The 121,896-nt window shown below is 37.3% G+C and overlaps 11 protein-coding genes and 7 non-coding genes across 35 annotated transcripts in view; 9 read left to right on the top strand and 9 right to left on the bottom strand.

Moving 5' to 3' along the window:
- The window catches only part of LOC103704603 (dol-P-Man:Man(7)GlcNAc(2)-PP-Dol alpha-1,6-mannosyltransferase), a 35,466-nt gene extending 14,001 nt beyond the window's left edge, over positions 1 to 21,465 (top strand). For 7 of the 14 annotated variants that reach the window (XR_005511910.1, XR_005511911.1, XR_003385127.2 and 4 more), the window contains 15 exons: positions 61 to 119; positions 310 to 348; positions 3,657 to 3,728; positions 5,002 to 5,065; positions 5,181 to 5,284; positions 11,158 to 11,229; positions 12,713 to 12,799; positions 12,891 to 12,958; positions 15,062 to 15,130; positions 15,203 to 15,285; positions 16,431 to 16,527; positions 18,975 to 19,040; positions 20,002 to 20,314; positions 20,548 to 20,641; positions 20,890 to 21,465. Coding sequence is in view for 4 of the 14 variants with exons in the window: in XM_039126504.1 (XP_038982432.1) it covers positions 61 to 119; positions 310 to 348; positions 3,657 to 3,728; positions 5,002 to 5,065; positions 5,181 to 5,284; positions 11,158 to 11,229; positions 12,713 to 12,799; positions 12,891 to 12,958; positions 15,062 to 15,130; positions 15,203 to 15,285; positions 16,431 to 16,527; positions 18,975 to 19,040; positions 20,548 to 20,641; positions 20,890 to 20,970 (1,055 nt within the window). In the remaining 10 variants the exon portion in view is untranslated. Of the gene's footprint in view, positions 1 to 60; positions 120 to 309; positions 349 to 3,656; positions 3,729 to 5,001; positions 5,066 to 5,180; positions 5,285 to 11,157; positions 11,230 to 12,712; positions 12,800 to 12,890; positions 12,959 to 15,061; positions 15,131 to 15,202; positions 15,286 to 16,430; positions 16,528 to 18,974; positions 19,041 to 20,001; positions 20,315 to 20,547; positions 20,642 to 20,785 lie in introns of all 14 variants that reach the window. The other 7 variants (XR_005511912.1, XR_003385129.2, XR_003385130.2 and 4 more) reach the window with 4 other exon arrangements.
- Positions 21,466 to 30,372: 8,907 nt separating this feature from the next.
- Positions 30,373 to 42,509, top strand: LOC103704605 (GATA transcription factor 27-like). Its single transcript, XM_008787961.4, is given in 9 exon segments — positions 30,373 to 30,889; positions 33,514 to 33,879; positions 37,151 to 37,482; positions 37,484 to 37,572; positions 37,762 to 37,834; positions 38,012 to 38,115; positions 38,202 to 38,388; positions 38,544 to 38,664; positions 41,609 to 42,509. Coding segments are annotated over 9 exon segments (1,731 nt in total). The 5' UTR covers positions 30,373 to 30,849; the 3' UTR covers positions 42,028 to 42,509.
- Positions 42,510 to 44,139: 1,630 nt separating this feature from the next.
- Positions 44,140 to 45,247, top strand: LOC103704606 (PRA1 family protein F3-like). Its single transcript, XM_008787962.4, has one exon. It carries the CDS (start codon positions 44,473 to 44,475, stop codon positions 45,055 to 45,057), a length of 585 nt encoding a protein of 194 aa, XP_008786184.1. The 5' UTR covers positions 44,140 to 44,472; the 3' UTR covers positions 45,058 to 45,247.
- A 3,066-nt stretch (positions 45,248 to 48,313) lies between these two features.
- On the top strand, positions 48,314 to 58,621 carry LOC103704607 (protein RMD5 homolog). Of its 3 annotated transcripts, XM_039126507.1 has the most exons (4): positions 48,314 to 48,589; positions 54,020 to 54,135; positions 54,725 to 54,806; positions 57,170 to 58,621. In XM_039126507.1, the coding sequence occupies exon 4, from the start codon at positions 57,206 to 57,208 to the stop codon at positions 58,361 to 58,363; it is 1,158 nt and encodes a 385-aa protein (XP_038982435.1). In that variant the 5' UTR covers positions 48,314 to 48,589; positions 54,020 to 54,135; positions 54,725 to 54,806; positions 57,170 to 57,205; the 3' UTR covers positions 58,364 to 58,621. The 3 variants fall into 3 exon arrangements, with proteins under 3 accessions (XP_038982435.1, XP_008786185.2, XP_026659453.2); XM_008787963.4 differs by lacking the exon at positions 54,725 to 54,806 and having other exon boundaries at positions 48,316 to 48,589; XM_026803652.2 differs by lacking the exons at positions 48,314 to 48,589; positions 54,725 to 54,806 and adding an exon at positions 50,872 to 51,007.
- Positions 58,622 to 59,700: 1,079 nt separating this feature from the next.
- Positions 59,701 to 64,408, bottom strand: LOC103704608. The gene is made up of 2 exons (XM_008787968.4): positions 63,421 to 64,408; positions 59,701 to 63,302 (listed from the first exon to the last, which is right to left on the bottom strand). The coding sequence occupies exon 1, from the start codon at positions 64,213 to 64,215 to the stop codon at positions 63,421 to 63,423; it is 795 nt and encodes a 264-aa protein (XP_008786190.2). The 5' UTR covers positions 64,216 to 64,408; the 3' UTR covers positions 59,701 to 63,302.
- A 4,521-nt stretch (positions 64,409 to 68,929) lies between these two features.
- Positions 68,930 to 75,116, top strand: LOC103704609 (pentatricopeptide repeat-containing protein At1g02150). Its single transcript, XM_008787970.4, has 2 exons — positions 68,930 to 69,461; positions 72,881 to 75,116. Exons 1-2 carry the CDS (start codon positions 69,081 to 69,083, stop codon positions 74,024 to 74,026), a joined length of 1,527 nt encoding a protein of 508 aa, XP_008786192.2. The 5' UTR covers positions 68,930 to 69,080; the 3' UTR covers positions 74,027 to 75,116.
- A 2,609-nt stretch (positions 75,117 to 77,725) lies between these two features.
- Positions 77,726 to 80,355, top strand: LOC103704610 (cyclin-P4-1). Its single transcript, XM_008787972.3, has 2 exons — positions 77,726 to 78,335; positions 79,919 to 80,355. Exons 1-2 carry the CDS (start codon positions 77,986 to 77,988, stop codon positions 80,151 to 80,153), a joined length of 585 nt encoding a protein of 194 aa, XP_008786194.2. The 5' UTR covers positions 77,726 to 77,985; the 3' UTR covers positions 80,154 to 80,355.
- Positions 80,356 to 83,964: 3,609 nt separating this feature from the next.
- On the top strand, positions 83,965 to 93,815 carry LOC103704611 (histone-lysine N-methyltransferase, H3 lysine-9 specific SUVH6-like). 3 transcript variants are annotated; one of them, XR_005511915.1, is made up of 4 exons: positions 83,965 to 84,183; positions 84,469 to 86,779; positions 90,722 to 90,855; positions 90,936 to 93,815. XR_005511915.1 is itself a non-coding variant. In XM_039126509.1 (3 exons), the coding sequence occupies exons 2-3, from the start codon at positions 84,516 to 84,518 to the stop codon at positions 90,771 to 90,773; spliced, it is 2,316 nt and encodes a 771-aa protein (XP_038982437.1). In that variant the 5' UTR covers positions 83,965 to 84,183; positions 84,469 to 84,515; the 3' UTR covers positions 90,774 to 93,815. The 3 variants fall into 3 exon arrangements, 1 of the variants encoding a protein (XP_038982437.1); XR_005511916.1 differs by having other exon boundaries at positions 83,966 to 84,183; positions 84,568 to 86,779; XM_039126509.1 differs by having other exon boundaries at positions 90,722 to 93,815.
- A 1,748-nt stretch (positions 93,816 to 95,563) lies between these two features.
- On the bottom strand, positions 95,564 to 95,720 carry LOC113462569. The gene has a single exon (XR_003385183.1). It is a non-coding gene; the product is annotated as a small nucleolar RNA snoR2/U65 (small nucleolar RNA).
- A 74-nt stretch (positions 95,721 to 95,794) lies between these two features.
- LOC113462572 lies at positions 95,795 to 95,882 on the bottom strand. Its single transcript, XR_003385186.1, has one exon. It is a non-coding gene; the product is annotated as a small nucleolar RNA Z112 (small nucleolar RNA).
- Positions 95,883 to 96,303: 421 nt separating this feature from the next.
- Positions 96,304 to 96,402, bottom strand: LOC113462567. The gene has a single exon (XR_003385181.1). It is a non-coding gene; the product is annotated as a small nucleolar RNA snoR77Y (small nucleolar RNA).
- Positions 96,403 to 96,631: 229 nt separating this feature from the next.
- Positions 96,632 to 96,734, bottom strand: LOC113462573. The gene has a single exon (XR_003385187.1). It is a non-coding gene; the product is annotated as a small nucleolar RNA snoR31/Z110/Z27 (small nucleolar RNA).
- A 92-nt stretch (positions 96,735 to 96,826) lies between these two features.
- LOC113462568 lies at positions 96,827 to 96,922 on the bottom strand. Its single transcript, XR_003385182.1, has one exon. It is a non-coding gene; the product is annotated as a small nucleolar RNA snoR31 (small nucleolar RNA).
- Positions 96,923 to 97,007: 85 nt separating this feature from the next.
- LOC113462571 lies at positions 97,008 to 97,112 on the bottom strand. The gene has a single exon (XR_003385184.1). It is a non-coding gene; the product is annotated as a small nucleolar RNA R30/Z108 (small nucleolar RNA).
- A 141-nt stretch (positions 97,113 to 97,253) lies between these two features.
- On the bottom strand, positions 97,254 to 97,356 carry LOC113462566. The gene has a single exon (XR_003385180.2). It is a non-coding gene; the product is annotated as a small nucleolar RNA Z107/R87 (small nucleolar RNA).
- A 3,094-nt stretch (positions 97,357 to 100,450) lies between these two features.
- On the top strand, positions 100,451 to 109,158 carry LOC103704613 (RNA-binding KH domain-containing protein PEPPER-like). Its single transcript, XM_008787974.4, has 6 exons — positions 100,451 to 100,995; positions 102,406 to 102,661; positions 106,594 to 106,742; positions 106,844 to 107,101; positions 108,416 to 108,610; positions 108,723 to 109,158. The coding sequence occupies exons 1-6, from the start codon at positions 100,561 to 100,563 to the stop codon at positions 108,900 to 108,902; spliced, it is 1,473 nt and encodes a 490-aa protein (XP_008786196.2). The 5' UTR covers positions 100,451 to 100,560; the 3' UTR covers positions 108,903 to 109,158.
- Positions 109,159 to 111,347: 2,189 nt separating this feature from the next.
- On the bottom strand, positions 111,348 to 113,087 carry LOC103704614 (expansin-like B1). The gene is made up of 4 exons (XM_008787975.4): positions 112,868 to 113,087; positions 112,447 to 112,732; positions 111,821 to 111,953; positions 111,348 to 111,726 (listed from the first exon to the last, which is right to left on the bottom strand). The coding sequence occupies exons 1-4, from the start codon at positions 112,998 to 113,000 to the stop codon at positions 111,529 to 111,531; spliced, it is 750 nt and encodes a 249-aa protein (XP_008786197.1). The 5' UTR covers positions 113,001 to 113,087; the 3' UTR covers positions 111,348 to 111,528.
- A 3,777-nt stretch (positions 113,088 to 116,864) lies between these two features.
- Positions 116,865 to 119,522, top strand: LOC103704615 (light-harvesting complex-like protein 3 isotype 1, chloroplastic). Its single transcript, XM_008787976.3, has 3 exons — positions 116,865 to 117,355; positions 118,815 to 118,952; positions 119,043 to 119,522. The coding sequence occupies exons 1-3, from the start codon at positions 116,980 to 116,982 to the stop codon at positions 119,294 to 119,296; spliced, it is 768 nt and encodes a 255-aa protein (XP_008786198.2). The 5' UTR covers positions 116,865 to 116,979; the 3' UTR covers positions 119,297 to 119,522.
- Positions 119,523 to 121,896: the final 2,374 nt, after the last annotated feature.

Below are 121,896 nucleotides of genomic sequence, written 5' to 3' on the forward strand. Positions count from 1 at the left end.
TGCCAGAATTTATTAATTGCTAACTAATTCTCGAACTGGTAAATTGTTGTTGACATGCAGTTAACTTGGCATATTCTTTCTGGTTTAAGGGAAATGCCTCGGCAACTTTGAAATGTTTGGTATTCTTCCTTCCATATGCGTATCTCTGAAAAATTGTTTATTTCTGTTGTTTACACTTCCCTTTTTCTGAATCTAGTACATGGCAGATTTGATTCATTGCTGGAAACATATCTGATATGTGTGTGTGTATCAAGTTTGATAGATGCAGATTTGCTTCTTATGATAACTCTTGGAAATTTTGACATTTAGGCTGGCATTTATTTTGGACTAGAGAATGGGTCAAAACAGGTATGAGATTCATAAAAATTATAATTTAGATGTAGATTCTTTTGTAACATAGGTTAGTACTTAGTAGATTTTGAAATAATACACTAGACAAGCACGGTAGTTGCAAAAGGAATAAAAAATTTTGTGGGAAAGTGATAGGATGGTCTGATCATATTAGCGATGTGCCAATATTGATGCTAAAGAGGTGAGAAAGGATTTGGAAAAGTTTGCATGAATACTAGATGTTAAATTTGATGCTAATGAATAGCCCTCTGTAAGTGCTGGTGACAGGTCTTGTTAAATATGATTTTCCTTGTATGCATAGTCATGTTTTATATTAATGAATTGTATGTCCTTTGTACTATTCCTTGCAAGTGATGTTGAAGATTGCATGATGCTGATGAGTGTTTTAGACTTTAGAACTTGTAAGGGTTGATGTCAGGTTGACAGTCATGGACTTCTTGCTCATTTTTTTGTGGATCATCTTTTCAAGGATTCCAGTGCTGCAAGTGCCATGCCTATACCAGATGTGTCGTGCCAGCAGGTGCAAGCATGGTATAGTTGCTATATGACTTGACTGGCATGGTACTGCACTGTATCATGCTGGTCTATGACCAGCATAAGTAGGGCTACTGGTTCTTTAACCTTTTGCTGTTAGGAATGTTAACAGTTTCTTTTCTAATTTTTGAAGCGGTTAACTTGATGACATAATTGTTTCTCATCATGAAGCAGATGTACAGCTATTTCTCAGTTAGAATGGATGTAAAATTGGTGATTACAGGTTTTGCATTCACAATTTTTTTTTGCATTCTTCGTGTTATATAAAGTATAAGTTTGAGAAGAAACCAAAACGTATATTCCATTATAAGATGCAACAATCTCAGTTAGGAGAATCGGTAGTGAAAACTAATAATAAACTTTTGGTACCTAAAGCAATGAATACATTCTTATTTTTTCAGTTCTTCCTACGTTTCTTTTATACCCTTTTTTTTCTCCTCATATCATAAGACTAGTCCAAAATATTTTTTGGAAAAAAGAAAAACTTATGAAAGCTTTTACATGTTTAATACAATTGAATGAATTGATTTAATTAATTTGAATTTTCTGCTCAAAATGTAAGAATAGTTCTCAGAATAATATTTTTCTGCATTTACTTATTAGAGCATATATTTACATAATAAGATGCATCCATAGTTTGCCGTATCGCCCATACAGGATGTACTGGACCGTATCAGGAGAAAACTGGTACGAAATTTAACTTCAAGTTGGTACAAGCTCCGTACCATCTTGTACTGAGGCGTATCATCTCGTACCGAAGTGTATCGACATGTACCGTAGTGTATCGTTCCATACCGTCTTGTATCGACTTATATTGAGGTGTACTGATATAAAAATTGAGAGAAATGGTTAGAGAGTTGTTTCGGTATAGAGGTGTATTGTACCACACCGAATCAATAAGGTATCAATACGGTACCTGGTACTGAGATTGCGGACCTTGGATGCAACAATCTTAGTTGGAAGAATATGAAAGTCAAGTGCCAGTTGCAAATTGACCTTAAACATGATATTAGCATAAGCAATGAGAAAGAGCTAGGATATAGTTTAAGACAAGTTTTTATTAGTTGTTCAATGCTAAAGGGAGTGGATCAAGGTCCGCCATACCGGTATCGGTCGGCGTACTGGTGGTGGCCCAGACCAGTACGTATCGATCCGCACCGGTCCCGTACCGGTACGATAGTCGTACCGGCCGATTTTTCAATGAAAAGCTTCCGGTACCGGATCCCACGCTGATCCGGTACCGGTTCCTGTTTGGACCAGTTTGTACCGGCCCATAAGGGCTGGTACGGACCGGTACGGCATACCCTGGAGTGGATACCCTTCTAGTTTGCTAGTTATTTTTGCTTTTTTGGCTTTTCAACTTCTTTTCATTCTTAATATTTTGTATGACCTTAATTAACCATAGCATATATGTGTCCATTAAATAAAAAGGTTGTTTGAAATAATGGCAGTAACATTCCTAGGATAATTTTGATTTCAAGAATTTAATTCTTGGTGTATATTGGTGCATATCAGCCATATTGTATCAAGACATGGTATGTACCTCACTTTTGTTGTGCCGGCAGTCTTGCCTTGTGCTGGTATAGTACCACACCTTTGTAAAGTATGTATGTAAATGCGTACGAAAATATGAAAATAGCAATTCTTTTGAAGCGCCAAGTGTTGTTTAGGGTCCTTTTAGGCGAGACGCATTGGAGAGTAAGATATAAAACTATTCTTTCCAGACTTTTGGGTCTTAACAAGGTTTGGTATAATATTTATGAGATCTTAAGATTTTAGAAAAATTTTAGCAGTTAAGAGTTCAATTTTTACCTACCACAAGAAATTTAAAATTTGTAATGAATTGAAGAAATCAACTTTTATTCGTAAGGAATTTCAATCTATGAACATTTTTATTGAACTTTATTGGGTGGTTGTTCTTTACGTATGTGTAATACCTTGAGTAAATGGAAAATAAAAAGAATAACATGATATTTACTCTTCTTTTTTATTTAGATAAAAAGAATAGAATGATGTTTGTTAGGATTTATTTTTTGAAAATCGAGCATAAATGATGGAAAATTGAAGAAATTAGGTAAGACTGTAAGAGTCATCTTGAATTGCAGTACAGTACAATCTTCGGTGATTATACTGCTGATTTCTAATAACCTACTTGCATTTCGAGTGTTAATATGCATAAGTTTTCAATGTTATATGAATTATGTATTAAACTTGCAATAAAAAACTTTAACGCACAACGATTAGGATGGCCAGGAAACTTAAATCAACATACGTACCATATTATGCTAAAACATAACATTAAAACAATAAAATATGGAGGAGAGAGAGAGTGCAAAAAAGAATTTTGTGGCTGAAATAGGTTGTACCAGGGGTGTATCTGCTGTACAAGAGCATCCTGTACCACCGGCCATTAACACCTTCATGGCTGATCTTAAGCCAGGATGAGAGATCTGGAGGGTTGATGTTAGGTTGACAGCCATTCATAGAAAATATGTCAAACTTTGATATTGATGGCCCCAAATATTAGAATAAGACTTGATGGTTGTGGTTATGGTATATGATATGATATGGACAAGCAGATTAATCCTTGAAATGAAACTTTTCAAGATGAAAAGAGACAGTTGAATTTTTTATTCAAGTAATTTGCTATGCATGGATGCCTCGCACATGCATTCTATGTAAATTTTAATCAAATTAGTGGTTTAGTGGACTTGTCAGATTGATCTCTTCATCAAGGAACTATGTTAATATGTTTCAGTTTTTGCATGCAGACTTTTGCTACAATTGTATTTAGATGTGATACAATGCTTCTCTTTGCACCAATTGGCATTGAACTTTTGCTGGTATGTCCCTCTACATTTCTTTTCTCAGTTTTGAACATTCTACTAGGAAAGAAGGAAGCCAAATTGAATGAATTTGAGTGTTTGAGTTTATCTTTTTTTTTTTTTAATGCAGGAATCGCTGCATGTGCTTAATTATTTCAACCGATTTCTTAAATGTTGATCACCCATATGAACAGCTTTTTGAAAATTAGGATTGTCCTCATCAAGTACACTTGCTTATTTCTGGATTAGATGTTGACACATATGGACCTCTTTTAGAAAAGTAGGATTGTCCTCTTGATATACGCTTGCTTATTTTTTACCTCAGGAGGGAATTTAGATTTGTCATACGAAAGTTGTATGCCAACTAATTGAATGCATATTGTGAACGAGTCTATTAACTTTCAGATATTATGTAACATTTATGCTCTTTATATTTTCATATAAGCATGTAAATTTTCATCGGAAATGATTAGCATGATTAGCTTAAAAGCAAGATAAAGTGGTTAATAGAATCTTAAAGTTTTAGATTTTTGGAGTTTCCGTCTTTCTTTGTTCATTTATTTTCTACTTTCTCGGTAAATGGGAACTTATGGACCCACAACTGACATAGCTACATTATCACCTAAAGGGTCTCATAGTCTGAAGTGCTGCATGCACTCCCTGACAAGACATAAGAATGCCTAGTACCATGGTGATATGATATTTACTCATTTAGAAGTTCCTTATGATGCATAATGGTAGGAAGCAAATGGGTAATATTTGTCTCAATCAACTGTAATGTCATAGCAGCAGAAAAGACCAGGTGGTTTTTAATATGAAATGACATCAAATGTCATGAGACTGATTGTATTCACATTTGATATCTGAGATGAATAAAGAAAAAAATCCAGAACATTTACTAATCGGTGAACATTGGTAGAATGGCCTTTAGAAGTGTTGTATTGCCAAAAATGAAGCTATATCATTTCCCATGGGTCTGTTTACATTTCATTTCATATATCATTAGATGTGAGAGAATTTTCTTGCTGTAAACCTTCAAAGTTCAGAGCAGAATGAATGGTGTGACAAAGATTACTGTCTTATCAGCTCCTTTCGGATTGACTATTTTTCTCTTCATATTGGATTACTTAGATTTATTCATAACTCTGTCTGTCATATTGCTATTGTATTTGTTTTTCTTTCTTTTGGCTGTTGATTTCTTGTCTGTTGCTGTTGTTTGAAGTTGTGAAATTCTACAGTGTAGTATGTTTATTGAAATTCGAAGTTTCTGACTTAAGCAAATCTACAACAGAGCAAATCTATTTCACTATGGAAGGCGATGAAATGCTGCATAGCCGCTGCTCTTCTATCCATAGGTAAGTTTATTTCATAAAATGAGTTGAAAATTTTCCATCTTAGAAATTTACAGATGGTATATGCTCATTATTTTTTTCATTTTTGATATTTTCAATCATTTATTTCTCTTTCCAGGCTTTACAGTACTTCTTGATACAGTAATGTGGCAGAGAATCGTGTGGCCAGAACTGGAAGTTTTTTGGTTTAACTCCATTTTAAACCGGAGTTCAGAATGGGGTGTATCCTAAGAAAAGAATAACAAAAAGTTATAGCCAATTCTTCTAATAAAATTTCTCAAGAACTACCATATAAGCTATCAAATAATTATATTTTCCACTTCTATATGATTTCAATGTGTGCTACTTTATAATTTGATAATATACATGAACTTTCAAGTCCACGTTAGTGAGGGTGAGCCTTGGTGTAATAGTAAGGTTGCTCTATTTTGATTTGGAGTTTAATGGTTCAAAACATGAAAATAGCCTCACCACATGCATGGTTAAGGCTATATACATCTAATCCTCCCCAGACCTCGTAATGGTGAGAGCCTCATGCACTGGGCTACCCATACCATATCATATCTTTCAAGCCCATATTAGTGTTCGTAGCATGTTTATAGACAAGGATAAGGGACTGCATGTTAGGTGCTGAGGTATGTGCTTTTAGCATGTGTGCTAATTTTGTGCCTGCATTATGCAAGAATACATGTCTTGTGCATTTATGTTACTCTCTATAGCTGCTGATATCTTCAAATCCATTGAAACTCATATTGCTCAGAAGCATTGGTTCTAGTCAAATCCTACAATTTAGTCAATGTTTTTGGAATATCACATTGCCAATCTTTTGTTTGTACAGAAATAACTATTTTTTTATTATCAGAAAGAGTCTATCATTTCTTACTACGAAACACAATACGGATTTATCTATAAAAAAATTGATGTCCATATAGAAAGCTTTTCTCTTGAAAATTTTGTTGTCCGCTTCTGGGATGAACATGTCTAGTACTGATTTCGTTGTTTAATATATTGTGTGAAAGCATGGATAAACAATAAATTTTCATTATAATATATTACTACATTTATTGGCAATGATCACAGCATGGTGTTATCAAAATTTTCGGTTGCCATCATTTTGTTTACATGATGAAGAAAGAAAATATTTGAGGATCAGGCCATCTTATATCGTGCATGTATAGGTCGGGCTGGAATGGTTTACAAACAATTTTAACATGTACCAAAACTTGACCGGCAATAGCATAGATGTTTTCATCAGCCTTCATAAGATTATGTAGTTAACATACTATGACACTGGGTTCCTTTTTTTTCATTTGGCATATAGGGTATTTTTGTTTGCTTTCTTGCGGGAAATGGATGTTTCTGAACACTCTAACATGCTTTTTATCATAGCTAAAGGCTTATTTTGATTATTGATAAACAGATCTAAATATCTGTGCTACACTATCTAAGGAAGTCTAACCACATACAAATGAATTAATTCTGTATCGCAAGCAATAACAAAGAATAACAGCTAAGAATTTAGTGTATAATTTTTTAAAAAAATGCTTATTTAAACCAATAAGACAATATATGGGTGAGTAATCTATGTAATGAAGGGTACAAGCTGAAAAGGATGGTGCAAGTGCACATGGATATGCCTTCTGTTCATTTCTACATTGTATGTTAAGGGGCCTTCCAAAAGCAAGATAAGAACTTGAATTTGGTATAGGTAAAATTGCAAATTTGTTCGGGGAGAGGCAAAACTTGACCTTTTGGAATGAAGAAAATAGGATTGGATGGTTTGTCTTGTCATGGACTTAGAGATGAAAGAAAAAAAAAAGAAGAAATAAGAAATTGACAGATATTAGAGAGTATATAGTCACTAATGTGAGGAAACTGACACAATCATAAAGGTATATGTTTTTTTTTCTATTTTCAGTTGTTTAATAAGCTTGATTACATCCAAACTTCTATCTTAGGCTCGCTAATGTATGTATATGTATGTAGATGCACACCAGCTCCTTAAATGTACCAGCTGTTAGTCTGGTTGAAAAATGAGGAGGCAATAACATGACTGTACTTTATTTTGAAGATTATCTCAATGTTTAGGGCTGTTTGTCAAACATTAGATGACTAGTAATATATATTTCTGCTTGATTATTGCATACAATCAATGTGTACACTGATCTCGCATGATAAGTAGCCATATGACCTTGTGTGCAGCAAGAGCAACAACCCTGGACCCATGCATTGAAACCAGCAAGTTTAGATTATTTCTTTCTCGTTTAAGTGTTTGTGTATCCTTCCTTTCATGGTCTATCGAACTGGGCTGAACCGCCTGATTTGGGCAATGCCGAGCCGACCCGGTGCGAAACTTGCAGGAATGGAGCCATCAAGGAAAAAAGAGCTAGAGCGTGACATTGGTTGAGGGATAATCAAGTTGAAGCAGCACTTAGCTGTCTTCATTGTCTGCTTTATCCTACGAATTTTTGTAATATCCATCAATATGATATCGATACAATGTGCAGCACATGGGTTTCATAAATTATGTGACCGCCGCTCCATCAAGATCTCTCCGACGGTCTTATTTTGCGGCCCATTATCAGTGATGACCTGCATGACATTCTCCTCTGCTACTTGATCAATCATTTCCATCAGTTTGAGGATGTACGCGACGTTGTGCACCTGATCAGAAGCATCAACCGACTTGTGAAAGACAGTCTTGGTATCACAGTATGCTAGAAAATTGATGATGCTCTGTCTGGTAGGACTGGTCCAACCATCATATATCACGGTCAGTTCATATGTGAGCCACTTGCTCTTATAGAAGGCAATCTATTTCTAGCTCTTCGTTACTGTTAAGAAGCTCATCGTAGATGTTATTCGGGCCTGGAAGATTTACACCAGAACCAGCAACCTGTATGGCGGAAATGACAAACCTTTAGTACGTCTTGTTTGCCACATTTGTTGGGATGTCGCTGAAGTAAAACCAATATCCAATAGCTCGCCACCTATTCTTCTTTTTATCCTTCTTCAATAATGAGTCAAACCTCTGTTGCTTTAAATCTCTACTGGAAAAGGCATATGGATCTAAATCATGAGTATGAGGGCCCAAATAATGACTGAAGTGAAATCAGGATCCAATAGCTCACAGAATCGGAGCCTGACTCGTAGTACGAGGGCCCAAATTGAGCCTTATGCCTGGCTACCTCATCTTGCTGCCACTGATCATCTAGACTCGCCTGCATTGTGGCTTGAATCTGTGCCCCTCATCATCCAGAGCGGACGCCTCTTCTAACTCCTTGGAGTGATAGGAAGGTGGCTCTGCCACTCGGCGGTCCACCTCCGCTTTTTTCTTAAAAATTTTCTTATTCGTTGCTCTGAAATCAGCGAAGTACTTCTTCATCAGCTGCCGAACATTCTATGGGCATTTCCGGCACATAGATATGTCAGGATAACCACCAGCTAAGTATTGCTTCAATCTAGTTACTCCTTATTCCTTGAACTCTGTATTGCACCAGTAGTACTTCTAATAGTGCTGGCCCAAGAGCATTTGCCCATGATCCCAGCCAATGTCACGCTTTGGCTCCTTTTTTCTTAATGGCTTCATTTCTGGAGGTTTATCAAGTATGCCAGTTTACAATTATTTAAAAATAGCAAAATTTTGTTGCGACAAAAATAATATGTTTCTAATTTTATATTTTTTTAATTTTTATTTATTTTTTTAATCTAAAAATATATTTTTAATTTTAAAAAATTATATATAATTTAAAAATTAAAAATTTTTATGTCAGCATGTAGATCGTCTATAGATCTACATCATATAACAAAATGAGGCCCAATCAAAAATTTTGGCATGATCTTTTGTTATTTCGCAATTTTTGAGCTATTTTTTCAAGCCCTCCCTCCAAAAAAAGGAGGAAATAAGATAGGAGAGTGGAAACACATCTTATTTAGCGTTGGATCTTTCTTCTGATAGCTTGAATCGGTGTTGTTTTTGGTATATTTGGAAAGGAGAAGCGGCAGAGAGAGCCATTGCTTTCAAATGCTGTTGGGAAGGCCTTCTTGAGCTTTTTCCACATCCAAAGCATCAGGTGGCTCCACAGTGTCAACCCGGTTTGGAACCGAGTTGACTTGGTGTGAACCGGTTAGTTCGCACTTGAGTCTGCACCGAACTATCTGGTCGTTAAGGGACCAATTCCGGTCAGTTGGTAGAGTTTCGGGTATCGGCCGGAATCAAAATTATAAGGTGAACCGACTCGGTTTCGCATCAGGTCGGCTTGGCATTGCCCGAATCGGGTGGTTCAGTTCGGTTCGGCAGACCATGCTTACATCTATCATTTGACCCATCATACATGAAACTTGACAATGTATGCCTGACAGTATTCGGCAATATGTTCCCCTTTAGGTGAATTTACTGATTGCTTCTTTTCTTCTTTTTTTCTTTTTTTTAGTGCCTTGATTTCATTAGATGTGACCTTTGTTTCTGATCATGATTGGAGTGTCTCCTAAATGCAGACTTCCGAGATGGACAAAGGAAAAGGAACCTTAAAGAGGAAATACTTTGAAGGACATTAGGGGATTAAAAGAAATGAGTACATGTTGTTTGTACTTCCTAATAATAGTCAAACTATCATCTGGAACTGGTAAAAAAATATTAACACCTGTTTTTGGATCTCAGTGTGAGGCCATTGATTGGTTCCAATTTTGATTTGTAGAGGAATTTTCTTTTTTTTTTAAAAGAACACTTTCACTTTGACTTGGTGCATGCTACTAGATCATCGATACGAAGGGGAAGAATAGGTTATCATACTTGTGGTTCAGAGCTAGCTTTAGGTGCTAGCTTCTAATATTTGTTGAAGTATTTATAGATGGTAACGTCAAGGGAAGCATGGCAATTATGAGTGAATACTGACAGGATATGCATACCTTGGTCTTATGTAATCATGAGTATTGCAGAAGAATGAATGTGATAGATCCAGAGTTAAACTTCTCATTGGATTAACAGAAGGTTATGCACAAAGATCTTCCAAAAACTTTTCAAATGACAAGAAATGTGGGTTTCAGTGGATATAATATGTCGATGAGGTGTTTACAATATACCGTGGAAAAGAAAGCCCTATTAACAAGGCAACTTACTTTCAAAACATAGGTTTGCCAAACTGCCCGGTTCAGGCAGTATTGAACTAACCCGGTGCGAAACCGGGTTGGTTCGTCATTCATAATTGGTTCCAGCCCCTACCGGCCGGAAGCTGTCTTTTACCGCTTGGAACCGGCCGGTTCGGTGCCGTCGGTTTGCACCGTGTCACCCGGTTTTGAACCGGGTTGGGTATGGGCCACCTGCCACTGCCACGGTCCGATGCTGAATTGGTACGAACCGTATCGGGTACCGACCGGTACGGGTCCCGGTATCTGATTCGGCGGACCTTGTTCAAAACACTTCAATATTCGTTCAAAAAGCTTGGCATAACTTTAGGCAATTATCTTTTCCTCCTAGAGACTGTATTTTGCTGAGGGGTAGTAGAGAAGGACATCTGCAACAAGATCCTTTAATCGTGTAGGTAGAACAAGACTTGAATATGTATTGCTGGAGTTGACCTTCCTGAGTAGGAAATTAACATGGTAAGAAGTTCATGATGTCTTTGTGGGACATACCTAGTTCATTTGTGAATCATTGCCTATCTCAAATCAGTAACATTTGTAAGTTATAGTTGTGGACATCAGTACAAATCAGCATAGAGGGACTCTGTTTAATCAAACAAGAAGAGCTTCAGTTTTGTTGTGTTTCAGATATTCACACAACTTGAAAGGTTTCACTCATATCATAACTTGGAAAATCTTTCTACTAATACAAACAAGAAGAATATGTCTGCTACTTTTCTTACCCACAACCTTGAACTTTTGAAAAAGATATTTTTTTCTTGATTCTCTCCTCTTGTGTGCACCCACATTTATTTCATATGCTCATTAGTAGAGTAGAATATGAGGCATTCTATCTGGTCTGTATGTGCTCTCTCTTTCTCTCTCTTTTAAATACTCATTTGCTCATTATTCCATCTGATTACTTGTATGAATCCCTCTTTTAGTCGTTCTCTTTGATATTATCGTTGATTTAGACACATCCATTCCATTGGTACTTCACTTCGGCTCTTCCTCGCTCCTTGCTTGTAGCTTATCCTCTATGCGTGGTGAGTTGGAACTCGTCAATAATTACTGATGCACTTAATCTTGATTTATTCTTATAGTTACTTGCTCAGGTTAATTTTCAATAATGCTTTTTCATTTGGAATGATCAAGCTGCAAATTTTTGAACTCATGTCAGAGTCATGTGCCTATTTGATCATTTAGAACATAATTCTTTGGTAAGATTTTATTTGGAAAAGCTCTATTCTGGCATCATAGTCTATGGATTTTTAACAATACAAAGTTTTGTAAGAAAATAAGTGGGTAAAGAAGGTAATGAAATATTGATTTAGAGATTAATCCAGTATTCTCAGCAGAATTGGTTAAGTTTGTCAAACATTATCTCTCCATTTCTCTATTGTCTTTGTTTCCTTTAACTTGAACATCACTAACTTTGCTGGGTTTAGCGGAAACAAATAGTAAAGAAACTCATCTTAGACTCAACTAAGTGTGCAGAATGCCCTTGTGAAGGCAAGCACGAAATTAAACCTGGAGATGCTGTACTGACAAGCAACAAATTACCTGTTAGTTGTAAGGAAATGAAACAGACAACTTAGAAACATATGGAAGAAATTCTTGGCTTACTAGAATAAAATACGCAATATTCAATTGAATGATAGATTTAAATAGTGATAGGCATTTAATATTCAATTAAACTATAGGCCAAGGTCCGCTGTACCAGTACCGATCGGCGTATCGGTGGCGGCCTGGACCGGTACGAACCGGTGGCGGCCCGGACCGGTCCCGTACCGATTCTCCAACAATAAACTAGTCGGTACCGGATTCCACGTTGATCCGGTACCGGTCCCGGACCGGACCGGTACGTACCAGAACGGCAGACCATGTATAGGCATAGGCATTTAAATAGTCATGTGTCAGATTTTCATTAACTGATAAGATAATATCTTATGCTTGAAAGTATGCAAAATGTGATTCTTTTTAGTGCTAATTTTGAAATTGTAATTTTTGGTTAGTTTAGTGTGATATTATAAAACAATTACTACTTGCTGCATGGTATGCTATACCGACCCAAACCGGGCGGTACGGGGTATACCATACCGGTTCGGTACTGGTACTTAGTATGGATGGGGTACCGAGTGTCGATACATCAAAAAATTTTATACCATACCGTACCGACACTATGCTAGTGCGGCACCAGTACGGGGTCCGGTACCGAGACGGCAAACCTGAACTTGATGTATTGTTGAATTATTTTTTGGCTTAAGCAATAAAGACCCCCCCCCCCCCCCCCCCCCCCCCCCCCCCGCGCCAAAAAAAAAAAGAAAAAGAAAAAGAAAAAGAAAAAAATGACTGAAACTGTGGAAAGCAAAGTCCACTTGATCTGACCTATTTAAACCAAGTTTTAAATGTTGCATAGCATATATTTGTGTTTCTATTAGATCCATTATACAGAGAGGTACTTTGGCAATAGTATCAGCAAGTCATGCACCACTCTTTGTGGTTTAAGATTTTCGTTTTATGGTGCAGATAGGAATGCTGTTTGACAGAAGGATTTTGCGGTATATTGTTCCAGTTCTTTCATTTGTTTTACTTTACTCAAAACTTCCACACAAGGTCTCTTACATGTACCTGAACTTTTAAGTTGAGTTTTGGGGTTATTATTATATTGACTAGATACATATTTCTGCCTTTTCTAATTCCACAGGAGCTCCGCTTTATAATTAGTTCAGTTCCAGTTTTCAATGTATCAGCAGCAATTACAGCTAGCAGAATGTACGCATGATAGATTTTGTTTTTCTTGTTTTAGTTTCCCTGATGTTATTGTTTACAAAGCCTTGGAGGTAAATTGTGTACATGCTAGAATTCTCTAAGTTCTTTATCCTTTTTCTTTTTCGTTGCATAAACCAGTCTTACTATTAAATCTGTTTTCTAAATTGACATTTTTCAGTAATTCATGATAGTCTTGTTTGTCACATGTCTAATACACTTTGTTATCTTTTTGGTGCAAACTCCCGGTCTGGATGCAAAGGTGAAGGGTGGTTGTTACATTGGCAGCCATTTGTAGAACGAACCCACTTTATAAAAGATAATATGATCCAGAAGGATAGAACTTTTTGTTCGTAGTTAATTTTTTATTGTTTGATGCAAATATTATGTTGGTACTTATGCTTTTAAATATGTCACACTGGTGATGCTTTAACTTTTTACTTACATGTTCGTACGATTTACTTAATGAGAAAAAAACATGAAAAAAACATAGTTTGAAGTGCTCAGGCCGCTGAGGTTAAATATGGGAGCGCGATAGTGAGTACAAAAAAAAAGTCACAGTGAGTTTGTTGGTACAGCTGTGATGACCTACCCAGGCTGATTTAGACTTTAACTCTCTACTTTATGTGATTCATGATATGTGGGAATTACACTGTCCACCAAAATTGTAAGATAAGTTGTTTTTGATTTGGAGTAACATTGGAAAGTTTCGTTTGAAAATGTGCTTATTTGTTGTTAAGTTGGATACTTGGACATTTCGATTGCATGGCATGGCCATCTGTAAGATGAATTGAGTACTGATACACATTGGATATGGCTAGGTTACATTTCAGTACTTATTTCAAATATCCTATTTTTTGAAACTGAGAAGAGCTCTGAATACTTGATGAACTGGATATGTTTGGGGATGAGAGGGGGTTTCTTTGTTAAATTATTAAATCCTAATAAATGTTAATCTTTTAGGGATGAACATGATAGGTTAATTATAGAAGCTGCAATTTTGATGTTATTGTTGTTGAGCATGGGCTATCATCTATGGAGTTGGATAATGTCTAAGATGTTGCTTGGGGATATCGATATTATTGTATGTTATATGGACTAGGTTATTACGATAACCCATTATTTCTTATGGGTGGTTTTTCTACATCTGTGTAGAAGATTTTATATTTATTTAATGTTGTATCCCTGCCTATATCCTTTTTCTTTTCATGATTTGTCGTGTTGGTGTCCACTAAAAAAGATGTTGCTTATCCATGAATTAGAACCTATTCTGCATACCCATATAAGATGTACTTTAAAATGATTGTAAGTTCGTTAGTGGTTTGTGATTGTTTCTGTTGCACCTCATAAATATGCTATATTATAGATTAGACCCAATGCCATGAGACTGATTTTTTTTTTCATGTAGAAATATTGGGCAATGGTATTTCTAGTAGAATTGTAGTAGAGAAGTTTTCTAGATATTGCTAATGATACTCAATGTGAGCATCATTTTGGCCTTGACATGGAAAACTAAATGGCATTTGTCAAGAACCTTTCATGACAAATCCACTATTTTAGTAGATAATTTATGAACAAATGCTTTGTTTGGAGGTAAGATGGTTCATTTTGATCTGTCAGTTCCTTACATATGCAGAAAATTTTGCTCTAATTTGTTTCCTTCTAGCTATGCTATTCAAACCCTTTGGTTTCCCCCAAATTACTTACCTGATATTTGGAAATGGTTATGGTTTTGGACTTTTGACACTTGAGTGTGGTTCCTAAAAACAAATGCCTGACACTTGTACTCAAGTCCATATAACATAGCCTTTTCAGACATCTCAGGTTGCTAATTGTCGTCAATTCTTCACCAGATGATTTGCTTAAGTAAATCAATCATCTTTTTCAAATCTTGAATTACATACTGTGGCATCTCAAATAAAAAGATGGCATTCTTCCTTTCCATTAGTTTTAATCTGAATTTTGCTTGCAGAAACTTGCTGCATATAATTAATTTATTTGAGTATGTTATTTTCAATTAATAAATCTCAAGAGGGAGTTTTAAATCTATTTTCTATTTGTTAAATATAAATATTTGTGGGTGACAGATTGCACTTAAAAAAATTTCAGATATATCAATAGGAAGAAGAATGTTTGGAGGGAACTTTATGTTATGATGCTTGGGTCTTTGCTGGTCAGGTTGGATCTGTAGCCACTAAACATCATAAGAAACTTGTATGTTTATTGATGCTCATGTTATTATTCTTTTAGTCTAGGATGCTCTATCATGACCTTCATGGCATCATATGACAACTATCCAGGTGCTTATGCTTTAAATGCTCTACATGAAAAAGGTAAGTTCATGTTTGTGTATTTATTTTTCAGTCCATCTATCTTTAGTATCTTGTCATCTCTTGCAAATGAAGCATAACAATGTTTTACCTCTATATTTTTACCCGACATTAAAGTTGACAAAAGTTTTCATATTTTCTTCTTTATGATAACTTACTGATTTGATTGTCTCATTTCATTGTATAATTTTAACAAATTCGGAATGTCAGGGACCAAGCAGTTGCTAAAGGCCAGAGCTCAGGCTTTATGGACTTTCCATTTGTTAACTAAAAGCTTAAGTTGGTAGGGAATGGGCGAACAATGTATATTATGCTTAACACGCACCCCCCCCCCCCCTCCTCCTCTCCCCCCCTCTCCCCTTCCCCTTCCTAATTGAAGGGGATTGGAATTCTTGTAAACCTGGCTCCAATACCATGTTAAATAACCAAGTGAACCCAAAAGCTTGAGTTGTTGAGGAATGGGCCAACAATATATCAAGCTTAACACCTTTGAACATGGCTCATACCACACTATTAAGTTATAGCATGGCCATTCTTGCTCCAATGATAGATTGACCTTGTAGCTTATTATCATGCTACTTATTTTAATGTTTTACTGCATTATATATGTGAGTATTAATTTCCCATTTGACTCATCTTAGAATGGTGTGTCAAATATGAATGCAACTTTGCATATTAATTTCTTTTGTCTTCTTCTCGGATCATTAAGACTCTTTAAATTCTTATGAAATCTTGGAGGGTTTACTCTTTGGTTGCATGATCCTAAACTGCATGACCGAAAGAATAGATCTTCCCATGTGCCAACTAGGCTTTTAGTTCATAGTAAGCCCTTCTCTTGCTCAAAGTTGCCACGGTGAGGAATTCTATACCAAATAACAGAGTTAACTTCAAGTCGAGAGATGTTTGTAGAACATTTCGTTGATCGTACTTCGACCCATAAAGTCCAACCATAAAGAAGGGATAGGACTTGTGGGCTAGCATTTTAGATTTTCACTGTCTCTTAAGTTTTTCACATTTGTTGACATGGTTTTTTTTGAAAAACAAATTAAAGAAAAGAATCACTTCCTATGTAGGATTGCATATCTATGTTTTAACTTTGTTCCTTGTATTTTTATCAGTAAAGATATTGATTGTCGTTATGTCTATAGGTGCTTCTAATTGTATGGCAGAGAAGTGGGTCCATATTGATGCCTTCACAGCAATGAATGGAGTCTCTCGTTTTTCTGAAAATAAGTACCCTTGGAGGTAGGGTTTTCTAGTTGCTTCACAAGTAATATTGGTGCATGCTATAAAAGAGAAACTTTGAGACCAACTATGATTGATATATCTGTGTAGTCTAGTTTGTTTTGAACATTGTAGTAATCATTCATTTCCCACTAGTTAAGTGTTGCAACTAAGTTCAGTTGAAAACTTGAAATTACATGACTTCTAAATGTTGTTTTAGAATTGCTTAATGTTGAAACATAAAGTAAAAAGCCTAATCTAGGTTCTTGGTTATGCACATGGAATGTGAAACCGTCGCGAGAGTCGTGCTAGCAGCAGATCAGGACAGTTCTGGCATTCAAAACAGTAAACCGGCAGGTGGGGGGAGAGGGAGAAGGAAAAAGAGGAAAAGAGAGGAGGGGGGGGGAGGAAAGGAGAGGGAGGGCCGCCGGAGGTCTCTGGAGGCGTAGGAGGGGCCCTAAAGGGCCAGAGGACAGGCTTTGCCATCTGAACTCTTGTTTCATTTGAAACAGGGGTCCATTGGGGCCCTTTTTTATTTTAAAATTTTTAAGTGAAGTCGGCAAGGGGTTTGCTGACAAAAAAAGGCCCTTTCATTTAAAATTTTCAAAATAAAAAAGGAAACCCCGACGAACCCCTGGGTACAGAAGGCGGAGCCCCTGCACCAGCCCTTCGAGGACCCTCCAGCACCATCCGGAGGGCCTTTGGCGGCCCTCCCTCCAGCACCCTAGTTTCTAACCTATTTTTATCTACACAACTCATAATCCTTCATTTTGCAAATAGTATTAAAAATTATTGCAAGGCATGTGGAGAAAACAAATTTAAATCAAGAGAATTAAAATGATAGCATTTAAAATGAAGTGTTGGACCATTGTAAGTTGCATCATCATTGGGTCTATACAGGATATCATGCCTTGTCGTGCTCTGGGCAGTGAATTGCATCAATGCTGATTGCATGTCATACATGGCAAAGCCATCAGAGGCTGGCATATCAGCAATGCCTCAGATGTCCGGATCTGGATGCAATGGTTGCTAGTTGGCCATCCAATCGCATCCCATTAGAGTAATTAGTGGAAAGGAGTAAAATTAGTTACACATAGGTATATGAAAAACACATTGGAGCTTTAGTGTGACATATTATCAGTATGTCATAATTCATGGCGTAAGAACAGAAGAGTACGAGTATTGACTACGTTGTATAGGGTGACCTGTACTTGTTTACAAAAAGAAGTAACAAAGAAACACCCTGTAATTAAGAACATGGAAGAATTAATCATATATGCAACTCGCATTTATTTGTTTAGTTTTCCTATGTTAGTTTATTACAGGGTTGACAAAGAGATGATATTCCAGTATTCAGTAGTTAGGGCTTTGTTTTCCGTTAGTATATAGGACCATGCCATATATTGCTAATATGAAAAATATGTGGCGTCATCTTATCATTCTCCTTGCTCCATTGTGTTTATGTAAACACACGCTAATATAGGATGTATGCCATGCAATCCGATTTCAAATGTGAAATATACGTGGTATCATCTTATCATGTGCCTTCATGATGTTTATATAGACACTTTGCACATGCATGCTCTCACACATTCTATACTTTGACAAACACAATGATATGCCTTTTCAGCGTCATGGCGATATTAACTTTGACGAACACATTGATATGCTTTTCCTGCATCATGACAATGGGTGGTCTCAAACTCTTGACTTACCTGAGTTATCTCATAAAGCAAGACTCAGTTCACTAAGTACAGTCATTTATGTTTACTTCTATTTCATTGTATGGTGCACTTGCAGAATTGTTTGTGGTAGCTCTCAATTGCTGTGCCTCTGTGGTCCATTACCAGTTCTTTGGTGTGTTTAGGTCATTGATGTCAAAAGAAATTCATTATATGCACAGGCTTTAAAAGGAAAAAATCTATCATTTCATAGACCTTACGTGGCTGCAGTTTATTAGTCTCCCTGAGCATACACCTACTGTTGTAGCTCCTCTCTCTAAGACCTTATGGTTTAGACACTAGAGAAATTACCTTGCATTTGGTAACTACCAAGACATCTTTAGAAAATAATCTCATATCATTGAAAATTAATAAAGGTGTGTTCATAGTTGTACAAATTTCTCATCCGTGCAATATTCTAAGAGATACAACCCATATGTGTTTTCAACTGATGCCTAGCTTTTATGCTAAATTTAGGGTTATGTGCATTTACATTTCAAAAGCAGTGCAGAAAAAACTTTTTCCTTTTTGTATCTAATTTGGGGCTTTGTTAGAGCCATCACTTGACATAGCAATACCTGGTCTCTCCGAGAGAGTTGATGATCCCTGATCACGCTCTTTGTTCACCATTTCCTTGAATTAGATACATGGCGGAGAAGCTTGGCTTCAGTGCTTTCTATTATATTCCTTCCGGCTATCTCTTTCATTTATATCTTTTATAACAATTGTTTCTTTTTGTGTAAATAGATACTCTAAAGAAGAAGGGATTGCCTTGGAAGAATATCGTTACAGAAATTTTACCTACCTGCTCAAGTAAGTTGCAACTCCTGCCTACGGGTTTTTCGGAGGCACTCAATATTATTTTCAAGAATAGAAACTGGTTTTGTAGTTTGTACCGTAGGGTGTCCTTAACTAGGCTATCCGCATGAAAACAATCTGTTCAATGGTCTGATCCGGAGGCCCCTCTTGTTCCTTATTTCCTGTCTCATTTCTTTGTCCTCTTTTGCCAAAAAAAATGAGGACCAAAGGGAAAAAAGATGGATTGGTTCCTATTCTTGCAATTGTTGAGTTGAAAGACATTGTTTTTTTCTCTCTTCTAGTATTATAGCTTGTTCCTAATTATTGCCAAAATTGGATATAACAAGCAAAAAAAAATGCGAGGATGCATTGCTGCACATGCAAGTAAATTTGCAGTGTTTTTGCTTCACTCATGCTGTGTTTTATAGTCAAATTTTCCTCATGTTCAGTTAGATGATGTTTTGCATTTATGGTACATTGAATCTTTTGTTAGTCTGCAGTTAAAAAGCAATGCAATTATCTTTATGTTATGTTTTTGCAAGTTTTTTATAGGCTAGTTGTCTGTAATCAACACTTGTCCCCTCTCTTGTATGTTACCACTTTACATGGATAATAACAAGTCAAGAAGTTGCTTGTGTGACCATGAGAAATAAAGACAAGAAGAATAGGCATGTTTTTGATTCCGCACATATCCTAAATATATGTTAACAGGAGAGGAAATTCATCTTTTCTTTTTTATGCATGTGTCTATGCACATAATTCACTTATAGTGCGGTCAGAATGTTTCCACATGGTGGCCAAATGGCCTATACACAATTTGGCTATATGCACGGGAGAGAAGTCACAGATTATGTGGGACTTATAGTATCAATACATGATGGTTCTTGTTGCTTTTCTGGATTTGTTTAGTTGGTTAGATACCCAAAATACTCTTGAATTTCCCTACTCCATCAATGATATATATAGTTGGAAACAGTTTGGGTGGGCTTCACAAGACTGGCTCCAAAAACAGCACTCCTCTTCAAGAACACTTACCCAAGAGAGAGAAGAAGAGGAAGAAAAAGAAGGGAAAAAGCAATGTTTCCCCTTCCAGCCCCGGCCCCCAGATTGCACTAGTTCTCCTGCAAGGTGGGGGGGAACATATCGTATCACATGCTAGATGCTCCCGTTCTGTCATCAGTGAATATAGAAAGAAACGTCTTTTTCATGAATCACAGCTATCTACAAGTGCAAGTGCATTGCATATGCTAGACTCTTGTAAAGCCAGAGGGTTAATGGTCATGTCACCTGTAAGTTTTGAAACTCTGAGCACATGCAGTGGGTACTATAGCCATATGTTTGCGTGTATGACATAAAGGAGGGTGATGGGATTGGGGGGATGCATGCATGTCCTCATGTGCTGAAATGAATAGATATGTCAGTAAACTGTTGCTTATTTAAAGAATAAATTTAATGTCCATCAGATTATTCTTGTTATTTCTATATTCAAATTTATATCAATTTTCTTTGTTTCTTGGAATAGTGAACATCCTCACGTTGATGGTTTCAAGTGCTTATTTGTGGTGAATGGATTCTCCAAAGCCCGACTACAGACCAGCTTTCCACCAATTGTCTTGGTAGGAGTTGTCACCCTTTACAATATTTCAGTTTTGATTTCGAGGCTTTAGCAATTTTTATTGATTTCTAAGTTCCAGTTATATGTTAGGATAATAAATCTCGGAAAAGGTTGGCTTAGATTGTGACTGTTGTGGTAGTTGCAGGCTAATTTGCTTAGTTCACTAAGCTGGGCAACATGTTCATAATTTTTTTTCTCTTCATTTGTGGATATCTCTGATCTGGACAAAGATCCTTGTTCTTGTTACAGTTAAAGGAGCCAAAAGTATTTGTTCATGGGAATGCAAGAGACCAAGATATTATTCTGTCAGACTGGCCGGGTTGTCCATAGGGTTGTGTCAAGGAATCATATCTTGCTGATATAGAAAAACTCGCCATTCTGCGAAGCAATTGCACAAGCATGAGGTAGTTGAGAACAGCAAATTGCAAGGCAATAATTTGTGTTGTTCATCCCGAGTGAATGAATTGCCCATACAAATTAGCACTCATAAGATACAATCTCCCAGATTTATCACTAAGGAGCATGCTGATTATTTGTTAACAGAATTGAATCATCGATGTTTTATAGTGAATATGCTTTTGGCTTAAAATATATGAAATTAGTTTGTATTATGTTCTGCAAATAACTTGTTTAATTACTTAAATAGACAGTTTCAATGAGGCAAAACAGTCTGAGAACTGTTCCTTCACATGCCAGTGTGACTCAAACCATCAATGCTTCTCCTTGATTTTAAGAAAGTCAAAGGATAATTGTCGTATTTGCAACTAGTGTATAGTTCTAAATTTATCGATGTTAAAGATGGGACACTTTTCCTTTTCTTCCTCACTTATGGGGGCAATAATCACCATAGTGATAGTAGTCTAAATTTACTGTTGGTTTTATAACTCTCGAATCATATGCATAAATTATGTATCCGTATGTCTGGCTCTCTTTAGGTAATCTGTGAACTGGCAGGCAATTAGCGATCCATTTAACATATGAGTATCAGGAGACGCACTTATTGTCTCAAGTGATTGACTGTTTCTTATCACAGATCTCTACTGCTTAAATTGTAGGTAAGAATTATGTTTATGCTTATGGTCACTGAAAATGAGGAACATCATTGTTTGCCTTAGATGTTGTTTTGGGTACTTGGTCTTGCAAAATTATTCCTGCATGCTCAAGTTGTGATTAACTGCTGTGTAGACCCTTCCAAGGTTTGTGATGATGTCGCCTGAGCTCTTCTATCCTTGCAAATATTGAGTATCTACTTTCTCATTGGAATAGTCAAACATGCCAGTGAAGAGATGTCTTACAATCAGTACTAGTCAATAAACATTCACTCTAGACATCTCCCAAGAGCATGGTTTGGTCCATGGCTCTTTACATATTGCTTGTGCACCTGCTTTCATTACCTTTTCATGAGACATCCCTGATTGCACAACCTTACAAGGTTTGACCAGCTTGGAAGCTGGTAAGATTTGTTGTAAACCTTGATATAAGATTCATATTTTATAGCAAGTTCACTGTACATGTGTATACTGCCCCGTATCCCGTGTACCTTACTATACTGGTACTGAACAGTGTTTTGGTATGGGATACAAATATGGTATCTGTACGGGGCTTAGTTACGGAGACTGCAAATCTTGTTATATGGAGTTCATAAAGTATTCCTGTAGTTCTGGTGTTTTTCCATGCATATAATACAGCTCCCTGTGGTAATGTATCTGCCTTAATTGTCCCTCCCCAAATCCCTGAAGAGGAAAGAACTGAAAAAGAAGAAATGACAACTTTTAGATCAGGCCATGGTTGTCAGGTATCTCCATCATCATTACAGTACTGTTCAGTTATCATCCTCCATGCGCATTATATTATGTTCTTTTCGTGTGTATAAATTCCGACGTAGTGATTTATTGAGTTTTTCCATAACTGATGAATAAGACATGAGCTGCCTAATTCAAATCTCCCATTAAAACTTGAATGCGAATGATATTTTGGTATTTCAGCAGTCCCTTGCTTTGTGTTCCGGGCTTTGTGGCGTATTAGTTCTCCAAAAGTACACGGACCCCGAAAAAAGAAGAACAAGCAGTAGTATGCGATGCATATCAAGAAAGCCTGTACGGATTGCTTCCTTACAAATAGTGGGTCATCTTCATCCGTTTGCTTTTTTGCTTATATGGAACCTTGTCAACACCAAGAACGTCTTGAGGTACAATGCAATAAGAATAAGAATTCGATTCCAGCTGTTCCATTTCATGGAATCTTTTACTCTTTCTGTGGCTCACCTGAAATTAATCGAGCATATGAACCAAGTTTACACTAGCTCAATTATATTCAAAACAAGCCCATTTGAGTTTTATTTCAAGCCAAGCTAATGCCAAGCTTGCGTTGCTTGGATCAGCTGACATCTGTATTTGGACCGATATTACCTTTCACCTTTTTTTCTAGTTGAGGAATAATGAAAGAGAGATTGTATAAATGAGCTTGAACCTTATCCGAGCTTGAACTGAGCTCAAATTATACATGATTGATGCTTCGCCAGAGTAGCTCAAATTTATTTTAGCTTGATTTAAGATAATCAGCTGATTAACATAGACTTGCTTTCACTTCATATTTGAGCATGGATGATTGTAGTATGGATGGTCATCTTTCTTTCAAAAAAAAATCAAGTTCAAATTATGCCCAATCAAATGATAGACAAGCCAAACCTGATACTTGAACTTGTCTTTAAAAATAATTTCGAGCTGCATAAGTTTGACCGGACTTAAGCTTCATAGGGCTTGGCTTGGTTGCATCCCTAGTCCCAATAGTTTATGCTTTGGAGCAATGGATGAATGCACCTCTCCCTTTTTTTAAACAACTGAAAAAACATGACCTTTTTTCATGTAACTTGGATATTTTTATCATTTTCTGGAGATTTTATCGGTAACCTAGCTAGCACGTCGAAGGCTCCAACTAAAAAAACTCATGAAAAATAACGCTCCTTCAAGGAGATCATAAACGAACGACTCCAAACCGTTGCCTGCTCTCCCACATCTATATGATGCATCAGCTTATCAGGGTTTATAGGAATTATGTTAGATTTTGCTCTTTAGATGCTGTTATTTTATTGCCGTCTAGATTGGCAAATGGGTCAACTAGGTAAGAAATTGGAAACATAGGACTCGGTTATTCAGTACAATTCTTCTTCGATGTTAAGGCACTGATTTCAATACATAAGATTCAAGCTTAGAAACTGGCTCGCGTCGAACAACTGAAAAATGAAAACTCCCCCATTATCAAGGTGAATTGTTAATTGTTGGCAGAAAACAAACCACTTCGGCGGGGGGGCGGGGGGAGCATCAAAGTGCCACGTGGCCCTGCATGATTGCATGGCCAGCCTCACAACTCACAAGGTGTTGACAAAAAGGATTGGGGGGTGTTCCCAGATCTCAATCTCCTGCGGGGCCTTCCGCTTTTCCCCCAGCGGAGCTATTGGCGCACCATAAAGAAGCACCAATCAGAGCCATTTTAATTTCTAATCAACCGTTGTCACTCCCAGCATAATAGTAGAAAAGTTCTACAGGAAAATCGTAGAGATAAGGGCATATTCCCCCATGATCCAAGATTTCTAGAGCCACCAGATACCATTGGATACCTGTGTTATTGTTTCACATTAACATGCCCTGTACCCTAAAAATAGGAGGAAAAAGCAAAGGAAGAAGAAAAAGAAGCCGTTTAAGATCCTGCACAAATCACAATAGAGAGATGTATTGCTTTCTTATCAAGAAAAAAATAAATGTATTGTTTCATGCCAGATCTGAATACCAAGATAAGTCTCACGAAAAAAAAAGATTCGGACCAGCGGAGAAAATTGAGAATAGCTAGCTGACTTTTTTTTTTTTTTTGTTAAAAAAAAAGAAGAAGAGGATATGGTAGAGAGTAAAGAGAGATAGAGAGACCAAGGGGTTTCGTGGATGGAGATAAATGGGTGAAGGGGGCCGGTTGGAGCAGATGGATTACACGTGAGAAGCACAAGGATTCTCGGAACAACTATGAGAAATCTCTCAAATGGGAATCGCAAATTTAATTTTTCTTGTGTGGCAGCTTGTCAGGAGCAAAAGCCCAAACCTACCTAAGTATGACTACTTTGTTATATTAAAGTACTTTAAAAACAAAGGAAAAAGCCATTTGAAGTCGTCATGCCATAGTTCCTTTCCTTTTGATCTATGTAGATGTGGCATTCAATGGTTGAGAAGGGCCATAGGTTTTGTCATCGGATTGTCATTCATCTTATGACAAATTAAAGCATAAGACAGCATCTTTCAAAAGCTCAATCCAATTTTTTTATGACATGAATCTCCAAATTATATAACTTTTTATAGCAAGCAGTTTAGAATAATAAATCACATTTAATGGCTCGAATCGTCGATTTATTTGAGCTGTTATATAGGAGACTACATGTTAGCTTTACTCTATTTTGACCACTGGCTGCAAAAATTAGATCTTTTCAAACTGTATGATTTCTTAAGATTAATAGATCATATCCAACAACTTGAATCATTAGTCTAATCTCCCATCGTCCACCCAGAATGACCTCATTTGAATTATTGTGGAGATACCTATATATTAACTATATTCTTCTTTCAATGGACATAGGATGACAAGGGGAGGGTGGTATCATGATGCGTGCGGTCCCTTTCCCCCACTCTGAGACAAGGACTCCTTCCTCGCGGAAACTTCATCAACGCCTAAATAAAACACGCTTTGTTGGCTGATACGCATCCAGCCATGCGGTCTTAAACCGTGCCTCAATTTTTATTAGTCTTTTGATGGCTGCTTCCAAGTTCATTTAGGCGATTTCAAAGCTGGGGAGTGCTCTTCTGAGTCAGGCTGGGAGATGGAGAAGCACTTTTTAGGCCTGTTGAGGCACTGGAGAATTGCCGTCATATTAGGTTTCGCCATTTGGGCGGGTTGGACCGAGTAATACTATTCGTTTAATACTATTGCCACGTGGGCAATGGATTAGAAGCTCGTCTCTTATTTTTAGCTCGATGCGTTAATTTGCATAACAAACACAAAAAAAAATCACCTAAACAAATATGATATTTTGAAATTTTGGAACATGAAATGGATCTTAAGAATCAAAGATAGAGAAAATCAAGCGAACCAAAGCTTTCTTCGGTGAATTCTGGGTTAAATTCTTGGATGGTGCTGTCTTCAAAAATTTGAAGTTGAATAATTATAGTTTGGATGGGTTAATAAGATAAAAAATACGTACCAAAAATGAAAAAAAAAATAAAATTCCAACTGCTTGAATCACCGGTCCATCCTTTTTTTTCTTTTTTTTTTTGTTGGAAGATACGAATGGTCCACCTAGATTTGCTGCTCAAATATTTCAGTTAAATGAGCTTTTAGTATTTAGCTATAATGAGATGCAAAACGGCTAATACAAAATTTGATCGTCGGGTACAATAATTTATGAGTGTAATCTTTTTCACTCTTCATTATAATACTTAAAAATAAGAATTCTGACCAATTATTTTGTATTGCGATGACCTCCTCATAAATTAGAGAGATTTTGAGATTGATTTGGCCGAAAACATTACACCTCCGAGGTTGAAGGCCGAACATTATGCGCTATCCAAATTAAGATATGTTGAGAGAGTAGCAATAATCTTATATCGAATAGGGAAGAGACCTTAGGGTACTTATATACTCATAAGCCTATTTTTTTACTAGCTTAAACATTTGGGTTGGACTTTAATACCGTATATCCTCCAATACTCTTAGTTTTAATCGGCATGTTGCCCTTTTACAAATTCTATCATAAAAGGTTCCGTCCCTCTTCTGGCACAACACCTAAAAGGAAGGAAGGGATTTTAGCGATGCTTGTATACTCATGGACCTATCCTTCTATTAGCTTATATTCTTGTTCTGGACTTCAACAAGATATAAACAATGCGATGATAGCTAATGGCTTCAACAATTTTTTCTTTTATTTTTAAGAAAAAACGGAGGCGATGCCACCTAATCTCATTAATTAAAAGTATTTACAAACACTGAAGAGAAAGATGAAGAATATGCAAAGGTCTGTGGAAGTACAAGTAGAGGACTCCTTCCCGTGTAAATAAACTCAACCAAATCGAAGTATCAGGTAAGCAGAGAAGTTGGAAGAGCTACAGGACGAGGGAAAGCTTCAACAATTTCACTTGGCATTACTAGTAAAGTTGGACCTCGTGGCATTGTTCGCAACATGTCTACAAGTTGTTATGGATGTAAACCACCATGTTATATATCATGGCTTTTCGCCACTTCATTGACCATATTGATCAATTTTGTCTCACAAATACAAAGTTCAAAGTTGACACATACAATTAAAACATAGACATATGTTCACCTTGTTTCTCTTTTTTCTGATGGCGGAGCTATGCCATAATTTTAGTATAGTTCCATTGGTCAATTGGAGCGACTTAACTCATGCAAAGATATTATTTAGGTGGGTTTGGTCCGTGATTGAAATCAGAATTGAAATCAAAACTAAAATCAGAATCGGAATGACTCGATTCTGCAATACATTCGGTTTGTAACTCAAAATGGAATTTGAATACCAGAAGAGAATTGAGATTGTCTTGGAAGATTGAGGCATATTTTCATTTCACTCTTCCCAACCAAATGGTTCGTATAGCAATCACTCGTTTTCATTTTTATTCCATAGCCCAACTTCCACCAAACTTTTTCAATTAAAAATCTTAGGAAAGAAAGAATGGTTGAGCCCATAACTCATTTGATCGGAAGATATTAATTAGTTGCCGACCTATGAGGTCAGAGAGGTCCAATCATTATTTCCAAAGAAGCCCTTAGCCAATATGAAATATCCACTCCTTGGAATAAATGACAGAGATATTTAATCCTTTTCAAGGACTTTATGGTTAATTGTGAAGGATTCCATTCATGGTCAAATGTTGCGACATGGAGACCTTTAGGTGGTCAGTTTGTCCCCTCTCTAAATGGAGCCAAAGCTCTGTGTAATGGAATTGCTGAAGGGAAGAGGAGCATGTGATATGCAAATCAATTGCATAGGATTCTCTCCTCAAAATCAGGAGGATTGGTCCCGAAATTACCTCAAAGTTAGCGATACCAAAGGACATGGAGCTTACCCTTTATATTTAAGCCTTTAAGATATATTTTCTCTACTTAAGATCAACATTAAGTCCACCATGGCAAGCTTAAGATATATGTTGCCTTGTCCACCTTCTATTGACCATACCATTAACTTTTTGTTCTTGATGATTTCTTGATTATTTTTATTGTTCAGGAAATTAGTTGGAATAGTATCAATTGCTGGACCTTCACAAATTTTTATTTCGGAGTCTTGTCTGACCCGCGTACTTATTATTCAAATGTATTAACAGAAGTATTATTGATTTATTCGGTTAATGATTTCAGCCAGAATCAATCCCTTGAGCATAACAATTATTTTTATTTTTATTTTTGTACTTATATGATATTGGAAGGTGCTGCCGTTATTGTGAAAAAATTATTCTTGCTGCAATTAGTATCTTTCCTCGAAAAAGAAAAGATTGATAGTTGGAATAAATTCGTAAATCGGTTCGGCTGATACATTTCAAAACGGTCCTATATATTTTTTTTCTAGTTTTTCTTGTCATAGGATTAAAATCAAAAAATATTTATTATTTTTCAGTAAAACCTGCCGATAAAAGTATTTTAACAATATTTTCGATGATATTAGTAGATATTATTCGAACCGTTTCTTTTTCATTCATGCCTTATTATAAGAAAAAATTATAATCCAAATCTCTAATCTAGTTTGAAAAATAATTTTATATTCGGTGAGTTACAAACTAAACAAAAGTCATCTTTGTTATTTCAATATGATTCCTTAAGATAACTAATATTTTATTCTGACAATAAATAAAATTTGTTATAAAAAATAATGGTAACTATGGAAACATTGGTGAGGATAGGCATAGCCAATTGTATAATTTGTACATGAGAATTTAGGGTCTTTTCTGAGATACTGCCATGGCTTGTGTCTTTTGACAACCGAGAGGGCCAGAGATCAAATGGTCATTGGCTAAATCAGAACCGGTTTGTGTGCCCGTTACTGTGGATGTCTACTTTTCCATTTAAAAGAAAAAAAAGAAGTGGAGAGGGTGGGTGGGGGATTACTTTTCGAATAAAATTAAAAAAATGAAGGTCCTATAAATCATACCACATCCAAAGATTTCATACATCACATAATTAGAGGATCTGTACACTGGGGTAGCCCAGCATCCATCCAATGTGGGGTTGATGGTGTGATGGTACATCTTCACAAGGGTTAGGTGGAGGAGGTAGAGCAAGTGAAACATAAGGAGGAGGCACTGATCCTTGTATTTTTTTTTATTTTGTTATAGTTTCCTATGATCCCTGTATTTTGCAGACTAGATGCCTTAGGTTTTTTCAGGGAAAATTAATATTCATTGATCTATCATTTTCTAATTTGTTTTGAAGGAGAAATATGATCATATCGATATTATTTTACTTTTTGATAGAGAATATAAAATATTATTTGAAAGAGCTTTTTCTTTCCTGATCTTGTTATAGCTCCTTAACAAGATTTTTATATATTTTTTTTCTTATAACATGAATGATCTATTTGTCTTCTTTCACTTTCTAAATTATTATTTTGTAAAATAAGAATAATAAATTTAAATCGAAAGTAAGAAAATAAATTTAAGGATCTTCTAATTTATTTTGTCTTTATCAAAATTAGGTTAAAGTGGCGATAAGAAGGCAAGATGTCGCGTTAGATCGCATTTTTAGCTACTGTTTTTCAACGAGAATTATTAGATTATGCTATTGAGAAAATTAAATATGAAAAATTACGCATCCAAATACAATGATAGGTGTGTTATTGTTGGTGGTTGTTAGTGTAGCAAATTTGATTCTAACGAATGACATTTATCAAACAGTGGTTGGGGACGAATAGTGGTTGTCCGAGGATTTAAACTTATGCTACATTATTTATCAATCCAAGTCTTTGCCATTGCATCAAGCAATGGTCTTTTCATAATAATTGATACATACATATGCAAATCTAGCATTACCAACAATAGTGTATTTAAATGAAATTATTATGAACACATCCATATTGATTTGGAGATGCTGCTATAAGCCTATAACTACATGTACATTCAAAAAGGTGATTCCAAAAAACCTGATTCAAAAATAACAAGTAGAAGATGTTGAAAATTTCCTTCGAAAGTATCTCCCTATTGTAAAAAAAGACACTTCTTTTCTTAATTTTCATTTAATTTTATAAAAAATTATTCGACTTTGATTTTTCCAACCCTAAATAAAACCCCTCATTATTGTCATGGCTCCCCTTTCCCTTTCTTCCACTTTCATGCTACTTTGAAAATGTTGAAAGTAACATTAGCAAAAAAGTCCAGGGTCAACAGGATAATGCATGCAATATTCCCCTCTCACCCTCCCTTCCCCTTATCCTACCACACCAAAAGGAAAGCGCGGATACACTGGATCACAGTGTGTAACAGCACCCCCACCCCCCCTCTAATAAAATTAGATTATCATGTGTATTAAACAAACATTGGGTGTGACAACTTATGTATCACATAAAAGGTTTTCTTTTTTCTTGTTCTCTCAAGAATATAATTGGAAGGCATTTAGCCATATACTCTCTCAGCATATATAACAAAAACCCACCAGTGCCAAAAGCCCACAGCCCAGAGGAGCCATACAAAATATAAAAGGAGGAGGAGGAGGAAAAAAAGAAGCCTCTCCCACCTATTCACCTCCTCTCCTTTTCCCTCACCATTTATTTGATTCCCCCAGTGGTCTTCTCCCTTCCATTGGATTGTACAAATTCTTCCATAAAAACCCTTCCAGTCCTGTAATTCTTTTTCCCCCTTCAGTGTCCCATTCATCTCCACCTCTTTCCTCTTTTTTTCCTCCCCCCACATCTCTCTCTCGGGTCTTCTGGGGCTGCTGGATAGAAGAAGAAAACTAGGCGTTGTGGGTTCTGCTTCCTTGGAAAACTCTCCTGGGTTTGCGGGGAGAAAGCCTTTAAGCATCCGCTGAGATTGGTTGAAAGGGCTTCAGAAATATATAACTCTTTATAGTTTTGCCAAAATTTTGCGTAAAAAACGCTGCTTTTTATCCTGTTCTGGTCCGGTTAATTTTATTCTGGGATTGAGAAGGGGGAAGGGAGAAGGAGAGGTTGAGATGGCAAAGCATGGACCTTGCTGTCATTGTGGAGTCACAAGTGAGCTCTTGTTCATGTTTCCGATGATTGTTTTGATTTAAATATTGGGCTTTGGATCTTTCTTTTGCCTCTTTTTGTTCCTCCCTATTTTCCCCTTTCTGAAATGGGTTTAATTTCTTAAAATTAACAACTTGTTCTAGAACAAGGCGTCCGAGCGAAGTAATTTTTATTTGTTCCTCTTCTTGTTCTTGTTTTTTTTTTCTTGTTTAATTTCTGTCTTTGGGTATCCGCCTGCCTTTGGATTTCATTCTTGAAATATGGAAGGCAATTGGCGATACAGAGGGTCCATTTTATCCTCCTGAAATCATTGTGTAATAGTTTACTTGTTTCTGTTTTCTTGTTTGGTATGCATCTTCTCTTGGTTCGTGCTTTCTTCTTTTTTCTGGCTACTAATCAAATTCCTTAGCCGAGATGGGTGAAGGGGTGTTTAATTTTGAGTCTGCCCTTTGTGTTTGTGATGTCCTGCATTGGATGTCTTCATACTTGGGAACCCCTAAGGAAGATTATGGATCTTTCTTGTTTCCAATTTCCTATGACTTCTTGAATCATATGTGTATCAGAAATTCAGATAAGAAAGGAATTCCAGCAACACCTGTATTAGAAATTCTTGGGAAATTATACCAAATTGCAGCAATTTCTTATTGGGCTCTGCTGAGGCTAATTGTATTCAGTTCTGCAAGTCCTCAAGGACTGCTGCAAGTTGGAAGTTCACTTGTTAGGGGCGTTTCTTTCTACCATCTATCTGGGTTTTAGTGCAGTTTACTGATGCTAATGTACCACAAATTGCCATATGCAGTTTAAGGACAGAAACTATATTCCATAGCAAGTCAGATTCCATTTGATTTCTTCTGCGTTCCCCATGAAGCGAATACTGGCATTGTGTTAATGAAAAGTCATACCAAGATATAGCTGCCACAGCTTGTAGTCTCTATGTTAGTAGAGATGCTCAGTTGTCATATATCCTACCAGCAAAATCTGGCACATATTGAGAATTACTCTGCTTGGAGAGAATGCAGTAATTTCATTTGTTATATAGGATCATAGATAAATGAGACTGCTTAGGTCTGAGAGAATGCAATTACTTGGTTGATGTCTAGCTTAGTGCGTAATGTATGGGGCCTGCTATAGTGTTGAATTATCTCCGAGTTTAAAAAAAAGATTGTGATTATCATCTTTCATCTTTTTCTCTAATCTGAGGCCCATTCCAGAGAATGCTCTTGGAATGGCAGTCTTCATTTTAGAGTCTGATAAATTCATTGAGATAATGTCTCTGTCTTTATCATTGTATGCTGTGTATGTTGAGGCTTTAGTATTATTTAGGTGCATGGATATGTCTTTGTGATAATAATAACTAAAAACATTCTTAATTTGATCCCCACCAATATCATTTTCATGGTATTTACATTGGTGTATGGAGTATATCTGTCAAATGATCCATCCATGCTGTTTTCTGTTTCTTTGTATTCCTCTGATTGTCATTTCCTAGCTCCTTTCTTTCTTTATATGCTTTCTCAGCATTTTTCTCAACATTTTCCTTTCTAATTTCCATCCAAATGGGCTACATGCACTGATTGTTATCCTCTTAGTTATTGGTTTGCTTAAGTCATGTTTGTGCTGAGATGCTTTCTTTTGTTAGTCCATATTTAACTGTGGCTAAGGTGCTTTTCCATGATTTGTTTATATAGATTTACGCATTTAACAATCTACAAGTATGCACTCTTATTTATCCAACCAGTGATGCTTACGTAGCATATAGTCAATTTTAGGTTTCTTTTGTTAATATTGTCAAAGTAGATAGCCCCTAACAGAAATGGTGACAAAGCAATGTTCATATTGTTCAATACGAAAAAAAACCTATTGATCATCTCTGTTTAAACTTAAAGATCTTTAAGAAAGTCAGTATTGTATTTAAGCTTCAAGGTATAATTAGATTATCCTGTTTGCTGTAGTGTTTCACATTTTTCTTATTGCGATCTTATAAACCATAAAATTGCTGCTAAGAAGATGCTACTTTAAAACTCTTTGTTTCTTGAAATGAAATGAATCTATCTAATTTTTCCCAACTCTAACTAGCCTCCATCAATTTCATTTATCATTCATGCGGTACAACAGCATTTCATCTTCTTGAGGTGTAAATATTAAGTTTATGGTTTTATGACCAATTTCTTTCTTTACTACAACTTGGAAGAGAATGAGGGTGAGCCTTGGCACAATGATAAGGTTGCTCCATTGGGACCTAAGTGTGACGGGTTTGAAACGTGAAAAAGCCTCTCCATATTCAAGGATAAGACTATGTGCGTCAGTCCCTCCCCAGACCATGCTATAGCAAAAGAAGCCTTGCGCATTGGTACACCTTTTTTTACAACTTCAAATTGGAAGAGAAAAACTAAGGATGCCAACTAGCCGAGTTCACAAAGTGTCTTGTATTGATACAAGAGACCTGGGTTCCATCTATCGGCCAGACTTCCACACATCCTAGTTCTAGAAAAGGGAGATAAAAACTCAGTATTATGAAGACATTATTTATATGCAATCACAATGTTCCTTACTTGTTTCAATATCAATTTACTACCTTTATGATTTGTACATAATCTTCTAGTTGCTGAAGCTGAATGATTCAACAGGTACTCCTCTTTGGCGTAATGGACCACCAGATAAGCCAGTTTTATGCAATGCATGTGGTTCAAGGTGGAGAACAAAGGGTTCACTGACAAACTACACTCCTATGCATGCTCGAGAGCCTATTGACTCAGAAGAATTAAAAGTTACTAAAGCGAAAAGTATATCACTCAAACCCAAAGAGCAGAAGTTGCACAAGAAAAAGCAGAGCATTACTACATTGGGAAGTGAACGTGAAATTCCATATTCTGACCAGAACTTCCGAAAAATCGTTGATGGTGATACAAGCAACCGATCTAGTTCTGGATCAGCAATATCGTATTCAGAAAGTTGCGCACATTTTGGAACCACTGATGCAAGTGATATGACAGGTCACTAACTCTTTCAGTTCATTAATCAGACATCAGACTATACCTTAATCTAAATAGATGTTTCCTTTCTTTCACCTTGTTTTCTAAGATTTTTTTTGTTTCTTTCATCGATATAAAAAGTGAACATTAATACCATATATATATATATGTGTGTGTGTGTGTGTGTGTGTGTGTGTGTGTGTGTGTGTGTGTATGTATGTATGTGCGTGTGTTGTTTGTACACATGATAAATATTGGTGGACTATGTGACCATTCTCTTCTTAGTAGGAGCTTCAAACATGATTCCCAAATCCCACTATTCTCAATTCTGATCTGAAAAAACATCTAAACAACTTCAATATATGGTGGCAATATTTCAAATTTTAACTGGAGCAAAACAATCCAAAAGTACATAAAAGATTTCATAGATTAAAACCTACTAAAGAATACTTTCATTTAGTATTTATTTTAGGATCAAATCTCAATTAAATGAAAGAAGTTTCCTACTTGATCAAAGCGGAAATGTTGCAAACATGCTTACTAAATTTAGGAAGCATGAATTATGGAAGATCTTGCTTCCAAATTACAGGAGAGATTTCTGTTGGAGCATTCCAAGTTTTGAAAGTTCCTGTTTTTTCGGTTAAACCAATTGATTACATTTTTTCTCTTGATGCCTTTTGTGCTTTCCTTTGGAGTTCTTTCTTGCAAGTTTTTGAGATGTTTTGCATGGTTCCCTTTTCCAATAAGTTGGTGGTCAAAGAATGACCCTTTTTATCCTCTTGAAGATTTGTTTTCTATTAAGTGGAATTCTATTGATAGTGGGCGCAATGGTAATATTTTTCCACTGTTACTTGGAGGTGATGGGTTTAAAACATAGGAACAGCCTCTTTGCACATAGGGATAAGGTTGTATACTTCTGACCCTCTCTAGATCCGATCAATGGTGGGAGCCTCGTGCACCGTGCTGCCCTTATTTTCTAGAATTCTACTGATTCTTTTGAGCTTCTGAAGAATCTCGATATGAGAATTCTGTGAGTTAATAGTAATCTTACAAAAGATCAATCATATAACATGCATCACTCCGAGCTACTTATGGATCATTATTAACCATGCCTTTACTTATGAAATGGAGTCAGCTATGCCCTACGGCGAATAACTTTAAGTCAAGAGAGCTCCATGGAAGCATTAGGTAGAGTTCAATCTTGGTTGCCAACCTGATGTCAACACCTTATGAATTGGTGCCATGAAACCTCAGAAACAAGGCGGCAAACTTGGAGGCCTATCTTATTGAAGGGCACATCAAACGAATGCATTGAGTGAATTTTTAAGTGGAAAAGAAAAGAAAGTTAGGAGGTTAAAATGTTGTGAAATAGTGCCTTCTTGAACAAGTTATGCTCATATTTGTTTTGGTGAGGACTTAATCAGGCATTATGGACTTTCCCTTGCTAAGCTGCTTGTGCTTATCTCCTTTAAGGTTAGTAACGTTGCTCTGGGCAGTCATGCTAGAGACTCATACATGGAAAGGCGACCACTTCTTCAAAGGTTAGGGACTCATGTGGAAAGGTGATTTTGCTTCTTCAAAGGCTCAAGAACTTTGTTAATAAGTACTGAAGTAGAAGAAATTTGAGGATATCAAATTCAGGATGGATAATTTCTGGAAATATAATTAATATAACAATAGCTTGTCTCACTTCTTATCCCCCACTACCCCCACCCCCAACAAAAAAAATCCTTCTCTCTCTTTCTCTCTAATATATATATATATATATATATATATATATATATATATATATAGATATATATATATATATATATAGATATATATATATATATATATATATATATATATATATATATATATAGATATATATATATATATATATATATATATATATATATATATATATATATATATATATATATATGCATGTCTATATGTATATATTAACTTATATATATGTGGTATATTTGCATGCATGTGTATGAAGAAACAATTCTGAAACCGGATATTCTTGCACTGGTTGAAATCTGGGGGAAGATGGCATATAAGCAAAAAGTGAGCTTTGCAAAAGTGGATGGAATGGTCAAGAATCACCAAGATAGTTTGCATTGCATGCATAAAGTCCAGATCTGATTCACACACATACAAGAAAAAGGGTAGATACTCATGCCTGAGTTGAAGCATCTAAAATGAAGAGGGTTGGACCTAACGAGAACTTGGATTTGGAGCAGTGAGAAAGGATTTGGGCAAATTGCAAGTGTAGATTGGGGAAATGGTAGGACAAGGCGGATACCAAATAAGTGGAATAAATCTAACTGATTTGATAAATATACTTCCCTTGGATTCTGAAAAGAACAACTGATGTCTACTGGAAAAGTTTAGTTAGCCATTTGTTCATATACAGTTATAAAATTAGTTTTTTAGCACAATTATTCCTGTTTTCAGTCTATGAAGGTGCATGATACCTTGTATACTATGAGTTTCTTTATATCTCATATTGCATTAAACTCTATGAGAAGATTGGCTGATACCTTGTGAGCAATTCTTGGTAAAGAAATATTTTCTCTTTCATATCTGTCTTCATTGTTAAGTGATCAGAACCTTCAGAAGTTGAGCTAGTGTTAAAAAAATGAACTTTGAATGATAAAGGTCTCATTTACTAAACCTTGTAAGTCTGAAAATTATTTGGCTTCAAGTGTTTGTTAACCTGCATTTTGCTTCCTAATGCTTGTTATTTAAGAAGAGGCCTTTGATTTAGTAAGCGGTCAAACGACTGGAAGATTAATGATTAGAAATGTGTTGCACTGTACCATTTAATTAATTTATATAGTGGAATACAGGATAGACACTCAGGTTGTGTTATCTTTGTCATTTTCTCTTGTGAAGCTATCCTCAAGGAAGTGTATTTATCTGCCTTCGTAATTTTGTTTTGTGAGAAAAGGGCCAAGTTCATTAATTATTTTTAGCATGTTGAATCTGATCAGTCCCAAAATAAGTATATACAGAATATACTAAATGCACATACAATTATAAACTGACAGTTAATTCCATTAGACTTAGTTATCACTGAGCCATGACATGTTTCATTGGGATGAGTGATAAGGAGAATAGTAATATTTGCATATAAACTATTATATAAGGCTCCATATATATGAATAGCTTGTTTACCATCAATTTGAAGTTGCTTTCAGAAGTGGATTCTTTTCAGGCTGCTTATCTGTTGATGCTTTACTGTACTTTTATTTATCTCAAGTTTTGTGGGTAGATATCTGATGTTTGCTTTAAGTTTCAGGTTCAGCACAATCAAATGTCTGGGATCCTCTGGTTCCATCTAAGAAGAGGACTGGCATTGCTCGTCCAAAGCCCTCTCCTGTTGAAAAGCTCACAAAGGATCTCTATACTATATTGCATGACCAACAGTCATCTTACCAAGGATCTTCTGAAGGGGATCTACTCTATGAAAGTAGAACTCCAATGGGTTCTTTTGAGATCGGCTATGGAAGCGTACTTATTAGGCATCCAAATTCAAAGTCTATGGAGGAGGAATCAGAGGCAAGCTCACTTCCGGTAGACAATAAATCGTACATCATTAACGAGGCTTATTCAGGGATAGCATCCTTTTCCTGTACATAATGAAAGCAAAGGAATTAGCCCTTCAGATTCTGGCAATGACAAGAAGTCTACAGCACAAGTGGTACAAGAGAATGCCAGAAGGTACCCTCTTAATTAATTTTGCAATGGAACATAAATCATACATGCTCATGTCTGAAGTTAATGCTTTTTCCGTTTGGAACAATATGACATATACTCTTTTGAAGTCTTGGTGGTTCGATGTGTCCTTTCTTGATTCAATTTTAGATTGTTTTCCAATTTCCATGTCTTAATCTGTGTCTGTCATGGCAGGGATAAATGTTCCCATGATAAGTTACAAATCCTGCAAGACAGAGAATCGCCCCTGTGCTCCACAGATCTGCAAGTAATGTTAGAGTTTTATTCTTTTTGTTAATGTTCTTTGAGGCCTTTAAATATAATTAAACCTTAAGCATACAGAAGCATTTTTGGGAATCTATTGACCAAGGAGTTCTGTTGATATGAATTTTTTTGTGTCTTATGTTGCACAATGAGCTCACTTGCACTGTTTATGTTGGAGTAGGATGTCATTAACTTTGAAGAATTCACAAAGTATCTGACACACGAGGAACAACAGCGTCTGATGAAATATCTTCCTTATACAGACACTGTCAAACCTCCTGAGAGGTTTGTTCCACATGCTAGTGACTTTATTATTTTAGCAGGCTGACATAACTCTGCCTTTTTATGATATTTGTTCGTTGCCTTTACAGCCTTCAAAGCATGTTTAGCAGTCCCCACTTTGTGGAGTCTTTATCTCACTTCCAGCAACTTCTTCTAGAGGGAATTTTTGATCTCTCCTTTTCGGGATCGAATATTGAAGAATGTAGGACTTTAAAGAAGTTTGTATTACTCAATTTGACAAAATTTAGATGGGTGGAGTACTATAAACAATTAAAGGTATGAAGTGATCATTACCACCTTGTGCATGTGGACTCTAAAAGCTCATGGGATATGCATCTGGAATCGAAATTTTTTTTCTAAAAAAACTTTCTGAATTGTTAACTATAGACTTGGATATAGTTGTGATTAATCTTTCACTTCATCTTCTTTAGGATGTAAAGTGTAAACAGATTACAGAAGGAAAGGGAATGGCAACCAGGCCAAAATTTCCTGGATTTTCCAATTCGGCATCCCTCAAGAGGACTCGAGATGGCCAGAATCAGAACTATCCTGGTTTGTCTTCTTCCACATTTCTGCCAAGCAGAAGTATTGAGGTTATATAGATCTGCTATACTTAAGAATTAGTCCTTCCTGTTCTGTCTGCATCTAGCATCTTTACCCTTTTTTTACTTGCTTGGTGTTTCCTTATGTTAAATGCCATATGTTTATCATATCATCTAGACACACTAATTGTCGTGGACGGATGCTTGTGATTTCTTGAAAAAAAAAGAGAAATGTCTGATATCGTTGAGCTAGTCACTAAATTTTCTTTTCTTGAGCCATTTTCTTACGTTGCCGTAACTTGGTTGAGTTGTATTACAAAAGATGCATGGAGCATCATGCTCATGCTCATCGACATAGTCATCTGGTGTTGATTTTGACATGCCTTGGAAATCAATAAGTCTACAAGGTTGCAAGAATGAACATTGGAAATATAAGTGTGCTTTTTACTTGGGAGGTTAAAACTGTGTTGCTTTTGCCCCTCCAAATTTTGAAATTAAAAATGTTGAGTATGCATTAAGAACAATAAAATAAATGCTAAAAGGAAAAAATTCATCAAGAATGTCAAATAACCTTTGAAAGATGCACATATATTTGAATCTGGTAGTTTTGTTGAATCCAGATTAAGTCTACCATTTCTAGTCTATTAATTTACTTGGACTCTTTAGGTAAAATGCATGGGAAGCATGTGACGATCATGGTTAATTGATGAAATCTGCAATTTGACAAGGGTGAAGGTAGTCAAATTAAAAATGAATGAGCAGCACTGGAGGCACGGTGCTACCAAAGTTGGGATGTTCTAAGCTTTGTCAGTTATAGGAAACTGAAACATGGAATTGAGGCAACCAAGGCAAGCATGTCGTAATCATGACATAATGGAATTGGTTGGCCTTCAAAGGGTGGATATCAAAGGGATCATGGTCGCGGGAGTGTTATATATGTATCTTTATCGAGTTCACAATGGTTAGAGAGTAAAGTCACTTACAATTCGCATTCCTACATTTGGGCATTATTTTCATGACAGTGCCTGAATTGAAGCATGGCCACTGCCTTAGAAGCAAGGGGAGAAATCAATAGTTTTTGCCAAGGTCCGCCGTACCGGTACCGGTCGGCGTACCAGTGGCCAGCCGGACCGGTCCGGTCCGATACGTACTGGCTGGTACCGGTCCCGTACCGGCCGGTACGCGGTGGTTTCAAAAACCACAGCGCGCGGCGCTGTGGTTCTAAAAAAAAAAAATCGTACCGGTGCGAACCGGCCGGTTCGCACCGGTACGAGGCCGGTACCGGCCGGTACGGGCCCGAACCGGCCGGTACGCACCCGTACCGGCCGGTTCCGATAAAAAACCGGAAAATACCGATTTTTTATCCGTTCCGGTACCGGTCCACGGCCGGACCGGTACGTACCGGCCGGTACGGGCCGGTACGGCATTCCATGGTTTTTGCGATACTTTTACAATGCACTGAAACTCTTTGAAGGATTCTAAGTTTTTGTTAATATTTTAATGATCATAACTTAAACTCTGCATTCCTGTATGATGATTTGATTGATCATCATTTTTGAATCCATGGAAATGACACATTTAGGTATCAATATGCAATTGGAGTAAATTGTCAAATTTGGTCATAATAATCACCAAGTGTTCAACTATTACTGTCCACACCAGGTAATCTGTTCCTTGGTATTCGGAACATATTTTGGAATTATGGCACGGTCACGTAATATGCTTATAGTCTCTTGAGGGAGTTCTCAGTGTTTAACAACTTGATATAAAGGGATGAACATGGAGAAATTTGATTTGTGTATAGGAGTTGATGCTTGATGGAAACAGATCGAAATATGAAGGTATGAAGAAGGGGCCTAGTAGTGGAGCTTGCTGAAAAGGGACAAATATAGTTTGTTTACATGCTTTCTCTTGTCGATATGTTATACATCTTTCTGTGCTGATGCTTATGTCCAAGTTTGTATATTTTATGGGGTATTATAATTTTTTAAGAAATCTTCATTGTCAAAAGATCGCTGAATCTGTTAGTTATAGAGGTGTATGTGGAGCTCATAGTAGTCAGGAAACATCTCTTAATGGCGTGCAGAGATAAAATAATGATGCCTTATGCGGGACATGATTGTGATATTGATCTTCTTCTACTACTCCTATATGAAGGCATTTTAACCTACTAAATAGTTATGATGTATGAGTTCTTTTTCTCCATATAAACAACTGGGTTTAAGTTTTATACAACTTGTGCATTGACATACATAATACCAAGGTCTGCCGTACCGGTACCGGTCGGCGTACCGGTGGCGGGCCGGACCGGTACGGTACCGGTCCGGTCCGGTACGTACCGGCCGGTACCGCGAGCCAAAAACCACAGCGCCTCGCGCTGTGGTTCATTAAAAAAAAAAAATCGTACCGGTGCGAACCGGCCGGTTCGCATCGGCACGAGGCCGGTACCAAGCGGTACCGGCCGGTACCGACCGGTACGGGCTCCGTACCGGCCGGTACGCACAAGAAAATCGAAGATACCGGTTTTCTTGTGGTTCCGGTACCGGTCTAGGACCGGACCGGTACGTACCGGCCCGTACCGGCCGGTACGGCATTCCATGCATAATACTCTTATAAATCAAAGATATGCATAGTTACATGTAGATGCTTGTATATAAATATATATACCTCTTTTGCATTCATATTTGGATTTTGGAAATTTGACATGTTGCACCTGTACCTAAACTGCCTTGTAACATGCATTTTTGGTTAGCTTGGACTAAGAGACTCATTCACTGATAAAGATTAGGTACGAATACGATCATGCAACTGCAATATGGGGGTTAGAATGTGGTCATGAAGAATGAGGTTTTAGATATGCAGACATATCAGTTTGTTGAGTTAACATAATGATTTGTGAATTTACATGATGAAATATGCAAGCTGATTGTGTGTAATGCTGTCACAAATTTCAGACCTGAAAGAGACCATAAGAAGCTCAAAAAGAATGTGCAAATCTGGGAGCATGAATCTTCTTTCAGGAAATCAACCTCAACTGAATTCTTGTGATGCTGGCTCGAAGTTAACGGATGATGCAGATGATTTCATAGAAAACGAAGAGGCTTGCTTCAGTCCAAGAAGCTTTTTTGTGTCTCCTCCAGATAGGAGCTCCATGGTGGTCCCTCTACAATTCAGTGATGACAGTACTGATCATGACTTGCTGCTGGATGTGCCGTGCAATGCATCATTTCCTGAGGCAGAACTACTTTATCATCCTTGGAAACAGAAAATAACCTCAAGCAGTTCCCCTGCAGAGAATGGAATTGCCCAAGGTGAAGAGTCTCTCTCCAACTTTCCATCTAGTTTCAGCAACAAACAGCCAAAGAACCGGTAGTAGAATATTATCGCATCTTTCCTAAAACATAACTGAAAAGAACATAGTGTTTCAATGATGGGTGTTACAGTTTGAGCCTCTCTCTTGCATCGTTTTAGTTTCCTATAATGGTGTTTCAGACTTTCAGTCTACTTTTTAGTATGCTGAAAGCTGATATTTACACTTGAACTGGCTTGGGCTGGTTTCTTTCACGTATAGCCTGGAAAGAGATTTGTACTATAGCTCAGAGTGCAAAAGGAGTCTCTTTGGCAGCAAGGGAATGGAGTTGCAGGAATTTGTATGTATTGCCAATAAATATGGAAGTGCTGCATCCACCATGCTATGCGCCTCAGGCTGTTTGATGCATATTCTGTTGCTCGCAGTGGTGAAATTTTCATTGCTCATTCTCTCTCAATTTTTTCAGTGTATGCATCCTCAGCTCCTAGAAGATGTATTCATCAGAAGTTCGATGAATTCCAACTTTTGTTTCCTGGTGCGCTTGAGTCATTATCTTTCTATCTCCACCGAAAGCTGATGAACCCAGATTGCCCGCAGAACCTTCCGTCGTTCTGATTGTCTGGACTCCTGTTATGCAATGTTTCAAACTCTCTATAGTTAAATTGTTGAGATCTTTTTGCAACTCAGACAGCAGTGAAGGCATATGTGGCAATAGGTAGTTCAGGTGGTAGGCACCTCTCAATAACGGAAGGCCATTGTTAGGACTAGTTCCACCATAGATGAGTTGGTGAGTTGGTAGGATGGAGGGCTTCTTGCATGAGTTTGCTTAATGGAATGTCTTCTCCACTGAGGGAAAGAATTTAGTGTGATTTGGATGAAAGAATTTTCTTCGAGTTGGGCATCCATTCTGAGTTGAGCCCCAAGGCACGAAGGACTTCTAACCAATCAGCAAGCCAAAATAATGGTGTTCTAGGTTGCTGTAATCACCCTGCAGAATTGTGTGGAGGATGGAATGATCCTATCCAAGCCAACCACAGAGAGCCATGTTCAGATACTGGATGAGAGATCTACATTTCCAGACTCCAGTTTTTAGATAGTATAGATGTGTTGGTGCAATTGGATGATGGCGTTGGCTTTACCATCTCATACTTCCACCATGCTAATAAATTAGCTTTGCTATGTCTCATCATCACTGCCCTTATGAACTGTGGTTTGATTCCATCACAGACCATCTCTATGATGCCATTTGCATCATAAACGTCTCATGGATCATAAAACACACGGCCTCCATTTGAACATTTGGAGCCAAACCAACCCACCTACAAGTAGTTGGGAATGCATTCTATCTTTATGCTTGTTGTGGTAGATAACCTTGTTTAAACTACATATCACATCCGACATACTTCACCACATTTCTAAGTATTCCAGTAATGAAACACTTAGACAAGAATGAACCACATCACACACACACACACAAAAATGAAGCCAAATGACTTTGAACTTAAAATCATAAAATCATCAAACCATCAACTTCGTAAAGTAAATATCAATTGACAATTATGCTTCTAAGTATATACATAAATATCCATCAAACTATTGTTCGATCAATAGACGAATCAGGATCATCCTCTAGCTGCATTGTCTGATCAGCTGGCAATTAAATCACACAATATATGAAGCACACCAAGTCCCCCATGACATGGAGGTCCTTCATGTAATTGATTCAAGAGGATTTCTCCTGTCCTTTCTAGCGTATATAAATGAAGCAAACTGCTTGGCTTGCCTCCCCCACAACTTTCATAAAATTTCTTTACCTCATTTGATCTTTTGGACCTCAATAGAGAAAAAAATTTACATCTTATGTGCGTTCTGTAAACATGATTAGATAAATATAGGAGCATCCATAGAGGAAACACCCTGGTCCTCAAAACAAAATAATATATTGAGATTCTACAATGTCGGCTCTACGAGGCTTTTGGTACTCTAATCCGACCACTTAAACATTAAAAAATTAACAGAAGGGATCTATTTATTGTCAATGCATCATCATCCCAGAAGACTTTCCAAAACCAATCAATTCATGAGAAGAGTCATTGCAGCTTCCAATCCCGGCCAAGGCCAAAAACATGCCCTAATCACTCCTCTACACGCGGAGCCAAAACAAGTTACCAACTTTTCTTTTCCATGTTCACAGTTTAATTAACACAACAAGAAAAAAAAAAGGAAGGCTAGTTATGAATTACGATGTCCAAAGCTATATTAACATCAAAATAAAAATAACTCCCATCAGTCACTTCTTTGGCACCCAAAGCATCACCCAAAAGAAAGCCTCCCCCACTCCGCAATGCTCTCATTGCTTTAGTGGGGTCCACTCTGATGACTAATCCAGACCGTACAGTACGAGACTGACCTTTCCCATTTCTTCTACCAAAGATGCCATCAAAAAAAAAAAGGGACCACTCTTCTTTCCTATAACTGGAAAACCCCCGAATCTGAGGGAGGGAGCCCATGGCGAGCTACGGCGCCATGCTCCGGCGCTCCGGCCTGGCCCGCGCCACCGAGGCGGTGGCGGAGCGTGCGCGCACCACCCGGAAGGCCTTCTCCCGCTTCGCCCGACCCCAGGCCTTCGCCTGCCCCTCCGACGCCGAGGCCGCCGCCGTCCGCGCCGTCCGCAACGTCGCCTACTTCCGCCTCCACTACGCCCTCGTCCTCTGGGTCATCCTCCTCGCCACGCTCGCCCCCGCCCGCCGCGCCTCCATGCTCTTCCTCATGGCCGCCTCCAAGGTCGCCCTCTTCTACGGCGCCCTCCTCCGCGCCTTCTCCAACTCCGCCCTCCTCCGCCGGATCCTCCACCGCCGGCTCGTCCTCGCCCTCTTCCTCGTCGTCATCGTCGTCGATCTCGCCCTCACCGACGCCATCAAGCACCTCCTCCTCGCCCTTGCCATCGCCGCACCCCTCGTCTTGCTCCACGCCGTCTTTAGGGTTAGGGACGATCTCGTCGTCGGCGACGAGGCCTCGGCCTCCGGCGAGGCGGCGCCTCTCTCGGACAAGAAGGAGAAGGAGGAGTTCGATCTCGAATCCGGATCCAAGTGATTGGCTCGGCGACACGATTTAAGTTTACATATCTAAATACGTTTTTTTCCTTTTTTTATTTATAAATTTTGGGATGCTTACTAATTTGAACGGATCTTGGTAATGACTTACTGGGGCTCTAATGCTTGAAATGAGCTTTTGTTACTTGGGATGAATTTTTTATGTGTAAATGATTTCCATCTTCAAACTACATTCACTAATTGACGTCAAAACTTTGGAGCAAGTTGAGATGGCTCGGTGTGCTTCTCTTTTGGTATTGTGGATTCTAAATTAATCTATCGCCAATGCTCATAATGCGAATGGACTTTAATTGGGTGGATGTGAAGTTGATTAATAGAGAAACAGGTAATAGATGAGGAAGCCACTTACAGCATGGTAATTTCGGTACAACAGTTTATAACCACCACTTCATCTGCCTGCAGTTTAGTTGATCAAAATTGTTACTAGGGTTTTGATGCTTCAGATGGAGAGAAGAGAAGATCAAAGATCTATAGATCAAAGATCACAAGTCTTGAGGGAAGGTAAGGGATGCCAAGTAGGTACTTATAAGCCTTCACAAACGCCAGGTTTTCCGATAAAAGAAGAACAACAGTAGAAGTCCCCAGGAGCTCCCCCATGGAATGTGGACAAACCTTTCATGACACTTATAATTCTCCCCAATTACGTAAAAATCAGATGAACTCCACCTCTCTTTCTTGTTCTTCTCCTCCTCCTCCTCCTCCTCCTCCTCCTTTGTCCGTTGTGGAATCAAAGGGCATCATTGATGCCTCCAGTTGTGGAATCAAGGGGCATGATAGCTGCTTTGAGGCATACTTTCCGCTTTGCATAGGATTTCATCATTGATGCCGCGTTTTCCAACGGCAGCCTGGTCTGAGCCTGGATACATCCAAGAATTACACAAGATTTGCATCGGCCTGATCAGATCCAAGAGCTCCTGTTAGTCATCACTGACTCTTGGTTCAAATGACACAATCCTTGCCACGTCGCAAGGAGCAAGGATTCAATTCCAAAGAGTTGTTAGCCAAGCCACCAAAGTGGTAGCCCAGTTGGAACGGGGCGTTTGCTTCTAACCAAGTGGTTCCAGGTTCGAAACGCACGGGCGTCGATTAAATTTGGGGACCGTATGCCCCGCGCCTGGACACGGGTCTAGAAGTGCTACTGGTCGGCTGGTAGCCTGGGTGGTGCCAGGTGTGACGTACTCACACGGGGTACTCGTGCCAGAGCCCAGTGGGGTAATGAGCCGAGGCCACGGGTGGGGAGGGTATGAGTAATATATGGCTGGGGTCTGGTGAGCTGGGCCTATACCAAACGGTCATTCTGCCCGCATCGAACATGCTCCTGGCGGGGCGGGGGCCTAATGTGGGGCTGCTACGCGGGGGTGGGCCTGTCCCTTCCTCCCCTCTTCCCCTTTTTTTCAGCAAAAAAAAAAAAAAAAAAGAGTTGTTAGCCAATCCATCCACTCCCATATGTCAAAAGCCCCAGTTCTGTGAGCCGTGGCATAGTTTTATACGTAAAGACATGCATGCATATATGTACATATATAGATACATATCTGCATACATATGTATGTATGTATGTATATTTTTATAATTTATAATATTAAAATTTAAACTTTTATATGATTTTCTCAAATGTTTAGTATGTTGTATGTTTACTAGAAAAGCGACAATCAAGCGAGCAAAAAGTGGAGAAATACGAGACATTAGGAATTTTAAATATGAGCTATAAGTGTTATTACTGCTATTGCTACTACTGTTATTGGGAGAAGATATGTGCATAATAAAGGAGAAAACTATGGAAAACGAAAAAATCCAAGAGATAAGGTGGACCGAAGAGCTAAATTGCCGATTTGAAAACTCAACACAATTGGGGATAGCGAACATGGTAATTTTTCTGATGTTTGTTCTGGTTATATTTGCTTTCTAAACTTGTATGGATTCATTTATAATATGTGATAGGTTTTTGTGTCATTTGAGCATGAACAACCAAGAAAAGTTGGTGCAATTCATAGATTCAGTGCAGTTTATAAAATGCCAATTGCCTTATAACATATATTGTTAATGATTATTTTTTTTTGGACACCAAGGCTGGCTTGGGTTCTTGAACAAGCTTGCGGAATTCTAATATCCAAAAGATAGTTATCCCCAAGTTTGTTCCAAGTCGCAAGTGCTTTCTTTAATCATAAACCATGGGCTTACTTGTTCTCTCGTTTAGAGAAATATTCTTTGTGTCCAAAGGAAGTAACCCAGCCAATCGGACGTTCAACAAAAAGAATCAACTTTTGTACCAAAAAAAAAACGACCATTCCGATGGTTCTTTGTCGTCCATATACCTACTTGGAATTGGCAACATCTAGTTAGATTTCAAAATAAGTTCCACTTATCTTGGGGCACCATTAATAGCTGGAATGTTAGAGTGTTCATCAAAAGAAATTTTTGTCTCCGGTTCAATCGTGCAAGTTTAAATAATAAATTTTATCTTTTTTTTTGGTACATATAAATAAATCATATCATTTTTTTGGTACAAATAAATAAATCTTGTCTTTTGATAAATACTTTCCCTAAATAAAGAGGGAGAGACGGCTATTATTCCATCCTCTAACTCATCGATTTTGTATTTTTTTTATTTTTTTAGGTTTTTTTTAATGAATACTCTTCTAAAAACTCAAATTTACGTAAATATTTTTTTAAAATTTATAGTTATTTCTATACCCTCATAAAATATTGCTTTTGCACAAATGTCCCTAATATAATGATTCTTTTAATATCGTTAATAAAAATCATATTTATTTTAATTAAAAATAAAATAAAGTTTTGAAATTATTTTTTTTGCTCTCCATCATAGTTGCTTTATAAATGCTTCTTATCGCATATATATCTATTAAGGACATTTTAGTTATTTTAATTTAAAACCGTTAATTTTCAACGATGTTAGATGGTGTGAGTGCATATGCAAAAATAAAAATAAAAAAATAACAAAACAAGTGTTTTATGGAGATATATATATATATGTAAATATTAATTTTAAAAAAATATTTATACAAAATTCGATATTTAAGAAGATATATATGTAAATTTTTTTATTATTATAATAGTTATTGCGCGCATGATATAGAATAAATTTTCAAAATAATAATATAAATCAGGTAAAACTCTAGATAACTCTAGGTAAAAATAATATAATTTCGTCGATTTATCAAAAAAAAATATATATATTTGATAGAGTTATGAACCAACAGCGCAATCTTGCAACCAATTACAGCAGTTAAGCTTCCGCTTCTACATAAAGATTGAGCAAAAAAAATTTCTTGCGGCTTCTCTTTCCAACCTTCCGTTCACTGCGTCGCCCACTGCCCTAGCTCTGATCCCCGCCCTTGCCGACACCAATCCACCGCCTCCCCCGCTCTCTCGCCTCCATCCCGAGCCCCGATCGCCGTGCTCCGTTCCGACCTCCCTCCACTTATTTCGTCGCCCCTCGTCGTTCCGCTCCCCCGCCGCCGTCGACCTCGCCCTCGCCCTCGCCCTCGCCTAAGGTAAGCCTCCTCCTCCTCCCCTATCTGTGCCGTTCTTGGATTACTAATCTTAATTCTAATAGAAATCGAATCGTTGTGAGAATTCTTGATTTCTTGGAAATATTTTATTGGCCGCGGTGGCGCGTGGAATAGCAATCATGGAATGACAATCCTGATCGTATTGATCTTTTCGTTGGATCTTCCATTGTATCATATTCTCCCTTGCGTATTCACTAATTGTGCTTGGGATTGCTGTCGAATATTAATATATCTTATTCAATTATAAATGCGTGGCTAGCCTTTCCTTTGCGACGCCCACTGCTGATCTGTTGTAAATCTTTGGCTTTTACTAATTTGAAGTTTCTTATCATGTGAATACTATCTGTCAATTATTAATGGAGGTCGATGATTTCTGGTTTATATGTTAGTACTTGAGACGTTGGAACGTTTAGGCATGGGTTACGGCATGCTGATATGATGATAAGAATTCGGCTGCTAATTCTTTTTTTTTTCCCCTCAAATTCCCAGAGAAAATTTATAAGTTATGATCATATTCATTCTGTATGTTGTATATATTATCTGGATTTATAAGGAAACTCTGAGATGTTTGGAAGGTTATTTCATTTTTTTATTAGACTAGTTATGATGTATGTGGTTATGAACATCAGCACATGCACTTTGTGAAGACATAAAATAGTGGCTGTGTTGCAAAATTTACATCCATAAACAATGTTCATTATATTGTAGTATACATATTGACCAAATAATATAGTGGTTTGAATAAACTCTAGATTTACGTGCGATATCTCTGTTCTTCTAGTCCTTCATTTTCTGGGTTTGAGGACCAAATATTTTAGTACCTAACTTTGTGTGGATCAATGGGTGGATTTGCTTATGTTCATTTTCTTGTATTTTCCGTGCATTTGTTCTCCATATCTGAAGTTTATTTTGTGAAATATACGCCAGATTTTTTTTTTTTGATATTTGATGAGATAGACCCAGGCATATCTTGCCTGACCTGCTTGAATCAATGAAAGGATAGGCCAAGACGGGTCAATGACAACCTCTAGTTAGCCCATGCACAGCTCTATAATTGATTGATATACTTCATTATATATAAGAGATATGATCATAAAACATACCCATATTTAAACCCCATCCCTCCTTTCAATCTGCTTTTTCTCCTTTTGTTCCCTACTCCCTCCCTGTCCATCTTGCCACCTTCCTCCTCCCCGCTTCTCTGCCTCATGCTGCACAGACCACTGCTGCATGTCAATCCCATGGGTAGGATTCCTGCTGCTTCTGAGCATCTCTCTCTCTATCCCCACCCTACCCTCCCAACCTTTTTTCTGCCACTGGATCCCTTATTTCCTTTGCAATTGGCCCTTCCCTAGGGTTCTACTGATTTAGATTATCTCAGGCCTAGAACTTTAATTTTCAGGCCAAGTTTTGGCTGAAGAAGTTAATACCAAGGCCACTCGAGGATAGGCTAGGCCAGTGTTTCAGTTGTTGATGCTAATCTCTGCCTTGGCCTGTGAGATCCCACATCTACTACAAGATCTATCTTAAAGTTTTGATTAATTTCCTTTTCTTTTATAATTTATGCTATGAAGTCTTCTCTTTTTTGGTCTCACTAGTTACGTGCAAATTAAAGGGGGATATGATTATTAGGCTATAATGCTATATCTTATGTAGATTATTGTTTTAGAGGTGTTATTTTAAAAAACTTATTGGATTGGGATTCAGGTAGACACCGCCAAACTATTTTTATTTTTAAGATAGGTAAATTTGGTTGTTTTCTTCTTGTTTTTAACATGTAATTTTTTTATCTAAGATTAGTTGTTTTTTGGTCATGATTCATGCTTCTTGGAGCTCTGTTCATAGGAAGGGCAAGGAGATGCCCTGAATCTCTATGCTCATGATTTCACATAGCTTTTATTTTTATGTTAGACATTCTTGTATCTAATGTGCCTTCCATTATGTTTTGCCTTCTATTATGCTGATCATTGTTATTGTGTTTCTATGTTGTTAGTTGTCTTTTTTTGCGCTTTCTTTAATTTTCTTGATTGATTCTTTGCATGCGTCGTTGGCCTTAGTAGCATACTTTGTTTTAAGATGACATGAAATTATATTGTAACATCGTCAAATTGTTAATAGAACAGTTTGTATTGCATCTGTACTGTCTGTTGCTGACTAGAGCATAACATAAACATGCTGAAATTGCCCAGTTCTTTATATCCATATGGTATTGTTCTAAACAAGCTTTTTGGTTCCAACGTTTACCTGCAGATATGGGGTGTACTGCATCAATCCAGGACCATACTGTTACAGTAAAACTAAATACAATATTGTAGCATCACATGGTACAATTGCTGTGCTGACGGTACCAAGGGGGGTGTATCTTATTAACCTGACCCATACGACAAAGTATGGGTACAGGTCTGGTACCAAAATTGAAAACATTGGCTCTAGACTTCATGAACTTTAGTTGTTATATTAAATGTCTGATTCTTATCTGGGATTTTGTTATAAGGATATTAGATTAGTTGCTTGTGTCAAATATTATATCCGGTAAGAGAGTCAGGAGCTACAAATACCAAGTTCAGATGCAATTTCATACTATTGGCAAACTTTTGAGAAGGCTGTTTGGTTGATTACCAGGAAACTTGTGCAACACATAGAGCAGTTAAAACAGATCACGTAATATTTTTTTTAAAATAAATACCTGGTCCTTTTTCTTGAGGTATTTGGTATTTGATTCTACAAATCATCTCTTGATGGAAGTGTTAACTGTTTGGTTAAAATATATGGTACACAATTATGCTTCTTTTAGTTCAGGTTGTCTTGCTGAAGTATATATGGATAAATAATGAACCATATTCATTTGTGATTCTTGATATACTAGGCTGGTATACTTTGATCATATCTATATCAATATGCTTGTGTGCATTTTGTTATGCCATATATGTATTTTTTGTATGATTTTTCCCCTAAATTTTTTAGTGTTAGGAAGATTACATGATGTTGTGAATACGCTGCTATCCTTTTTCTTTCATTTTAAAGTGACCTTTTTAGTATTGATGTTTGATTCCATTACTTGATATATGGTCATTTCATAAAAATGAATATGGTGGTGAAGAAAAAAAATATCAGTCCTGCATTTTTTTTCTCTTTTTTTTTGTGTGCTGTTAGGGGGACAGGGGATGGTGGGCAGCGGAGCGGGTCTACCAATTAGATTGCAAAATCCAGATGTACAGGGGAGTCCTGCAACCAGCCGAAGAGTTGGGATTTTCTTAAAAAGTCTAGCCATGGAATCCCATCTAAGGGTATACGACATGAGTTAAGGTTGATGGATGTGTCCTGTATCATTGCCTTGGACTTGAGCAATGACCATGGAGTGAACGCACTCTCCGTAAGGGCTTGAGCTACTCTGAGATGCAGCAACTTTGCTGCTTCTGAGGGAAAATGGATCAGCACCCATTTGGCCCCATTCCCTACTTATTCCTTCAAGACTGACCTATTTTCTCACCCTCTTGTCCTCCTCATCTCACACTTATTGACGATGCCTTCAAGTCTGACCTCCACCTTTGGTCTCTGGTCATATCTTTTGCCCCCACCATTGAATTTTGGTTATCTTTGGTTATGCTACCTATCTGCAGTCTCCATTTCCAATTTGCTCTTCTATAAAAGAACATATGCTTCTAGTTCTCCCCATTCTTCTTTTTAGCGTCTCTCCTTGTTCTTGTGCATCTCTTCTACAATCTTCTCAAAACCTAAAACCAAAATCTTAGCCATACCTCAAATGGTAACCTCATCTTATCAAAGCCTTATTCATACTTCCATCATGCTGAAGAACCCTAGCCCTGATCATGATCCAAACCTAATTCCTGATTAGGACTACTATTGTAGCTCTCTAGAGGGTTGGACTATATTAGCTACCAGCAGTAAAAGAGAGAGTGGATCAAATGGCAGTGAGTTCAGAGTGAGGAAATACAAGTCTGCCAAAGTGCTCCTGTACCAAGATGGCTTGAAACCAAGGCCTTGCAATTACTTGCTAGTAAATAATATCCTGCTATTTCGATATTCAAATTCAGTGTTTTGACTTAGATAAACCAGAAAACTGTTATATGTTTGATTGCATCAACTGTATCCTAAATATTGGTAGGTAATTTAGAAATTATTTGAACAAATGTGTGCATATTAATATTTGATGAGTCTTATACGTCTTAGTTGTAATTCACTCCTACTGGACACTTCATCTTCTTCTATGCTGTTCCACCTATGTTTTATAATGCTATGGGAGTTGCTGGATGCCTTAGGCCCTGTTTGGGGGAGCTGTTAGTAGTAGAGCTTTTGAAAGTAGAGTTTTTTGAAGTAGAGATTTTATAAAAAGTTGTTTGCTATTTGGTAACTACTTTTCTAAAGTGCTGTGGCACTTTAACATGCGTTTGGTAAACAAACTGAGAAAGTACTTTTGTATGACAAAATTATTATAAAGAACATTGCATAGTATTATACAACAGAGCATAATAAAATATAACATATATTAATACATAAATATATGATATAGTATAATATTACTGTAATATAATATAATATTATTATAATATAGTAATGTAATATTATATACTATAGCATAATAATTTAATATAATATTTAATTATTTAACATAACATATCAATGTATTATGATATAATGTAATGTAATATTATATTTATAGTGTAATACAATAATAAAGGTACAAAATAGTATAATTATTAGCGTACATTAATTTTTCACAATATAACATAATATTAAATTATTTAACATAACATATTAATGTATTATGATATAATATAATATAATATTATATTTATAGTATAATACAATAATAGGAAACAAGAATACCTTTTCTTGCACGGAAGGGAGTCTGATCCACGGCTAGGGTTCTTTGTTAGGGCTCCAGCAGATTTTTAGGTTTATAAAGGGACAAAGTATGTAATTATTATATTTTATTATGGATATTTTAGTCAAAAAAAGCTTTCCGACAAAACTCAAAACAGCTTTTCAGAAAGCTCCAAAATGGAGCTTTTTCCAAAAAATTGTTTTTAGCTTTCTGGAAAAGTTAAAACAACCTCGTGAAATTTTTAGCAAACACCCTTTTTCATCCAAAAGTGCTTTTGGAGGGCCAGAAAGTACTTTTTGGCCTTCCAAAAGCTCCCCTAAATGGGGCCTTAATCAATTCTGGATTCTTCACATGCATCTGCAGGAAGCATTGTCAATTAATATGCTGCACAAATGGGCATTAATTTGTGATCCTTGTTACACTAAGATTTCCTATTTCATTTTATACTTGTACTTTGTGTCTTTAAATTTTGTTTTTTATGTTGCCATTGGTATTATAATATTATCCATTTATGTTCTTTAAGTTTTATCTGAGTTTTTGCTTCATTTGGTTTGTTTGATGGTTAGGTTGACTTTATCACCAAAACTGACAAGGCATTGTACAAAGGGGATTTTTTGCAACAAACCAATAAGAACAGGTTCTTACGACTCGTAAGAGCTGAAGTTACCTCACCAGATTCAAGGTAAAGAATTTATTTTAAAACTTGTGCAGTTGTTTTTTATTTTGCTTGAAATTCTCTTGGCTAAAATTTCATCTAATGATCGAGGATGGTAACCTTTTGTAACTTATAACTCGAATTCCTTTCCATTCAATGAATTGAAGGGGGAACATCTTCTGGCTGGTGGATTATAAATTGCAATGTGGCTTGTGTTCCAAATGAAAAGTCCTATGTGGCTTATAATGCATAAATAGTTTACAAGAATAGGGGGAAATCTCTTAAAGCTAACCATGCCCCTGCAAAATACAAGTGCTTAATTATATGTTATTGAGAGTCACCTATTTATTTACTTTGAGGTTCCTATTAGGCTTTTTTCCTTTTCCATTGATCATTGTTGAATAAATACATCACAAGATCCAAATTATGTGGATTCATTTCCTAAAACTAACTATTCTGTGTGCTCTGAAACTATTGGAAAATAAAAAATTGATTCCTATTGACATTTGAAACCTAATGAAAGAAAAGAGGATTGACTCCCTGCATATAGCTAACTGCTGGCATACTCCAACTAAGAAACCTCCAGCCTGCTAATTAACTATTATTAATAATGCAGGCACATTACAAGTCACGTGCTCATGTGGGTATTGTATCGCCCCTTACCTTGTCCTTTCGGTTTAAGTATTGAGAATTATCAGGTACAGATATAGTTTTCAGGTAGCATCCCTTTGGTTTGATTTTGCCATTGAACTAGAATTTCTGTAATTGCATTATTTTGTCATCTTACTATGTAATGTTTTAGGGTGAATATATGAAATCTAATTCTGAAGTTGAAGATTAGGGGTCTGGATAGGTGACTGGGCTCCTACCTTTTGTTTCAGCTGTCATGGATTACAGGGATGAATTTTGAATAAGTGGTGACTATCCTTCCATCATTGAGGGGATGGTTCCTTCAATTTTCTTTTCATCAATTCTAATTATTTTTCCTTCCTTATCATCAAGTTCAAACCCAAGAGAATTGATGGCATATAATGCACTTCTTTGTAGTTTCTATTGTGCTTTGGCTCGAGGGTGGAGCCAAGATTTCTTCATAGGTTGAGGGTGGTTTTTTTTTTGGTTGCGGCGCCGGGGGTGGAGGGGGGGGGGGGATTTTTTTTTTTTTTTTTTGATTCGTCTAGTCAAGAAATGAATGCAGGTGCATTTGCAACCATAACTACCGATATTTTGCCATCGTGTGTTGATAGCTGTCCGTTGCCCTCTAATTTAGTTGTGTTATCTTTATGACATAATTATATGAAATCTCAACACAAAAATGAAGAAAACATTAATGCGGCCAATAATATAACTGAGAAAGCAATTTGTGTTGGATAATTTAAGATTGAGTGGATGGTGGACCTTCCTGGCAGAATGGTGTTGCTAAAAGAGTGGTTCAATGAGAGCTTAAAGCAGTAAACGAAGTGGCTGCAGGAGTGGTCGGAGGGGACAAACTGATTAAGAGGTGTGGCATGACCTCATGGAACAAGTCCCTGAAAGAACCTATCTGATTAGGAGTGCCTTCGCTTCTGAATTGATTTTCATGAATTGTAATCAATGTAGAAGACAAATTAAGCCTACTGTTGATTGAGAAAATGGAGCTGCTAGGCCAAAAGTTTGCAAAAAAGAAAAGAAGACATAAAATATGAACAAGAAAATTATGAGAGAACAAGCCTTGAATCATGTATGATCCATGGAACAGGAGGAATATCACACCCATAGTTGAGTTATGGAGATCTAGGAAGGGCATTAAATTTGTTTGTGTGCGCGTGCATGTGTGTGTAGAAGAGAGATAGGGAGAGAGAGAGAGACTTCGGTATAAAAACACCAAAAGTCACACCCTCGCTGTAATGGGTGCCCACTTGGGATGCAGACCATTTTGCATTGGGAAGGTGCGGATTGGGTGTTTGAAGTAGTGGGTGCTTTCAATATTTTGGTTGAAATCATACGTAATTGAGAGGAACATTAGTTAGGGATCAGTTTAATGAAGTGATGTCATTGCTCATTGCGAACTAAAGAGGTGGGTTTCCAACTAAGGGCCTATTGGAATTTTTCTACAGGATTGGGCTGAAAATTCTGCAGGATTTGTAGATTGGGCGGTACAACCAGCAAAATCACCGGCTGCATGGTGGGCTAGGCAAAATATCCAGAAATAGCTTTGGAGTGGGTCAGCCGAAATTCTATAGGGAGGAAAAAAAACTTGGTGAGATCTTTTTTTCTCCCTATGGGATTCGGGCCAGCCCCACTTCAAACCTATTGCTGTGTATTTTATAAATACAGGCCTAGTCGAGCATATAGCCTATGATCTTGCTGGTTGTGTTGGCCCAATCTATGAATCCTACCAGATTTTCAGCACGATCCTGTAGGAAAATCAAAACAGGCCCTAAGTTGGAAATAGTGAAGGGGTCTGCATTATAGAATTGGATCTAGGCACAATGATGTGGATGGGAAATAGACATATATCAAGGTACTTTTGTATTTTGGGTTTGCATGGCCAGCAGCCTCCTGCCTAGCTTCACTGTTGAGTTTCCATTTAATGGACTTGTATTAAGGATTGAGCAGCTTAGGTTGGTTAGAGTCGAGTGACTTGGAACACTTTGTTGCATGTTTTCCATTTTAAACTTATGGACAGTAATCATTTTTTGTGGCTTTTGGAGGAATATGTCATAAGTTCCACCACTTATTATGCTGTTCTAAAGCAGCCATGATGTCATGTTTGACATTGCTGAAAGAAAGTAGGTGGAAGCGAGGTTAGATTTTCATAGCAGCATAGGCATCAGACCTAACCCTAGCACTATGTGCTGAGAGGATTTAACTATATATTGAACCTTGCTCTTAATATTTCCTCATCAATAATACTACCTGGACCACATTAGCAAAAGCCACCCTACAGGCATAATTTGAATACATGCTTTAAACCTGGCAAAATGAATGACAGCACAGGCTAAACTTTGTTGATCTTCATATATTTTGTGAAATTTTGATCCTGTTGCTATTACGATAATGGACATCATTGCTTGTGATGCAGTCTTGAACTCAGTGCCGCCCAGTCTACAGGTAGCAGATGGAGCTACATACAATAAAAGATGCATTTGACCGAGTTGCTAAGAAGCAAAAGCTTTCATGCTCTAAAACCCTAGAAGTCATTGACCAGGTTGGGCAAGAGATAGAACAGGCAATGGCAAAGATGCAGTCAACTGATACTGGTGCAGGCTGCTCCGACCAGAAATCCATTCTCTTGGAGCTCAAAACCAAGCTGACTGAAATTGCCCCAATGAATCAACTTGAAGGATCTCAGAGGGAGCTGAATGTTGGGCTTGTCAAGTATGCGAAGATTCTTGAGAAGTACTTCAATCCAGACATATCCAAGGCATATCGGAACATTGACTTTGACATCCATATAGTAAATCAAATCATTGCGAGTCACTTCTATCGCCAAGGCCTGTTTGATCTTGGTGACTGCTTTGTAAGAGAGGCCAATGAGCAAGACGCTACCACTCTGAAATCTCCATTCCTGGAGATGTATGGGATACTTGATGCTATGAGGTCTAGGAATCTTGAACCCGCACTTAATTGGGCTTCTAAGCGGAGCGAAAGGTTATTGCAGGATGGGTCGACCCTCCAACTGAAGCTTCACCAACTGCAGTTTGTGGAAATGCTACAAAAAGGAAGTCGAAATGAGGCTCTGAAATATGCAAGAACCTACCTGGCTCCATTTGCTTCAGTGCACAAGGTTGAGATCCAAAAGCTAATGGCCTGTCTTCTGTGGGCAGGACGGCTCGACCACTCTCCTTATGCCGAGTTCTTGTCCCCGACTCACTGGGAGAGGTTGGCTGAGGAGCTCACCCAGCAGTTCTGCAGCCTCTTGGGTCAGTCCTATGAGAGCCCGCTTAGCGTGGCTATAGCAGCAGGGATCCAAGGGTTGCCAACTCTGCTGAAGCTAGCAAGCGTGATGGCTGCGAAGCAGCAGGAGTGGCAGGCTATGAAGCAGCTGCCAGTGCCTGTTGATCTTGGGAGGGAGTTCCAGTTTCATTCTATTTTTGTGTGCCCAGTGCTGAGAGAGCAAGGAACCGATGAGAACCCACCAATGCTGATGCCTTGTGGACACGTGCTGTCAAAGCAGTCAATAGTGAAACTGTCGAAGAGCAGCACACGGCCATTCAAGTGCCCTTATTGCCCGCTGGAGGCATCGGTGGGTCAGTGCAGACAGCTTCACTTCTAATCATTGGTTGGGTCAACATGGCAAGGGTTGCAGCTTGTGTGATGCATTCCTAATGTTAGGCTGTGATAATTGAAATCTAGGCTATCGTATGAAAGATGTAACATGGTTGTCTCTGGATATCTCTTGTATGTTTGAAAATCTCCTAATATTTAGAGATTTTCCAGAGCTCTATCTGGAACTTGGATATTATTATGTAAATATAGACATGTTCATGTTTCATTTTTTTTAATCAATATCTTGAAAGTTTCTTTCTTTATAGGTTTAGAAGTTAGAATAGCAGCTTCATGTTTTTTCCGTCTTATCTTGGCCCACAATGATCACACGCTTGGAAGCGATTCGTCCCGATAAAGCAGTTTTGTGATTACATCCAACTATTATCAACCAAAGATATGGATGAGATGGCTCACCAACCTTTGTTAGTATAGTTGTTTCTTGTAATTGCTCATGGTAATGCGGAAGGTAACTGCCTTGATGCTGCAATTTAGTTGGCAAAATTTGATATTAGAATTTCTAATGCTTGGATGGAGACGGTAGGGAATGGAGTTTCTGACCCTCTCAGAAGCAGCGATTTTCCCTGTTCTTACAGCAAGCAGGAGGTCGGTAAGTCCACCAAGCCTCAGGAATGAGCCTGAATAGAATGCCTGCTTGCTTGTGATCAGTGATTGTTGTCTTATAATGTTAATTAAGTACTGCAGTCTGTAGTGAGTTTCTCAGTCGTCAAAAACTAGTTTGAATGCAGGTGCAAGACGCAACAACAGAATTTTGTAGGGGCGATATGCTTTGGAAGAAGAGATTATTCATATTTTATTTGTTTCAATATTCTCATGCTTGCCAAGGATGCTTGTTCATATTTTATGTTCATAGCACTGCCAATAGAAATCTGGCCCGTAGTTAAGGCTGATGCCTATGTGTGTAATTAATCGATCAATGGGATAGCCTCCAGGCATCTTTAGTTGCAGAAGTTTCCTTCGGCTTAATAATATATGGCTTCGTCTACCAGCAGAATTTCCAAGTATTGGAGGAAAAAAAAATGGAGGATACCCTATCTTAGAAGTAGTTCAAGAGACTCCATTAACCATACACTGGTCTAGGCGCAAGGAGCATCGTTTGCAGAACCAAGCCCTCCAACCTTGCCACCTTGGTGCCACACTGAATGAAAATGTATCAAGTTCAGAGATATGCGAAGGAATTGCTCTGAAATTTTTGCACAGATTTCAGGCCACTGGCTCCCCTTCAGAGAACCGTAGTTGGTAAATGAGAAGTCTATAGGCAATTAAGGATGATAAAAGGAATGGTAAAGGAGCAAGGAATTGTTTTCCCATCAATGTAGTGGAGCATTTTCTCAAGCTGAGTCCTCAGGCATGTACATTATGATTTTGTGCTGATATCCCTGAACACAAACACTGGATGGAACTTTTCTGACAATCATGTACCTAACCATCCAGAAGATACTCGAACTGCTCCATCCTCTGTGTTCGCCATTATAGTTGCATCAAACTCGCACAAGCTCCCACAACAAGATTCTCAAGGTCTAGGTACATCTCTCTGTTCTTTCTTGCAGAACTTGCATATAGTGTCTGAAAATGCTTTTGTTTGTTCAAAACTATTCCAGTATTCCTTGTATCCAGATTGCCCAGTAAAGGCTTCAAGTCTTCAACACCAATAACTAACCTTGTTGATGCTTGGTACTGAAACCAACACCAATAACTAACCTTGTTGATTCTCAACTATCCAACTTTTGAAGCATGCAGCAGGCTCAGCCTTAATGCAAAGTGGCACAGGATTGACTTCAGTTCCTTGTGAGCCTAAAATCTGCGCACCTTTCTTAACTCTGAGAGTAATATGAATGATTACAGATGTCCATATAGGAGTAAACATGAGAGTACCGATACCTTTGTCCTCTAGGACATTGTATGTATCGCTACTTATCCTGGTAATTCCTACATGGAAGCAATCATGCTTAACACCATGATTTAGGTAATACATAATAGATTTTGCATGCAATATTAGCTCAATAAATATCAACTACAAAAGCATCTGACCCAAACAAAAAAGAAAAGACATAAAAAAAACAAAAAGAGCAGAAGACATTAAAACAGAAAGAAGAAGAAAGCTAGCTAAGTTAAATTTCGCACCTTGATTGAAAGCCCTGCGCCAGGTACTTTTAATGTTTCATAGTCCACAATGTTCTTTTTTTTTTTTAATGAAAATTCTTTGCTTTATAGAAAAAAATGAATAGCATGTATCACAATAGCAATTGACAGCCAAAATCTTAAATGTACCAATCTAATATATTTAATGGTTTTGAGGATATGCAGACCAGAAAAATGATAGCAAATGGTGGAGAAAAAGATTTGAATACGAAATTGCTAAAGAAGTTAAATAATGCTGAACATTGGTTATTTCATAATCATGGAGCTTGGTCATTTCATATTCATGGAGCAATGAATCATTGGGCTGAGATGGATTTGAACCACCAGGACTGGGTACATTGATTAAGGTAATTTTCACACATTTGATGAAAATTGCTCTGTGAAAAATGTTAGATAACAATTGTTTGCAAAAGTAGTTTAGATATCTTCAGCATGCACTAAGTTTGTAAGACAAGCTCTCCACTGCAGGGGATTAGAAAAAGAGAGTTCGGACAGTCTGTATCAGGATTATTTTGGCGAATGTGAATTATTACTTCGGAAAGAACCTAAAATTCAACAAATCTTGAAAACAGTAGACAAATGAGAATGAAAGTATGAACCAGTACAAAAAGGATAGCTGATGCAATTTTAGATAATTGGTTTTTTATTCATATTTTTGAGAATAACAATAGGTGAATGTAGTTAATTAACATGGAAAAACAGTTTGGAGATTAGAATGGTCAATGCAAATAGAATGGATTAATTACAAAGGCAATTGCGTTAAGAGGTAGGGAAGGAACTGGCGGCCCACTGAGACTGGTCATCTTGGATTCGGGAAGTCTTTAAGGCTGCATTTGTGAGTTTCTTGAAAGGAGAAAGAGAACAAGATTTTGGAGTTTAGAGCCATGTGGCTTTGCCTTATAGTTAATTTTTCTTCATTACACCAATAAAGATATTTAATTATTCTGGAACACTGTGAGAAGGGGGTGAATGTTTGGCCTCCAAACCCTAGGGAAACCCAAAAAAAACTCATAATTGAAGAACTTTCAGTTATTCATAACCACATCCACCTGTTGCCTTCCTTTATTGAAGGGAGATGAATGGCATTGAAAAAAAAAAAAAGAGATCAATAGGTACTTTTTCCTGTGAAATATTAAATCTTCCTAGCAGATAGTGAACAATGTCACACAGTTCAAAAAACTGATTTAGAACCTGAAGAACCTCAATGATGCAAGTATTCATTTCACTAGTTGTTCTAGGAAAAATATTGAGTTGCAACAATCTCCTGAAAGTTGGGCCAGAGACTAGATTGAATACTAACGTCTCATGAATAGGTGCCGTCTCAATATCTATAAGAGATATACTATTGAAAATGTTCATATTTTTTCACATTTCATTCAAAAAAAATTGCATACCTCAATTTTAATATGTAAGATATCTGAAATACAACCTTAGCACAACTATGAAGTGCTGATGCATGTTTGGCTTGAATTTGATATGTGGAACACTCCTTCTTTTTTTTCTTTTTTCTTTTTTCTTTTTTTTTTTTGGTGAAAACGGCATTTCATATAGCTCTAACTTGAGTACATCCAACCCTATCAACAGAAAGTAAAGAGTAAAAGGTAGGAGGAATATCTCCTACAGATAAAACTCTTGACATGATAAAACACTTATATCAAAGATTTGTGAAGCTAGGTGAAAAAGATTGATTTGGTGAATGTTCTAAAGCAACATGTGCTTTGCATTTTCCCTTTAATTTCTCTTCAGGAATACAAGTTCAAGTTTTTATAAAACTAAACAAACCTGTCATAAATTGGTTCAGATCCTTTGCAAGTGCATCAGTATCCACTGTCAAAACTACATACATGCCATATATATAACATGACATATATTTTTGGCTAATATCAAGCTCAAAAAAAAAACATGACAAATAACTGCTGTCATTGATAAAGGTGATCATAGTGCTTCTACTAAGATATGCACCAGCTATATAATTTAATTGTCCAGTGTAACTACAATGGATCAAATCTGGATCTTTTATCAAAAGTGGGCATACTTTGGCAAAAGGGAACAAGTCAAAAGTAGGCATATATTATCTAGATAAATTATATCAAAGGAAACAAAGGAACTCAGAAGAGAAGTAAACTGATGGTAGGTGTCATGATTCATGAATTATAAATCATAATTATCAGAAAATATAGCTATATTACCACTGCCACTATACGACAATCTACTCCACTGACCTGCAATAATAGGTTGCTCTAACCATGTTTTTCACCTGCTGACAGGCAGTGAATTGCATGATTGGTGCTTCAGAAATCGTTGACAACCTTCTATTATGAGTAAAGGAGTGGATCATCGGTCATGAGAGTACCATTCTAAATACCCCATCTGAAATTCACCATTGTTCGGTCCATTGAAACTATAATAGAAATATAACCAAGCGAGTAGCTTCTATATTTTGAATTAGCAATCAACACCCGGATGGCTTAAATTTGATCAACACCTTACATATCACTAAGCTATACATTTACATCAGCATACTTGATAGTACTATTTAAAAAGGTGCTACAAAAGTTATTTTTTCTATTTGGCACGTAAGCACATGCTGTTTCTAACCCAAACATTATATTTGAGCAAAACAAACCATTCAAAACAGTACCATTCCAAGCATTTGTTTGAGAAACCAGGGCCACAAAAAGAAAGAACCTGGAGTTAACTCTCTGAATCAGGAAACGGAAAGCTTTTCTCGAAAACCCAACTTCAGGTGACCACAAAACGATTCCTGCTCCAAAATTCCCAATGTTCTAGAGAAGTCAAAAAAAAAAAATTGTAATCAGTTTCTTCCATTGGATACACTAGAATAGACACCTGGTGGTCATTGGACCTAAAGTTCTTTTTCTTTTTTTAATCAACAATGTTTACCTAATTGCCATAGCCCTCCGGGCGCCACCACCGGGGCGGAAGGAACCCTGCGCCTTTCATGTCGAGGATTTCCAGTAGATCCATATCAGCAAATCTCCCGCTGGGCTTTTCAGAGAACATCTTAATGACATCCAGAAGACTGCCCGGGGGGACTGGTTTGTCGGCCACGGAAGCCGCTTCCCTCGGGATCGAAGGTGGTGAATTCCGACCGCCGGCAGTAGAACTAGAAGAGGCCACATTCCCCTCCGCCAGCGGTGGATTTCGGATCGAAGCCGGCAGCTTTCTCGACTCTGGAACAACCTTAGCAGCAAAATCTGGGTTCCTGGTGGTGCTCGTCTGGGCATTCGGATCAGATTGGGGATTGTCCGATCGCATGCCATCTTCTTGATCTGGCCTCGATGATGGCGCTCCGCCTTCACCAAACCCTAACTCCTCATCCTCGTCGGGAGGCGTTCCGCCAGGAGAGGCGGAGGACCTAATCTGGACGCCCCCCAGTCTCCGCCTGGAAGCACAAGATTTGATCTTGCAGCGTTTGGACGGCCCTGGATTCTCGCGGCGGCCGTGGGAGGCTTCTCCGACGACGGCCGGAGTCTTCCCTTTGTCGTCCACCTGGGGGAGCTGCGACCCAGCAGCGCGGCCGGCGCCGGCGGCGGAGGGGGAGTCGGGGAGAGAGCAGATGACGACGGGGGCGTCCGCGGGGGGGGCGTCGTTGATGAAAGTGAAGTGGAGGAGGCGCTCCTCCTGGGAGTCGGAGGGCCGACCAACCTCCTCGTCGATGGCGGCGAAAGGATCCATGTTACGTTATGTTGCGATTCCCTCTTACCTTCTGCTCCATTCTTTGGAAATGACTAGATTTTGGCGGTTGTTCATGATGGTCGGGGACATGAAATGGGGATTACGAGTACTGCCGTCCGGTGATTGATATGCTGCATCCTTACCGCCCTTCGATCTTACAAGAACGACAGGCCGTAACGAAGCTCATTTTGCAAAACGGGCCAGATTTCCTGATTTCATTTAATTAATTCTAGGAGGGGGTTTTCAACCAAATTTATTATTTTATATTAAAGTTATTAGAGTCATACTCTATATATATATATATATATATATATATATATACTTTTCTTTGCAAATAATTGATATCTTTGCCTAGATTGAGAAGCCTCCAAATTTACCATTTATTAATTAAAAATAGTATCTTATTTTAAATACTTTTTAGCATTTTATCTAAAAATCATAAATATATTTTTTAATAAATTGTTTTACTAAATCATTTTTTGTTTTATGTTATAAATCAAGGAGGTTGGTCTAAGTGGGTTAGTTAGATGTCAAACTTGGATTCAAGTTAGATGTTTTTAGATGAGAGACCGTCCTTATTCTTAACTCTGCTGGTGGTATTACAATCCTAGCTAGTACACCATATTGCATGGGCATAAGAGGTTTATTAAGGCCCTGTTTGGGGGAGCTTTTGGAGGGTCAGAAAACACTTTCTGGCCCTCCAAAAGTACTTTTAGATGAAAAACTGTGTTTGGTAAATTTTTCAAAAAGCTGTTTCAGCTTTTACGGGAAGCTGAAAACAGCTTTTGGGAGGAAGCTCCAATTTGGAGCTTTTGGAAGGAAGCTGTTTCAGCTTTTTTGGAAAGCTGTATTTTTGACAAAAATGCCCATATTAAAATAACATAATTACATAGTTTGTCCCTTTATAAACCTAAAAATCTGCTGGAGCCAAGAACCCTAGCCGTCAGACTCCCTTTCGTAAGAAAATGTATTTTTCTTTTCAATTTTTGTATGCATCTCTTCAACCACATTTTAGAAGAAAAAAATTTTAATCCTTTTCCATACCTTCCAAAATCAATCTATTGTTTTTTTTTATCATCAACCTTGCGGCCCACGCTGAGGTCCTCCTCGAGCGTGGACCACGAAGAAGAGCCCCTGGACCGCAAAAAATTATTTTATGAAAAATTATTATGGAAAATTATTTTATACTAATAATTATAATATTTTATACCTTTATTTTTGTGTGATACTATAAATATAATATCATATTATATTATATCATAATACATTAATATGCTATGTTAAATAATTTAATATTATGTTATATTATGAAAAATTAATTTATACTAATAATTATAATATTTTATACCTTTATTTTTGTATTATACTATAAATATTATATCATATTATATTATATCATAATACATTAATATGTTATGTTAAATAATTTAATATTATGTTATATTATGAAAAATTAATTTATACTAATAATTATAATATTTTATAACTTTATTATTGTATTATACTATAAATATTATATTATATTACATTACATTATAATACATTAATATGTTATTTTAAATAATTTAATATTATGTTATATTATGGAAAATTAATTTATAATAATAATTATAATTTTTTATACCTTTATTATTGTATTATACTATAAATATTGTATTATATTACATTACATTATAATACATTAATATGTTATTTTAAATAATTTAATATTATGTTATATTATGATAAATTAATTTATACTAACAATTATAATATTTTATACTTTTATTATTGTATTATACTATAAATATAATATATATTACATTATATCATAATACATTAATATGTTATGTTAAATAATTTAATATTATGTTAAATTACCAAATATTAATTTACTCTAATAATTATATTACTATTATGCTATATTAACATAATATTATTTTATATTACAATAATATTATACTATATCGTATATTTATGTATTAATTTATGTTATGTTTTATTATGTTCTGTTGTATAATACTATGCAATGTTCTTTATGGTAATTTTGTCATACAAAAGTACTTTCTCAGTTTGTTTACCAAACACAAAACAAAGTACCACAGCACTTTACGAATGTAGTTACCAAACAGCAAACGGCTTTTTATAACAGCTCTACTTCCAACAGCTCTACTGCCAACAGCTCCCCCAAACAGGGCTATGGCCCTGTTTGGGAGAGCTTTTGGAGCTCCAAAAGTACTTTTAGGTTAAAAAAGTGTGTTTGGTAAAATTTTCAAAAAGCTGTTTCAGCTTTTGCGGGAAGCTGAAAACAACTTTTTGGCAGAAGCTCAATTTTGAAGCTTTCCGAAAACGCTGTTTTCAGCTTTGTCGGAAAGCTGTATTTTTGACCAAAATACCCCATTTAAAAGTTTCTTTTTCCTCCCAAAAATCTCAATCGCACCGCCTTTTTCTCTCTCACCATCCCCCCTCTCTCTCTCTCCCTCTCTATCTCCTTCTCCTCAATGCCGCCGAAAAAGGAAAAAAAGAAAAATAAATAAATAAATAAATATGTATATAAATGAACGAATAAATAAATAAATAAAATAATAAATAAATATATTTCAATGAAATAAAATAATAAATAAATAAATAAATAAAAAATATTAGTAATTATTTAACCAATTTTTTCACCTAGTTAGAAAATTTGTTAGAGAAATAAATGGTCATCAAAAGAGTAAAAAATTAATTTATACTAATAATTATAATATTTTATACATTTATTATTGTATTATACTATAAATATAATATAATATAATATTATGTTATGTTAAATAATTTAATATTATATTAAATTATTATCCTATAGTATACAATGTTATAGTACTATATTATAATAATATTATGTTACATTACATTAATATTATACTATATCATATATTTATGTATTAATATATATTATATTTTATTATACACTATTGTATAATACTAGTAATGTCCTTTATGGTCATTTTGTCATACAAAAGTACTTTCTCAGTTGTTTACCAAACAAATGTTAAAGTGCCACAGCACTTTAGAAATGTAGTTACCAAACAGCAAACAGCTTTTTATAACAGCTCTACTTCCAACAGCTCTATTTCTAACAGCTCTACTTCCAACAGCTCCCCCAAAGGAGCTTTTGGAGGGCCAGAAAGCATTTTCTGGCCCTCCAAAAGTACTTTTAGATGAACAACTGTGTTTGGTAAATTTTTCAAAAAGCTGTTTCAGCTTTTGCGGGAAGCTGAAAACAGCTTTTGGGAGGAAGCTCCAATTTGGAGCTTTTGGGAGGAAGCTGTTTCAGCTTTTTCGGAAAGCTGTATTTTTGACAAAAATGCCCATATTAAAATAACATAATTACATAGTTTGTCCCTTTATAAACCTAAAAATCTGCTAGAGCCAAGAATCCTAGCCGTCAGACTTCCTTCCGTAAGAAAAGGTTTTTTTCTTTTCAATTTTTGTATGCATCTCTTGAACCACATTTTAGAAGAAAAAACTTTTAATCCTTTTCTATACCTTCCAAAATCAATCTATTGTTTTTTTATCATCAACCTTGCGGCCCACGCTGAGGTCCTCCTCGAGCGTGGACCACGAATAAGAGCCCCTGGACCGCGGAAAATTATTTTATGAGAAATTATGGAAAATTATTATGGAAAATTATTTTAACATAATAATTATAATATTTTATACCTTTATTTTTGTATTATACTATAAATATAATATCATATTATATTATATCATAATACATTAATATGTTATGTTAAATAATTTAATATTATGTTATATTATGGAAAATTAATTTATACTAATAATTATAATATTTTATACCTTTATTATTGTATTATACTATAAATATTATATTATATTACATTACATTATAATACATTAATATGTTATTTTAAATAATTTAATATTATGTTATATTATGAAAAATTAATTTGTAATAATAATTATAATATTTTATACCTTTATTATTGTATTATACTATAAATATTGTATTATATTACATTACATTATAATACATTAATATGTTATTTTAAATAATTTAATATTATGTTATATTATGAGAAATTAATTTATACTAATAATTATAATATTTTATACTTTTATTATTGTATTATACTATAAATATAATATATATTACATTATATCATAATACATTAATATGTTATGTTAAATAATTTAATATTATGTTATATTACCAAATATTAATTTACTCTAATAATTATATTACTATTATGCTATATTAACATAATATTATTTTATATTACAATAATATTATACTATATCGTATATTTATGTATTAATTTATGTTATATTTTATTATGTTCTGTTGTATAATACTGTGCAATGTCCTTTATGGTAATTTTGTCATACAAAAGTACTTTCTCAGTTTGTTTACCAAACACAAAATAAAGTACCACAGCACTTTACGAATGTAGTTACCAAACAGCAAACAGCTTTTTATAACAGCTCTACTTTAGACAGCTCTACTTTCAACAGCTCTACTTCTAACAGCTCTACTGCCAACAGCTTCCCCAAACAGGGCCTTAATCAGCCATCCAATAGGCTCTTATTTATCTGTGGGATAAATCTCAAGTTCGGCAGAGGGTTTGGGAAGGCGCGGGGGATAGCAACCAATGAGAATAATTTTACAGGATTAGTGATGCGTCTTTATTCTCCAAACTAGTGAATACTGTGAATTCAGCAACTAATAATCATTATTCCCGCTAATAGAAAATGGGACTCCGGAATAGCTGACGTTACCATATCCTCCCCACGGCGACCCCGAAACTCCTGCAAGTCCAAGCTCAAACACTCCAAAACCCTAGGACTAACAATCCGATCCTCTTCCCCCTCCCGAAACCCTAGGAATGCTCCTCCGCTTCGCCATTTCCCTTCCCTCTTTTCCCCTCCAACCTTACCATCTCTCCACCTCCACCTCCTCCTACTCCCAAGCTCGTCTAGGGTTCGGCTCCTCCACCCTCTCTCTTCGGGCCGACCAGAAGTCTGGAGGACCGATCCGATGCTCGGTCTCGCAGGTCCACAGCTATGGCACCGTGGACTCCGAGCGGCCGCCGGCCCTCCGGTGGAGCTCGCTCTTTCGCAGGATCTCTGCCAGGGAGAACACCAGCCTCGGCTGCGCTGCTGTCCTGCTGCGCTGGGAGGAAGAGGAGGGGCAGCTCAACAAGTGGGAGCTCTGTCGCGTGGTGAAGGAGCTCAGGAAGTTCCGCCGGGTCAAGCTCGCCTTGGAGGTAGCTTAGCTGAAAATTTGCCAATTTTAACCCCTATTCTCTCATCTTCTCTCAGATTCTTAAAGTTGTCTTGGTTTCTTATGTTCCTCGTAGCTTTTAGCAGAAAAATTGTTCTTTGTGGCATCCTTTCACTGTCTCCGTGACTCTAACAAAGTTGATAATTTGACATATACGGGAAAAAAGAACTAAAATAGTGAAAAGTGTAGTTATGAGGTGCAAAATTGATTTTGATCCATGTGGAATTATATTTTTGATGAATCACTTATATATACTCCATATTTTTCTGGGTTCATGTTATTTACGTTATCATCGTGGTACCAGTTTTATAGACTGTTCATGATTCGTTCTTTGATCATTTGATAACATTACAGTTTTCAAATTGACAAGTATTCGTTATCAAATATGTATTTTTGCCCAAATCTAAAAAGATAGCCTTGTGACTGAAATCTACTTTCTGGAAGCTATGAAGTTTGATGCCTTGTATAAGCATGCTATTCCGTACTGGCCTGAAAGTACGTGGCCTACTGTACCATATCAATTCGATATTAGTATCCGGTATGGGTGGTGTACCGCTCGGTACATAAAAAAAATAATCTCTATTATACCGTACCGATACTGTGCTAGTGTGGCACCGGTATGGGGTCCTCCATACCGAGATGGCGAATCTTGTGTATAAGTGTCTAATGCTCTATTCATAGCCAAGATGATGTTTAGTGTGAATTTACAAACATAGAACATCATATTTTGGCCATAGTTGTCTGCTATGTGCACTGTTTTAAAAAGCATTCTACCGACCATATATACATATATGCCATCTTCTGGCTGCCATCCATAGGGTCCAAACTACTCTTGTATGTGGATGGGCTGCTTGATGGGTTCTTGAGTAGCATTTATAGCTCCATGCCCTGATATGCAACTATCTCCTCCTCCCCTGTCTGTATTATAGCTTTTCTCTCTCTTTTTTTCTTGAATATTTACAGGGTTATGTCTGGGTTTCTAGCCTTTAGTAATTACTATTAATTTATTTATTTTTAAAATATTTTTTATACATTAACCCCAACCCTCTCCCAAAGAAAAATGGTAAAGTGGGGGGAAAAATAGAAAAATAATTGAAGGACAGGAAGATATATACGAGAAACCCACCTCAAGGAAATGGATCATAAGACATCCACTGCAATATGAATAATTGTATCTAGTTTTTTAGATATGCTATGTGCACTCATATGACCCTTAACTAAGAAACGTGTGAATATTTTAAGTTTGCACTACCCTGTATAAAAGTATAAGCGATCAAAATATAGTGATTAATGGCGATAAAAAAAATCATGTATAGCAGGGGGTTTGTTCATTTGAGCATGGTTAACTTTGACATGGACCCAATGTTTTAAGTACAATATTGCACTGGGTCGTATGAAGCGTATCATACCAACTCATAATGGTGGTACTAGTATGGGTCTCTGTATGTTTCCTGTGCTGACACACGGTACTATTTGTCTATTTGCTATACCAGCTCCAATGATGTACCATGTGTTTGTACAGAGGTGTATTTTACTTTGCCAGTGACATATTGTTACAATCCCTAAAACTAATACTTTAAACTTTATGTAGACCTATGACTGGATGCCTAGAACAGTTTATTTATGTAATGCGAAAGGTTGCCTGCAAGCTTATCATTTGGAGAAATGTCAATGCATATTAGTCTGAAGGGGATACATGATGTTACACTAATTTTTTACCTGATAAACTGTATATATTGCTAATATAAGATTATAGATGGTTTTGGTTCATCGTTTTGTTAAAAGAAAAGTAACCTAGCAGTACTTCTTGATTGGCTTAGTCATGACATGTAATGTTGTAGTCTTCAGAGAAGTATCATCTGTATGGGAATAAGTTAATGGTGTTTAAAATGTTGCAATTGTGGTATATATAGATAATAGATGGTCCAATATTTGGTAGAATGCCAAAGGAGGGAGCATCAGATTGTTGAAATCGAGGTGTGCTTTGAGAAAAGTATTTGCTTTTGAAGTTAGCTTGAGAAACCTCTCCAGTGGTCCAAAAACTATTGCATGGCTTGCAACTGATTTTTGAAATCAGCTATATGTCATGCTTTTTTTAATAGGGAGGTAGTGAAGCAAAATGGTTATGTATGTTCATTTGAAGAATGAGGAATTTGTCTCATTCCATTTGCTTGAAGAGTTTTTTTCCCCTTCTTATTCAAGCTTACAGGAATCTCTTTTTTAGTCCATTTAATTTTGATGTCTTGTAATTTGCGTTGCATTTTTGGGGTGATAAAATAAGATTTGGACTTGATCTAGAGTTGAATATTATCACCTATTCTTCATGTCGGTCATTGGCTCAAGTTTAGGGAACTTAAAGCTTTCTTGTTAGGTGTATTTGAATGAAAGCGAGGGGACAAGAATACATCTATTACTAATGAGTGCCTTATCATGTTTAGGGAACTTCTTGTTTATCTATCAGATTGAATAACTTTGAATGGGTACTAATAATCCAAATGTTTGTGGAGCATGATTGTTGGACCAATCAGTAAGACCTTATAAGGGCTAGATTAACACCATAATAGAATTATAGCCTTTGTTCAAAATGTTCTGTAGCTAGACTTAGTGTTCTGAGTCTCTTCTCTTCTCTTCTCTTTGCGTGGGAACACAATTTATGAAGAAAAGTGGGATTTCGTGGGGCATCTGCAACTAAACAGGGTAAATTAATATCGTCTAGCTTCCTCCAGCAGTGAGAGTTAACCTGAACTCTGGATGCAGCCCTCTGGAATTTGAGCCCTTCAGATATGAGAAATGGTGATTGGGAGGTCCTTTCTTGGTAGGCCTTTGGCCAAATCAACTCCCAGGAAACCAAGGTCCACTCACTTTGTGCATAACAATTTGGGTTCGAGAAATTTCAAGACTCAGATTTGGTCAAGGAAAAAGCAGTATAATTAGGTGGGTCAATATATATATATATATATATATATATGCTTGACCTTACAGAGCCCGTTTGTGTTAATGTTGACTTTTCTTAGTAACAGCTGCAGTCCTCTTACATTCATTCTTCTACCTGTTCTGTTAAATTCTTCTGTAATTTTTCAAAAAAAAAATTGTGATTTTCTTTAATGATATGTATAGGTTTATGTTTATTTTTCTTCTGTTTTATGCATTGAGCATCTACTGACTACAAGTTATTCTGTTTGAATACTTGTTAAGGGCATCATAAGCATTGTTTTTCTGTCTGTGAGGAGGTGGGTTTGTCTAATGAATGTTGAAGAGTTACATTTATGATTAAGTATTTCAGAGACTATATTCCATCTTCGTAGCTTTTTTTGTTTGATGCACTCCCTATCCAATGTTGAGTATGGCCATTTGACACTTCTGCTGTAGTAACTTATATTTTCTCTTCTTTGCATTTATCAGGTTTGTGATTGGATGATCGCCCAAGGAGACCGATTTATGTTTACATCTAGTGACATGGCAATCCAGGTGGATCTGATTGCCAAAGCACATGGCATTTCACATGCTGAAGAATACTTCTCACAGCTTCCTGATACGATGAAAGACAAGCGCACGTATGGTGCTCTTCTAAATGTCTATGGCCAAGCTAAGATGAAAGAGAAGGCAGAGGCTATTGTTGAGGTAATGAGAAACAAAGGATATTTAACTGAAGCACTATTTTTCAATGTGATAATGACTCTATATATGAATGTTGGAGAACATGAGAAAGTTAATAAGGTCATTAATGAGATGAAGGAGAAGAATGTTTCATTTGACATATACTCTTACAACATCTGGATAACAAATTGTGCGACCATGGGAGATGCAGAGAAGATGGAACGAGTGGTAGGGCTGATGTCTTCAGACAATGGCATCAATGCAAACTGGACCACTTATACTACACTCGCTACCATGTATATTAGACTTGGCAATTTTGAGAAGGCACAAAGTTGCTTAAAAGATGCTGAACTTAGAGTGACGGGCAGGGATCGAACACCTTTTAATTACCTCCTTGGACTTTATAGCAGCATAGGAAAGAGAGAAGTCTATCGAATTTGGAACTGGTACAAATCAAGTTTCCCTAGAATCCTGAATATGGGTTACCAGTGTATGCTTTCTTCTTTGATTAGGCTAGGGGATGCTGATGGAGCTGAAATGATCTATGAAGAATGGCTATCCATGACATCAAGCTATGATCCCAGGATCTGCAATATTCTGCTGGGTTTGTATGCCAGAGAAGGGCTTCTTCGTAAGGCTAAGAAAACTCTTGACAATTTTTTAGAAAAAGGTGGAAAGCCAAGACCGATCATGTGGGAGACCCTTGCAGAAGGCTACATCAAGGAGGAACAAATTTCTGAGGCATTATTGTATATGAAAGAAGCTGCATCATTTGAAGGAGTAAATAACTGGAGGCCAAAACCCAAAAACATAGAGAAACTCCTGGCACTCTGTAAGGAGCGGAATGACATTTCTAGTATTCATATGTTGATGGACATGCTTCGAATGAGAAGATGCCATGAAAAAGAGGAATACAAGTCATTAATTAGCACATACTGTCAGGGTGATTGAGCATGATAAAAGCTGAGCATCTGAGCAATGATGAAGACCAAGATGTTTGTGATGTTGGTATGTCTTGAAATCTGTCTCCAAGGAACAGGTCATGTCCCCACATATGAAGATTTTATTTCTTCCCCCGACATGATTTGAAGCAGGGGCAGAAATCTTCTGGGTTGTTGCTCTGCCTTTGGAATATCTGGAATATTGTAAGCTCAAATGGAGCTTGCCAGATATGGTTTGTGTGCTTCAGGATTTTGTCTAATGGGTTTTGTCAGTTGTTGCAAGGAGCTGCACTGCAGTGAGAGCAATGATCGTGTGCATGGATCCCACATTGGGTCAGAGTCTTATTAATTCTTATAATTTTTTTGCTATATGACCAGGTTGGCAAATGCTTTATTTTCAACATTGGTAAAGCTATGGTCTTTCTTAACAGATGAGGAACATGATGGTCTGGGGGTAGTTTGCCATTGAATGTATCTTAGAACCCAAGTTTCACTGCCTATAGGAGTGCCTATCTTGTTGCTGCCTTTCTCTATCTATTATTGCTTTTAAGTTCAGGACAGCTTTCATAGGTTGGTTTTTCTATTTAGGTAAATCGGGCGGCTGACTTGCTTGAGTGATGGCATGTCATCGAATTTAGTTGTGAAAATAGATCAAGACTGAGAGGATCCTAATCGGAGAATGTGTATTGGGGGGAAATTGTGACTTGCCATAGCTTTTGCAAAACCATGAGTTGCAGCATGAAGAAACTATACCCTTTCGCTTATAAATGGGTGATCGGATATAATAAATGCGTACAAAAATATCTTGTTGGTGTTAGCTGCATTATTTGGGAGACTGATGAGCATCAACCTGGCAGTGAAACATCTTGTGTTTGAGGCAGCCCATTCAGTGATTTAATTTTTTAATGCGGTTGGAATGCCACATAACTTTTCTTTTGTTTAGATATATTATTTATCTAATTTCAGAAGGCAAGACCGTTGTTTGGCAGGTGCAAAATCTCTTCATTTTACTTCTGTATAAGTTCCTCTATGGTTATTATGTTTCTTGGATATTGGAAGGTGATTTATTTAATCCAGTTTTATATGCTTGTAGCACTAAACAGATCATGTTGAATAATCATGGGTTTTGGACTTGAAATAAAAGTCCAAACACCTATATAGGAGTCACTGATTTTAGAATCTTTCTTGTTAAAATAACTTGTCGATTACTTTGGCAGGAGGAGTTAAACCTTCTTGGAGGACTTCAAACACATCTGCCAGTTGCCTAGTTGTTCATGAAATGACTATAGTTGATGCACTCCGAAGAAGCCAAGGAATCGAAGACGGTCACTGATTGTAACAATTCAGGATTTCATCAAAAATAGCTAGTTATAATATATTATTTGGTTTTTTGATCTTGTATAAATATTCAAAATCTATCCGGCTAATAATCAATGTGGGACTAAATACATGTCCGGACGAGTTTTCATATACTTTTTTTGTTTAAGTTTTGACATTCTCGTTAGGTTATGGTTCAAATCTATTCAAATCTAATCACGAGAACCATCCGTGGTTAGTTTCAATGGATTCATCCGATACCATTTGTAATAATCGATGATCCTAGAAAGTTTTTTTTTTTTGTCTGTTTGATCTTGTTTAAATATCCAAGATCTATTCAGAAAATAATCAATGTAGAACTAAATATACGTCTGCACGAGTCCTCACACTCGTACCGGAATTTTCTTACCTAGATATACTAGCAACTTATCAATTAACAGTCTTAAAAGCTTAAAAGACAGCAGCTAATTTGCTTTAAGGTGTGTATGAAATGATTGATGTTTATGCACTCTCCAATCTCCATGAGATTCTTGGCAGTCTCAATCACCGAGACCTGCCCCGAAGTGGAAACTGAATCATGCTAGCTAAAATTGTTGTTGATCTACTACGTCCTTTATAAACGTATAGGATTCATTATTTCTACCTGATACACGGTTAATTTGCACTTATAAACATAATAGCAATCTTTCAAATTGATGGGGATTAGTTTCCATTGAAATAGAACGGACCAAGAGTTTCCAATTTAACATAAACTAACTTTGTAACTTGAATTTCGGCATCTAAAACGATCTATTTTCTGACGCAACCGTATACATGTTCATTTTCTCAAGGTTTTGCCACCCCTTTTCAAAGCTAGTTTTCTTTTTTTATTATTACTATGATGGCGGATCACACAGCCCTTGAGTAGATGCAAACAACAAAGTCGGAGAACCAAATAATGCCAAATCGAGAGCGGATGGAAGCACATAAGACTCACAAATCTCCAAGCCGGCACGATTCTAGTTCAAAGACGTAAACTTGTTTTTAGTGGTGCAGAGACTAGTTTCACTGGCCATGCGACAGAAACCGAATCCTAAGCACATATCACCAATATTTTGGTTTCTTAATAAAATATTTAATTCAAAATTTTATTATTTTTTAAATAATCTCATATTAGATATTTAATTAAATATAAACCTACCTAAATATAAATCCTTATGTTAAACTCCTAAATAATTTAGTTTTTTAAATAGATAAAATTTATTTTTTTATTTTTTATTGTTCTCTCTTTTTTTTCAAATTCTATACGGGCTTTTATAAAAAGAAGTATAAAGACGCTTTTTCTTTTCAAAAGATATCATGAACGGATTCTTCGGAATACTCGTAAATAAAGAGATGCATTCTCATGAAAAGATGCATCCAACCTGATGGTAATTTCGAAGGATTCAACTTTTGATGAACGGATGAATTATGTGAATGAGCATCCAATCATACTTACCCTTTCACATCTATAAATAAAAAAAGGACAGTGCTCTCCATCTATTAGAACATTCCCTTCCATCCAAATAACATCACATAGAAGAGAATTGAGAGTATTGAATGAACTCAAGTGCACCTATTAAGCATTTGAGAAGATGATTGTATCTACATAAAAGAGGATTGATAGAGATTGTTTTAATCAAATTTGTTGATTTTCAGCCCATCTAGATTTGGCTATTTCAAGTTCGACTCTGATTCTCCTTTATTAGAATGTATTTCAAGAATAACATGAAGCACTACATTGTAACTTGAAAATAGACCACCATTATCTGTTTGCATCTAGGCAGAATGAATTCTACTATAAAAAAAAAAATACCTTGTATAGCAAAGCTTGAATCGGATAACATCAAAACTCAATTTATTTATTCCGTATGGGTAGAAAACTAATAATTAAATATTAAAAATAAAATAATAAATATTTTATAATATTTTAGAAGAAAGATTTTCAATAGTATAATCATGATATTATGGTATGTCAACTTAATTCCGCATGGATGAGGGTGGCCACTTATGAGTCTCATGCTGTAACTGATAAATAAACTCAATCTTATGTTCCCGTGAGAGAGAGAGAGAGAAAAAGATCCACTTTGTATACGGCTCGTTAGCTTAAGAAATACGAAATTCAGAATCTCTCAGTGAAGATATATATATATATATATATATATATATATATATATATATATATATATATATATATATATATATATATATATATATATATCTTTCGGTTTATTACGCAGCCCTAACTCCAAAAGGCTAACACAGCTCAGACCTTATACTAATCCTTTCCAAAAATTAATAATTGCCAAAAAAAAATAACCTTCACAGTATCTCTTCCCCTTTCCTCTTTCCCCTTATGTCATCAATCCAAACCTTTTAACGCTTTTCAAACCAAGAACACCATAGTTCCAATCCAAGACTGACAAGGAATAAGACGCGTCTAACGGATAACCCGGGCAGCTTATCAAAACACAAAGCCCCTATGCCAACTCCTCTTCCCTTAAGGAACTCCTCTCTCTTCCCTTCCCTGCTCTATATATACGTATCTCCCCTTCTTTCACTCCACGATCCTTATTAATTTTAGATCGCTCGCCATTAGCTCTCTCTCCCTCTCCCCAAGAGAACACCACCCCAATGGCCGAGATGCGTGGGGAGGACCGCAGAGCCATCCCAAGAGCGGTCTCAGCTCTCTCCTCTATTCTCCAGAGGGTGGCGGACCTCAGCGACCTCGCCGTCCACCGGCCTCCACCCCTCCACCACCGGGCCGCGGCCTTCCATGGCCTCCGGAGGCCTAATATCTCGGTTCACGGCTACCTCGAGCGCATCTTCCGCCACGCTGACTGCAGCCCTGCATGCTACGCCGTCGCCTACGTCTACCTCGACCGCTTCACGCGGCGTCACCCGCCGGTCCTCATCGACTCCTTCAACGTCCACCGCCTCCTCATCACCACCATCCTCGCCGCCGTCAAGTTCATGGACGACATGTAAGTTTGCGCCACTAGTTCTAGTACTTCAATAAATTACTTGCCCATCTAACAACACTTCTTTTTCTCGACGTACGTCCTTCAAAATTCTCGTAGAGTTCTTGGGTTTTCTTGATGTGGGATTCTTGATATCTTTCAAGAAGGTATTAGACGTTCTTCTTCATTGCTGTGTGCATATTAATTCTGTTCTTTGTCAATCAAGTGATCTTTGTTGATGTGATCCACCCTTTGCTATTTTTGGGCTTTGGAGAGTTTACTTTGGACTCCTTTTCTTCTTCTTGGAAGTTAGATCTTTTCCAATTCTTTAGAGAGAGGAGGGAGGGAGTGACTTGTGAGGAGATTTCGGCCAGGTGTTTAGGTCCCATTGATGGTTTCCACGAGCCCTCTCCTCTCCTTTTTGTCCACCCGCCAACTAAGAATGAGGTGGCCGTGTCTTCAAAGGAATTCTTGCATCATTATGACTCCATGGGCGAGGTGAGGTGAGGTGAGGGCGGTATTGTAATCTCCCAACACAAAGTTCTTTTTATAGGGACCATCTAGCTTAATTCTATGGTCATTGAACAAAGGGTACATCCAATTGGATTGGTGGTTCCACTGTTATTCCATCCAGCCACATTATGAATGCCAAGCCAAAGTTGATCTTAGCTCATCTTTCAAATCGCAATTAAAAGTTTCGCAGGTCTTTATATGTGAACAGTTATTCTGTGATGAAAGAAACAGTCTGTATATGTAGATGGCTTTATGTAGGATAGCTACGAGACTTTCTCCTCCCTCCGCCACCTTTTCTTTTCTAACTTTCTTATTTCTATTCATACTTGAATGGTATGATTTATCTGATTTATCAAAAAAAAAGAAAAAGAAAGATAGAAACGGTCTGCAACTAGAGATAAACATAATTGGAAAGGTAAACTTGGCAAATCATCGAAGTTAGTCGGTGGATGACATGGACATTAGTGGTACATTAAAATAGTGCTATTGATCCATTAGTTGGAGCTTTGGTGTGCTTCAATAGTCCCCTTAACTGCAGAATAGCCAATCATTCAGCACATGAGAGACATCTGAACTGACAGAAGAGGAGAGGGACACTTTTGTATTTTATGACCACTAGCATGTGGATATTTACATTGTAGAGGGTATTTGGCAATGACCAGTAGACTATTATAACTTCAAATTGCCATTATTTTAACGCAAAGAAGCTATCTCGAATATTTTAGCAATGATAAAGTCATATAGGGATAAGTCAAGTTCATAGCAGCACACCATGTAGCTTTTAAAACTTAGTTTCCTACTATTCCAGGATGCACATTGGATTGGAAACAGCACTTAACTAAATAATTCAACTACATCACCGTTCATGTTTGGAGTTGTTGATGATGTGATGTCCATTCTACCAGTAATTGTATAGTTCTTACTCCCTGACTGACTATTTTGAGTCCAAATTAGATCATAATACTTACATTAACAGTCATGTTTCTTTTGGGAAAATTAGTTCATATTTAAGTCAGCAGCATGTTGTCATTTAACTGAAACAAAGAAAATATCCATTTGAGTTGCTAATTACTGTTCTTTGTTTGTCTTTATAGACACTACGGCAATGCTTATTTTGCAAAGGTGGGAGGGATAAGCTTGATGGAGATGAACTGCTTGGAAATGGATTTCTTGTTCGGCGTGGGCTTCGAGCTGAATGTAACCCCCATGATCTTCCATTCCTGCTGCTATCTTCTTTGGAGGGAGACGTATCAATGGGAGTTGCCCCCTGCTCCCCTGAGGTTCCAGTACTGCTGCTCCACAGAGGAAGAGTCCAGCAGCTGCCAGTAGAAGCAGATGGCGATTTGAGAGGTGCTTCAGTGCATAGATGAGTAGAGAACAATCGTCAGTTTTAGGTGGACGGACTGATACCATTTTGTTTAGCTTCTGTCTTCTTTCTTTTGATGTGTAGTTTCGGTCTTCTTGGATTCCAACCTTTGGACATGTGTAGTGTAATCTGCTGTCGTTTTATCCTACTTTTTGGTTTCACTTTGATTGGGAGTGCAGACCTGGAGTCCTCGTTCTCAGAGCATGAACACAGCACAATCTCATAATTTATATCTCCAATTCATGTCTTTTGCGTCGAGTTCGTATGATCTATGGTTATATATGGTGCTCTCAGTTTAATTTATATCTTGCCGTTCCTCTTTCTTCTTTCAAGTTGGTTGGGTTTTGCTCGACCTGATTGGGTGCGGTGAAGATAGAGAGAGCAAAGAGAGAGAACCTGCAACTACTCAGGACCTTATCTAAAATGGCTAGTCAGAAGGTATTATTTAGCTTTTTTAGTCTTGTAAAAGTACTTAAGATCTACTCAGTAAATAACCGACTTAAGACTAAACACACGCCCGCACGGATCCTCACAGGTTCCCCCATTCAAGCCCTGACGTCCTCGTCAGGCTAAGAGTTCAAATCCATTCAAATCTTATCATAAACACTACTATCGGCTCGTAGTCAGTCTCAATGAATCCGTGCTGCAGTGTCCTCTATTCCGCATAGGTTATAGACCGGATCTACTCTGATACCATTTGTAACAACCTAGGACCTAATCCAAAATAGATAGTCGGAAGGTATCATATGGGTTTCTTGATTATTCAAGATCTATCCAGCAAATAGCCGATGTAGGACTAAACCCATAGCCGCTCGCCGCTCGAAGTGCAACGAAGAGGAAGTGAATCCACAGCAGTCACATCCTGTGTGGTGCCGGCAGATGGCCTTTCCCATCCTTGAAGAGATTTGGCACTCAGCTGGATTTTAGCTTTTAATGCTTAGTTTCTTGCTTCACGTGATCTTCTCCATCTTTGAAGAAGAGATTTGGCCTTCTCTCTTTAATTTTTTTTTTATTGGCCTCCCATTACATCAAAAGAAAGCAAAAAAAGAGTAGTGATGGAACACTATTGGAAATTGGACTTTGCTTGCCAAAAAAAAGATAAAAGAGTCCTCCCACCGCCGGCCTCCTCAGCTCTAATCTCTTCTTCATTACATTCCTTGCTCCTCTACTTTTCTTTCCTCTCTTTGTTTCCTTTTTTCTGGTGCTTTAATCTGTTTCCTCTCGAGAAGGCAATCTGACCTTATTTTAGTTTAGGGGGAAGGATGGAATTCTTTCATTTCTTAAAGAAAGAGGGGGGAAAAAGAGAAAAACATATAGGAAAAGAATACAGAGAATATACAAAAATAAGAGGAACAAGATCATGAAACCAAACGAAAACATCTTACAGAGTAGATAGAGTAAATTAAGGTGTGGAGACTTGGAAGTAAACTCAAAAGCAGCAGGAATCAATGAAAGTCAAGAGTGTTGCAGATCTCCATCATCATCTCTCTGAAGAAGGCAGCAATTAAATCTTCAAAAAAGGATCTAAAGAGTAGGGATTTGAAGAGCAGCCAAACCAGGAAAGCAAGGTAAGGTCCATAATAGAGCCCAATCAAGCCAGACCAGCTAAGGTAGTTGTTGAGGCAGTCACCAGTAGAGCAGGTATAATTAGCCTCTTAAACTTCAAAGACCAATCTAATAGAAAGTTGAACTTAACTCCTAACTATCAGCCGATCTTCTCCTCATCATATTGCTTGTTGTTTCATCTACTTTTTCTCGGCTGTTACTTATTTCCCTTCGCATTGTACATTCCATCCCTATCTCCTTCAACTCTTATATACATACTTCTTTCACATATTCAATAAATTAGGTGGCTCAGCCTCCCTTTTCCTCAAAAAAAAAAAAAATCTCCTATAATTTATAGAATCCCGTGAGATTCTTTTGACCACAGAGGAGGGACCAATCATTAAGCAGATGCATTATTCTGTGCACAAAAATTGTGGAAAAGAGGACTTGTTCAAGAAGATACGGACATTCCTTTCTTGCCAACAGCTCTAAACAAAGGCAACGATAAGCATGAAGATGGGCTGCTGCAAGTCCCTAGCAAAATAATTGTACCTCCAGCTGAAGTAAAGATCCCTAAATCCACAATCAGGTACAGGGATACAAAGACGAGAACAAAAAGAGTCCCATAGAGATGTAGCAAAAGGGCATAGCGAGCATGTGGTTGACAGTTTCCATAGGTACGATCACTCAAGTCGATGCCCAACTTAATTAATTCCTGAGTAAGACCTCTCTAGTATTCAGTTCGTTATGAAGAGTAGAGTCAGAGACAACACTTGATCTTAGAAGGGACTTTGATCTTCCAAAGCGTGCATGCAAAGCCCCAAAGAACACCTTTAGAGTTGATGAAATTGCAAAGAGACGAGGTGGAGAAAATACCGGCAGAATTCAGTTTCCAATGAATGCTGTCATCAATGACCACAGAGCTGAAAATCGGAGAGAGTTGCTAGGAGCTTTGCTTCTAGTAATTTTTTCGTGGTCATTGTATTGACGAGATTTACTTCTATTCTATTTATAGCCACACATACTTCTTTCGGAGTATAAATAGGCACTACCGAACATTCCTTTGCGTCTCGATTTCATTGATTACTCGTTATTGACTTACCCTAGCCAGTATGAATAACTTCTTTTCGGTTCTACAAATATTGGCTAATCAACACAACTAAATTATTTATAAAAGGTGGTAACGAGCAAGATTCACTATAACAGTGAACGCGATGCATTTAGATATCATCTGATTTGATGTGAGCATTATTGTGTCAAATTTCTAGCTAATTTTTCACTATCATATCGATTAAGATATCTTTGACTAGCTTGGCATAAATGAACTCATAAATTAATTAGTCTTCCTCTTTATCGAGGTATTAGAATCCATAATGCTCGGGGTCCTAATGAAAACTTAGTTGACAATTACAAATTCTAATAAGGGGGCCTAACTTGGGGCACATGCACTTGCGATTAATCCTAGCAAGCAAGGATTGACGTGGCATGCCATGCACACACGAACTCATCACAAGTACATAAGATGCTCCCTTGGAGGTACAGGATAGCACGTATAACTATTAAAATATCAAGAAATCTTACTGTAAACCTAATTTTTAAAACACAATCTTTAAACCTTAATTGGAAGGAGAGTAGGATTATATTGAACTTACTAATGCTATAGCGAGCCTCCCAGTGATAATAACAAAAGAGATAGGATGTGATACTCAAACACTATTTATAGATATGGTGGTTTTCCTGTTGTGGCCCAGATGGTCTATCTCACATATCCAGTTTCTTCTTTTGTTGCAGTTATTTATGACTCGTTTAGTTCATAGAAAAAGAAAGGAAAATGTAGTTAACCGAAAAATAAAAAAAATATTTCTTATTTAATTAGATTTTTCAAGGAAGAGAGATAGAAAAATAGCATTCATATAAGATTAAAATTCTTATATTTTATAGAAAAGAAAAATATATTTTTACACCGATTAGTAATTAGGGCCAATTTTTTTTAAAAAAAATACTTTTAAGCCATCAAAATGCATAGATAATTTTTTTATTAAAAGTGTAATAAATATTTTATAAAACTATTTTTCAAATATTATTTCTTAGAAATTATATTTTAAAAATAATATTTTAATAAAAAAAATTGGTGAACCAGACGAGTTCTCACGAATTTACCGTTCAAACCAAGAACCCGCAGCTCATCCCTGGCGGGAAAGTATTGATCGCCAAGCATGTAAAACGAGGCTTTCAAGCCCGTCACCGCGTTGTAGGGGTGGGAGGTCACCGCACCGCGGAGCCGTTTACACCCGCCAGTGTGGCCACTCCAACTCGTCCCACGCCACCCTCCTCGTCTTCGCCTTCGGATGATCCGATCGCCGCTAGGCCAAAATCCTAGGTAGGGTTCTTCGCCGAGATATTGCCGCCATCCATTCCTTTCTCTCCCGCGAGACGATTCAACACAAGGTCGATTCTTTCTCCCATCCCTCGTAGTTTTGATCCCCATCTTTTCCCCGATTTTTTCCCTTTTTTTTTTTTTTTTTGATCCGGTCGAGCTCTACTATATCCTATTATAATAAATCTGTTATTTCTTTCATTTTTTCCCCATTTTTTTAAAGTCCAGGCCGCTTGAAATTAGGTTCTTACGCACGTTGCGCTGAAACAATAATAAATTGTTGAATTTTTATTCTTTTTAGTTTTTTAATCCTCAAGAAACTGCAGTGCTGATTGAATTTAGTGATCTTTTTTTAGTGATTTTGCCGAAAATTTTTCCGTGTTATTGGTGGGATTGAATCGGAATGGATGAGGTTGCTGGCGAGGGGGGAATTTTGATATCTTTGCAGAATTCAGGTGGCGGTGGTGATGCTGGAATTAGGTATAAGAAAAAATCTGTGGCGCCCTGGAGATTCCAAGAAGGTTATCGCCGTTCCTCCTCCATTGTTCTCAACTTGAACAAAGAGGAATCAAGCAAAACTGTAGAGGAAAAGGAGGAAGCTTCTCGAAACGTGGAGCCGTGCAGATCTTTGGAGGAGAAGGAGAAAGAGAAGGAGAAGGAGAAGGTTTTTGGAGGAAAGGAGGATCTGAATCTGAAGAGCAATGGTGATGCTCAAATCAAGGCTAACCCGCGGAAGCGTTTGGCCCCATGGAGATTTCAGATTGGTTGTGTTCGATCCTCTTCCAAAACTCTAGAATGGAGAAAGAACAAATCATTGGAAGTGTCTTTCTGTTTTGGCCGGGACGGATTGGTTGGATCTGTGAGAAGCATGAATCTTGGGGCTCCGGATTCTTCAGAGGAGCCTCTTAAATCAGCGGAGGTGGTGAGTGATTCGACCAAGAAAGAATCTGCGCCAAGGAGATACCCTTCTCGCATAAGAAAATCTGCAGACCGGTATACTGTTACTAGTTTTAGGAAAAAGACCACAAATTCTAGCAAGAAGAAAACCCATAAAACTGAGGTTGACCATGATGGAAACTCCCATGTTTATCAACCAGCATGGGAACCAAACATGGGAAGCAGTGGCCTCTTGGAAAATGCTGCTGCTCGATACAAGGTCAAGGAGACCTTACATGAGTTTCGTACCATATTGAGAAAGGTGTTTGAGGAAGTGGAATCAAAGTCGAAGGAAGCTGAGCAGGGCATGCGTCTTGATCATACTGCTTTTAAGCTCTTCAGTGAGAAATATGGGCTGGGTGATGATAGAAAGTATGTGGGAAGCGTGCCAGGAGTTGAAGTTGGTGATGAGTTTCATCTAAGGGTGGAGCTCCATATTGTTGGCCTTCACCATCAGCACCTGGCTGGTATCGATTTTGTTAACCAAAGTGAAAAAGATGTAGCTATTAGTATTGTGTCCTCTGGACGTTATTCTGATGTCAAGGGAAAATCTGATATCTTGATATATCCTGGCTCTGGAATGCCTAACAAAGACCAGAAACTTGACCATAGAAATCTAGCTCTGAAAAACAGCATGGAAACTAAAACACCCATACGAGTTATTTATGGTTTTACTTACTATCAATCAAATAATTCCCAAGAAGCTAGGGCCAAGCAAAAGAAGGTACCAGTGTATATTTATGACGGGCTGTATTTGGTTGAGAACTATTGGAGGACGAAAGCAAAAGGTGATCACTATGTTTATATGTTTCAGTTGAGAAGAATGGCAGGGCAACCCAAACTTGATGTTGCTGAAGTTATGAAGTCAAAAAGGTCAGAAGCATGTTTTAATCTCTATCTAGGAGATGTTTCTCAAGGAAAAGAGAAACTACCCATCTCTGCAGTCAATGTTGTTGACAACGAGTATCCAATGCCATTCAAATACATAACAAAGTTGATATATCCTTTTCAACATCAGCCAACCCCTCCAAGTGGTTGCGATTGCATCGATGGATGCTCTGATTCTGACAAGTGTGCCTGTGCTGTTAAAAATGGAGGGGAGATTCCATTCAATCACAGAGGTGCTATTGTACAAGCAAAACCTCTTGTCTACGAGTGTGGCCCTTCTTGCAAATGCCCTCCATCCTGTCATAACCGGGTAAGCCAGCATGGTATCAAGTTTCAGCTGCAGATTTTCAAAACTGAATCAAGGGGTTGGGGAGTGAGGTCCCTGAAGAAAATTACATCTGGCGGTTTTGTCTGCGAGTATGTAGGAGAGGTATTGGAGGATGAGGAGGCTCAGAAAAGGAGAAATGATGAATATCTTTTTGCTATTGGAAACAACTATTATGATGAATCCCTCTGGGAAGGCCTCTCAACTTCTATACCTGCTCTACAAAGGGGTGCTTCCTGCAAAACCGATGAGGTGGGATTCACTATTGATGCTTCTGCATTTGGCAATGTTGGAAGGTTCATTAATCACAGTTGTACGCCAAATCTTTATGCACAGAATCTCCTTTATGATCATGACGACAAGAGTATGCCTCACGTAATGTTTTTCGCTTCCGAGGATATTCAGCCATTGCAAGAACTAACATATGATTACAACTATACCATAGATGAGGTTCATGATTCTGATGGTAATGTGAAAAGGAAAAATTGCTACTGCAGCTCTATTGAGTGCACTGGCAGGTTGTATTAACATTGTTTTCATTCATTGAAATGGTAACTTTATACAATTGGAAGTTTTCTACCTTTTCCAATATCGATGTCTATTCAATAATTTTCATGTTGGTAAAGTGATTCATGGTATAATGAGTGGATAAGATATTTTGACACCTTGAGAGTTCTCCATAATTCAAGATACTTTGGTTATACTTGAAAAAGTATTTTTTATGTTTCTTTAGTTAGATTCGTTATGAGTTGTTATTGCTTAATTATAGTATTCGTTATGAGTTGTTATACGGCTTTTTAATGACAATTTTTGTTTCCAAATCATATTATTATAGATATATATCGTTAGAAATATGTTTAAACAATAAAAATTATGACCTTAGATAGTAATATTATCAACTGACAACTGTGGACAACTACATGATTGTTGCAATAATGGTCATAATGCATATGTAAGAACATTATTTAAAGGCTAATATATAAGTTAATAATGTAACGGAGGTTACCTAAAACCATTACAATGGTCATAAGAACTCTAACGTTGTCATTATTTATGAAACCATGTCTAAGGTTGCTGAATTAGGATCCTGAGACTACTAAAATTATTAAAATATTTCCTAATAAATCTCCTAATATTTAATCTCATGATGGATTTTAACCTAGTCTTTTACAATGATTATGACCACACCTGCTAGATTACCTGCTTAAAACTAATCTTTCAAGAACAGTGAGTATACACTTAAGTGACCACTTCAATTCCTGTGTAATCAGATCATTTATACAGTCAATTAAATTTCAGTAACTGTAGATTAATTAACATCAGCAACAATTCCTGACCATTTAAATTGATCAGCTAATTTGACTGGAATGGTGGGTTTATGTGCAAAATCTAACACATTGGTTTTTACCCTAAAGGTTATATGAGAGATATTTTCTCTAGGTTGATAGCTTCTAACAGTTAGATCACGGGCTGAAACACTGATAATGATACCCATATTGGTACCTTGTCAGTACAATATGATGAGTGTCGTAATGTACCGACATATGGTATGCCTCTTCTTTGTGCCGACATAGTGAAAATGGGTTGTTGTGCTATGTGTTAATATAGACAGGCAGTGAGGTGCATACCAATAGAGGTACTTTACTGGTATGGTACGATACAACTGATATGCACTGATACTTATCTTGGGTTTAGATAGCCTTTTATTTTTTTTGAAATTGCTTCTTTTAATGACATTGGATAGTTTAATGTGTTGTAGTATGTACCTATGCTAAAAAGAGTGAAAATGGGTTTTCGAATCTACCCACAACCAACCTCCAACTCTCATCCTATCCTTAGCACTTGTAGCAGCCTGGCTATCAAAGGCCTCTACCTGCCCTTTTTTCTTAAAAGCTTTTTTTGTTTCTCATGTTCTCAGTCCAGTTGCTTTACTTAGAGTAAGAAAAGACAATCTACTCGTGGTCTTGATCATCTTGGAGAAGGAATGTGTTAAATAGTTAGAATACCATAGAAGATAATTAAGTGGGCACTATGGAAGAAAATTATATAAATGGTAAACTGGAACTATTGGAGACATCCATGTTGGAGTGGCGATAAGCATTCAAAATTAATTTTGATGAGACAAATGGTTTCCGTTCATGGTCTGCCTTGCACCAAGAGCCAGCATGAATTCTATGTCACATTATACTAGACATGGATGAAATTACTAGAAATATATAGTAAGATGTATGATTGTGTAAGCTATTGATAAATGTTATATTCTGTTGATCAATAAGCAAGGATAAGGCTGAAGAAGTATGGGAGAATGCCTTAGTTGATAGGGCCTAAAATCAGTAGAGAAAGGATAAGGCTGAAGAAGTATGGGGAATGCCTTAGTTGATAGGGCCCAAAATCAGTAGAATGGAAACTGTGACTGATCTGCAAGTTTGTTGAAAATAAAAGGAATAAAAACATGGCTTGTTCAAAATGGATGCCCAAAAATCACAATAATGTGTTCACTACTGTTATCATGGAATTATTATACTGCGAGCAAAAGGATATATAAGAACATGTCTATTAAAACCTAGAGGCAGATGGAGAAGAGGAGATGTGCTTAAGGGCTAATATGTAACCGATACATGTCTTGACGACTTAACGAAGATACTTATAGAAAATGTCAATGTGGCCCACAATGTTTCATTATTCAGAAATGCTGGCAATTAAGAAGACCTATGCAAACAAGATGACAGTTAGGGAAATGAGAATGTTGGGAGTAAAAATTAAGAACGTTAAAGTGAGGGAAAAGTATATGTGAGAAGGCATAAGAGTTGCACCAATTGTGGATAAATGATGAACTGACTAAGATGATATGCATTTTTTGAAACAAAGATTTTAAATGACCATAATAAAAATGGGGCATGGCTATCCAAATCTGCGTTGAAAGATAAAGAACAAGAAGAGGAAGGTCTCAGCTAATATGGGGTAGAGTTTTCAAATAGGATTTGCAAAAGCTCAAAATAATGTCACCAGTAAACAATGATAAGGAACGACTGGTAAATAAACCGAAGACGACCCTAAATAGTTAGAACAAGCTTGATGCTTTGGATTCTTAGTAGTTTCTGTTCTTCTATTGTTTTTTCTTTTAGTAATTTAAATGGAATCACACTTCTCTCTCTCCTATTTGTCTTTTCCCTTTATCTTTGTTTCCTTGCTGTCTTTGTCAGTCTTTTTTTCTGGGGATTTCTGTTCAAATTAAGTTGCCATCATGAAAAAAAAATTCTAGCAAGGAATTGTCTTGAATATTTTATTATCTATAGCTGTGTTTGTGCATTGAAGCTTTTTCAAATATGTTGTTTTTCTAAGTACTTGTATGTTTGAAAGTATTCTTAAATAGGTAAAACCATCTAACTGCTTATGAGAGGATAATTTTCGCTCTTTAAATTTTTTTGACAACCTTGTCATAAATGCATGCTCAGTTTACTTGGAATATTGACTCTCTAATAATATGGACCTCTCTTAAAGACTTGCAGCAATTGACTTTTTAAAAAAAAAGGCTCTCTAAGCTTGGTTAAGAATTCAAAAATTTTAAAGACGTTAAGATAATTACATGACAGAAGCACCAAATAATATCAAAAGCATGGAAAAAAATGCCTTCAAAAGGAAAGCATTGATTTTTGAAAATGACCATTCCATAGGGTTTAGAATTTCAATTCAACACAAACTCCAAACCCAAAAAACAAACTTAAATTCACAGATACAAAGGGTTACTTATCATATAAAAAACTAATAGACCCACAAAATCCTTTTTCAAGCTTCCTATCTTCTTCTCCTATTCTTGTTCTTCTCCTCCTCTCTCTCTGTCTCCCACCACCCCCCGACCCCCAATCTCGAAACTCTTCCTTTTTTCTTCCTTGGCTTACCCTCCTTACCTTTATTTATAGGCAGGATAAGTTAAACCATTTAGTTAGGTCGGTTACCTATCTAGATCAGTTCCCTTAGGTCAATCAAGGTGTTGACCATCTGGTCGGTTGACTCAGCTGGAAGATAACTAAATACACGCCGATAGCCTACTAAACACACAGTGACAGACCTTATTTACATGAATATCACTTTACTCCTTGCATTTACTTGAAATATTACATGTAAATAAGGAACCACCATTCATTAGAGGGTAAAAGGTCAATTTTCCAACTTTTGTATTTTATGTTTTATTGTCCGCATGTGTTGCTAAAGCCCAAAAAAATCTGGTAAGAAAAGTCATATATCTTAGTCTCCATGTTTTATCTAAAATGGTGCAAATTTGTACATTGCATGTCAGCAGAATGGTTCATATTAGGTGTTATGTACTATGTAATTTTGATCTTCTAAGTGTCCATAAACTAATGGATAATACAGAATATATGGTGTTTTGTTATATTGCCATTAAGTTTTGGATGTTTTTCCATTAACGATATTCTTGCTTCTCCATTTGATTTATGCAGAAGATGGTACCTCTATGAAAAAATTTCATTTATCTGGTATGGCCAATGGTGATGTTGGCAGAACCTTAGGAATGTTCTTCCTTGCAAAGATCTTTCCAATGTGACAATTTGTACTTTTTCGACCAAATACAGAAGTAAATTTCCATCATCCATATCATATTTGTTTTGTATATCCAATGTAGCAAGTGGTACTTGACAACTGCATTTTTTGTAGATCTAAATGGACGAGGTTGGTAGGAGTAAACAACGGATCAGTGAGTACTGCTTTTGCTGCAAAATTAGTCTTTAACAATTCTTTTCTTTTCTATTTCTTCTTTGCAATCTTTAATTATATGTCAGTCATTTACAAAAAGAATTATTGTATAAAAAAAAGTTCTTTTGTTATCATCTAGTAGACTCTACAAGGATCCATAGGTTCTCACCTCTTTGTTTTCAGTATAGAGGAATAGCTTAGCAAAATGACTTTGGATTTTCTGGATATAAATTGGGATCCTAAAAGGTTCAAGTCTAAACCTTAAAGGCATTAGAGAATCCAACCAAATAATTATTAGTTTCCTGTTTGGATGTGGGTCCTTTACAAGATCAGCAGCCAAAACTTACCAACTACTGAAGCTTTCAAAATGAATTGCTGAAGTTAATGGATGAACTAAAATAATGTTTGGATAAAACTATTGAAGAAATTCTCAGCTGTGCATATATTGTGGCATGTAACCATTCATATGTTTGCACAAATCCAGTGACTGTCCAAATCCGCAGCGTATCTGTTTTGGACTCTGAATATGGATTCCATGTTGGGATATAAACATGAATATTTGGGTTCACGTTGCAATAACTGATTGGGTTGTTCACCTTCTTTGACACCCTTCAACTTTTCTTAGGGTAATCAATTCGGCATCTGTAATGCAGCAGTTGATGCTACTTCTTTATTGTATAAACACTAAAACCAAGACTGGTATGATCTAATTAAACTATGCAATTTTCATGATTCTTAGACAGAAAGTGAAGGGGGCTGATCTGGGCAAGTTTCTATGTTTGAGCATCAAGGAGCATCCTCATTGCATAAATATTGGATTTGCATCTAAAAGATAGAAGAAGAGAAAGAATGGCATTCACTTTATTCATGGTTTTTATTAGAATTAATAACAAATTTATGAGCATGATTGCCCTTAAATATAAAACTACCATAACAATCCCAAACCAACTTTATGGGGGAACCTAGCTATCAGTCTATACTACTATCACCAATTTTCTTAGTGCCACGTTGAGGGTGGTAGCATTGTCACACCTCCATAAGAGAGAGAATACTCTTAAAAGTGCACTCCACAAGAAAAGTATTTAACATATCAAAAGAGAGGAATGCGTATGACTATTAGTGCCTATACCTCCTCATAATTGTAGAATTCATGGTATGTCATAGATTCTTTCGACAATTCAAAGACATTAAAAACTTACCAAAAGCTATTGGCTAAAGTTGATTTCTTATTGACTGGATATATCAAGTATCTCCAAACCTCAACCATTGTAGATTAACAAAGGGAGAATCTTTGATACGATCTTGATTGGATTGTGATCAGACCCTTATCTCTTTTTATGCTTTCTTTGGACTTTCCTTTCTAACTCTCAGGTTTCTTGCTGTAACGATTGTGATGTCTTTATCGTTTGAAAGGATGAATGAACGAAAGTCTTCTAAGTGGCACAAAGTTATTTATTCCTTATTTGAGTGAGTGCAAAGGACTTGTACCGACTGTCAGGGCAAAGATAAAAATTTCGTGTTTGGGTTGGTGGGTGGGAAGTTTTATATATTTGCTGTGCTTAGTTTTTTTTCCTTCAATTAATGAGGATTATAAAAAATTGAATTAAAAGATTTGCTCATTCGAGTTTATTTTTATTAAGCTAGAAGAGTAAAGGGCATAGTTTAGGTCAGATATTCTATATTCTAATTTAAAGCATAGATACACATAGAAATAAGGAGATGGAATTTGAAATATTAGATTAAAAAACTTGATTAAGGAAGTTCTCACCTTCCTTGTCGCTGTATTCAAGTCTATAAGCTGGTGAGAGTGAGTTGATGAGAGGGAGAGAATGAGGATTGAGCTGTTGAGGGCAGCAAACCACCCTAAGCTTTGTTGGATTAAGTCCAGTTAAGCTTTGGTGGATTAAGTCTAGCTAAGCAAGATATGACCATTTGCATTTGATATACAATTAAAGGAGTTTGTCCCTCAAATAAAACAATTTGATAATCTAAGGATTTATGCGAGCATGTACTTAGTTCATATTAGTTATTCACTGAGAAGATCTTAAGTACTTATATATGACTAAAGAACTTAAAAATACCTTCCGACTAGTCTTTTTAGATTATATCAGAACAAACTCGGCACATAATCTATATGGACTAGGAGACATTGCAGTACAAGTTCATAGAGGCTGATCACGAACTGATCATGGTGCTTGTGATTAGATTTGAGGATCCGTGCAGACCTGTTTTTAGTTCCATATCGATTATTCGCTGAGAAGATGTTGAATACTTATACAAAACTAAAAAAACCAAAAACATCTTTCAACTAGTCTTTTTAGTTTTATATCAGTTAAAGTTTGTTCAGATTCCCCTAATTCAAAGCCTGCATATGAGTCTTTGTTTTGACTGTTTTGTAATGCATTTAAGAAGACTTGTGTCTAAAGCAGTTTTTCTTTTTCTTTTTCTTTTTTTTTTGGTACATTAAGGGGACCTAAGCGGTCCGAAAGGGCAAAGAAAAAGGGTAAAAGAAATAACAAACAGGATTACATTCTAACAAACAAAATGGATTCCTGCTGCATCTGCCTGGACAAGAGATTCCTCTGTTAGTTAATTTGTCCGCCGGTTGATTAGCTTTCCTGAATACATCAGAGGCAAGAAATAGCTCCAGATTTGCAGCACATTGAATGATATCGTAAAGAAGGGGTTGTATGGAAGCAGTAACCATAGAGAATCTATGTTTAGATTTTTGTGATCCATGTAGGGAACAGTATGGGAGTCATCTTCCAACCATATCTAGTTTTAGTTGCTGAGTAGCTGTCGATAGACCCCTCCAAGCCTTTAGCAAAAAAAAAAAAAAAATAGACCCCTCCAAGCGGCACTGAGTTCTGCTTCTGGCACCGAGTTTGCGTTGATTTTCCTTACGACCGCATTACGAAACACATCCATTGTGATCCCTTATGATGGATACGATTGATGCTGCATCTTCCATCCATTGCTAATATGGTTACCTCTTACCATAAAAAAGCTACATGAGCCCGTTGTTTGGCTATCTGGAGAGAATCAAACCTAGCATTCCCGGTAGGCCCTTGAAGCTTTTGAGCTTCATCCATATTCTCTATTAACCAAAATTGATATTAACCATCGGTATAACCAAAAACAATCAAATGTTAAAAAATCCATATAGGTATCCAATTTTTTTAACCAAAAAAATGAATATTAAAAAAATATATTTTTCTAAACTGCATGGGGAGAGAATGATGTATGCTTTAGATAAATGGAGCCCCAAGGAAAGACCACCACATTTTCCTTGCAATTGTACCTTGTTTTACAAGGCCCCAATCTCTATCATATTATTATTTTTTTAATAGATATCATCCGGCTCTATTATTCATATCTATTAATGGAGCGATGTGAAACCCGCTGCCCAATGGTAGTACATATCTGTATTAATTTCTCAACCTGCATTTGAATGAATTAATAATTCAAAATTAAAGAAAAATGATGATTTTGTCACTTCTAATTCTGGCACGGAAACATCGGAACTCAAATCATGTATGGATGCAGCAGAGTTTATCCCTATAATCTAACACTTTGGACACTTCCTGTAAACTTCATTCATTCTAGTCGAACACCACACAGTGCCTGAGCTCTATATTTTCTCATATGCAATTGTAAGAATGCTACATTTACAGCATCCAAATTAGTAGGCTTTGTTCTTACATTTTATCTAATTCATGTACCTTACATTAACCAATCCTAAGCACAACTGGAAGGCAAGAACAAGCCAGTTATGCCCCGTCCATAATTCCATTGCTCCGTCTATTGGGGCTCGTTTGGTTCGCAGGAAAAGGAGGGGGGAAAGTGTGGTCAACGGGAAAGTAATGAAATGCCTCTTGTTTGGTTGGAGTTTTCAAAGGAGAGAGATGGAAAAGTTGTATTCCCATGAGAATATGATTCCCACATTTCATGGGAAAGTCTTTCCCATGAGAAACATGGGAACGTTACTTTCCCATGAGGTGGGAATCACTCCTTTTTTATTTTTTCCCAAAAAGACCCTTCAGCATTAAAGAAGCATTAAAGAGGCATTAAAGACCTAATTTTTATTAAGGGCATAATAGGAATTATACATAACTTTCCTAGGAAAGTGGATGGTCAACCAAACATAAGCACTTTGGAAATTTGTCACTTTCCCATGGTTAACCAAACATGCCAAAAGTACTTTCCTAGGTATCCTCTTCCTAGGAATATAATTCCCAGGAATCATATTCCTAGGAGGGAAAATACTTCCCGCGAACCAAACGAGCCCTAAATGCTAGAACATAAATTTACAAATAAACAACTCGCATAACTGAGAAAAGTTTGGCTATCCACGACCAAAAAGCATCCTACCATCTATCTGCTTCAACAACAAACCCCTTGGCACTAAATTTGTTGGATCTGAAAAAGAGCCGCACGCACGCACGCACAAAAAAACATCTCAAACAAACAGACGAACAAAAATACACATCTCATAATCCGATTTGATGGATAAATTATGTCTGGATGATAGATATCGAAATTTCCTGAAGAACAAGCATGATTCTATATTGATAGCTGAATAAACGATCCAATGTAATCGCAAAAACCGGCTCCGTGGATGAACAATAAAGATCTAATCCACAGGTTCCTATCAACTTGCGAAATACCAAAAACTTGACTTGATCTAGGCCCAATCATAGCATCTCTGGTCAATGCACTTGGCTATCAGAGACGTGGCATTGGGCCTAAGCGAGCAACACTAAAGTAAACAAAAAGTTAGATAACGTAAAACATGGATAAATCTAAAACGGAGTACAGTGATCCCTCAGTGACCCATTTAAAATCACACACAGCTAATAACTGTCATACGGCACTTCCTATCATGAGGTCATTCCTCCTCATCAGGATCAATAAACCCTACATACAACATAAACAAGACATTCTTGGAACAAAAAGAGATTCAGATAAAAAAACGAACGATATTGAGTAAGAGGACATCACTATTGCGTTACAGAATATAGAAATCACAGGAAATCGTATTTGTAGTCACTTACATTTGTAGATTACAACACCAAAATAGTCGGTTATTTAAGAATGACGATTAACAAAAATACTGCAAAGTTAACAAGTATTGATTTGATAACATTGCAGCCATCCAGAAGATTCATCAGTTCACAGGTTTTGAAAACAAATATGAAAAATAAGACCAATGAAACCATAAGAAGATCGATGGAAGTATTACAGCTATCATGACCACAGGGAGTTGGGGAAATAAAAACAACAGTTTTTTCCCTTTCAGAACAAATAAAAGTACACAGATACTGATATAGAGAAGCCTCAGATAGCCAGCCTATTGATTTACATCAAATAATGGTTTATTAACCTCAGCCGGTAATTCCAACAATGTTTAGTGCTTCGTCATAGGCTTACTGAAGAGATACTCAGGATCAATGAACGATCCTCTGAGAGAAAACACCATCAACGTTCAAACCGTATAAAACAAGGAAAAATACTCAAGAGATACTCGGGATCTATTATAATGAATTTCTTGATCAAAAATTTTTGGTACAAATTTCTTGATCAAAATTAAAAATTAGAAAAAAAAATTAAACATCAAAGACCAATGTACGATCACTACGCAAATGAAAAAAACGAACATCATCATCAGAATTGAAATGTTTTCTCATCCACAACCCAACGAATGGGGCTGTGTAGGAAGGTGTCCTAAGATTTCATTTCAAGATTTCATCACCTGATGAACGATTCCAAGATCGGCAATAAGATATATGTATATAAAGAAAGAACAATCAAAATGAAATAATTCGAGAAGAAAAGGTATAACAAAATAGAAAACAGATTCAGAAACGAAAGAATGGATGCGTCACTTGGACTTTTTAGATCCTCAGTTCAAGTGTTGGATTAGAATACCATTATTTCATCCTTATCTGTTGATCAAATCGAATAATGCATATCAACTAAAAAACAGAACTTTGAATTAAAAAACGATTCTTTGAAAAAAATGGTGCAGAAGATTTACTCAGTGGTGGCGATTGAAAGTAATGGTTCGATTCTGCCAGCGAGCGTCCTCAAGAACAAAATTTCAGAAGAGGGAGCTCTGTTATCCTCATCGCAGCCTTCTCCACCGATCCCCAAATTCGAGATCGAAGGAAACAACAAAATAAACCAAAAAAAAACATAAAACATATGAAACCAAAGAAAAAAATGCGGATCGAACAAGAACAAAGCCTAACCCTAAACCTAATTCTTCCCTCTGGAGAAGAATGCTCAGTTCAGCGGGATCATCGACATACAAATCCCTCAAAGTGAGAGACCTGCGATCCGGTCTGTTGAGCTTGAAATTTTCCGAGTCATCACCGCAATCTCTCCTTCAAGAGGGAAAACAAGCCACCCCTAATTCTAAAGAAAATCTTTTGGGGGAAATCCTAACCTAAATCGAAGAAGCCCTAGAAACTGCGGGTGCCGAGCAGGATACGCCCTAGCCGGCTTGGATGCCCACGGGTATATATAGATCTGGGATTAGGGTTTCCATCGAGGTGACCGGCTAGTGCCGGTGAACCTGGGGGCAGTTCTGGCGTATGACCGGAAGAGTCTGGAAGGACCACGACGTGGACGGCCCAGCTCGTTCCAATTAATGGGCCCCCACCCGATTTGGCTTGATGACCACTTAACAAAAAAAAAAAAAAAAAAAGCGCTCTACTAGGAAGAAATAATAGATTACAGAATTTTTTTGCATTAATACCTTCCTAAATATTAAATTTTTGTATGAATACTTTTTCAAAATTAATATTTACATATATATATATCCTTATAAAATACTTGTTTTGCTATTTTATTTTTTTTATTATTGTTTTTGCATATGTATCCAAATCATCTAACGCCATTAAAACTTAACGATTTCAAATTAAAATAATTAAAATATCCTTAAGAGGTAGATGTGCACAAAGAAACATTTATAAAGCGATCGCGATGGAAGACAAAAAAAGTAATTTCAAAATTCTATTTTATTTTTAATTAAAATAAATATGATTTTTATTAATGGTGTTAGAAAAACTGTTATATTAGAAGTATTTGTGCGGAAATTGTATTTTATAAGAGTACAAAAATAAATATAAATTTTAAGAAAATATTTACATAAATTTTAATTTTTAGAAAAACATTTATGCAAAACTCTCTGCATAGAAAGCCGAAAAAGGTTACCGTAAACTTGGCAGTTCACTGAAGGAATGAGAGATACTGGTGGTGCTGATTTTTGTTGTTTGAGACGATGGAGGCCGTTTGCTTCAGGCGAGAGCAATATATTTGCAGCATCAAGTAGTTTTTCTTGCGAATAAGGGGTTGAATACTAAGTTACTTTTTAGTTCATTTTAGCTGTGTGTTTTAGGGAGATTGTTCAGCTATCATTCAACCATCAATGGCTCTGCAATCTTGGTCCACCCTTGTTCGAGTGAAATCGAAGCCATGACATCAATGTTTTTTTAACAATTTCGAGCCACTCACATCCAAAAGGAGTGCGATCGCATGGCTTATTGCCTCTCAAATTTTGGTACTAATATTGGATGTAGAGTGGATTGAATTTCTCATTAGCATGATGATTTGATCTGCAGAAGTGTCAAGTATTATACATGTATATGTATAAAAATCAAACAAGTCTACTAATTGTCCAGTGTGTTAAAATGCTCATACGAGATATTTGCTGGAAATAGAAAGTTTTAGTTTGGCCTCTTCACTTACCTGACATTTGCATCTAGTGATGTTCAATAAATCACATATCACTTAAATTGTTCTTCCAGCGACTTCAATTAATTGAAAATTTTAAATTGTTTTTCTAATCTATGGCCTATCCATGTTATGATAAATCTAATCATAAAAGAAAATACAAGATGTTCTCTTTTGATTTGCTTTTCGTTTACATAGTTGCACCTCCAAGACTATATGTTCAAGTATCTGGTAAATATATGTCATTTTTAACAAATTCTCATGAGAAATAGAAAACGGTTAAAATCAATTTATAATTTCTATTGGTATTGAGTTTTTTTTTTTTCCATTGGTTTTGCTGATATTTATTCTACTCCCAATAAATGTCATGTTTTTTGATAGTAGGATTATTGAAAGACTTATTCTGTTAAGGCTCACCTTGGGAGTGGATTGCATTCACTTCGAAGGAGATCCAAAGGGCAACTTATAGGTATTCATTGCTACATAACATCCATAGGCTAATATCTTCTAGGCAACTCATATATATAAGAAAACGAACATAGCAGCTAATTAGGTTACCTCCTATAATATTCAGTATTCTGGTGGTATTTTATGAGATAGCTATGAAATTATTTCTTTTCTTCTTATCTATCTTTTATCTTGTGACTTTATTAGATGCATTGCTATTAAAAGTGTATGACCTATCTGACCTATCAAAAGAAAGAAGGATTTATTCTGTTCGTATGGAAGTGCAGATTGTATGCTCCTCTTCTAGTACGGCCTTTTGTAGCTAGACTAGATGTCTCTGCCAGCTTTGGCTGCATTTTTTTTTCTCTTGTTACCGAGTTTTTAGCGACCATAGATGGCGCATGATGCAGCAACAACAAGCTACATAAAATTGATGTATATTTCACGAATAAAATGTTTTTAAATTGGACCTGTCCCATGACCGATGGGAAAACGTCCAATCAGAAACTAAAGCAAGGGGTTCACCCATCAAGTTTATGGTCATCAAATTAACTTTGATCGTGAATAAACCTCATTTCGAGGTTTTGACGGCAATACCGTTGAGGAGGAAGAGTTGGCTTTATAGTTAGGAATCATGACTTCAAATTATTGCAGCAGGAAGACAGCATATTTTTGATGAGTCTATAATTGAAGCAAAGTTGAGAGCTGTATAGGGAGGCTTCATTCATGCTAGATTAGTTTTGAGAGTGGACAATGCTTATCTCGAACGTGACTCAGCTATGGTGGTCGATTAGATTCACGCCTAGCACAGCTATGATAACTGGCATCCGCTACTCCAGAATACCCGTGGGCTCGCGAGGGGGCTTGTTTTCTTCCGGACTACTAATGTACATCGGCAGACGAACAATACTGACTAGGTTGCTTTCCATGCTACGTACTATTTAGAAAAATTTCTCTGAAAGAGTTTTAAGTATGTTTTTTTTTCTTCTATTATTATTATTATTATTTTTGGACCTTTCTCGATGTATATAAAAAAAACTGCGGCTCACAAGTTTTTCCAAAAAAAAAAAAAAAAACGTCTGAACCGAGCGAACCAGGGAGTGAACTGGACCGCGCGACTCAGATACGGCCGGTTCAGAAACCATCGATAATTAGATGGCGCTACCCCAGCCGGGTCCGCTTTCCCGGTCTCCTCTTGTTCTCACGTGCACACCCGGGGCACCCTTGGCCAACAAACGTGTGAATCCTCCGAGTTCTATGCGTCTATAAACGGACCCTTCGCCCCTCGGATACAAACCCAAATCTCAGCCGCTCGTTTTCTCCAGCCACGATCGAGGCTAGGACATTGAGATCCCCCTCGCTCTCCTCCCAAAACCCTTGCCCTTCACTCTTCGCCTCCACGATGGCGGCGACGCCCACCGACACCGCGGATAACAATGGCGCTGCGGCCTTGGAGCAGTCCCCGGAGGCCGAGGCCCCCGCTGTTGAGGCCACCGAGGTGGAGGAGGAGGCCCCGGAACCGGAGGAGGCCTCCGATTCAGCGGCGGAGGAGGCCTCCGATTCAGCGGCGGAGGAGGCCCCCGATTCAGCGGCGGAGGAGGCGTCCCCCGCCACGACCGCCGAGCCGGAGACGGAGACGGCGCCGGCGCAGACGCAGGGCGGCGAGAGCAAGAGGTGGCCGGGGTGGCCTGGGGACAACGTGTTCCGCCTGATCGTGCCGGTGCTGAAGGTGGGGAGCATCATCGGCCGCAAGGGGGAGCTCATCAAGAAGCTCTGCGAGGAGACGCGGGCGCGTGTTCGTATCCTCGAAGGGGCTCTTGGCACCTCTGACCGCATTGTGAGTACTCTCCTTGCTTTACGCTTGACGGGATTCTAGGGTTTTGCTTGCTCTCTTTGTTTATAGGGTTTTATTGGCTTGTTCTCATTTTTGTTCGATCTGCTCCGTTTATATCAGCATCTTGCTTCGTTGATCTGATCGTTTTCTCGATCGCCATCTGAAAGGGATTTGTGCGGATGACTGGATTTTTTTTTTTTTGAACTCTAAACTTAATGACCTTTATTTTTTTGATCAAGAAGCTTGAGTTATGTTGAGTGGTTGCATTGTGAGAGTTATTGGTTATTTTTTCCGTTGTGATGTAACTTAATGAGCTTTTGTAGACCCTTTTTCTTTTGTACTTCGTTGTATTGAAGCCCCATTAAAGTGTTAACGGACTTCTTTTTTTTCTAAAAAACAGGTTTTAGGATTTGGATTTTGCTTTATTTGTAGCCCTGGAATTTCCAAGATTTTGATATGAATCTTCCATTGCCTATGCTACTTAAGAAATGAGAGAAATAAGGAGCTCTCTTTTCATGTGAGGTTTCTCTTTTCCACTGTATTTCCCTGTAAATTTCCTTGTTATTCTTTCTACATTTCTTCAAAATCAGCTTTTTGAAAATTATAGGAAGATCTTTGCATGCACTTGGCGCATGATTCACCTGTGTAGGGAATTGCCATTATTGTACCAAAGTATTGATTTAGCAATGAAATTTTTATACTACATTGAGCTTACTGTATTTGCAAAGTCTGTGAATATACATTCATTGCAAAAATTGGTCTTCTATCGGGTTTATTTATGAATCTGAAAACATTATGGAATTTATATACCGATGTGTATTCATAAGATCTAGCTCTGTTCCATTTGATGTTTGATTATTCATGTATTTAACCTGCTTTCAAGGGAAAAATTTGCTGTTATCCATGGGTATGGTATCAAGAAACAACAGGTATAACAGTCTTGTAGAGGGAGCAACATGCATAACAACCTCTTCAGCATGGTTACACTTTTAATTTCATGAACACTACAGCATGCCGTCTGGTGTCGAGATGGATGACCTCTCAAGTGGAGCGTCATGCACCATTTGGAAATTTGCATTGAATAGTAGAATAGATATGCATGCTGTGTATACATGCATGCATGCGTACATATGTTTTAGTATTGTATTCATATGAAAAATCTTTACTCTGCTATATTGAATTTGTCCTCTTAATACCTATGGTGAGGTTTATAAACTTGTCTGGAGTTAATGCTGAACTGAAATTATCTGTGACAGCTGTAGATGTTCTGCTGAGTTCAAACTGTTTTGTATCCAAATAAGTTCAAAAGCATTTGCTTTGAATGCTAGACTATATGTCTTAGAGGGATAAAGCCATCATATAAATATAATATTCCTTGCTGGACAGTTTGTAATATTTTCTTCCCATGCATAGGTTCTGATATCTGGAAGAGAAGAGCCAGATGCAGAAATATCACCAGCAATGGATGCTGTTCTAAGAGTATTTAAACGTATCAATGGTATAACAGAAAGTGGGGGCGATGGTGCTACCCCAGCTTCTGCTGCACCTGCTTGTTCAGTTCGGTTATTAGTAGCATCATCTCAAGCTATTAATTTGATCGGGAAACAAGGTAGCTTGATCAAGTCAATTCAAGAGGGTAGTGGTGCCACAGTACGGGTTCTTTCTGGAGGTATATTCCTTAAGCATCTCTGTGAAGTTAATGACCATTTACTTAGATTCTCCACATGTAAAATGTGTAGATATTTTCTCTTGATATTTCTGAGCTAAATTTTGTATGAAAAAGTATCCTAATCAAACTTGTTGTAGCTGATTATACTTATGTTGTTAAGATTTTCATGTCGAAATTAATGTGTGAAAAGGTAAAGTGGAGCTTGCATATTTCTTTGTTGGAAGAAGTAAGGTTTGCTGATTTACATGCTTGTTAATTTGGTTAAGCTGTTGCTTGCCATTTAAAGTAAATTGATTTTGAATCATTTAATGCATTTAAATGGACTTCTGAATGATCTGGTGTTAAAAAAGAGAAAAATATATTGCCTAGGCACTTTACATAAAATTATGACTAGAAACAAACTATTGTGCATAATATTATTGCGGACTCTAGGAGTAGAAGTGGATACAACAAGGTATAAAACTTCGAATGAAATTAATTAGCATGCTAGATGAATACACGATCTAGTACATCAACCATGCTAGTGAATTATTATAAGTTGTAAGACACTAGGTACGTGAAAGTTTTATATAAATTCTGGCAATTGCAATATTAAGATTTCAATGGTTAAATGGATTAAGCGGCTGCTTAAATACTTAAGTAGACGGAACAGCTTCTTGGACTCTGAGCAGATATTAGTTAAGTGGTCATGCATTGTGCTTTTGTTTGAGCACTTAAACTTTCATTTTTCTAATACTGCTGACTTGTAAATGGTGCTAAGCTGATGAATTTGGTTTTGGGGCTTAAGATGCACATATGATGCTTCGCCATAATCGAGGGATATTTGATTGCTTGGTGGTAAATATTTATTTGAGATCTTGATGATTTTCTTATTTGCCAAGGGTTTGGTTGCCAGCACCCTTGGCTCAATTTCATTTGATTCTTGCTGGGATAAACAGAAGAGAGGGAATTTGCCACCTCCTTGTCGACATTTACATCTAAGCTACCTAAATTCTTTTACCTGGTTGAGGTATTGGTTTTGGCGCTTGTTGGTCAAATTGGTAATACTTGTAGAATTCTTTCTGCTTATTGTAAAAACTATCAAAATCTTATAAATTGGACTGAAAAAAAAACCCAAATGCCCTCAAATATTTTTTTACCGTCCATGCCTGTAATATAACTAAGATAATACATAAGAAATCTTAAAACACTGGTGTGTCTTTGGAACCCTGGACGGGCTTGATTATTTTATGTACTGCAACCTGTGTTTTACTATTATCACTTGTAATTCACACTTAAACTACTTTGATCACTTGTAATTCACACTTGCCATCTGCCTCATGATTTTTAATATTTGTAATCAATGTATCAAGATTTGAAATTCCTTAGATTACACCACAAACCAAAAGTTTGCATATGCATGAAAAATCGAACATGGAATATCCTGATGAATGCAATTGTGGTTTTTGCATCTTTTTTGAAGATTAAAGAATTTGATACCTGATTTTGGTGTCTGATATTGACATATCAACGGTAAAGCAATGTGATGTAACATTATAGCATCTCAGATATTCTAAATTTTCTTAATTGAAATTAAAGAATTAAAAGGCTAGTTATACTATTAATATTTTGGTGTTAAACTTCATCCGTCCATTTTGTATCAATGTCTGGTATTGAAAATAGAAGTAGTTCAATGCACAATTCACTTTCCATTAGTTGAACATTTATGTTCTATATGTATAGTAAAGTTGCCCGTTCTATTCTAGATGGAATGTATTGAGACATTATGCAATGGGGTGTAAGATGACCTAGACATTGATTTGCCATGCTGCTAGTTGGTAATATCTTGTTTTGTTTATCTTACCAATTTTAACTCTATATTTCTAATTACCTCCAATTTAAATGTCTATTAGATGGAGAATTGTTATCTTTTTTCTAGTTCTCTTGTTTCTGCCATAGATTCTGAGTTTTCAATGTTTGCTTTCCTTCTTTATCCACCCTTGTTTTTAGTTCCAACTTCATGTTTGATGGAAGCTAAACTTAATTGTTTTATCAGAAACAATTACCACGTGTGACTGTAGCCTTCCTCTCCAAATATTTTGTTCTAATCATGACTTTAGTCGTTTAAAATCTAGCACATCTTTAGTCCTATCTATGATTTTTGATTTGATCTTTCTTAGACAACACTTGCTATTATCTTCTATTCATGCATCATGGCTAATCCTAAGTTGATCACAATCACATTTTTTTTCTTATGTTAGCGGCTGATTCCTTCTTATTTATCATCTGAATTTACCCTAATTAGTTGACTTTGCCTATTTCTTGAATGGACTTGGGTATTACAGACATATCAGTTCTAGCCTTATATTTATCGCATGTTGTGACCTAGTGACCTTGTTGCAATCATTATATTCTTTCTTATACTCTGATAGAATTTTTGTGTATCGGTTACGTTATTTTTCACAAACCTTATTCAAAAATATGTTTGGTGTAATCTTTATCCATTTGTCCATTATGTATAATCTATAATGATGTTTGGAGCCACTATTTTTTGTTTAAAAAGAGGCTTATTTCTTTCTTGCCTGGAGGCATCTTGGAAAATACTTGCTTGAGGGTTGTCTCTCCACAAGTCTTGAGGCTTATTGGTTAGGCTATATATCAGAAATGAAAGAGTTAAAAGTTCCAAATATACGATCCATACATGCAAGTTGTCTTATATTACAAGAATATGACCTGAGGATTTGGTCATCTTCACCAGAAAATAGAAGGGAAGATATTCATCTTTTCATATATTTGTGCATGGAACTGACTGTGGATTTTTATTGTTAAACAAGGTATGGCAAGATATGAAATTTGACACTAACCATTAAGATTTGTCCATTTGCATGTGGAATATGGGATCCATTACCAAAATTTGCACTCATTCCAAGCATAATTCAACATCCTGTATTCTGCTCTTCCCATTATGTATTCTACATTTTGGACCTTTTAGAGAAATCAATAAGGCCTAAGTTTAGGGTCTCTGTACAATTGTTGCTTACCAATTGCATAAGCTAAAACTCTTTCACCAATAAGTTAGGTTTTGTCCATTAACTGCCCTTCTGGGTCTGATAGCAAACCTAGCCCTTCAGCAGAGCTATCCCAGTCATTTAGAGGGTTGATATCATCATGTTCTCATGCTGAAACTAATAATATCCTCTTCTTCTCACAAGGATATGAATTCAACTTAGCTCAAATTTACAAAGTTTGAACAAAAATGTTGGCTGGGTCTAACCGTTTAGCGATCTGTGATGAAAGAGAAAATAGGTAATTAGTCACCTGTGACCATTCCGAACCATTATCTGTATTCACTGAATTGGACTTAAGTCTGGCATCAGCAAACAATTAATTGTACAATATCGAACAAGAATTCAAACTAGGTTCTATGCCTGTTGACTCTTCTGAACCAATTTCTGGATTCATCGAACTGGACTTAAATCTGGCATCAGCCTCCATGTAAGGAACTCAGTAATGGCATCTAACAGAAGAATGTTATGCAGCATTTCATCATCTCACTTTTTATTTTTTCTAATGTATTATATATTGCTCACTTGTTTTGGGTCTGTGAACTGTCTAAAAAAAATTAAGCATAGGCTGAGATGTACCAATCATTTGACTCATGCGGTAGGTTGTGGCCCCATGTTACAGACATTATCCAATTAGAGTAAGTTCCTCCTCCAGCCATATGACGTGCTTTTGAATTTTCATTCTCTGCGGGCCTGATCACATGAAATTCCTGAACACCAGCTGCCTCTGAATATGAACAAGGAACTCGCTTTTTATGCCCATGCATCATAAACTGTTTGATAGTGCTTTAATTTAAGTTTGGAATGATTGTGCTCAGATTTAAATTTTTTTCTTTGGCATGCCATTTGTACATGTGGTCCATAACATCTTAATCTTTCTATTGCTAGATGAATTGCCATTCTATGCAACCACAGAAGAAAGAATTGTAGAGATACAGGGCGAATCCTTGAAGGTTCTCAAAGCACTAGAATCAGTAATTGGGCATCTCCGGAAGTTTTTGGTTGATCATAGCGTGCTTCCTTTATTCGAAAAGAGTGTAAGTTTCTTTTTTGAAGAGGACTGGAATTTAACTTTTATGTTTTGTTGATTGCAGCAAACTGATGGTTACTATGTTCTTTTCCCCTCCCTCTCCTTTAGTATAATGCGCCAGTCACTCAAGATCGTCCGGTGGATGCTTGGGCCGATAAAACACAGTCCTTAATCCATGCGCCGCAACAACCGGTAATTGGAAATGATTATGCTCCTCCGTTGAAGCGGGAATCTCTGTTTCTAGATCGTGAGTCTCAATTAGATCCACAAATTCCACGGAGTGGACTGTCATTATATGGACAAGATCCTGCTCTCTCTGGGTTACGTGCTTCGGGACTGGGGCGTGGTGGTGCTTTAGTGACTCAGGTCCAATTCATTTTCTGTTTATTCTTAATTCTTAGTTTCAAAATAATTATCTCTTTAAGGTTCTATTTTGCTTGATTCAGTATTTAGTGTTGAGTAGCATTCAACTATAAGCTATAAGAGTTTATGTTACTATAATTTTATTCTTGGACATGTGTGATGTGCATAAGGGGAAGCATAGATAGCTAGGATCCCTTATCTGATTGAGGACATATGTTTTTCGTTTACCTTGATAGAAATGCTTCTACTTTGGCTGCTCTACTTCTCTTCTTTCTTTCCCTTAAAGAGAGCAAGAACCTAGCCAAGAGGAGCGTGCCTATCAAAAATGCGAGTTTCTATGGCTATTTGGTGGATGGAGATATTAGGTGGTCTAATAGTGTTAGTTTTCTTTTTTCCTTTTCCTTTTTATCCATCTATTTTAATTATGACATGGAACTCTTACATGGGTGGCTTGGAACATGAATGGGTGTCTCAGGCTTTTCCATCTTATATTAGTTATATGTTTGAAGCGATGCATTCGCTAGACTAAGCTTTGATGTGGCATTATGATTTTTCTTTGATAAAGGTTCTTTCGTTCCATTGTCTTTGTTTTTTACATTAATAGAAATGTTTGTCAAAATCCTTAATAGAAGGTATATATAACTTGGTGTGCCTGTTGAAGTTTAGTCTCTTAAATTCATAAGACAATTTTGGTAGGAACTTACAATTTTTCTATAATAAGCGTGCATTCATCTTGCTTGAGGTTATTATATGGGAATGAGTCAAAAAGCTACTAAGGCACCTTCATTGCTTGTTGAAAGTGCATGAAGGTTGTTAACGATTGATTTATTAAACCTTTAATTTCAGGTGTCTTAGCTTGGATTCTAAAAGGTAGTTATTGATGTTTTAAAGCAGCTATTTGTTTTGCCCAGTCTAGTTGCATATGCTTGATTATCATTTTTTGAAAAGTGGCGCTTTCTTCATTTTATGCTAGATTTTGTTTTCAGGAAGATGACAGCTAGGAAAACCCATACTGTGCCTCCATCTTTTGTAGGTTTTTGATTATCAGTTTTCATAATTGACTTGGCTAAAACCAACTGAATAAAACAGCCCTTGAAAGATTTAGGCTACTTTCTCTCATTAATTGTATGTTGTAACATTAGTGTTTAAACTAAATGTCCAAGGGAACATGTAGAGTTCCCTTGGTGGGTTACCAACTTAAACTTCTTCCAAGTGAGTTGTTGATAAGCTGGTGTTTTCGAAACTTGTCTCGTTTATTATGATTAATTTCTCAGTGCCTTCACCTGAAATCATTGTTTGAAATATTCCGAGATTCAGATCACCCAGACAATGCAAATTCCACTGTCATATGCGGAGGACATCATTGGTGTAGGAGGAGGAAACATAGCATACATCCGCCGCACTAGTGGAGCAGTACTTACTGTTCAAGAGAGTAGAGGAATGCCTGATGAGATTACTGTTGAAATCAAGGGCACTTCTTCACAAGTTCAGGTTGCTCAACAGCTCATTCAGGTGAAGTATCTCATTTTTTTCGGGAGGGAACTCATCTGAACCTTGGGCGTAGAGAAAATATTTTGCATAATAGCTCCACTGAGTAATAGTCTTTTCTTATTTATATCCGCAGGAATTTATAGCTGGACATAAAGAACCACTAACAAGCAGTTATGGAGGTCTTGATACTGGCTTGAGATCAAGTTATTCTCAGTTGGCAAGTACAGCTTATCCATCATCATCATTTGCATCTCAATCACATGGTGGTTATGGGTCCTCTGGATTAGGAGGATACGGCGGCTATAGGCTTTAAGCTGAGAGACACGGAGCCAGCTGATTTTCTGTTTTTTTGGTCGCACCATCAACTCTCAGTTGGTTTCATGCCTGTAAAGATTTAGAACAGCTATTAATCTTCGAGCTACTTTGTTTTAGACGTGTATCGTTTGGCAATCCTCTTGTTTTGCAATCAGACATTGCAAATTATTAAATATACCATTAGGCGAACTGGATCAGTGCTCCCATTTGTTTGGGAAAACTCTACTCTATATATATGTCGAAGCTTCTGTTCAGTGCGTGTTGGTGGCTAGTTGGGGTGAATGAGTATCTAGCATTGAGTTTTGACCTTGTCGATGATACCGGGGCCAGATTCGCCAGCAGTGTTATCACCCTAGCAGTACCATTATCCAAAGCAGCCATGGATTTTATGGTAGTTCGAATTTCAGTAATAAACGTATGAATCAGAGGTTATCTAGCTAATATGCGAACCAGTGGTAGATGGTGATAGCATATGGGGAAACCATCTCACTTTTTCTTTTAATGTTACCATCTCCCAGATGGTTCAGGATGCACTAATTTTGCTCCATCAAGCTGTTATGTTCCATGAAACTTCGTGCTCCCACATCTTTATTGTCATTGGATGTCTAGATTTTTTACTGGGGCAGTAGAGAATAGTAACAGGTGCATTTATCACATTTAGCAAGGCCTCCGCTATGAATTTGTTTCCGGTGCTTTCATGCCTGCCAAAACAAAAGGTTTTAAATACATCACTAACAATCCAGTTATATTAATTTAAGTGCAAGGTCAGTGGTTTGATAGGTTGGCGTACGGCATTAGGTACCAGGATGCGAGGAAATGTCTATTAAACATCTCATTTTCCATAGCACTGCTCACTCAAAATACATTTTACATCGCACTGAATCTCCCTTCTAATAAGATGAGAGAGTTATTTGTTTTTTGTTTTTTTTTTGTTTACCTCGGCACACTAGCCTTGCATAAGAACTGTTATCTGAGTTCCTAGACAAAATGCTATACAAAGGTAGCGGAACAGGTACAGAGCAGGTTCGTAGAATATCACCAGAATGATGGGCAGCAGGCGGCCCAAAGTTCATGCTAGAGAGCTGTTTGTTTGGGATTGAAAGCAGCTTCAAAGTGCAAGTTGGATATTCAGCATTTTAGCAGGGGATAAATGCCATACAATTTTATTTTATTTAAGCTGGGAGAAAGCACATTAACTGTATTTAGGAAATTATAAGCCAGGTGAAATAAATAACGGAGAAGTCATCGGCCTGTGACCTGCACTGTAACTGTGGCTTCTTCTGAGGTTGTTAGATCTAGATGTTCTGCTCCCTTGCAGTGATGGGCCTTCAATATAGTATTGGAGGAAGTGAATAAATATGGAACGCATATCTATTTGCTTGAGGTGACATAACCATCAGACGAGCTTCGACAGAAGTTGCTGTAAGACACTCTTATCATATGTTTTGATGAAAAGCATGGACTGTGACTCTGAGTTAAGTTGAGTTCCTAGGTGGCGATATGCCTTGTATCTAATGGTTGTTTGATAGGATTATGAACTTAGTCCATGTTAATTAACCTTGCCCATAGATTCCACATCTCTTGGAATTGTTAAACATTCTGTAGGTTATCATGGTGTTGTCCTTGAAAAATTATGTGCAAACTAGTGCAACTTAGCTCAGTTCACTCACATAAGTAGGCAGGCTCCTAGCCATAGAGTTTGCAATGATGTATAGAGGAACCGATAAGCATTGGAATCCTATAAAAGATCTTCAACTTTCTTGGTTATAAGAATGACAAACTCCATGTGGAGGGTGATAGAACCATTCATCTGCAGGATGAGTGCTGCTCAGCTGGACTAAACTATAAGTCCACATGACACTTCTTTTCTCGTCAGCATGACATCATAGAATGGTGTTGGGTTCCACAAGTTGTGTTAGAATTATTATGTAATGGGAGAAGGTGGTGCTCAAATGATTTTTCTTTTTTTTTTGATCGACGGGCCCTCTTTATATGGTTTCCAGCCATTACTCTGTTTTGAATATTTTTTTGAGTTTCTTCTATAAATTTGTGAGTAATGCTCCATGCGCAACTGAGATAAAAAAAATATGCTTTCACTTTTGCCCAGAACATGTGGAAACCAACATCAGTTCCATTTACAAATTATAATAGATATATTGCACGAGGGCATTCTCTTCACAACTTTATATGATAATAGCATTTCACGATCCATGAACCAAGGGATGTGATTTTCCCAAAAATTTATTTTAGTACTCTTTTTGCTAGTCTCTAAACATGGTATTACACCATGTTATCATGTCCGCAAGTGCCTAAAATATTAACGATATTGTCTCATCCTTCTCTTGGTCTCCGTCTCGGCATCTCCCCCGAATGGAGTTTAATTGTCTCATCATGTTGAGGTCGTGTTCATGCCAACCAAAATCCATAATAACGAGCATCATCCCAGCAAAAAAGAGCTAATATTTGTTTTTATGTATTCATCCGAATCAAACAAAGCATGGAATCACCATTTTTATTGCACATACCAAAGAGCAGTTGCACACGCTAATTACCAACTTTTTTAATTGCTACTGATCAATTTATAAGTAGGGAAGGTCTTCCTAAGCACATCAAGCCAGGAATTCTTAGGCTAGCTGAATGGCCGTGTCATACGCCACCCCTGCCTTCCAATCTGAGGGGATGACACCATTCAGCGCGACCCAACTCTGGCCGCCGTCGTCACCCGTCAAAATTCTCGCATTCATTTGGCCCCTTGGAGGATTCGCCATGTCCCACACTCCACCATAGGCTCTGCGCATCCGCTTCCATTCCTGGCAGTCCTCCTGCATCCAAGAAGAGAGATCCACATGAATTAGATTCATGGAGATGATTCTGAGAGAGCCAGCCATATGCCAATGGGACTTATGAATCTTTTACCTGCCACAATTCGACGGCCAATATGTCCTTCTGGCCTGCTTGGTAGATTACGATGAGGGCCAAGTAATTCGGAAACTTGCTGTGTTGTGTGACCTGAAGCATCATATTGTATCCTGGGTATCGACATGGGATCCTTCATGAAGAAAACAAAGGGGAAAAGAAGTAATAATGTTAGAAGTCATAAAGCAACAAGATCTTTTGAGCTTTCACTCAAATGTTATCTTAGCAAAGTTCGCAGATAATGAATAGAATCAGTAAAGATACATATAATGAACTCTCATTCTCCTGTAACTAAAAGTATTTCCGTAATAAATTCCCATTTAGTAGCATATTCTCATCATTTGATGGTGTTATCTTATAATGACCATGTGATCTTTGTATGCTTTGCATTAATTTCACCATGATATTTATCTTTCTTTCTTTTTTAGTTCCAGCACTTTTAGTGGAACTAAGATGTATTCTCTTCTTTCCATGCTGGTCCAATATATATATATTATGCATGATGGTCTTTAATTAATACGAACTCGGCCTCCCACTAGATAAAATATCCCCATCAGTCTGAAATCCAAAGGCCAAGAGTCAAGAGCTCAGAAAGCTATCATAAACTACGCCATGGTTGTCATTACCTCCTGTACTCGACGTCTATCACACCAAAAGCCATCAGTTCATTAGCCATGTTTGATCTTGCAAGCTTAGCAAACCCCCTGGCACTCAGGATGAAGTCAGTGTTATCCCCCTGACCATAGTCAGTGACCACAATCTTCACACCATCCTCGTTGCAGAATTGAGGATGGGTGCATCTCACTTGGTAGCATGCGCCGCAGCCCGTGCCATTTCGATACAGCCTAGAAACAGCCCCGACGTCGCCGCCATTAAGGCTTCTACCAAACTCACCATACCCGCATGCTCCTCCTGTTGCATCCAAAACCATCAGACAAAAACTAGGCATTAATTCAACTGTAACACCAGACATGAAAGTATAGACAGTATCACAGTGCCCACAAATGCATGTGTTAGGAGTTGGTAAGAGTGTTATTAATTAATTACTTGGAGTGCCCGAGCAATCCGGGCTACCGTAGTAGGTTGCGCGCGAGCGAGTGAAGGTGCTCTGGGAGCTTGAGAGCATAGGGAAGAAGAAGAAGAGGGATAGTAGGCAAGAGAAGGTAAGAGTAAAGGCCATGGTTGCCTCTGAGAGTAATGACAAGTTTTGCGAAAGGTTTAAGAGGCCAGAGAGGAGAAGAATGGAGTGAGAGGTGAGATGCTATGGAGGAGACGTGTTCTATATTTATAGTGGTGAATGGAAGGGATGATTGCCAGGCTTGATGTGGCGGAAAGGGAGATGACTTGTGATACCTTTTTCATTCCACCACCTTTTATGTGCCGTCCAGAGTAAAAGGTGGGTGTTTGGTGTCCCACGGAACGCCCTTACAGACCCACAAGACCGTTTCCACAGAGCAAGAAGTCTCTTGCCTAACCTCGTTATTGTGTTAAATTTTGATGGTACTCGTACAACTAGGTGAGTGCCTTCTGGATTTAAGAAATACCGAGAGTGCGAGAACTCCCTTCACTAGTGGTGGTCAATGGGCCACTAGTGTTCTAGCTAGAATGGACTCGTAGCCATCGGATGAATTGATGGCTCGGTTGTGATTGCATACCCAACTTCTTAGTGATTGTCTTACGTCAGATACATGCATGCATCCTTTCTCTAAGCGTTTAGTCCAAGCATTGAGCAAGGAGTCTTTTATAACAACTTCTTGATAAAGTAAGAAGAGTTTGGTGATGATTCACTGATTCTACGATGGTGGTGGTGGTCTTCTTGTTCTTATCTCCACGTTTCCAAGAGCCGTTTCAGAGGATATTCTAAAGGCTGGGGTACTAGGGGCCTTACGGTCATGCCTGAGTTAGGGGCAAAAGCACCGAGCAAGAGGAATGAGTATTTCTCTTGGACCCGCCACAGGCAAGTGGGCTTATGAGGTGGACATTCTACGCTGCTCTTTCACCATAATTTCCCATCAGTAGTGGGATTCACTTAGGTGGCATTTGTCATAGGATGATAGTTTTCATTAAAATGAATTATATGTGCACTTGAAATATATACATTTAGATCATCATGACTAGGTTCTTCTGCACGACTCTACATGCGATCGTGAAAATAGGATTCGATCATCTTGTCTTTCCTTCGAGCAATAATTCATCTTGTTAGTTTAGGTGGATTGACGACACTACCGATGTTGGGAACTTTTGTGGAAGTGATAAGCTTTGAGTATGTTAGTAATTTGGGATTGATAAATAGGAAAAAATTGTTGGTTGATGTCCTCCTAAATTGGTCGAATTCAAATTTTCATAATCATGATTGTTGGTGCAAAGTTTCTCATATTGATTGGGCTTTGCTTACTGTATCTTGGGAAACTAATGAGTCAAATTGCAACAAGGTGCATATTATCTCTTTGTGCTTTGATATTCTCTTTCGTTTCTTGACATAATATTCATTGAGATTGGTTACCTCATGTATGACAATGCCAAGACATGGAAGTGGGGAAGTTTGATTACTGATGTCAAATGAAATATCAATGCTTTGTTTTTGTACCAAAAGAAAAGAAGAACTTTTTTAATAAAGAAATAAACATACTACTCTTTCACCTTTCTTTGAAGCATGAACTGATTAAATATACATCCATCAATTCACATAAATAGCATAAACAAATTCTTTAGTGAGATGTAATGACGGCCCATCTTCCTTTCATCTGCATTGCAATATGCCTAAGTGCTCGCGAATGATCAACAGAAAGCATCATCATGGAAATCCTCATGCAAGGCACTAGATCTGCTATCTACTGAAACTACGAAAACAATCAGATCATAGATTCTGCATAAGATTTTGGGCAAGCATTTGTATTCAAGATTTTCCTCACAATTTGCTCCAAGACTCTGCAGGATTTTTAAGTCTTTTCGCTTCACTCTCTAATCTCTATACATCCCATGTTCACCTAGATGCTACAAAATCCAATTAGGAAAACATTGCTTGATTCGATTCGGTGCGTCGAAGATGAAATAAGAAAATTTATCATGAGAGAAGTCTACAAATTGCGCCAATTCCCCTGTGCCATGTCAGCTATCTTAGAGGGTGTTGTGTCATGCATTGCAGTCGACAACATTGCATTTCCAATTAAATCTCTGAAAAGGTTTTGCTTGTCACCTCATTAGAATTTTGGAGGCCAGTTGCACAACTATAAAGCAAAGAGACGCGGAGAGAGAGATAGAGAGAGATACCATTATTATGCTTAGTTGTAGAGGAAAAAACAGGGATGGACCAACCCTTATCCTTCCACTAACATGATAATAACACCTAAAAGATGCCACCAACCTCCTCATAGCTTATGCTGCAATGCTATGCCGAGTACGTGTACGGTGAACGCTCTCAGTTATATCAAAGGAGGCACCACCCGCGTCCCATTTCAAGGGACCAAGCTAACGGAACATGGCGGCCTTCCAAGAGGACACAGAGGCTCTAATGGAAGAACGAGGGCACCAAACAATACCTTGGGACCATTACGATCACTTTCTTCACCTACAACACTAACAACTGATGAACACCAAGGCTCACACTTGGAACATCCCATCTCTTCTAGTGTTATTTTTATCCTTCTTTATTTTTGCTCAGGAGCCATTGGCTTTTTGAGATCCTTAATTCAAACATGGTGGAAACTCTGCATCTCTCTAGAAGAGGCCAGATCGTTCTTTCCTGTATTAAACAAAGAAAAATTTTCTCGTGATCTCTATGGTGATGTCAACGCGACGAAACCTGTCATTATGAAAGGTTTAGCTAGACCATTTTTTTGTGTGTTTTTGTTACCTTACAAATAAGTGAGAGAGACTTGAATGATGTATGATTTCAGTATATCTTGGTTAATACGGAAGGTGTGGAAATTTTGAAGAAGACTAAGATTTTTGACATCTTAGCCAACATATATATTTAAATAAAGATATTGAAATCTTGACCAGCAAGGTAAAACTGTTATCCATGATTCTATTTAAACACTAATTTTAAGAGTTCTTGAAAAAAAAATTTACTTTAGGAAGTAAGAGATCAATTAAGAATATCAGCCATATGTTGATATTGTACCGGTCGATATTTCGCTATATATCAGTTTGTACCAACAAAGATATTAGAAGCTGATGATATCCCTCATCGTCGTTATCATACAATATACATATATCCATACATATGCTCATGCATATATTATATGTGCATTCATTTATATATATAGTATTGATGAATGTTGGTGCCAATGGTCAAGAAGTTGTGCCAAAACAGAGCAAAAAGTTGCATAAAAATTAGAAGTGTAATGGAGCTGAATTGGCCACACACTGCTTTCGTTTAATAGAGGTATATCTAGCGAGGATATATATATATATATATATAATATCTAAACCTGTAATTTACCTTAGGTCGATCCCCCCTTTCTTTTTAAATGAAAAAAAAAATGGAAGGAAGAAGATGATGAAAGAGACTAGAGATGGATTTAAGCTACATCTAATTTGAACTTGACCCCTGCTCCACGTTCAGGCCCATGGGTTGGTTATGGGCCCAATTTTGAGGGTTATGAGATAAACAAGTTTAGTAGAAGACACTACTCCATTAGGAGATTTGAAGCGGCCCAATCCATTAAGTAAATGGGTTGGATCTAGCTACACCAAAGCCTAGTACAAATTGAATTCTAGCCAACAACAAGTCAACAATATAAAGAAGTCCGCAGATGCTCATAGACACTTTACTAGTTATAATGCTCATAGAATTTCTTTAGTATGAATTCTTATTTTAAATATTCAATAAAAACTATAAGAAAAGTTATCTTTGAAATTAAAAATAAAAAAAAATTAGCTACTTTTATATAGTTTAAGAATTAACTCTTCATATTATAGCAATATGAAATGCCGTATTCATCCACAAAAAAAAAAAAAAAAAAAAAAAAAAAAACATGGATATCGCTTTCATGCCTTTGGCTTTTCCCTATCTCCTCCAAAAATATGAGGTGCAGGAATTTGCAAGATCCCATACTCGCACCCGGAGAACAGAGAAAAGCATGTGAAAAATTCTCTGTTTTCCTCCTCTCTCCCTCTTTCTTTTAAAATCAGAAGGGTAATAAATCGGCACGTCCATGGCCTTGTTATCCCCGGTTCTTCCCACCTTCTCCTCCTTAAGTCCCAATCTCTCTCAAAAACTCCATCGCACCCTCCTTCCCAAGAAAAAATCTTCTCTTTTCCTCACAAGGGGTACAGGAAATGGGGCAGGAAACGTGGGCTCTGCTGCTGTAGAGGAGAAATTGGAGGAGAAGAAAGAAGGGGCTATTCCTCTGGAGTCGGAGGAGAAGAAGGTGGAGGAGAAGCTACCGCCGGAGTCTCCGGACTCGAATGGCGCCGCCGTGAAGGCGGTGGTTCCCACGTTCAATGACCGGAGATGGGTCGGAGGGACGTGGGATTTGAAGCAGTTCGAGACGGATGGCAAGACCGATTGGGATGCCGTCATAGATGCTGGTGAGCCCGAATCCTAGTCTCTGTTCTTGTGGCTTATTAAATTTAGTTTCCTTTCTTTTTTGGCCATTTGACTTCATGGGATCTGCAAACAAGCTTCATCCCTGTAGCTTTCTTGGTCTCACTTCTTAATAGGTTCATGGAAGATCCATCCTACTTTGATTGCAGATGAACTGTTAGGGACTGTCACTATGAAAAATGCTGGCTTATCCCTGAATAGTTGCTGTAATAGATTTCAAGCATATGGATGTCAAGACATGAGAACAAGCTTAAAGTTTTTGTGCATTATTGATTCCTTTGATTTAGTCTCATGCTTGCAGACTAGCAGATCCTTCAATATATGGATTAAGACATGTCCTAGGCCCATTAAAGATGAGGAAAGTTTCATGCCTTATTTACCTGAGCAAGAAATCTAGGAATCACTATGTTAAACAGAATCAAGAAATGATATTTTTTCTTCTTCTTTTTTTGATTTTTTGTTGGTTTTTTTTTTTTTTTTTGGGGGGGGGGGGGGGGGGGGGAAGGTGGTGATGGGTAAGGTGGTATAGGTTCCTGATAAGTGTTTGAATCAATAACATTCTTCATGCATTAGAATGTAAGTAGGGGCAGTCTGATGTGTTGATTCATCCTGTGGATAGATAGAATACAGTTAAGGCTTCAAACTTCTGGACTAAATCCAGCAGCATTGGATTGGATTGCATTCAGATCTCCAAATGCTCAGAAATTAACCTATAGTTACAAGTTAATTATCATGATATGGAGAAATATATATCAAGAATATACAAATAGTAGTAAACTATTATCTGAAAGTATATTTATATGCTGTCTTGTAGGATGAACATACTAATGGTAATATATATCTTATCATTTTTATTTGTTAACTGGATTTATCGAGCCGATTTCCCTTTTTCGTCAAGCAAGAGGGTTTTCTGCTTCTCCATTTAGTTTTCAGTTTAGCAAATGATTACAGAACCTGTCTTGCACATTCCATGTGCGGCGCATCAGTATATTCTAACTATCCATCAAATAATTTCTGCCCATGTATGTGACTGTAAATTCATGACATTGAACATTTCATATTGGAAGTTGCAAATGAGTGGATTGGGTACTTTAATTGTGTATTTTCCTGATATATATTTATTGTTTCTTTAAATTTTTGTTACTCAGTCCACTCTTCTTACTGATGTAACCTCAAAAAGTAGAAGGGTTGCTGAGAATAAGATTACGTCTGGCAGTGGCAACAGCACTGTTCTCAGCTCACTAGTTTCACAAGAATATCTCCGACTTCATGGTCACAAAAGCAAAACAGGCATGCATAAAAAGAGAGGGATTACATTTTGTTAATGATGCAGTGTCTGAAATTAATCTTTGAAACCGCTCCATCTTATAACTCATAAAATCAGAGATATAGAGATGCAATTTACAAATTCTGCCTAATGGACATAATGCCTTATTCTTTTAGAGGTTCAAAGAAGAAAATGGCTCGAAGATAATCCAGAGGCATCAAACAATGATGAACCTGTAATTTTTGACACATCAATAATCCCCTGGTGGTCATGGGTTAAAAGGTTCCACCTGCCTGAAGCTGAATTGCTTAATGGTTGGTTTTGCTTCTCTCCTTTCTAGATTTTTGGACCCATTAGTTTCTGTCAATTTATTTTAACTTATCTCAACATTTATATTTATGCAGGCCGTGCTGCGATGATTGGGTTTTTCATGGCTTACTTCGTGGATAGCTTGACAGGCATAGGTCTTGTTGATCAGATGGGTAATTTTTTTTGCAAAACTCTGTTACTAATAGCTGTTGCTGGGGTGCTGCTTATAAGAAGGAATGAAGACATTGATACTGTGAAGAAGCTTCTTGAGGAAACAACCTTCTATGACAAGCAGTGGCAAGCAACCTGGCTGGAGGATGAAACTCCTAGGGTTTCCAATAAAGAGTAGCTTGATGTTCATCTAGAAGTCACTCTTATTTCATTCGATAGTTTCTATCTTTTGTTGTATATTTTTCTCTTTTTTTTTCTCTTAGTACCATTGTAAAAGATTAGCAGTTTATCTTTCCTTTTTCTTCACAAGCAGGCGTGCTCAAAATTGATTATGAAGTGTCATCTTCGAGCAGTCTGTCTTCCCTGAAATCCTATTTGCTCTAGTTATGTTTCTTTTTGTGTTATGTTGCTCTGTATATGCTATTCTACCAGAAAATTATAGCTATGTATATGCTTAGCTCATACTCCATTTATCCATTGTTGAACCCAAACAAGGCCCAAAAAATAAAAAAAAAAATCTGTAGCTCTCTCACATGCCTCTGTTAAGGCACTTTAAAATTAGGGCAGTCTGCCATACTTACAGCCTGTTTAGATTATTGGACTGAAATTTTTATTGGATTCATAGATTGGTCAAGTACAATCAACAAAATTATGGAATTACAGGCTAGGTTAGTTTTATGGGATTTATACCGGTTTACTGCAAAGCTATTCTTGAATACTTAAAAATGTAGATCTAGCCTAGCATGAAATTCTATGATTTTGTTAGTTTTATGGGCTCAATTTATAAGTTCAATACGATTTTTAGCTCAATCATCAAAACAGGCTCTTAAAGTTTGCCCAAATAATACTCCGTGGGAAAATGTTGCTCTTATAGTTTGCCCAAATAATACTCTCTGAGAAAATGATTCAATAGCTACGTAAGAACTGAAATCCCTAATGGAGTGCTTTGCTTTTGTCCAACGGTATTTTTTTTAGCCCAAATCACGGATTACTATGATCTCGGGGTAAAATTCAAACTCAGCATTTCTAGCTTATAAGGAACTGAAAATCTTCTTCCCTCTTATAAACGCACAATTAAGATGCCTGTCCTTCGTTTCTCTTCCCAAAATAACCCCTGTTCTTCTCTTCTCTATCGTTTTTTCTCCTTGCCTCTCCTTCTCTCTCCCCGTTGCCAAAGCCAATCAATGGCTGCTGAAGATGTTCGAAAACTTTCTGTTGCTGCTAAATTCTAAACCTTATTAAGATGCCTGTCCTTCGTTTCTCTTCCCAAAATAACCCCTGTTCTTCTCTTCTCTATCGTTTTTTCTCCTTGCCTCTCCTTCTCTCTCCCTGTTGCCAAAGCCAATCAATGGCTGCTGAAGATGTTCGAAAACTTTCTGTTGCTGCTAAATTCTAAACCTTGAGATGCTGTTTGGCTTAGATGTCCAATATTTTTCCCATCACCTCCTACTCACCATCGCCGGAGCACTCCTGACCATCCTCCCTATGCCGTGGTATCATATATCTCTCCCTTCTTTCCCTATGACATGGCCCCATGTTCACATGCATGCATACATACATGTATGTATGTGTGTGCGCGCGCGCGCGCATACAAATATTATGTTAATGTATGTGCGTGTGGGTAAAGTACCTGGATGTGTATCAGTAACACACACATCTTGTTCATGGGCATGGGCCGATGGCAGGCTCCTCCTCCCTTACTGCCTCAGCAAACTCACCGCCCAGGGGGAGTTCGTCGTGACCGCACGCGGCCGTTTTGTGGTCGCCAACGACGCTGACGCCGAGCAGGCCCTGGCATCTTCCCGTCCTGGCCATGCCAAGCCCACTTCATCATCGAAGCCCAAAGACGACAAAGACGACGATCCCTGGACGGCACAGTCTCCGTCTCCTCCGAGCTCCAGCGAAGGACCAGGCACATCGAAGTATATGGTCATTCATGGGAATGTCTCCGCGAAAGCCCCCGGCCCATGAAGGGGATATCGTCGAGCGCATCAAGCAAAGACGGGCATGCCCTCTCAAGGAGATAATGCAGAACCATCGGATTTTGTGCTCGCCTTGCCATGGGAAGGGCCTTCCTCCGGTGACCGCGACTTCCAATAAAGGAGATGGATCCAAACAGGGCCCAAACGCCGCGGACGCGCACCTAAGAATACGGCCATTTCGATCTATAATTGTACTGGGCTCGGACAGAGGGGACCTGGACCAAGATGAGCCAGAGCCCACACCCACGCCGGCCGAGAAAGTTGGTAGGGGCAGCACTTGAGCGCCGAGGAAGACGAAGACCTCGACAACGCAAGTGGCCCGCTGCCGAAGCCCACTATTAGAAGCCCATGGTTTTGGTAGGGACCGTGGCAGCAGAGTATTTTGCCATGTTAAATGTGCTTTGGTTTTGTTCTATTTATTTTTCGTCCAGGGATCAGAATTCAGAAGCAATGAATAAATCTTTTGAGCGACTTTTCTTTTTATGCAGGCTGTGGAGAAGAGGCATTTATTTGTGTAGTCTTAAATCAAAAACCATGGTGGAAGGCAGCACCATACCCCAAAGGCTGTTTTAATACATCTTCAACTGATATCAGAAAGTTACATTATATGTTACTTGGTCAGTCCAAATCTATTATTGCTTTCTCATTTTTCTTTTCCTTAAAAACTGATTGATCACCATGTTTCATTTCAGAAGAGGCAGGGTGTTAAGAAGATCGACTTTTTTCCTGCTGGGAACTCAATCATCACACTGCTGAAGATACAGTTTGAGTTCTGATGTCCTATGGCGATGAAAAT

The sequence above is a fragment of the Phoenix dactylifera genome, chromosome 5 (assembly GCF_009389715.1).
Source record: "Phoenix dactylifera cultivar Barhee BC4 chromosome 5, palm_55x_up_171113_PBpolish2nd_filt_p, whole genome shotgun sequence".
Taxonomy (NCBI): Eukaryota; Viridiplantae; Streptophyta; class Magnoliopsida; order Arecales; family Arecaceae; genus Phoenix; species Phoenix dactylifera.

Excerpts from the sequence above, each read along its gene's own strand:
- LOC103704608 (XM_008787968.4), bottom strand. The coding sequence starts at position 64,215 with ATGGATCCTTTCGCCGCCATCGACGAGGAGGTTGGTCGGCCCTCCGAC.
- LOC103704606 (XM_008787962.4), top strand. The coding sequence starts at position 44,473 with ATGGCGAGCTACGGCGCCATGCTCCGGCGCTCCGGCCTGGCCCGCGCC.
- LOC103704607 (XM_039126507.1), top strand. The coding sequence starts at position 57,206 with ATGGAGCTACATACAATAAAAGATGCATTTGACCGAGTTGCTAAGAAG.
- LOC103704609 (XM_008787970.4), top strand. The coding sequence starts at position 69,081 with ATGCTCCTCCGCTTCGCCATTTCCCTTCCCTCTTTTCCCCTCCAACCT. Across the intron at positions 69,462-72,880 it reads GGGTCAAGCTCGCCTTGGAG|GTTTGTGATTGGATGATCGC; the intron begins GTAGCTTAGCTG and ends TGCATTTATCAG.
- LOC103704610 (XM_008787972.3), top strand. The coding sequence starts at position 77,986 with ATGGCCGAGATGCGTGGGGAGGACCGCAGAGCCATCCCAAGAGCGGTC. Across the intron at positions 78,336-79,918 it reads GTCAAGTTCATGGACGACAT|ACACTACGGCAATGCTTATT; the intron begins GTAAGTTTGCGC and ends TTGTCTTTATAG.
- LOC103704613 (XM_008787974.4), top strand. The coding sequence starts at position 100,561 with ATGGCGGCGACGCCCACCGACACCGCGGATAACAATGGCGCTGCGGCC. Across the intron at positions 100,996-102,405 it reads TTGGCACCTCTGACCGCATT|GTTCTGATATCTGGAAGAGA; the intron begins GTGAGTACTCTC and ends TCCCATGCATAG. Across the intron at positions 107,102-108,415 it reads GTGGTGCTTTAGTGACTCAG|ATCACCCAGACAATGCAAAT; the intron begins GTCCAATTCATT and ends TCCGAGATTCAG.
- LOC103704615 (XM_008787976.3), top strand. The coding sequence starts at position 116,980 with ATGGCCTTGTTATCCCCGGTTCTTCCCACCTTCTCCTCCTTAAGTCCC. Across the intron at positions 117,356-118,814 it reads GGATGCCGTCATAGATGCTG|AGGTTCAAAGAAGAAAATGG; the intron begins GTGAGCCCGAAT and ends TTATTCTTTTAG. Across the intron at positions 118,953-119,042 it reads TGAAGCTGAATTGCTTAATG|GCCGTGCTGCGATGATTGGG; the intron begins GTTGGTTTTGCT and ends ATATTTATGCAG.
- LOC103704614 (XM_008787975.4), bottom strand. The coding sequence starts at position 113,000 with ATGGCCTTTACTCTTACCTTCTCTTGCCTACTATCCCTCTTCTTCTTC. Across the intron at positions 111,954-112,446 it reads ATAGACGTCGAGTACAGGAG|GATCCCATGTCGATACCCAG; the intron begins GTAATGACAACC and ends TTCTTCATGAAG. Across the intron at positions 111,727-111,820 it reads TGGCCGTCGAATTGTGGCAG|GAGGACTGCCAGGAATGGAA; the intron begins GTAAAAGATTCA and ends TCTTGGATGCAG.
- LOC103704611 (XM_039126509.1), top strand. The coding sequence starts at position 84,516 with ATGGATGAGGTTGCTGGCGAGGGGGGAATTTTGATATCTTTGCAGAAT. Across the intron at positions 86,780-90,721 it reads TCTATTGAGTGCACTGGCAG|AAGATGGTACCTCTATGAAA; the intron begins GTTGTATTAACA and ends TGATTTATGCAG.